Raw genomic sequence first — 144179 nt, 5'->3', positions numbered from 1 at the left:
TGTTTAAAATGTTATTTTATCAGAAGAATAAATGCAAATGTATAAACAGGAAAATGAACTAGATTCCAAAGAATAAATGTTTTCCATCCAATGACAAAGAATGTGTGACTTTACTAGATAGGTGGATTATTAGTGCAATCTCTTTCAGTGCACAACATTAAATTTGGGGAACAAAAACAGAGAAATGCTGGAAAATCTCAGCAGGTCTGACAACATCTGTGGAGAGACAGTAGAGCCAATGTTTCAAGTCTAGATGGCCCTTCGTCAGAGCCCATTTGGGAAACTATCTAGCACGATAGATTCTGCAATTGATTTTTTTTCTAAATCTAACCAACATTCTCAACAAATATAAATTAATTAAATGGCATCAAAATTACATCCCAACACAAGATAACACCATCAACAAACTAACTTCTCACATCACATTTTAAAGCTTCAGAATGACAGCCAATGGCATTCACATAGCTTCCAATATGCACAACATATACTGTTTACAAGTCTGACTGAAAATTTTCTATTAAGAAAAACTACATACATTGTCTGACAACATTTTAATAAATCAGAAAGCATACAAGAAGTTGTGGTTATTCTCTTTAGAGTAGAGAAGACAAAGAGTAGATTTGATAAATGGTTTTGAAGGATTTCAAGAGAAGCTTCCCAGTGTGTGATAAGTCAATAACCAGCAGATGCAAGTTTTAGGTGATTGGGTAAAAAGAAAGAGGCAACACAAGAAACTCTTTTTGAAGTAACGGATGGTTAGGGTTTCAAACGCGTTGCCTGATTGGGTGGACACAGATTAAAATACATTTTCAATCAGAAATTGGATAAATACTGTACTTAAAATAGAAAAGAAAAATGCAGGGACAAGTAGAATATAATTAACTTTTTGAAAGAAACAGTGGAATGAGCTGCCAGAGGTGGAGGTAGAGGTGGATACAATTACAACATTTAAAATATATTTGTACAGGTACATGCAGAGGAAAGGTTTAGAGGGATATGGGCCAAACACAAGCAAAGAGTAAAGTTAAGTTTACAAAACATGGTTGGCATGATGAATTGAGCTGAAGGATCTGCTTCCATGCTGTATATCTCTACCCACTATTGAAAGAGTAGAAATTTTCTCCAAATAAATATTGAAACAGAAGCCATTATTTTCTGTCCGAATTCCAAACTCTGCTCTGTAACCACTAACTCCATTCCATTTCTTGGCAAGTGTCTGGGGTTAAGCCAGTCTGTTCACAACTTTAGTGTCACATTAAAACAGAAAATGCTGGAAAATCTCAGCAAGTTTGACAGCATCTGTGGAAAGAGAATAGAGCCAATGTTTCCTGTCTGGATGACCCTTTATCAGAGCCATAGTGTCATATCGTTAAGGCCACCTATTTCCATGTCGGTAGCATCAACCACTTTGCCCATCTCAGCTCATCTGCTGCTAAAACCCTTCATACACGCATTTGTTACCTCTAGACTTGACTGCTCTCTCACATTCTACCCTCCATAAACCTAAGCTCATCAAAAACTGTTACTTGTGTCTTAACGTGCAGCAATCCCATTCCCTAACATTGTGCTCACTGATCAAATTTGGCTTCTGATGAAGTAAAATTTTGTTTTTAAAGTTCTCATTCTTGTTTTCAAATCCCTCCAAAGTCTTGTCACTCCCCTATTTTATAACCTCCTTCAGCCCCACAATCTTCAGAGTTATCTTCACTCATACGAACATACAAAATAGGAGTAGACCATTCAGCCCCTCAAGCCTGCTGAGTCATTCAATAAGATCATAGCTGATTGCATGGGGTTCCACATTCCCAGCTACCCCAATAACCTTTGATTCCCTTGCTCAACAAGATTTACCTACCGCTGCTTTAAAAATATTCAGTGACCCCTTCCACCACCTTCTGAGACAGAGTGTTCCAAAGTCGCACAACCCTCAGAAACAAATTCTCCTCATCTCTGTATGAAAAGGATGATTTTAAAACATTGCCCTCTAGCTCTCGACTTACCCACAAGAGGGAACATCATTTTCACATCTACCTTGCCAATATCATTGAGGATCATATACTTCAATCAAGACACTCAACTTTTCCAAACTCCAGTGGAAACAATCCATCCTCATAAGACAACCAACTCATTCCAGGTGTCAATCTAGAAAACCTCTTCTGAACCACCTTCAGTGCATTTACATCCTTCCTTAAATAAGGAGACTAAAACTGCACACAGTATTTGAAATGCAGTCTCACCAATGTCCTGTATAACTGAAACATAACATGCTTACTTTTAGGTTTAATTTCTCACAATAAAGGATAACATTCCTTTTGCCTTCTTAATTACATAGTCTACAGTATATGCACCTGCATACTGACTTTTTGTGACTCATGCGCTAGAACACCTAGATCCTTCTGGACCTCGGAATTCTGCAGCTGTTCTCCATTCAAGTGATACTCTGCTTTTTTTTAAACTCTTCCTGAAAAGTAGACAACTTCACATTTTCCCACATGACATTATGTGCCAGAATTGCCTCTCGGGGAGGCAGTGGTGTAGCAGTATTGTCACTGGACTAGTAATCCAAAGGCCCAGGGCAAGATCTGGGGACCTAGGTCCCATTCCCACCATGGCAGATGGTGAACTTTGAATTCAATATAAAGAATTAAAAGTCTACCGATGACCATAAAACTATTGTCAATAGTCATAAAAATCCATCTGGCTCACAAATGTCCTTTAGGGAAGGAAATCTGCCATCCTTACCTGGTCGTCTGACCTACATGTGACACCAAAGGTTAAGGATGGGCAATAAATGATAGCCCAGCCAGCAATGCCCACATCTCATAAATGAATTAAAAAAGAGTTTTGCCCACTCACTCAACCCATCTATATCCAACTGCAAATTCCACAACATACTTTCCTACATATCTTTGCATCATCTGCAAATTTAGTTACCATGCCTTTGCTCCCCTCAAAGTCATTGATGTAAATTGCAAAAACACACAGCCCCCACATAGGCCCCTACAGGACTTAACTTGTCATATCTTGCCATTCAGACAAAGATCCATTTATGCATACTCTGGCTGGATCTCAGGAAACATTGTATAATCCAGGCCAATATGTTACCCCCTACACGTGAGCTTTTATTTTTGGCAATAACTTTTGATGTGGCACCGTATCAGATGCTTTACAGAATTTCCAGAAATCCAAGTAGAGGCTCCCCTTTACTCACAGCGCATGTTATACCTTCAAATAACTCCAGTAAATGGGCTAAACATGATTGCCCTTCCATAAAACCAAGGCTGACTCTTCCCAATTACCTTGAGCTTGTCTAGTACCCAACGATCAATTCTAACACCTTCCTCATAACATTCAGTTGCTTGAGCCCCAAGCTCTGCAATTCCCTCCCAAAATCTCTCCACCTTGCTTTCTTCTTGTAGTTGCTGTAACACTGACTGCAACAAGGATGGTAATAACAGGAAATTTATTTAACCAATCCTGCAGCTGTAAGAAACACTTGTGCTCTGCCGAAGGACCCAGGAAAATCCAGCACACTCCTGCCACATGACACTAGATGTGATGGTGTCATCACAGTCATGTGACAACCCAGTCTACACTTTCCTTGTAAAATAATCCTTAATACCTACTTCATTCCCTAAGCTTTTGGTCAGTTGACCTAATATCTCCTTATAGCTCAGTGTCAACAGCAACAAAAACAGAAAATGCTGGAAAATCTCAGCAGGTCTGACAGCATTTGTGGAGAGAGAATACAGACTCAAACCGTTGGCTCTACTCTCTCTCCACAGATGCTGTCAGACCTGCTGAAATTTTCCAGTATTTTCTATTTTTGTTTCAGATTCCAGCATCCACAGCATTTTGCCTTTGTCTCAGTGTTAGGGGTGTTTCATTAAGCAGAAATTGCTGTATGAACAAGTTGTTGGGTTAGATCCTCATCTCCGATCAAACTCGACCCATTCGCTCCTCCATTCCCATTACCCCAATTGCCTTGGAGCTTGGCCAAACTTTTGATGGCATCCATTCAATAAGAATGTAAGGAGGTAGCCGTGGGCCCCAGAGGGGCAGCAGAATGGCACAGTGGTTAGCACTGCTGTCTCACAGCGCTAAGGACCCAGGTTCAATTTCAGCCTCGAGTCCCTGTCTGTGTGGAATTTGCACGTTCTCCCCGTGTCTGCGTGGGTTTCCTCCGGGTGCTCCAGTTTCCTCCCAGAGTCCAAAGATGTGCGGGTTAGGTGGATCGACTATGCTACATTGCCCCTTAATGTCCCAAGACAGGTAGGTTAGGGTTCACAGGACGGGGTTTGGAACTCGGTAAGATGCTCTGTCAGAGAGTCAGTCCTGACTCCCTTCTGCACTGTAGTGATTCTATAATCAACACAGCCCCTCGTGTTCAGGTGGCACCAGAGGCCGCTTCCGACACCAGTCTGACTGGACCATCTCATACCGAGTGGTGGCTGCCTTTGCGGGCCCATCAGAAGCAGGCCGCCACGTACACCGGACTGTTAGTCCAGTCACTGGGGCAGAACAGGGATCCGCCCGGCAGGAACCAAGTGGAGCCAGGCAGGGTAACAGGCCCTGTGCTGACACCGGGAGAGGAGGTTTAGACTGGGCGGGCTCACCATGATGTGGGTGTCCTTGCTGAACCGCAGCTGCGGTTTGTGTTTTTTCAGTACGGACTGGAGACTCCTCCGCGGCACCGCGCGCTTCACCATCACTAACGGCTCCGAACCTCCGCGCGCCTTCAAACCCCGGCGCCAACCGCCAACCAACCAACTCAGTGCAGGATCAGGCCCTGCCCCCCCAGGTCGACGCCACTGACTCACTCGGTCCCGCCCCCTTCGTCCGACTCCGCCCCGCCCGCTCAGTCCGGCCCCGCCCCCTTCGTCCGACTCCGCCCCGCTCCCTCAGCTCGACCCGACCCGGCCCGGCCGGTCCCTTAAGCGCGACCTGGCTCCTCTCGACTCCGCCAAGTGCGATCCCACCCCTTCTGCGCGACCAACTCCAGCCCCGTCCCCGCTGCTGTGCTCGGCTCAGCCCGGCTCCCAGTCTCTGTTCAGTCTGTAGTCAGCACTTTGCTGCTGATGTTGGAAATGGTTTTTATGTTGGTTCCAAGGCAAGATTCTAACTTTTCTTTTCCCCTCCCTCGTGACAAAGTTGTTTTAAAGCACCCTATACAAGTCACCTCGTTAAAAACACCATTTTAATTATACATATCGTTATTACAACATTTTTGATTTAGTTGTTCCAATTTCTCAGGGGACTAAGGAAATTTGGCATGCCCACTATGCCTCTCACCAGCTTTTACAGATGCATCATAGAAAGCATTCTCTCTGGTTGTATCACAGTTTGGGATGGCTTCTGCTCTGTCCAAGTCTGCAAGAAATTGCAGTGTTGTGAATGTCGCCCAGTCCGTCACACAAACCATCCCCTCCCATCCATTGACTCTATTTTTCCCATTGCCTCGGAAAAGCAGCCAGCATAATCAAGGGCCCCACGCATGCCGGACATTCTCTCTTCTACCTTCTTCCGTCGGGAAAAGTATACAAAAGTCTGAGGTCACGTACCAACCGACTCAAGAACAGATTCTTCCCTGCTGCCATCAGACTTTTGAATGGGCCTACCTTATACTAAGTTGGTCTTTCTCTACACCCAAGCTTTAACTATAACACTACATTCTGTACCCTCTCCTTTCCTTCTCCACTATGTACTCTATGAATGGTATGCTTTGTATAGCATGTAAGAAATAATACTTTTCACTGTATGCCAATACATGTGACAATAATAAATCAAATCAAATACTTCAGGTGTTTTGCTCTTGCCAAGGGTTAGATACAACAATGTTGTGACACTCAGCCAGTTGCAATTGCGTTTTATTGCTAGCTATGGTATGACGGGTCTGATCTTTTCTGAGGTGACTGGTTACATGTCCACTTGGTCATATAACTTTGCGTGCTGATCAACAATGTTCACATGGCTTTGTGAAAAGGAAATTGTTTTCATAGAATCATAGAATCCCCACAATGCAAAAGAGGCCAATCAGTCCATCAACTGACAGATTATTTTACCCAGGCCCTCTCCCTATCCCTGTGATACCACACATTTACCATGGCTAATCCATCTAACCTACACATCTTGGGACACTAAGGGACAATTTAGCATGGCCAATCCACCTAACTAATTTTAACTAATATTTAGGAATTTTTGAGGAAGCAATAAGCAAAGTGGATGAAGGGGAACCTGTACATGAGGTATACTGTATTCGGATTTCTGAAAGGTATTTGATAAGGTGCCACACCAAAAGTTACTACACAAAAAATGAGCACATGTTGCAAGGGGTGACATATTAGCATGGATAAAGGATTGATTAGCCAACAGAAAGCAGAGGGTAGGAATTAATGGGTATTTTCAAGTTAGCAAAATTAAATGATTGGAGTGCCACCAGGATTGTCGTGGGGGCCTCAACTATTTACAATCTACATCAATAATTTGGATAAAGGGATCAAATGTATATACAGCCATATTTAGATATATATGAACTTTGGCAATATAGGTAGGAAAGTAAATTATCAAGAGGAGGCATAGAGTACAGAGAATAGACAAGGTAAGTGCTCGGCAAAGAAATTGGTAGGTGGAGTGCATTTGAGAAAAAAGTGGATTTTCCACTTTGCAGGAAGAATGGAAAAGCAGTATACTATTTAAATGGAGCAAGGCTGCAGAACCCAGTGATACAGAAGGATCTGGGCGTCCTGGTACATGAGTCACAAAACGTTAGTATGCAGGTACAGCCAGTGATTAGGAAGGTAAATGCAATTTTAGTGTTTACTGCAAGGAGAATGGAATATAAAAGCAGGGACATTTTACTGCAGCTTTACAGGGCATTGGTGAGACCATTTTTGAGTATTGTGTCATTTTTTTGCATCCTTATTTGAAAAATAATATAATTGTATCAAAAATAGTACTAAGAAGGTTCACAAGACAAGTAATTATGATTTAAAACATATATGCTGATATTTTAAATGTATTTCAAATATTGTATGAATCATTGTTCACTTCAGCCAAAGGCAAGTTACCGCATGGTGTAATGGTAAAGGTGAATAGTTCAGAACCAAAACCCTGGGAACACTATAGTTAGCAAAATTCATAAGTGAACATTTCTTATGCGGGAACGCATATTGTAACTTTATGAATTGGCATATTCATTGTCTAGGCTCAGGATAGAAGCATGCCCAGACGTGGATCATGTGTCTATCCAGTTTGGCAATGATCCAGTGGGGACAGTCACTTTGACCCCGATAGTGAGTGTTTAGGGTATCCTGGCAATGGGGAAGTGACTTTAGCCAAGATGGGACTTAGCGTCCAGATTTAATGGACAAATGAAATATTATGCTGGATGGTGAGATGCAATTGGCTAAGGTGCATGACAGGGATTATTATTGATATGTGTATATTAAAGATGATTGATTTTAAGCTAATGTAAGGCAGGAATGATTGATAAGAAAACTTATAATCGATCTGTTTAGAATTGTAAAGGTCAGATTTTTTCGGAGTGGTCCGGCTGCTCCATCTGAGAGATGACTCGACCGTCTGATGATCTCCTAGCAGCTGCTGGTTAAATAAAGTTACATCTTTGGTTTAGAAACACTGGTTTCATGAGTCTTGCATTGTATGAGTTTTCCTGAGAGTACTGGTCATCTCGGGTACTCCACAGGGAGGGTTTAAACGAATATAGCAGGGGGATGGGAATCTTTGCAAGGATTCAGAGCAGGGGGAATTAAGAACAAGGGGAAAAGACAGTAAGGAGAATTAGGAAAGTGATAGGCAGAATCAGATAAGGACTGAGTAAAAAATAGTAGGAAAAGAAAAAGAAATGTTAAAAATCCTCACCTTAAGTTTTTGTACCTGAATGCTTGGACCATTTGAAACAAAATGGATGAATTAGTTACACAGACAGATGTAAAGGGGTATGATGTAGTTGTCATAATGGAGACATGGCTCCAAGGTGACCAAGGATGGGAATTAAACATTGAGGGTTATTCAGTGTTTAGGAAGGACAGGCAGAAAGCAAAAGGTGGTGGAGTTGCATTGTTAATCAAAGATGCTATTGATACAATTTGAGGAAATATATTAGCATCGATGATGTGGAATCTGTATAGGTCGAGTTAAGAAACAACAAGGGGCAAAAAACATTGGTGGGGGTGGTATGCAGACCACCCCCAAACTGTAGTGGTAATGTTGGGAAAAGCATTAGACAGGAAATCAGAGATGCATGTGATAAAGGAACATCTGTGATTATGGGCGACTTTAATCTGTATATAGATTGGAAGAGTCAAATTAGGCACAGTACAATAGAGGAGGAATTTCTAGAGTGCATACGGGATGGTTTTTTTGGAGAAATACTTTGAGAAACCAACAAGGGAATATGCCATATTGGACTGGGTGTTGTGCAATGAGAAAGGATTAGTTGGCAATCTAGTTCTGAGAGAACGCTTGGGGACAAGTGACCATAATATGGTAGAATTCTTTGTCAAAGTGGATAACGATGTAGTTGATTCTGAGACCAGGGTCCTGAATCTCAGTAAAGTAATTATGATAGTATGAGGCATGAATTGACCATGATGGACTTGGAAATAGGCCATGGTCTGGGAGACAGGCCATGGCAGGCACTTAAAGAATGAACAGGTAAACTCCAGAAGTTATTTATTCCTATTTGGTGCAAGAGTGGTCAGGGAATTGTGGCCAAACCATGGCTTACAAGGGAAATTAAGATAGTATCAGCTTCAAGGAAGAAGCATACAAATTGGCAAGAAAAAGCAACAGGCCTGAGGATTGGGAGCAGTTTAAAATTCAGCAAAGGAGGACCAAGGGATTGATTAAGAAGGGAAAAATAGAGTATGAAATTAAGCTAGCAGAGAACATAAAAACTGACTGTAAAAATTTCTATATGTATGTAATGAGAAAAAGATTGACAAAAACAAATGTAGGCCCCTTACCTCCAAACGGCAGAATTCATAACGAGGAGTAAAGAAATGGCCGAGGAATTAAATTCATACTTTGCTTCAGTCTTCACAAAGGAAGACATGAATAATGCACTGGAAGTTCTGAGAGAAACAAGTTTTAGTGAGTTGCTGAAGGAAATCAGCATTAGTAGAGGAATGGTTTTGGAAAAATTGATGAGATTGAAGGTGGATGAATCTCCAGGTCCTGATAATCTTCATCCCAGAGTAATTACGGAAGTGGCCCTGAAAATAGTAGATCCATTGGTGGTTATTTTCCAAAATTCTTTGGACTCTGGACTGATTCCTACAGATTGGAGGGTAGCTAATGTTAGCCCGCTATTCAAAAAGGGGGGTAGAGAGAAACCAGGGAACTATAGACCAGTGAGCCTAACGTCTGTACTGGGGAAGTTGCTAGAGTCCATTATCAAGGATTTCATAACTCAGCATTTGGAAGGCAGTGATATAATCAGACAAAGTCTGCATGGATTTACAAAAGGGAAATCATGCTTGACGAATCTATTAGAATTTTTTGAAGATGTAACCAGTAGAGTTGATTGAGGAGAACCAGTGGATGTGGTTTATTTAGACTTTAAGAAGGCTTTTGACAAGGTCTCACATAACCATAAGACCATAGACCATAAGACATAGGAGCAGAATTAGGCCACTCGGCCATTCGAGTCTGCTCCGCCATTCAATCATGGCTGATATTTTTCTCATCACCATTCTCCTGCATTTTCCCCATTACCCCTGACCCCCTTATTAATCGAGAAACTATCCATCTCTCTCTTAAAGACACTCAATGACCTGGCCTCCATAGCCTCCTGCAGCAAAGAGTTCCACAGATTCACCACTCCCTGGCTGAAGAAATTCCTCCTCATCCCTGTTTTAAAGGATCGTCCCTTTAGCCTGAGGTTGTGCCCTCTGGTTCTAGTTTTTCCTACTGGTGGAAACATCCTCTCCACATCCACTCTAGCCAGGCCTCGCAGTATCCTGTAAGTTTCAATAAGATCCTCCCTCATTCTTCTAAACTCCAACAAGTACAGACACAGAGTCCTCAACCGTTCCTCATACGACAAGCTCTTCATTCCAGGGATCATTCTTGTGAACCTCCTCTGGACCCTTTCCAAGGCCAACACATCCGTCCTTAGATACGGGGCCCAAAACTGCTCACAATACTCCAAATGGGGTCTGGCCAGAGCTTTATACAGCCTCAGAAGTACATCCCTGCTCTTGTATTCTAGCCCTCTCAACATGAATGCTAACATTGCATTTGTCTTTCTAACTGAACCTGTACGTTAACCTTAAGGGAATCTTGAACAATGACTCCTAAGTCCCTTTGTGTTTCTGATTTCCTAAGCATTTTCCCATTTAGAAAATAGTCTTTGCCTCCATTCCTCCTTCCAAAGTGCATAACCTCACACTTTTCCACATAGTATTCCATCTGGCACTTCTTTGCCCACTCTCCTAACCTGTCCAAGTCCCTCTGCAGCCCCCCCTGCTTCCTCAACACTATCTGTCCCTCTATATATCTTTGTATCATCTGCAAACTTAGCAACAGTGCCTTCAGTTCCTTCCTCTAAATTGCTAACAGACTACTCTGTAAAGTTAAAGCACATGTGATTGCAGGTAACATCTTGAGATGGATATAAATCTGGTTAGCAGACAGGAAGCAAAGAGTTGGCATAAATGGGTCTTTTTCTGATTGGCAGGCAGTGAATAGTGGGATTCCGCAGGGATCTGTGCTAGGACCCCAACTGTTCACATTATATATTAACGATTTGGAAGAGGGAATTGAATGTATTATCTCCAAATTTGCAGAGGACACAAAGTTGGATGGGAGGGTAAGCTGTGAGGAGGATGCAGAGATGCTTCAGCGTGATTAGGACAGGCTGAATGTGTGGGCATATCCATGGCAGATAGGGTATAATGTGGATGAATGTGAGGTTATCCACTTTGGTAACAATAATAGGAAGACTGATTATTACTTGAATGGGTGTAAATTGAGAGAGGTAGATACCGAGGTGTCCTCGTGTATCAGTTGCTGAAAGTAAGTGTGCAGGCACGGCAGGCGGTAAAGAAGGCAAGTGATATGTTGGCCTTCATAGCCAGAGGATCTGAATATAGGGATAGGGATGTTTTGCTACAATTGTATAGGGCATTGATGAGGCCACACTTGGAATATTGTGTGCAGTTTTGGTATGCTTATCTGAGGAAGGATGTCCTTGCTATAGAGGAGTGCAGCGAAGGTTTACCAGGCTGATTCCTGGGATGGCAGGTCTGTCATATGAGGAGAGACTAAGTCGGTTTGGATTATATTCACTGGAGTTTAGAAGAGTGAGTTGGGACCTCATAGAAACTTATAAAATTCTAACAGAGTTAGACAGGGTAGATTCAGAAAGAATGTTCCCAATGGTGGGGGAGTCCAGAACTAGGGGTCATAGTTTGAGGATAAGGGGTAAACCTTCTAGAACTGAGGTGAGGAGAAACTTCTTCACCCAGAGGGTGGTGAATGTGTGGAATTCACTACCACAGAATGTAGTTGAGGGCAAAATGTTGTCTAATTTCAAGAAGAAATTTGATATCGCTCCAGAAACTAAAGGGATCAAGGGATATGGGGAGAAGGGGGGAATCAGGATATTGAATTCGATGGTAAGCCATGATCAAAATGAATGGCAGAGCAGGCTCGAAGGGCCAAATGGCCTACTTCTGCTTCTAGTTTCTATGTTTCTATATTATCCCTTCTGGCAGTTACCATCTCCTGCTCTCCACCTAAATACTTTGCAGTTCTTTTTTTTTCTTGAGTATTTGGATCATTTTTCCCCTTATCTTGTACCCTATAAGCTATTTCTCTGTAATATTTTTAAGCCCTGACAAAAGGGCAGGCTTGAAACATTTGCCTTTCTTTATTAAATCGGTGTGACAGCGATTTTGCCTTTGCATATTTTCACTCCATTTCTTCGCTCTCTTTTTGGCATTAGTTTGTAAATAAACACATGACAATATAGTTCTTGACTCCTTTTGGATGATATAACAATATAATAGGTGGAATTCCAGGCTTGGTCACCTTGCAGCCATATCTCTGTGATGGCTATCAGGTTGTACTTTATTTATTTCAATTTGACCTGACAATTTATCAGTCTTGTTACAAATGCAAGGGCATTCAGATCCAGAGCCGTTTTAGTTCTATCTTTTCTCCTTCCCCAATTATTCACAGGTTGCTTTCTACAGTGACTGGGAGATTAATCTGTAGTTCTTAGAAAGTCCAGGACAATTAAGAGAGTTAATGTACCTACTATTGCCATGCTGCCAGACTCCTCTGATCTGAAAGGGCTCAGGCACGTGTGTTATGGTTAAGGTCAGAAACTCCAAAGTGTTTTATGGAGCCTGCCTGGATCATACGTTTTGCATCTTGAATTTGGATAGGATAAGCATGGTGTGTTTCACTACAGGTATGATTCAAATGTCCCACTAGGGAGCTTTAATCAAACAAAGTTTATTTAAGAATATAGTGAACATGTACAGAAAGAAAATTAGCAATTACTCTTATCAATTACAAACAAGAAACAAAACAACCACTATGATGTATAACCCTTAACAAATGTGTTCCAATCAAACCAATCCCATAGACATAAGACTCTTTTCACAGGTTTAACATAGCAAAGACTAATGCTCATGTGATACTGGACTTGAGATCTTTGGATGAAGTTTGTAGTTCTCTGGATAGATTCAGAATTAGTTGAAGTCAGAACAGCTTCCCAAAATATCAGGGACTCTAGGCAAGTCACCAACAGCTGACTCCCCACTTCAGAAAGGCAAGACCTTGCTTTCAGCTAACCAACAGAACTTTCAAAACCAGAGAGAGACTTCTTTTCAGCTTGATGTCCTTTCTAAAACTAAAACTCAAACCTGTAGCTCCAAACTGAAATTGAAAAAAGCTCCTATCACCTGACCTGCCAAGCAGTTTTTCTCCTAACAATGCAGAGTCATAAACATCCCAGTAAAAATAAACAAACTCCCATTTAAGCAGCAATAAGAAGACTTAAACCCCCGTTTAAGCAGACATAAGAAGATAGCCTGGCAACAATGAGAAAAACAAACTGAGGTTGTAAGCTGAGAAATACTGAAGCTGTGAGAACTGATTTAAAAAAAACCTTCTTAAAGGTACACTAACATCACACATGGAATGTGCCCAAATGTTCAGATAGCCTTTCCAATGGGTTCCTAACTGTCCAGAGCAAAATTAGGTGGATAGCATCATTTCGGCTCTTCCTCCCCATTCCTATGCCTTTACAATGGTTGTACCTATTGTATGATGTGGAGATGCCGGCGTTGGACTGGGGTAAACACAGTAAGAAGTTTAACAACACCAGGTTAAAGTCCAACAGGTTTATTTGGTAGCAAAAGCCACAAACACAAAAGTGTGGCTTTTGCTACCAAATAAACCTGTTGGACTTTAACCTGGTGTTGTTAAACTTCTTACTGTGTGTACCTATTGTAGACATCCATAATCTCTCCACCTTTTTTCTTCTGATCCCAAGGGGAGCGAATGTCCCCTAGATACAGGGGAGCTTTTGATCAGTGGAATTGCTCTATGTGAGTTTGCAGGATATAACCTTGACTTAACCTGTTGTGAAAGCTGTAACCCCTGTGTTTACTTCACGTAGACCAAGCAATCCTGACTTCAGCCAGCGAGTGAAAATTAATACCACAAAATACTTATGTTGTATGGTTATTATAATTGCTTGAAGTACTAATAGCTGTTTTTGCCATCTATTTGTTCACACTAACAAAATGGATTATCTAATATAAAGATTTTTTATAGTGATTTATAAATTAATGTATAAAATGATACATGACAGAACAATGAAAAAGAAAGCTCACACCAGTTAGTCTGCTGTTCTCCATTTGACAGAATATAAAAGCACTGATGGCATTTTATGAGGCTCTAATTATTGTTGAATCGGCAATGTCTTTCTCAGAGAATTAAGATTTTCCAGTGTATAAACCACAATGTTAGAACATATTAAAACATAAAAATGTCAAAGTTTTAAGTTAAGTGCTTTGTCTGGAAGCCTTTGTTATTATTCGAATGGAGCCATTTAGACAGTGTTTGGTAAAGTTTGTAATTTAATTTTATCACAATGGATGGAATTCTCCATTTTCTTTTCTAAGTGCAGCGGCAGGTGGTGCCAGCGACATCATTCCTGCTGGCTGGCATGGCATGAACTCCAATCCAATTCCACACTTGCAGCCTCATTAATTATGCATGAGTGAGCATCTCTTCAAATCTCCTGGTTGGTCAGGAGTTGGTTCGTCTGGCCGCAGTCAGTTAGCAAGATCAAAGGTCCGGGAAACTATCTGTAAACGCCAGTCCAGCACACACATCACTCTCACTTCTTCATCTATCTTCACCAGACTAGACCCCATGCAGGATATGCAAAATGCTCATGGCCTCGAGAAGTCTGTACCCCAGCTCAACAAGCATGCTTTTGAGGCTTTGATTCCAGGAGTCTTGACATGGAGGCGTGTCCCTTAAGCAGGGGAAGGCTCCAGGAACCAACCCCTCCGGCTTGAGGAGCTGTTGCCAAGGAGGTCAGCATGGCTGGCAACCTCACCAGAAGCAACACACGGTGCAGGAAGCAGATCAATGATCTCATCTGCTCCACCAGAGTAAGTCCTCTCTCAGCTCCCCCCACCACTAAACTCTTACCATGGCATCATGTACTCAAACAGCAACTCTCTTCACGGATCTCACGCATTCATTAGCAGGGTACACTTACACAACAGCACCATCCCATCAGTCATATTGCTCACATTTCATTCTCTGGTGCTTCTGGTGAGGGCTCACCTCTTTGTACAGCCAGATTGTGAAGGGCACAGCAAAATGTGATCATGTGGGGAACCCTCTCCTGTGTGTATTGCCACCTGAGTGATCCAGGCATTTGAATTGCATCTTCAGAAGTCCTTTGCTCTGCTCCAAGAGGGGCATGTGGAGCTGTGAGCAGTGTTCTACGTCTCCTCGGCATGAGTATGAGGGAGCTGAACTGAAGTCATCAGCCACTCTTTAAACAGATAGTCCTTATCCTTCAGCAATCAACCCTGCAGATGTTCTGGATCCAGATGTTATTGTGGTGAACATTCCCACCCTCCCCCAAACCCATCACCTGCCAGGCATCCTTGCCCCACTTGGACCTCTACCTGCCCCAGCAGAGTGGCACTCTGGCCAGCATGAGTGGTGCAGCACTATGGCAGGTAGGTTGTATATGTTGCACTGACCTTGATATCTTGAGCAAATTGAGGTTCGCCTTGTACACATCACTCTTTTTCAAACGGGTTTGATGGTGACCTGATTTCATGCTGGCATGATGCAAGATTGAAAGGTTTGACGTGAATTCGACAAGCAGCTGTTTTAATGAGCACTTTTCAGCTTCCACTGGACTCCTGTCCACCGCCAAACCCGCCGCAGACTGGATGGGAGAATTCCACCCAATGGTTTTTTTCTCTTAAATTCTTGAAAAGATATTTAATATTTCAATAAAAAGAAACAGTGCTGACAGCAATCTGAAACATATCCTAAGTTTGGCAAAGTCTTCAGGTGCTAAACAAGATAATAGATTGAAATTGGTTGCTGCAACAGCAACAAGAATTAGCAGACAACAACACCTGTGCTTTTTTTCACACATTTGGGATTTTTTTTGGATTAACATGCTGAGTCAGAATTAGTTCTGCATCTGGCAATATGTGTATGATTTAATGCTGACATGTTTAGAGAAAGCCTTCATGAAAACTTCTTGGTATAGTTATGCTGAATTAACCATGCGGATTAAATAAGGGATATTTAGAATCAAAGTTTACATAAGATAAAGGTTGGGCTAACCTCCTGAAATGCATCTCATGGAGTCCTTGTCAGATAATCAGTACAGAAGGGACCTTTCAGCCCACTGAGTCCATGTCAGCTCTCCATAGAACAATCCAGTCCATAAGACCATAAGACATGGGAGCCCATCGAGTCTGCTCTGCCATTCAATCATGGCTGATAAGTTTCTTGACTCAATTCTCCCGCCTTTTCCCCATAAGCTTTGATCCCCTTACCAATCACAAACCTATCTCTATCTAAAATACACTCAGTGACCTAGCCTCCACAGCCTTCTGTGGCAATGAATTCCATAGATTCATCACCCTCTGGCTGAAGAAATTCCTCTTCATCTTGGTCCTAAAGGGTCATTCCTTTATTCTGAGGCTGTGCTCTTGGATTCTAGTCTCACCTACTAATGGAAACAGTCAGTCCCATTCCCTTGCTTTATACCTGTAGCCTTCTGAGTTTATTTTCTTCAAGTGCCTATCCTATTTCCTTTCAAAATCATTGATTTCTTTGATTCCATCGCTCTGGTAAGCAGTAAGTTCCAGGTCATTGGCATTCGCTGCATAAAAAAGTTCTTCCACACATCCCCCTGATATCTCTTGCTCAAAATCCTAAATCTGTGTCCCCTAGTCCTGGTGCCACCAGTTGATGGGATCAGCTTTTCTCTCGGTCTTATGTAAACTTCTCATTATCTTGTACATGTCTGTAAAACCTGCCCTCAATCTCACCCCAACTTCTCCAACCTGATCTTGTAGCTAAATTCCCTCATCCCTGAGACCATTCTGGTAAATCTCCTCTGCATCCTCTCAAGGAGCTTATTAATTTATCCTTTAGAAAAATCAGGGTACATATCCTTAAGGATTAGGGCAATCGCTAAATTGTTAGGCCAATTGTTTCATTAACTTAATTATTTATTTTAATGTTTAATTTGAGGTGAAAGGCTATGTACTATTGATAACAATTTCCGATGCCAAGGAAGAATATGTTTCAGGACTTTGGTCTTAATGATTCCATCCCTTGAAAGCAAGTTCACATGTATGGGATATGCTAGCCCTTCAGTGCCTGCTGATGATTAAAGTGGAACTTGTTGGGAATAGATATTCAGCTGCACTCAATCATTTGTATACCTTTGAGGTTAAGATGCTCAACTCATTGTTGGTAGTAGGTAGTAGTAGAGGCAGGTACAATTTTGTCTTTTAAAAAGCATTTAGACAGTTACATGGGTAAGATGGGTATAAAGAGATATGGGCCAAACCTGGGCAACTGGGACTAAGTAGTTAGAAAAAAGGGGCGGCATGGACAAGTTGGGCCAAAGGGCCTGTTTCCATGCTGTAAACCTCTATGACTCTATGACTATGACTCATTTAAAAGGTACCTGGATCTGCACCTGAAGTGCTGTAACCTGCAAGGCTTCGGACCAGATGCTGGAAAATGGGATTAAAATCAACGGTTAGTTTATTTTCTTTTTATATATTTTGGCCAGTGCAAACATAATGGGCTGAATGGCCTCTTTCTGTGCTGTAACATTTCTATAGTTCTAAATGCAGTCTGCACAGTCAAAGCTATCAGGCTGCTTGCCTTGCCCCCTTCTTCCCCTACAGATGGAAAAATTGCAGCAGAGGCAGATTGGTAGTTAATTGACCATGTAAGGACCTCAGTAGTTCTAAGGTGGGCAGGTTGCCTAACACATTATCCATTACTGTAATATGGGGCACAGTACAGGGGTGGGTGGGGAGATGGCAGGCTGACTACCTGCTTAATTTTACAAGTCCCCTTCCTTTAGGTATGCTGGCGGCTCACCCATTTAGCTCTGTGTCTGCAACATTTATCATGGGAAACAATAGACAATGGCAAGGGACAGCAACAAGGGTAAAATTAACGCCATATGAGCCCTAAAGAAATTCTTGGCATAGCAAATTCAGCTGGTACATAGTCTTTCATGTCAAATTAAACATTGTCCTCAACAAAATAGTTATTCCTCAAATAAATTTCCTCCAACGTTAAGCTAAGCCTAACCCATCTAACCCTTTCTGTGTCACAAACTTATATAGTTGTCTACTAGGCTACACTTTGCCTCTATCATCAGATCATGTATTAAAAAAAATTATATTCCACTCAAAACATCAGCCCAATAACAATTTATACAGTGCCAAAGCTTTTCACAGAAGGGTTTCAAACAAAAGTTGACGCCAAACACCAGAAGGAAATATTAGGGCAGATGAGATAGGTTTTAAAGAATGTCATAAAGGAGGAACAAGAAGTTAAAATGGTAGAGATTTCGGTAGGGAATGCCAGAGATCCATGGTGTGTTCACTCTCATGTCTGCTACTTCTCTCTGTTTCCCAGTCTATTGACCGCACGCGTGCACAAACAGGGTCAAAGCTTGCCAGAATACTTCCTTGCATACATTAGTACAACAGGGCTCTACAGTGAGCCAAATACAAATACATAACATTCCAAAATTAGTTCTGCGAATTGAAGAGCTTTCTTTAAATGAGCAAAAGATGCAAGATAAGCATTGCAAGGTGCTTTTAATGAACTCAAGCTATTTGATATATAAATTGATTTAATGTAAGAGGAAGGCATGCTGAATATTTATGGCTGTATTTTATGAAGGAAATTTCTTTTAAGGTTACTTACATTACATGGCATATTACAGAATAAAAAAACCAAGGATTATTTTGAAATTCTTTTGTAAATCTAGAAGAAAACATCATAACTCAGTAGGAGTCTACTTTTAAAGAGAAATCTTCCTATTGGTTGGCCTTTTAAAAACCAAATAATAACAGAGAATGGTAGAGTTAATTTGGACCCATTGCAAAGCTGGCAGGTCCACATCATAGTGCTCACACTGAGTTCATTGTGCTAACATGCTGTATGATTTTGTACAGTCACGTCATATACATCCCGTGCACATATTGGGCCAGGAGTTACATGTTTGGATGAGATATTTGAGAAGCTAGCAGGTTAAAGGGTTACAGTTAGAATTTAAAAGGGAGTTGCACAAACAAACTGCAAGCAAGTTTTGTGTGTCCTGGCAGAATGAAAGCCAGATGGAGCAGCAACAAGAGTAAAAAGAATTATACCCTTGAGGTGTTGCTCTAGGAAGTGCAAAAAAGGAAGGTTGCTCTCTTCAGAGCAGAGGGTTATCCTCCAATCAAGAATGAAGTATAAAGTGCATGGGTAAAAACACACCACCAATTTCAAGTCTTCAGTATTTGGAATTTCCCTTCAGGCTTTCTTGTAGTTATGTTTAATTCACTCCAATACAAATGACGCTACTGCTTAAGTTACAAACCAACGTAACTTCTTGTTTTCACATGTTATAGCTTATAATCAGAGACATTTTTGAGTTGTTAACTTTTGGGATCTATGATCACTCACAACAATGTTAGGTATATCCTTTAAAATTTGAGGATTCTTAGCAGTTTGTTTAAGTCTGTCACTGTTAACCTAATTTTATGCATACTTTACAACATCTAGAGGAGAACATTTAGGCATTATGTCTGCGCTGGCTGAGAAACAGCAACCCTGCTTAATTCCACTTTCCAGTTTTTGGTTTGTAATTTTGTCGGTTACAATACTTCAAGTGCATAACTAAATACTTATATCATGTGATGAGGGTCTCTGCTTCTACTACCCTTTCAGGCAATGAGTTTTTAGATCCTCACCACCCTCTAGGTAAAAACTATTTCACCAAAACTTTCTTCGAATCATTCAGCCAATTGCTTTAAATCTATGTCCCCTGGTTATTGACCTCTCCACTAAGGGAAATAGGTCATTGCTATCCATTCTATCTAGGCCTCTCATAATTTTGTACACTCAATTAAATCTCCCATCAGTCTCCTCTGTTCCAAAGAAAACAACTCCAATCTTTTGCTAAAACTTCCCATTCAATTTTTATATTGCACTGTGCGGCTAATTTTGTGAAACCAGGCTTCTTATAGTGAAAATACAAGTGCATTTGGGTCCATTCGGAGAAGTGAATGTGAGGACAATGGATCAGATCCTGAAAATCAGGCCCAAAGAAATTTAAAGCTACTTGCAGTTAAATTCCATACCCCAGCCTAAGTTGCTCCAAATGCAATGGCGACTTATTTGTTGTTGGAAACATAACAGCGAGTTCACACTGCACACCATTATTAATGTGCAGATCTGTCAGTAAGTTCGGGGAAGAGCCTGAGTTGTGAATGCCTAAAATTTGCTGATCGATAAACATAGCTCCGCTGTTTGCCACACACAAGCAGCATCTCATCCTCAACCTTCTGGTTACTTTTAAAAACTTGCTGGGTTTACACATTTAATGCCTATTAACCTCACCTCGAAGTTAGGATTCATACTTACAGTATATGTACTTTTTTAACAGTACATTCATTGTTAATGCTAATCAACATCTCGAGCCAAAATGAGAGCAATTTAACTGGATTTTCGTTCCTACAGGTAGTAAATTGTTATACATTTTTAAAAATGTTTTAAAATGACTATAAGATTTGATATTTCCTTTTCCTTTCTGTCTTTCCCTTATCTGATTTTTCTTTCCTTCTGGTGAATACTCTTCCTGTACCATATTTGATTTTAATTAACTTTACTTCTCTGTTGTTTCTATTTTTCTTTCTAAATCCTTAAATTCCACTGGTTAAGGAGACATACCATTGGTCCCATTATTTGTTAAGATAACAGAGGCCCTGATCCCCTCATTACCAGTTTACACTTGCAGCAAATTATGGCACATATTATATTCAAGCTGAAGGATGCAGAGAAAGCTCTTATTAAAGGTACACACCATGAGATGCCCTGTTACAACAAGATTTAACTGAATGGGATGAATTTCCAGGTCTGGTCAGAGGCAGTAACAGAGGCTGGGAGAGGATGAAATTATCAGCGTTCCAGTTCTGCGACCTGATTCCTGACACTGGCAAGTTTCACTGGGGCAGTGGGAAGACCACCTCATAATTCTGCCAAATGTGAAACACAACTAATATTGTTGAAGAGCTCATTCAGAGCTCATTAAGGAACATGGTCTGATTTTTACAGAGGCTGCACGCACTGCCTGTAGTAGACCAGTTGAATGGGGGTGGTCACGTCCATCCAGTCATTGACACCCAGAGAACGAGCTGGGCTCTAGAAAAGGGTGAACGGTGCAACGGGAGACCTTGGGCTTTGGGAAACAACTACTGTCAGCTCAGCTCAACTCAGGTGGTGGGGGAGGTGAACAGTACAGGGGGGTCATCACCCTGCAGTACAGGGGGGTCAGCACCCTTCCGGCATTGTGAGGCATAAGAGAAGGGAGCAAATCTGCCATTCACAATTAGGGGGCCACCTGACCACAAGGAAGGCTGTACCTCCTGGACTCTTGGATTATGGTTCCAGTGATGATGAAGAGCAACTCCATCAGCAGGAAGACCAGAGGCCTCGTCATTAGAATGGCAGAAGAACTACCGGCAAAGAAGGAACTATCTTGAAATTACAGAGAATCAATGCCACGGAGACTACAACTCTTCAGGCAGATTGTCACAAATATCTATGTCCTCTTCAAAGACTTCACGCCTTGCAACATTGCTTGCCATGTCCTGCCTGTATCATTCAAAGTCACAGTGGCCTTGAAGTTCTTCATTTATGGCTCCTTCCAAGCACCAGCTTCTGATTTTGCAAATGGCTGCCCATCAGTGCACCTCACAGGTTACAAGTGCCCTTTTTGCCCAAACTGGACAATACACAGAGGCATAGAGGGCAGTCAGTTTCACTTCCATCACTGGATTCCCCTCGGTGCAGGGCTTTATCAATTGCACCTATGTGGCCATCAATGTGATAGAAGGGCCTGGCACCACACACAGAAGTGTAAGAAAGCAGATGACCTAGACCTCAGGTCAATGTGATGTTGGCCAGAGGTGTGGTAAGACCTAGGATGGAGATAACTTCATGCCTGTCCCCTTCACTGTATATCTGTGTATAGTTACAAGTAGTGAATAAAGAGTTGCTGTTAACATAAAGACTATGAAGACTTATTTACCAGACAAATTCTGCAACCAGCACCATCCCAACAATCAAGGCACTGACTGAACATCCAGTGAGCCTCTTCAACAGGAAGGCCTAACCTCTCCCTCAACTTTCAGCTGGTCTGCAATCATGGTCATGTGTACTCTCGCTGTCCTGGCAGCAACCATAACTCCTTCAACCTCTGCTAATCCAAACTACCAATGTTTTTCTCCTCACTGCCCAAACTACATGGATGAATTTCCTGGGTCAAAGAATAACCCTCCAAGGTATAGAGAAACGGAGGTAACACAACTGCACCCATCTGCTCACAGATGGACCCAGGTTCAAATCCCACCAGGGCTGATGGTGAAATTTGAATTCAGTAAAAATCTGGAATTAAAAAGTCTAATGTTGATTGTCATAAAAACCCATGTCCTTTACCTGGTCTGACCTCCATGTGACACCAGACCCAATGTGGCTGACTCTCAAATGGCAATTAGGACAGGACTTGCCAGTGATGCCCACATCGCTTGAATGAATAAATAGAAAACTCCCGTGCCTGGACCTTTTACTCATTGTTACATTAGGTTCTGACAAATGAAAACTAAATAAATATCAGCAATTATTTTCAACTGTAAATAGAATTGAAACCGCGTCTTCCAGAAATGTCCATAATACTCAATAAAGTACATAGCAATGGGTATAATTCATGATTTAAGTTTTGTTTTGGAGACATTAAAACAGATTTGTTGCACTTAACTTATTTCCACATTGTTTGCAGACGGTCTGTTAGTTGCTGTCATTGCATTGCACAAGAAGGATCTGAGCCAGCTATTCTTTCAAAAACATTTTGATTTATTTGAACGAATCACGCCAGTTACAATTATTTTTCTTTATGTGGCCAGTTCTAGGTGGCTAGATGAGAACTTCCATTTGGGAGAAAATAAAGTTTTGTCAGTGCAATTTTTTCAAATATTTTGTAGCTTCTTTAGTAATATTTAAGTGGTGAACTTAGATAATGATATTCCTGTTCTTAATTTTTAGGCTGCGGCCAAAACCAAAATGGTGAGATGCAGCAGTCTTGGAGTAACATCCATGGACAACAATCTTACAGTGATCTTTGCATACTTTTGCTTAGGGCGGCACGGTGGTTAGCACTGTTGCTTCACAGCGCGAGGGACCTGGATTCAATTCCCACCTGTGTCGAGTTTGCACATTCTCCCCATGTCTGCATGGGTTTCCTCCAGGTGCTCCAGTTTCCTCCTATAGTCCAAAGATGTGCAGGTTAGGTTGATTCGCCATGCCAAAATTGACCCTTAGGGCCCGATTTTGCGATCAAGTTGCAACCATTCTGGGCGCGGAAACTTGGTAAAGCTGGGCCTGAGGTGAATAACGCGATTCGCGCCTGCCTCCATGCCTGTAACCCCTTTACCAATGGCCGAAAATGGCCGCCATCGGGATTGCACCCAAAACAGGCATGACGTCAATTTAAATGCACGCAGACTTAATAGGCTGCACGCCGAAACTTACCGGCACTTCCCCCTTTACCACCGTATTTGCCCGTCCAGATTCAGTGTGAAACAGACATGGTCTGCAAAGCTCCGATCTGGGCACTCCAGCTTCTGAGAAGGTATGTTCAGTGCTTCCGGCAGCTCACGGATTGGTGGGGGTCGGGGTGGTGGGGCGGGGCGGCGGTGGAGGGGGGGTAGGGAGGCGGGTCAAATGGCTCTCCGGTTGGGGGGAGGGGGGCAGGAAGGCATCGGCAGGGGGATGTCTGCTGCCACTCTGGGCCTGATTTTACCATTTTCATTCAAAGTGCCGAATCTGGGCATAATGCAGATCCGACTTAGAAATCTGCTTTCAGGCGCCCCCATACGCTCTCAGCCATCTCCAGTCCCATTCGCGCTGTGGGTGGGGCGTAGTGCGTCCAAAACGATTGGTGCTCTGAACTGCACTTGCGCAGTTGGAAAAAAAGTTGAAAAAGCCGCCTGTCACATCACTCCCGGGCCGGATAATGCCTCCCCCTAACCCCCACAGACATTGCCCCACCCCCACAGCATTACAGCCCACCTATCCCCCCACCCTCCACCACCCAGAACAATTGCGAATCCCTCCCCCCTTCCCCCCACCAATCTCAGGCAGAGTGGCAGCGGACCCTCCCTCTTCCCTCACTGATCTGAGGCAGAGAGATCGCTCCTCCACCCTACAGATATCAGGTAGAGTGATCCCCCTCACTCCCAGCCCGGACCCTCCTGCACAAGCCCCATCCCACCTACACCCCGATGGCTGTGTGACACCTCCCTCTCTCTCCCCTGTCGCTAATCATTGAGGCACTCATCTACCACCACCGCCCCCGCCCCCCCCCCCCCCTCCCCAGCAGCACACCTGCAAGTGCTCACTTGCTTTCCCCTCAATGCTAACAAGCAAACTGCATGGAACTTGCTGGAATGTTCTGTCAAACTGCCTGCAGCTGATCTGCCCGAACGAAGGGCAGCTCCATAAAAAACTCCAGAATGGACAGGCAGGCAGTACAGGACAATGTGCACATGACCAGCCCCCCGATTTTCTGAGGATGACTTGGGGAGGCTGCTGGATGCAGCTGAGGCGAGGCGGACCACCCTCTTCCTCCCAGGAGGACGCAGACCCAGGGGGGCTGATGGCCATGCAGCCTGGGAGGCAGTCGCCACCTCGGTCAGTGCCAGGGCACTGGCCCCCCAAACCGCGAGGCAATGCCGGAAAAAAATCAGTGACCTCATCCGTGCAGCAAGGGTGAGTGCTGAACCCCATTCAGCATGCTCCCCCATATCTCCCCCAGATCCTCCACGTCCTCTTCCTCCCCCAAGAGGTCACCTCGCTGCAGAGCCAGATTGTTCAAGGCACAGCACACCACCACTATGCGGGAGGAGATCAGGGGGCTGTACTGGAGGGCCCCTCCGGATCGGTCCAGGCACCGGAACCGCATCTTGAGGAGCCCAATGCACCTCTCTACTGTCGCGCGGGTGGCTACATGGGCCTCATTATAGCGGGTCTCCGCCTCAGTCACAGGCCTCCGCACAGGCATCATCAGCCATGTCCGAAGCGGGTAACCCATATCACCCAGGAGCCACCCCCGCAGCCTGGGCTCCTCCTCAAATGCTTGCAGGATGTCCAAGCTCCTGACAATGAAGCTGTCATGCACACTGCCTGGATGTCTGGCGCAGACGTGCATGATGGTCATATTGTGGTCACACACGATTTGTACATTCAGAGAATGAAACCCCTTCCTATTAACAAATCATCGTGGATTCTGTAGGGGGGCCCTGAGGGCGACATGGGTGCAGTCGATGGCCCCCTGCACATTCGGCATCCCCGCAATTGCAACGAACCCCGCAGCCCGGGCTCCCTGATGGGCCTGGTCCAGGTTGAATTTGATGTACTGCCCAGCCCGGGCAGACAGGGCTTCAGTGACCTGCTTGACACAGGTGTGGACTGAAGACTGGGAGATGCCACAGACATCTCCGCTCGGGGTCTGGAAGGAGCCAGTCGCATAGAAGTTCAGAGCAGCCGTCAATCTGACAGCCACTGAGAGTGGGTGCCCCCCTCCCCCCCTGCCCCTCGTCGCCAGGTCCTGCAACAGGTTGCACAGGTGTCGCACGGTGTCCTTTCGGAGTCGGAGACGTCGGCGGCACACGGTGTCCGACATCTCCTCGGAGGACACTCGTGCACGGAACTGCCGGGGTCTCTGCTCCCTCCTTCTCCGAAGCCCCCGCTCTGGGTGAATGGCGGCCACCTCCTGCCTCTGATGGTTGTCTCCCTCCGGTCCTGCAGGTTGTATGGCCCGGGCCTCCTGGGCCCGTAATTCTTCCTCCATGTCCTCCTCCTCAGCTCCAGCAGCAACCAGAAGAACTGCAAGATCGATTGGTTGCAATGTGGAGGTGAACAAATGTGGAAGTCATGCAACGCTGCTTGCCTCTAGCACACCGACAATCACAGCCCCCCCATGCCCCCCAATCCCCCTAGCCACATGCTCCACACAATCACAGCCCCTGGTAAAGTTGGGAGGCTGCAGGAGTGCTTTCTGCAAGGGCTTTGTGCACATCCTTCAGCCTGAAGTGAGCTGCGGTGCTAGGACCCAGCAGCACTGCAGGACCCGAGGTCAGTGCTGAGACCCCAGTCCGTGCTGCAGAACAAACATCGGAGACCGTGCACAGCAACAGCCCCCCCTCCCCCCCACACACTCGCAGAGCCGCCACCGACCCGAGACAGCGAAATGGCCGCAACAAGAGGACACCCGTGAGTAGCGGAGAGCCGTCGGACGCCATGCACTTACCTCCTCACTGGCCCTCACTGATGGAGCGCCTGATTCAGACTTTTATTTAGCAGGTCCATTACGCCGCGGTTCCGGATTGGCAAATGCGGTGGTAAAGGGGGAAGTGCTGATAATGTTGGGCGGGCAGTTCATTAATTCAATTTAATTGCATGCAAATGCATTTAAATCGCCGTTGCGCCCATTTTGGGTGCCAAGCAGATTGCCGCCATTCCCGAGTTTCAGTAAAGTGGCGATCTGCGCGAACACGTGTGCAGATCACGTTAATGGCCTCTCACCCGACTTTACCATGTTTTCGCGCCTGAAAACGGGCGCGAGGCAATGGTAAAATAGGGCCCTCTGTGTGCGATCAGTGGGGGGAAGGGGGGGACAGTGGGCCGCAATCAGTAGCGGGGGGGATGGGGGGGTGGGGGGGGGATAAGGAGGTCAGTTAAGTTGTGGGGGTGGAGCAATGTCTGTGGGGGCCAGGGGGAAGCATTATCCGGCCCGGGAACGATGTGGCAGGAGAGCGTTTTTCTATATTTTTTACTGCATATGCACAGTTGGAGGCTCCGATTGGAGCTGCAGGGTTTCGGGTGCGATAAGCCCCACCCACAGGCTTCTGCAGCATGATTCAGAATCGCTGATATTTTTGCAGGCAGAGTGCGTATGGGGGCACCTCAGAACGGGTCTAAAAGTCGGATCTGAAACACTCCCAGTTTCAAGGCTGCCCAGGACTTGGAATTAAAATGGTAAAATAGGGCCCTTAGTGTTTAGGGGGATTAGCAGGGTAAAATGTGGGATTACACGGATAGGGCCTGGATGGGATTGTTGTCGGTGCAGGCCTGATGGGCCGAATGGCCTCCTTCTGCACTGTGGTGATTTCTAATCAGACCTCAGCAGGAGACAAGGAGATAGAGGGGGCGATTCTGCCAAAGGAGTTCTAAGTGCTGATTTCGTAGGACAACTTGTGTAAATAACATTTGTTTTTTCGGTGTGAGTTCACACTCGAATCTCCCACACTCTGTGCAATGCAGAGGTCACAATTGTGAATATCATCAAAAGCTCGGGGGCGGGGCCTATTCACGCCAGAGTCTGACAGTTCCAGAACTCTCCGCATGCGCAGTGGCCCCCAACTGTCAGTCTGCACTTTGCTGGCCAGCTCGATCGCTGGCCAGCCCGGGACCCTCGCATTGCTGCCCCTCCTGACACCCCCATGGCCTGATCATGGCCCCCACGAGCATTCCCGGGCCAACCCCAACCTCCCTGAGCACCCCAATCTTCAGCCCCCTCCCACCCCAGCAATGATGATACCCCCCCCCAACACAGAGGCAGACCCCCTCCCCAGCCCACCCCCATCGCTGGCCTCCCTCCTGCCCCCATCGATCACAATGGCAGAGTGGCAGCAGGACCCCCCCAGCCTCAATGATCGCCCCTAAGCCCCACCCCTTAGCACTGCCCCATGGCCGGTGGGCAATGCCAAAGTATCCCCTGGGCAAGGGCACTTTTCCCCTTGGGCAGTGTACCAGGGGGCGAAGACTGGCACTGCCAGGAAACCCATGCCCAAGGGACACCAACCCTCCACCACCCGACCCCCTGGGAGGCCCCAATTGCCTCCCCTTCACTCCAGCGGGGTCTCCTGCTCGTTTTCCAAAAGTGGGGAGCTACTCCAAACCCCGCCAGAGTCAAATTTTACTGGTGGGGTGGGAGATGCTATCGGGCCCGGAGAATTCAATCCCGGGTCCAATAATGACATTTAAATTACATTAGAATAATATTAAAATAACTTACCTGCTGTTCCTGCCGGTTTACAGCGCAGTCCCGACTGCGCCGGATATCCATCACTGGGAGATCTGGGCACGTCGGGAATGCATGCGCAAATTGGGGCACACACGATTCTCCTGGCCCAACACGCTAAGAGGGTGCAATTCTCCCAAAAGAATTCTGGGGGTGCAATCTTACCAGCCGTTCACTCCATCCTCCTGCTGCAGAATTTGGCGCCCAACCAAATCCCCGTTCACTGCAGCGGGATGGGAAAATCCTGCTGGCGTGAATGGCCATAACATTCCGGCCTAAGCGTGGTCACCGGTGGGAAATGCGGTGCGATTCCCGTCGGGAGGGTTAGTGGTTTAGTGGTTGGGGTGATTGGTGCCGTGAAAGAGATGGGCGGAACCAAATAACGCCGGCATGAATAACTTCTCAGAGATCGGGATGCCCTTCTTAAAGAGTGCCCTGATTTCAAAGTAAAGTTGAAGGCCCTGCTACCTCCTTCCCCCCACCACGGACAATGCAACCCCCCAACCCGGCCCTGCAGACATTGAGAACAACCCCTACCCTTGCCCATGGAGGACTAACCCCCCCATCATTAAATGTCCAGGTAACCCCCCCCCCCCCCAACACCAAGAAAGCATCGGGTGACCCCCTCCCCCATCCATCCTCGCCAGCATCGGAGCATCGCTCCGGCACACCCACCCACCCACCCCCAATTACCAGCTTTAGGTGCCCCCCAAGTGAGTGACACCCTGCCTAAGGTTACCTAAGGCCCTGCCCCTTCAGGCCCCACCCCTTTCTGGCACCCCCTTCAAGTTGGCAGTGCCATGGTGACAAGCAGCAGTGCCAGGGCACTTTTCAGCTATGTCCCTGACCGACTGAGGACTCCAATCGCTTCCAAGTCCCTCGGCATGGCCATCATGCCTTGTCTCCGTTTGTAGAGACCAGCAGTGATTCATGTCGGCTTGTGATTGCGCCAGTGTGTCGGTGAATACTGGGAGCCAGGTGAATCCGGCTTAAACCCGGAAATGCGTATCTAAATGAAGATTTAAATATGCTAATTTTGTACATGCCCTCACTTGGCATGAAGCAAATTACGTCACCGTGGGCAGTGGGCATAATCACAAAAGGGGATCTCACCAGCATAAATCACATAATGGCCCCTCTTGCAAGATTCTCTGACCATAATGCAATTCGCGCGAGGGCATGCGTGGCTGGAGAATGGCCCAAAGGATTTCAAAACAAAGCCAAGAAATTTTGCACTGGATGCAATAATGTTGCTCCTGGTGCAAAGCAAGCTGAAGTGCAATCAGCTCGTAGGTGTGACTGTCCTTGCGTCTGTACTGACCTGCATTCACTTTCATATTATTCTTCAAGCACTGGCTCACCCAGAATCCAGAATGTTGTTGGTGTGTCACAATTTCCAAAGGTGCAATATAAAGACAGTATTAAAGTTCAAGGAAGCTAGTGGTTACTGGACACCAAACCAAGAGAAAATATGTTTTCCAAGTAGTGTGCAGCATCTAGCTTCATTCCATGCTGTGCTATATGCAGTGAAAGGCATTGAGGCATGACAAAACAAATATACTGTATTAAATAACATTGCCCTTCTAATAAAAAAAATCATATATCATACTGTCAACTCAAACAGCTGTTTGAAAGCTAATCTCCTGTCAGTCAAATACTTGTATGTCAACTATCTTTGATAGCAGAAGCATCTGCTGACTGACATAGCTGGTAAATGAGGGTTCTACATGTTTGAAAATCTAACATGGAGGAGTAAGGTTCATCAAGTTATTCGATATAGAGCAAGCTTTTTCCTGCATAAAGCCACAAGATTATTTGATGTTTTTAGCATCTGCAAATCATGTTGTACGGTTTCATAGCTTATGCAGTTCTTGAACTTACAATATTTGGGGAGCTGGGGGTGTAATGTTATTGTCACTGGACTAGTAATCCAGAGACCCAGGGCAATGCCCTGGGGACACGGGTTCAAATCCCACCACTGCAGATGGTGGAATTTGAATTCAATGAAAATCTGAAATTAGAAGTCTAATGATGACCATGAAATCATTGTTTCACAGTAACCTCATTGCAGTGTTAATGTAAGCCTTACTTGTGACTAATAAATAAACTTTTAATTGTTGTAAAAAAAAATCCCATCTGGTTCACTGTCTTTACAAATAAAATGTTCTCAAATTCACTGATGTTCTTTTCCTAGAGAAGGAAATCTGCCATCCTTACCTGGTCTGGCCTATCTGTGATTCCAGTTCCATGGCAATATGATTGACTCTTAACTGTTCCTTCAAAGGCAATAAGCAATCCACATCACAGATGCAGTGGAGGTGAACAGGAGAAGGCCATGGTTTCACAGAAGGCAACCCTCAGAAGGGAGCATGAGCAAGTGGCCAGGGAGTTCAATTACTGCCATTGGACCCAAGAATCTGGAAGCAGTGCAGGGGGTCGTTAATAAGCAGAGATTGGTGTCAAGCCAGTAAATGCATCTTCATCTGACATCTACTCACCACTCCACCAGCTCTCATGCTGCCCAATGCACCACACTTGCATCACTCATCCATCGCAGCCCCAGCAATCAGGACTTGCGCATAACAGCTAAATACTCCAGCTCACCCTCACATATTTAGCAATATTTCCAGCCTCACACACATCTCTTGTTGCTTTCACACATCTCTAGCTCTTCAGCTATGGCAGTTAAATCAGTTAAACACAGTGCAAAGCAATCACTGATATTCTTCTGTCTCTCTTGCAGGACAAGGTTTTGATTTGATTTGATTTACTATTGTCACATGTTTTGGTATACAGTGAAAAGTATTGTTTCTTGCGCTATACAGACAAAGCATACTGTTCATAGAGTACATAGGGGAGAAGGAAAGGAGAGAGTGCAGAATGGAGTGTTACAGTCATAGCTAGGCTGTAGACAAAGACCAACTTAATATAAGTTGGTTCCATTCAAAAGTCTGATGGCCGCAGGGAAGAAGCTGTTCTTGAGTTGGTTGGTACGTGACCTCAGACTTTTGTCTGTTTTATAGAAAGGAGCGGAGCAGAGCTGGCTAAGAACAAGGAAGCCTGCATCTTTTCAATAATATGGAGGGGATGGTTCATGAGATTGTGGGCTTGGCTTTAACAGATCTTGTACCAATTAACATCATTGATAGATTTAGGATGACAGAATGTTCCTGACTTATGCCCTTTCTCAACACCACATCATTCTTATCCTGCTATCTTACCTGATGAGCAAGCTGCTGATGGTGTGGCCATGGATATCTTATGTATCCTCCCGCCCTGCTTCCCTAACATTTCTGATTTGCTACTTTGAACCATCCAAGAATTGCTTTCCAGCCGGTCACAATAGCTCCAGGAGAAGGAAGGGAAAGAGGGCAACATTTTTTTTGCTAAAGAAACTGTCACTTAATCGGACAGACGCCACCATCTCAAGTATTGGCACAGCATGTAGTAAAACGATCAACACATTGTGAGTCACTGAGTATGAGTGGGCTTCAACCAAACCAGGGATTGTGGTGTGCCAACTCACTGAAGGGTGAGGTTGCAGACAAGTTCTGCATAGTGGACTCAGATGAGGACCACAATAGGGGTGACACACTCAGATGTTTGGTGCATTGACAGGTCTGCCACGCAGTCTCCTGTCACTGTCAAAGAGCTTGGAAGAACCCGGCTCCAAGTTGACAGAGGGCAGATTTTCCCCAATCTGCAAACTGTTCCATTGATCCTTTGCATAGACTGTTCACTTACTTCTAGGCCATACTGTAAGGATGCAGTAATACTCCTTGTCAAATCCAAGAATATACCAAAACACCAATGTCAAAAACACTCCAGAGTACTGCCCTAACAGAAATTCTTCAAAATTGCCTCACCTTCAATTTTGGTGCCTGACTATTTAAGCAACGTTAGTGCAGGGTCCATCTTGCAGCTGAATGCTTGATCCTTTGTGAGTGATGTGCACGTTTGCAGAATGAGTGTCAAACCAGCAGGTAGGGCAATGTGATATTATGATAGTATGTATTCAGTCGCTTTCACTGTTCGCAGGAACACCCAGGCGAGCAATCTGCCCAAGTGGGTGCACCATGCAGGCGATAACATAGCTCGCCCACACTAGAAGTGAAATATGTTCCAGAGGCACTACTGATCCAAATCTTGCACCATTTCTGTCCTCTTCATAGTTTACTTTCCAATCTAGCTTTGTATTTTCTATGGAAAAACTATTGTATGTTTTCAACTGGAAGTGTTGTCAGCTTAATTCCTGGGGAAAAGCTGTCCTCTTTTTATCTAATATCTGTCAACAGTATCACATCTTTCAAAAGCATCACATGTGAAAGTGGCCATAAGACTTTGCACACAAAAGTGTCACATGCAGGATATTACAATCTAAGATATAACATATTCATAGAGCAAAAATTACTAATTGACTGAAAAAAGCCCAAATCAGTTAAGTTTTCAATTACATATCCAACTGACTAATTGTGAACTACCGTAGTTTGCAGAGTATAAACCGACCCAGAGTATAAGACAACCTGATGTTTTTGGCACTAAAAATCATGTTTACGCCTATACTCAGCGTATAATTCAAGTTCCCCTTTACTACTATGCTATACTCACGATAGAATTCAGCCTCAATTTTTCACCTCAAAAATGCATTTTTCTCACCTTATAAATCACCGCATGGGACTAAGCAGGTGATTCGGGTGTGTTGCCAAGAAGATGTGCAGGAGTTTAAGACACCCCCACACAGAGAAGAACATGCACAATGAACGAGAAACAAAAATGGGTCCTCTGATAAAATGAACTATGAAGCTGGTTTCAATCTAAGTGATCATATTTGCTAACTTGTCAAATAACTTGAGCTAGGGACTGAGGGAGGGACTTTGGTGTTAGTGAAAAATTGATGCAAACATGGAAGAAGAAGGAATCTGCCCTGAAGCAGTTGCCCGGTACCAAATGAGTCACAAGAATAGGGACCAGCCACTGGCCTGATCTCGAAGCATGTATTGGAAATGGACCTTGAAAATCATAAGATGGTTATATTGTAACTGAGAATACACATTTAAATGGGACCAAATCAAACCAAGAGTTCAGCAAAGATCTCAGAGCCACAGCTAGTTGGTGTAGCCTGTTTAAAGAATGGAAATGTCTCCTCCTGCAGAACTTATTGCCAAAATTTCCAGTTTCTAGTGATTCATCAACAATCGTGGCAATAATATGAGTACCTATTATGTTATATTGGTGACATGGATGAAACACCCACGAATCTCAAACTGTGCAGGGGAAAGGTTCGAAAACAGTTCAGGTGAAAACGAGAGGACATGAGAAGATCATATTTATGATATTACTAGTCTGCATGCCTAATGAAACAACATTAAAGTCTATGGTAATCTTCAAACATAAAACCATGCGAAAATCAACTTTCCTGCGAGGGTTTTTGTGCATGCCCATGACACTAGATGAAGGTGGAGTGAAGTTGTGGATCTATAATATGCAGGGTATGTCTCCCAGTGGCCGATGCAAAGAACTCAGCTAATTAGTGTGGGACAGATTTAAATCCCATATAACTGATCAAGAGGCACCTGTGAAGAAATAACACCCACATTATAATAATACCAGGGGGTCAAACATCTGTAGTTCAACATTTTGGACGTGTGCCTCAACAAGCCATTCAAGGATAAAGTTCACGCCGAATGGAATAGGTGGAATAGGTTGAAGGAGAAAACCTTCACCAAGTGCAGACACATGTCTGCTGCCCCACTTGATGTTTTGTGTAATTTCATCATCAAATCATGGGATGCTACTAATGCACAAATTGGAATCAGAATGTTCAAGAAGCGCAGAATACTTAATTCAATAGATGGAGAGAAAGATGATTTGTTGTAGAAGGATGATTTGGAAACTGAAAATGCCAGATCTGATCCACAGTGGGATCCTTATGATGATACCAAAGCCAAAATGAATCCGAATGAATCTGATGAACTCTTTGCATTTGCCAAAGACAATGGGTGGGATTTTACAGCCTCTCTCATTCTGAAACCATAAAACCCAGCCTGAGGTCAACGGACCTTTCCATGGTCCGCCCCTCGCCCACTCCAATTCCCATGGCAGGCAAGACGGTAAAATTCCGGCCAATGAATTTGACAGTTTTTAAAATGTGTTGATTGGTATCCTTGTAGAATTAATTCATGCAATAAAATGTTTACATTGATTTACTTTCAATTACCAAAATGGCGATCACCTACACCAACACCAGCAGTTCACATTATTCTCTCAGACAATAATTTTTGGAAATATTTTTCAAGAATTCAAAGGTCGAGATATGCTCCAATCTATGATGATTAAAATGAACCAATGTAGAACTGTTAACCAGTAGAAAGCCAAGTCCCTCTATTTTTCTCAAAGCTACATTTCATTAAAAATTTTGCAAAAATTGTCAACTAGATAGTTTCTTCACACCATACTTGCTGTCTTGTTTTCTTATTTAGCTGAGCATATACAGCCAAGAATAACAATTTGAAAATCCACATGGAAAGCATATTGGTCTCCAGTACTGCAGAGATTAGGCAATCAGAGGAGGTTTGTTTATTTCCATACCATTGTTCCAGTAAAGACTTATCTTGGCTTGTGTCAATCAGGGGAGACCAGGAATCTTGGTGGAAGGAACCAGCTATTGGTAGGATAGAGGTATCCATGATTTAGACACTCTAAACCGCCTCTTGACATTCAATGGTGTTGCCACCACTGAATCCTCCACTGTCAATATCCTTCGGGTTACCATTGACCAAAAACTCAACTGGACTCGCTGAATAAATACAGTGGTTACAAGAGCAGGTCAGAGGCTAGGTATACTGTGGCACGTAACTCACCTCCTGACTCCCCAAAGCCTATCCACTATCTACAAGGCATAGGTTAGGAGTGTGATGGAATACTCCCCACTTGTCTGGATGGGTGCAGCTCCAACAACACTCAAGAAGCTTGACACAATCCAGGACAGAGCAGCCCGCTTGATTGGCACCACATCTACAAACATCCATTCCCTCCACCACTGGCGCTCAGCAGCAGCAGTGTGTGCTATTTACAAGATGCACTGCATCAATTCACCAAAGATCCTTAGACAGCACCTTCCAAACTCATGACCACTTCCATCTTGAAGGACAAGGGGAGCAGATACATGGGAACACCATCACCTGCAAGTTCCCCTCCAAGCCACTCATCATCCTGACTTGGAAATATATCGCCATTCCTTCGCAGTCGCTGGGTCAAAATCCTGGAATTACCTCTCTAACGGCCTTGTGGGTCAACCCAAGCACGTGGACTGCAGTGATTCAAGAAGGCAGCTCACCACCACCTTTTCAAGGGCAACTAGGGATAGGCAATCGACGCCTATGTCCCACGAATGAATAAAAAATATATATGCTTTTTGATCCATGGCATTGGAATATATTTCTGTCAGTTTTTGGATACCGAATTAGGATGGGATTTGTTTCTGTTGAGTTCACAAGCCTTTCAGTTGAGTTTCAAGCCTCTCTTTGAAATTTTCAGGTGAGCTTGAGATCCTTGCAATCCACTTGCTTAGTTCCCTTCAGGAGCATGTGCTATGTGAGACAAAATCACATGATTTATATTCCCAATAGGGTAAATAAACAGATAAGGCTTAACTGCTGCCAAAATAAGTTAGTGCTAATTTGCAGCTGCAGAAGTTGCTATTCAAACAAACCATAGATCGCATAAATCTTATTAGAGTGACGAGGTCTGCTGAGAAGCTTCTACAGGAAGAGCAGCACCCAAGAGCATCAATCCTTACAGCACTGATTTTGGCTGTCAAAGTAAATAGCCACTCAATTTTGTTGCCATTGGTTCATTTCAAGTAGCCACAAGGGACCTTTGTAAAGTCACCCAGAGTGCCATCCAGGCATGCATATGCAAAGTTATTGACCCTGTACTTAGGAGAGCTGCTGCATTTTATAATCTGGATTGGCAACAAGATAAGCAGTATTATGGATTCTATAATCTTGGCATATTGCTGATTTTATGAAGCATTGGCTCTGGGCTGCTATAGATGGCATTGTGGGCGAGCTCCTTACAGTTAACCATTTGAACTTTCCAAACAGAAAGCCTACCAATCTCTTAATGTTTAGATAGTGTGTGACCAGCTCCAAATAATTCTAAATATGAATGCCAAATTTACAGGCAGTTGTAATGATACCTTCAAATTAAGAAATTCTAGTCTCCTCGATTTATTCAAAGAAGGGAATCAAATGGCTGGATCATGATTTAATGTTAAAACGTATTGCTGACTTCCATGGAGAATAATCGCTCTGCAAGTTGTAAGTTCGGAAGTTATCCTAAAGAACAGTACCATAATGAGACTCATTCCTCAACTCAAATGATCACGGATAACACAATAGTAATCTTAAAGTATAAGTTTTGCTGTTTGGACTTATCGGGGGCAGATTCTTAGTATGTCTCCCATGCTTTGTACAACATAGCTAAACAGAAAGGGCTGGATATGAATAGTGTTTCATGAGGATCACCACTTGGAAGATTTGTCAGTAGCAAGAGACATCCCAGTTCAGATAATTAATTATCTCTAATTTTCTCCTTTTATAAGAACTCCAGTGCAAACTGCTATTGATCCACAATGAATATTTAGTTCAGGGGTAGACTCCCCATTTAGTGTAAAGTTGACAGGTTTCCATGCCACTATTGCTCAAATGTCCATCAGAATAGATGAGGTGTATGTTCTGGTGAACCCCATTGATAACTACTACCTTAGAAAGTGGCAGAAGGCTATATCCATCCCCCTCCAAAGGGGGACAACCGCATACCTGCAGCTTACCTATTTCTTCAAGGATTCAGTGCAGAAGCCAAGCCAAGAACCTCCACCTTTTAAATAAGGATGCACAGCCTTATCACACTGGAAACAATAGCTCTAATAGAAGTCTGCATTTACTTTATATTGAAAAATACATTTGGTCACCAGTTTTGGTTTAACTGAAGTATAAATATCTGCATGCACCTATTGGGCTAAATAGGCTGAATAGTTTCTATTGTAAATACTATGTAATAGTCTTCATAGATGTCACTGGCAGTGAATGTACTTATAACCCAAAATCTAGTAGTATGCATACTATCCTCAGCTGATTCCAGACCCTCAACAATGTGGTTGACTTTTAACTGCTCTCTGAAATGGCCTAGTAAGCACAGTAAGAAGTCCAACGCCGGCATCTCCACATCATGGCCTAGTAAGCCATTCACTTCAATTATAGTTAAACATAGGCAGTAAAAGCTGGCCTTGCCAGTGACACCCACAGCCAATGAACTGAAAAAAAAAGACTGGACATTTTCAAGTCCGAAAGTAGTGGCTTTTGGTCCATACATGTATATATGTGATAAACAATGAGCAATGATCTGATATGGATAGCCATTGTCCCATAGGATAGGTTTGAGATGCATTTTTTTGGTGTCCAGCTTTCATGGTGAACAAATGACTCAGGCGCTTTTATGAGATTGCCAATAAGGCCAATTTAAAAGCCATAGGAATCCCAATGTACATATTGACCAGTGAAGGTAGGCTTGTGGTAGAAAGTAGTAGCGAACTGATTAGTGGGTTTCTTAACTAGCAAGTCGAGGAAAATAAGTTCATTAGATTGTCTAATTTCAAAAGTGAATTTGAACACGGAATGGAGTGCACTAAGGTGTGTAAGGAAATTGTTACAGGTAGTTGAGAGTTCAAATACAGCAAACTTATCGTCTACATGTCAGAAATCTGTAAGGTGTAGGAAGTTTGGGGTCATTCCATCAAAACTGTGTTTCTCATGAAAACCAGCAAAGATGTTAGCAAGAGATGGGCCAAATAAGCTATCTATCTGGGCACATAAGAGTGCCATTAAAGGTGAACTCAATTACACAAATTAATAAGTATGTAAGTTCAATTAATATAGATTTAGAAAATGGTGGTGTGTCTAGCATGCCATGATACAGTGATATGCTGCAAATAACTTTGGCTTCCACGAGTGACACATTACTGAATAGGATAATAATGTCAAACAAGCACATAAATATGATATTGCTTTCAATATATGGGTCACGTATAGGCTTCACGAAGGTGATGTGGATCATTCATTCGGAACTGGGTAGTAGCAACTCCCTCAACTATTGGCCATTTCATGGTATGCAGAACCAGTTATTGATAAAATAGATTGTAAAAGGACATAATTTGGTATATGAATTTCAGTGTCAGTGCAATGCCAGGTATGGAGCCTGCATGCCCCAATGACTGGCACATCACATCAAACAGCACAAACGTTTCAGCTGTCCACAATGAGTAGTGTACTGACCGTACTCAGCCAGCCCATTCTTGCAAAATTCAAAACATATGTCCAACATTGGATGTGATTTTGTAATTGGATATCACTTGCTGAACAGTCCCGAATATGCTAAGAAACAAACAATTTAAGATTATCAGTCAGGCTCACAATGTGGTTCACTTGGTAGAAACTACATATATTCATACACAGGATCTTGCCTTCTGCAGGCAAAAGAAACATGTCCAGGAATTGTGCCTTTTTAAAAATTAAACAAAAGCCTGGGGGACAATAGCTCCCATGAAATCTCCATGGCAATACCACGACGAATCAGAATCAACTTGCAAACCAATCAGCAACCTTTTGTTTTATTCAGTTATGGGATGTAAGCATCACTGGTTGGGCGAGTATTTATTGCCCATCCCCAACTACCCTCCATTTCAGAGGGCATTTGAGAGTCAAGCACATTGCTGTGGATCTGGAATCATATTTAGTCCAGACTGGGTAAGGGTGGCAGATTTCCTTCCCTAAGGGATATTTGTGAACCAGGTGCTTTTCATGACAACTGACAACGCTTTAATAGTCATCTTTAGACTTTTAATTCCAGATTTTTATTTAATTCAAATTTCACCATCTGCCATGGTGAGATTCAAACCCAGAGCATTACCCTGGGTCTCTAAATTATTAGTCCAGTGACCACCATGCCACCATAATTCATGCAGTATAAATAGTTGCTCCCTTTGAAATTTGGAGCTCTTGAATCTGTCCTGATGAATGCAAAATAAAAATCTTCTACAGCATCTCACTTTTTTCAGCAATTTTTTTTAAATTTATGGCCTTTAAAAGATATTAACAAATTGCTTTTATCGTGTCTTTTCATTAATTTTTTGAACACAATTCAGATGTGAACAATTCTTAGATCTTCTATTTTAATCATTATTAGAAATGATCACTATTTCTTTTAACAAAATTATTGAACAGCAGGAAATGGTTCCATAAAGATGCAAAATTACCATCAACTAATTCTGTAGACAGTGCTGCACCAAAATTATTCATGATCAAAACTGAAATTCACCAGGAATTTCAATGCTGTTACTATAAATAGTTATCAATATTAATATTGAAATGCATCAATTTTACATACTACAAATTTTCACCCGTGGCTTCAAATGCAAGGTGAACATTTTGGTATTTTGGCACAAATAACATCCTGCAAGGTATGCTAACCCACATGCTTCAATTTCCAATGTACAATCTCAACATGCGAAGCTCTGTGCCAGAGGTATAAACTCATTCTTCTGTATCTTTTAATTTGGATTGTGAAAGCACCATGGCACTTAAAATGGTCACATTCCCGTCAGATATGCATTAATTATGTCTGCAGAAGTCAATATAGAAATTTTGAATTCCCTGTGTATTCTACAAGCAGAATCATCTTGTGGGGTACAGTAATTTCTGAAACCTAGCACATATAAATCTACCAATTCAATTTTTTGTCTGAACATTTTTGGTATAAATTTAATACTTGTCCCTGGTTGTGTCAGATACATTCATGGAAGTATATTTATTTTCTAGCCTTCAGGAACACAGTGTGCTGTAACTCCAGATATCTTCTAGAGCTGTCATTTATATATTTCTGCTGATTTCACAAATAAATTTATGAGGTTGGAAAGCCCATAGATTTCTACTCCCGCTGCTGCTTTCTATCAGTACTGAAGTCCTAGGGAAGACATTAACCTGTCAGCATCTTTGATGTACCGTTTGTGCTGTCCAAAAACAGTGATTACATCTAGGTCTTGCTGACAGGCATGTTATGCTCTTTTTGAAAATAAAGGTATGGTGACATTCATCTTAAACCAATATTCCCTTGCATCATGTGAAGAAACTTTTGAATCACCTTGACTGTGATACATTATACCTGTGAAGTAGGTGTTTTAAGGTAAGAGCACATTTAGAAGATATAATGCAACCGTTGCAAAGTTTAGGCCTTTTCCCTGGTTGTTTTAATTATCCAGAGAAATAGAAATTATTCTGTGTTTCAGACTATGGTCATAAGATCAGAAAGGTCACAGTTTACAGGACCAAAAGCTCTGCCAACATTTTAACATCAGTCAAAGGTGCTTTGAAGTTTTAAGTTACTGATCTGGAAATACTTTGATATAAAGACCATTGTCAACATCATTGGAGGCCCCTTCGGGCGCATTCATCTACCTACATTAATGAAAAAAAAATTCTAACAGGACTGGTGATTTTTAAATTAAGATTGTACTGGATTTTTCTACATTTTTGGGTGCAACCATAGCAATAAAATTATGCAAATTGCAGTTAAACTGAAATTTGAAATCCAAACCGCTCTATAAAAGGCAAATTATACATATATTAGACAGAATTAAATGAAGATGAAAGCCAAATAAGCTAGATTTAACATTTCATATTTTGTCATTTATTTTGTCCTGCCTTCCACCCGATCACAGATGTTCGTTCAGGAGAACAGGAGGAGGCCACTACCAATGGCAGTGTACACTGAGTAAGTGGAAAATGGAGGATTCCATCTCCAGCATGAATACCATGATATCTCAGGCATTTGTCCTGATGATCATCTCCATTGCAAGAGTGACCACCCACACATGCAGGTGGTCAGTGAGCACATGCTGGCCCACACCAATTGCCTGCATTATCCTCTTGTGGTGATCATATACCAACAGCACCGTAAGAGAGTAGAAGTCCTTTCAATTTCAAAATACACCTGGCTGGTCTGATGGTGGCTCCATGGCCACATGAATGCATTTGATGACCCCCTGCATCTGTGGAAGCCATGCGAGGGAACTCACAAATTGTCCCAAATGCCCAAGAATCTTCTCAGACCATCCATTGTCTCAAGTGAAAGGCCTTGTCATTTATTGATTTGATTTGATTTGATTTATTATTGTCACATGTATTAGTATACAGTGAAAAGTATTGTTTCTTGCACACTATACAGACAGAGCATACCATTCATAGAGAAGGAAAGGAGAGAGTGCAGATGAGGAGAAATGCTTTCATTGCCAGTTTACAGGACCTCAGTCAACGCCTCCCCTTGGTAACTGAACAGCACACTGATGTGTGGGGGCTCTTCTCAAGGTCCATCACTTCCCAGCCCTTCACCCTCCCAACTCAGACAGAGCCCCACAAGCTGCTTTCTGCAAAGATGATCACATCTATCCCAGCACACACAATGTGAGTAATCTTTGATGTGGAACTCACAGAGTCCAAACCCCAAAGAACAACTTCCATTTGCTTGTCAGGGCAAAGGAATGAGCATCTTTCCTCCAGCTCTGCTGAAACACAAGCATTGTACCACAGAGAAGGAATAGAAAGTTTATGTGGAAAAGGCCTCCATTGCATTCTGTTCCATGAAAGCCCTTTATCTGGGCGGCACGGTAGCACAGTGGTTAGCACTGCTGCTTCACAGCTCCAGGGTCCTGGGTTCGATTCCCGGCTCGGGTCACTGTCTGTGTGGAGTTTGCACGTTCTCCTCGTGTCTGCGTGGGTTTCCTCCGGGTGCTCCGGTTTCCTCCCACAGTCCAAAGATGAGCAGGTTAGGTTGATTGGCCAGGTTAAAAATTGCCCCTTAGAGTACTGTGATGCGTAGGTTAGTGGGATTAGCGGGTAAATATGTGGGGGTAGGGCCTGGGTGGGATTGTGGTCGGTGCAGACTCGATGGGCCGAATGGCCTCCTTCTGCACTGTAGGATTTCTATGATTCTATGATCTCTATGAATGAAAGAATGAGTTTATTTGTACTACTCATTGTCATGGCCTCTGGTTTGTTGGATCCTCCTTGACAGTTTCATTCCAATGAATGGAATGAGCTGCTTTGACAAGGAGAGAAGGATATGTATGTGGTGGCTGAATGTAGTTATGGAAAAGAACAAGGAACAATTCAGAATTTTAAAAAAATAATTGGAGCAGGGCCAAATTCAGTGGCAAAACAGCAGATCAGACCCAGATAAATTGGAATGAAAGATTGGAACAATGGGTTGCCTTTAAAGAGAAGATGGTTCAGGTACAGTCGAGCTAAATTCCTACAATGGGGGAAAGGTAGGTCCAGCAAAGCCACAACTCCCTGAATGACAAAGAGATAGAAAGTACCACCCTGTTTCTAAGGAGAATTGGACGATTATGGCCACCCTTACTATTCTGAGATGCATTCCATTAGTCCTGGACACTTTTCAACTTTAAGTACAGCTAGCCTTTCTAATGTCTCTTCTTTTATCAATTTTAGCCCATCTGGTATCTCAACTCCTTCCTCTCTCACTATGACTTTGGCAGCATCTTCCTCCTTGATAAAGGCAGATATGAAGCACTCATCTGCTTCAATTTGTAAATCCCCTTTGTAGTTCCTAATCAGCCCCATCTTTCAGAGTGGAGGAATGTATGCAGTGGGTTTCCAAGGGGTCAGACCACTGCTTTTCTTCATAAAAATTAATGACCTAGACTTGGGTGTAAGTGGCACAAATTCAAAATCTGAAGATGACACAAAACTTGGAAGTATCGCGAAATGTGAGGAGGATAGTGACAGACTTCATCAAAAATGGTTAAGAAGAATTTTTAAAAAAAATACTCCACCCATTGTATCCAATTCTGGGCACTATATTTTAGGGTTAGGCAGGATGTGAAAGCATTAGAGAGGGTGCAGAAAAGAATTACAGGAATGTCTCTAAGGGTGAGAATCTTCAGATACACAAATATATTGGAGAAGCTGCAGCTCTACTCCTTGGAGAAGATCTGGTAACTGTGCTCAAAATCATGAGGGGTATGGACAGAGTAGGTAGAGAGAACCTTTTCCCATTGACAGACGGTGATTTAAGGTGAATAACAGAAGAACTTTTTAATGCAATATGAGGAATACCTTTTTTGGACAGTGGGTTGTTAAAATCTGGTATACACTACCTGATAGTGTTGTGGAGGTAGATTCAATTGTGGTTTTCATAGAGAATTAGTAAGTAATAAAGTCTCAGTTTGTGTTGCACCAGGACCACTCGGCTCCAGACCTCAGTCAATCAGGTGCTGCACTGTTCCATCAACCTCCCACATACTCTGTTTCATATTATCTCATTGGTTTTCCATTCACTTCAGCTGACAATAAAGCACTTGGTACAAAAGGATCAACGAGGTTTGGGAAGATTTAAACTGTAGCTATCTAGAGGATCAAATCCGTAACCTTTGGGTCACATTCAACTTTCAATCCTTGGCAATCCAATGCCTCATTGATGGGTAAATCATAAATCAGAAGACCAAAATCTGTTAGTCTCCGTACCTTGATATTTGGAAATTAGCAGGAACATGAACTTAAATATTTAATGTAAATCTGACCCTGTGAGCTTACATGACAAACAAAGGCAAGAGATTTGGGCACCTGACCATAAGTGACGCACAGTACTGTAAAAGCAGCTTTGGAAAATAAATATTATCGGAATTAAGATCTCCCCTTAAACTTCTCTGCTCCAGTGACCATCTGTTCACACAGGGCTGGGTTTACTGGCAGGTTCTATCAAGAAAAGCGGACAGCCTCCCAATAATGCAAGTCCTCAGCAATATCAGTCAGGCAGGTGGGAGGGGTGAGTGCTGCCAAGGCAGGCAAACAAGCATGAGGGTACCTTAGCATGAAGCCCAATTTTGCAGGTTAATTGATAAGGAAAAATGTTAATATTGCCTATAACTACTGTTTCTGTTAGAGTGAACAAATTATTTAAAAAATAACTGTTACTGAGAATATCAATTAAGTTGATCTTTCTCTACACCCTAGCTATGACTGTAACACCACATTCTGCACTCTTTCATTTCCTTCTCTATGAACGGTAAGTTTTGTCTGTGTAGCGCGCAAGAAACAATACTTTTCACTGTATGTTAGTACATGTGACGATAATAAATCAAATCAAATCAAAGTTTACAATTTACATATTTATTCCCTCACTGTGCTGTTTCGGACACAATTCCCAAATAAGCCTGTACAAACTTACTGTTAGTATCACACAATTCACAACTGAAGACACTTGTGCGAACAAGAAGAATGTTGCCCAAATAGCACAAAGCAACCACCAAGATCATCTCTGTCACAGAATTTCCAGCATAATAACCTAGAATGTATCAATGTGGTAAATCTGCAAGCACCCTGTCATGTAATGAAAGTTATATATATGACAATTCAAACTAAATTGACTTCAAATTCAGACAGATCCCATTTTAACACGCATATTGATTTCTTAGTTGTGGTTTTTTATCCAAAAATGCAAGCCTCAGCAAGACAGTAAGCAAGGTGCATAGAAATTTGCCAGAGGCCATATTGATCAGTATCACTGAGTGACACCAGACTCATTATTCCATTTTACAGTTTAGATCACACATTTAATAACTCTCCTTCCATTTAAAGCTTCCAACCACTCATTTTGGAGGGCAAGTGAATTCTGCAATAAGCATCCCATTTGAATTTCTGCTTCATTGTACAATGTCCAGATGGAGTTCTATCTAAATTGTTTTGCTGGCTTCTTTTCCATGTTCCATCAATGGAAAACAATGTCATTTTCTCATTCACGTACCCCTTTGTTCTTTGAATAGACTGCAGAAAATCCAACAAAGAACTCATGATGTTCTTTTATGTACCCTCCGATTCAAGATTTATTCAACCTTGTTAACTGGTCCAAATTATTTTGAACAATACTTTCAACTGTTACAGTCGCTACTTCAGCCACTTATAATCAGTGAGTCAGCAGTTGGAAAATTGTTTTCCCCTGGCTTATCTCCTTAGATTGTAATTGTAAGGCATAATTGATAAATGATTCATCAAGTAAAGCAGTTTAGTACTTCATAATTATGGTCTGTGATTAAGAATCATCAGGAGTTGGTACAGTATATGGTACATTCTTTTGTTATTTATTCTTTCACAGGATGTGGGTATCATTGGCTAGGCCAGCATCTGTTGTCCATCCCTAATTACTTTGAGAAAGTAGTGCTGATCCACTTTTTTGAACTGCTGCAGTCTATGTGGTTTAGGTACACACATACTGCTGTTAGGGAGTTCTAGGATTTTGACTCAGCAACACTGAAGGAATGGCAATATAGTTCCAAGTCAGAGGGGAATTTGCAGTTGATGCTGTTCCCTTGCATCTGCTGTTCTTATTCTTCCAAATGGTAGAAGTCACGAGTTTGGAAGTTGCCGTTGAAGGAGCCTTGATGATTTGCTGCAGTGCATCTTGTAGATGGTATACACTGTTGCCACAGTTTGTCAGTGGTGGCATTGTGTGTCAATGGGGAGTGAATGGTTAAGGTGGTGGATGGCGTGCCAATCAAGTGGGCTGTGTTGTCCTGAATTATGTCAAGCTTTTTAAGTGTTGTTGGACTTACACTCCTCCAGGCAAGTAGCGAGTGTTCCATCACATTCCTGGTTCATGCCTTGTAGATGGTGGACAGGCTTTGGGGAGTCAGGACATGAGTTACTTGCCACAGAATTCTCAGACTCTGAACAGATCTTATAGCCATATATGGCTAACACAGCTCAGTTTCTGAGAAATGGTAACTCCCAGGATATTGATAGTGGGGGATTCAATAGTGATAATGTCATTGGATATCAAGGGAAGATGATTAGATTCACTCTTGTTGGAGATGGTCATTTCCTGGCCAAGCCTTAATGTTGTCCAGATCTTGCTTCATATGGATGGGAACTGCCTTAATATCTGGGGAGTCATGTATGGTGCTGAACATGGTGCAATCATCAGTGAGCATCCCCAATATCACCTTATGATGGAGGGAAGGTCATTGATGATTGATATAACTGAACATGGTTTGGATGAGGGCACAACATTGAAAAGCTCCTGCAACAATGTCCTCGGACTGATATGATTGACTTTCAAACAGCCATATCTTTATGTTAGGTGTGACTCCAACCAGTGAAAAGTTTCTCCCCAATTCCCATTGACTGTTATTTTGACAGAGCTCTTTGTTGCTACACTTGTTTAAATGCTGCCTTGGTGTCACCACATCTTGAGTTCAGCTTTTTTGTCCATGTTTGGACCTAAGTTTGTAATGAGGTCAGAAGCCTTATGGCCCTGAACCCAAATTTAGTGTCAGTGAGCAGATTATTGCGAACTAAGTGCCACTTGTGAGCACTTTTGACAGCACCTTACATCACTTTTCTGATGATCAAGAGTAAACTGTTGTGGTGATAATTAGTTAAATTGATTGGATTGCTTTTTTGGACAGGACATATCTGGACAATCACATGGAGTGAATTGAATTGGCTGAAGACTGGCATCTGTGATGCTGAGAACCTCAGGAAGAGGCTGAGATAGATCATCCACTATACATATTCAGCTGAAGATGGTTTCAAATGCTTCAGCCTTGTCTTTTTCACTGATGTGCAGGGCTACCCATCATTGAGGTGAGGGATATTTGTAGAGTCTGTTCCTCCTGTTAGTTATTGCATTGTCCATTATCATTGACAACTGGATGTGACAGAACTGCAGAGCTTAGATCGGCTCGGCTGGTTTTTGGATCACTTAGCTTTGTCTATTGTATGCTGTTTCACCTTTGGGCATGCAAATAGTCTTGTCTTGTAGCTTCACCAGGTTGATATCTCATTTTTAGGGATGCCTGATGCTGCTCCTGGCACACTCTCCTGCACTCCTCATTCATTCCTTAGCATGGTGTTTACACTAGGAACACATTCCATTCTTACATAGTTTACATTTTAATCAGATTACAGTTTTTAGACAACAGTATTACATGGCTGAGAGAGGCTTTGTGGTGCAGTAGGTAGCAACCCTGTCTCAGAGCCAGGAGCTCTGGGTTCGAGTCCCACCCAAAGGACCCCAGGATGGCCAAGGAAGGTACATTCATAATGCAACCAAACAGGCTGAGCATCAACCAACAAAATCCTTCCAACACACCCATGGCAGGTGCTAAGAATGCAAGAGATTCCTGGTCAGCCATGCTTGATGCAGAGTGGTGCCGCTCAAGCTATAAGCCTCTGGCAACAGGTTAGTGACCTGTTCTAGGAAGAAGCTCGCAATGGAAAAAGGTGAAAGTCTGCCTTGTGCACCACTAAGTGCAGGAAGAGAAACAACAACTACATGGTTGCTAGTGGGCATTGGGTATATAATTATGATGTGTAACACATGACTGTATGGGCTTCAATAAACCAAATAATTTTTTTTCTGTACATCATTCTCATATGGTAATGTAGAGTTGTGTTTCTAAACTAATATTTCAGAAGCCTGGACTCCAGAAAATGACAGTTTAAAACCCTCTATGGCAGTCTGAGAACTTTGAATTCAGTGTAGAAAAACGTTTAAAAGCTGTATCAGCTAAACGAAGCATGTTGGGTTGTCGTAAAAATCCAACTGGTTTTCTAATGGCCATTACTTAGTCAGAGCTTTGTGTATCCAATGCTGTTGACTCTTAATTATCTTTTTCAGTGGCCTAGCAATCCATGCAGTTATAATAATCCCTGCAACCACTTTCTCAGAGCAACTAGCGTTGGGCAGTGCCAGTGATATTTGCATCTCAAACATTAATAATAAATAGACAAGTGATTCTTACAATCTTATTTAAAGCAGGTTGATGGTCACCATTTTATTGTAAGATAATAAACCAATATCCATAATACTAATATTTTAATGAAAGATTTCTGGTAAACATTATAAGTTATAAAAACTAACTTTGCCACTCTTAATTAGTATATTTAAATTACATTGGTGCATATGGAATTTTCCTGTTCCTTGCAATGTGAGGCATTAAAACAGAACCACTGATGAAAGGTATATTAAATGTAATGCTGCCCTACATGTAAGGGTTCAAAGCAGGGCGCATTTCATCTTCTGAAAGTAATAACGCCTTCGAGTTGTAGCTGTGTAAAAGAAAACATAATTGTTATTGTGCAGGACACAGCATATGAAAACACTTGATGAATATATCAGCTGCAGGGATATTTTGATGATTTGGAACCATGGACTGAATTTTGCATTTTGGACCAGGATGCCAATATCAGGGTCAAATGCAGATCGTAAACCCACACCATGTCAAAAGCAGTCACCTGACACGGATTTTTCTTGGATTGGCCAATTATTGACCAGAGGGCATGCTCACCATCAAATGAAGGAGGATGTTGGAGGGTCAAAAGGAGGCACTCTGGCATGAAAGGAGCTGCAGCCTGCTGTTACAAGCGAGGGAGATACCTTCCATCTGGAGGTATCTATCTTCTAAGCAACTTCAACAATTTGAAAATTAAAAACGGCCATGGTTGTTGGAATACCATTGTGGAGGGGGAATCTCTCCACAGGGCAATCTGTGGCCAAATCAGCTTACACTTTACTGCTTTGAATTTCACCTGGCATGTGTCTGCCCATTCCACTAGCCTGTGTATGCCCTCTTGATGTCTATCACTACTTACTCCCTATTTACTACATTCCCAAGTCATCTGCAAACTTAAAAATTGTGCCTGTTTCCCCAAGTCCAAGCCATTGATATGTAATCAAAAACAGCCATCCTTCCAGCACTAATTCCTGGGGAAGCAACACAATGGCCGGAATTTTACCGCCCCGCCCGCAGTAGGAATCGGAGCAGGCAAGGGGCGGACAATGAGAAGGTCCATTGACCTTGGGTGGGATTTTACAGTTTCCAGACAAGCAAGGCCATAAAATCCCACCCAGTGGCCACGATTCTCTCATCCCGTTGCGCTGCATTCGCGCCCTGCTTGCATCTCCCAGTGCCGGATTTCCAGTGGCGTCTGCACCGTGCTGGAAATCAGTGGGGAGGCGCAAAGACCATTTACATGGTCATTGTAATAGAATTTTAAATACAATTAGCGGGCCCAGCTGAAGTCTCTGGGCCTGCTAGCATCTCCCATCCTGCCAGAGTATTTCACTCCAGCGGGGATTACCCGCTTTTGGAGAACTAGCGGCCCAACCCCACTGAAGTGAAGGGGGGGGGCAGTCAGAGCCCCCCCAGGGGGTCGGGCAGTGGGGCTGGTGGCGCCCCCTGGGCATTGGCACCCTGGTACTGTCCAAGGGGCAAAGTGCCAATGCCCAGGAGCATCTTGGCACTGCTCATCAGGCATGGGGCAGTGCCAAGGGGGCAGGGCCTGAGGCAATCAGTGGGGGTGGCGGGGTCCCGCTGGTTACTCACCAGTAACCACTGCTGGAACTACAAGCATTTCCAAATGCCAGGAAATCCAGACTTGACACATAGATCCGGCTGGGGTCAGGGCTTGCAGTGGGGGAAAGGGTGAGTGGGGGTGGGGGGGGTTGGGTTGGTATTCAAGAAAGAGGCCAGGAAGGAGGTTTGGGAGGATGATAATGAGTTTGGGGAGGAAATTGTAAAACAATGTTGCACACCTTAAGTGGCTTTCACAACATTAAAGTGTTTAAGCTGTGAAGAAAGCTCAAAATTTGACTCAATTGACCCTTGCAGACAAAAACAAAGAAAATTACAGCGCAGGAACAGGCCCTTCGGCGCTCCAAGCCTGCACAGACCATGCTGTCCGACTTAATTAAAACCCCCTACCCTTCTGGGGACCATATCCCTCCATTCCCATCCTATTTATGTACTTGTCAAGACGCCCCTTAAAAGTCACTATTGTATCTGCTTCCACTACCTCCCCCAGCAGCGAGTTCCACAGACCTTACTGGAAACAAAGGGAAGCAGTGAACATGAAGTGTTCATGGTCATAAAATGTAAGAACTGCTTTCATGTCAGTACAGAATAGTTCAGGGAATCTTAAGCAACATTGCATTTGGAATTCATTACTTTACCTTCAGTTGTTGATTGGTCTTTCTAAAGACAAGAGCTTCCTCTGAATGTCTCTTGTCATCCAACATTTTCCTCTCAGCAGCTCGTTTTTCAGCTGCTTCATATTTAGCTTTAATTTCACTAAGTTCACTTTGAAGATCGTTGATTTCATGTTCAAGAGCACGAATCTATTGGAAGAGAGAATTAAAAATTGTTGTATAGTAAAAGATTTTCCAATTTTTTTTGCAGGTGACTTGTAAAGAAAGACCACAGTTATACTGCTTCAACAATAAAGTACAAGTTAGATTGCAGCCATCTCAATGATACTAGCATCAAGACTCCCAATATCTTTCTCTGCCACTCTGACACAGATCTTCCATTCTCAGGAGGGGTGTACCCCAGAAGATAGCTGCACCGAAGATGCCTGGGAATTTTCAACTTCTGTTGGGCAAATATCCTGTGGCTGGAATCCTCCGAAGCTCTGATTTAAAGATGAAGACATTTGACTCTCTTAGCAGAAATTAGTTCTAACTCCTGTGTAACTATACTACTGACCCACCAACCCCACCCCCCCACCCCCCGCCCCCCCGACTGAACACCCTAACTACACCCTCCTCCCCGACTACTCTATGGCCAACTCCCAAAGCCTCAGACTACACACTCTCCGACCACCCAACTACCCACCCACTACTGCCACCTGCCAACTACACACCTGCATCCCAGAACACCCAAAGCCCGCAGCCCACTCTAATCCCTCATCACCTTACACACTTACTGTAATGATGCGTGCTACAGACTTCATCAGAAACACATAGGGTACTTATTCACAAGGAAAAAATCAACAGAGTTCGGCAGCCCACTGGCTGCCCCATTCTCCACATCCTCAGACTGTCTTCTAAACAGGTGGAGGATTTTCTTTGAGAATTTGCTGCCTGCAGTCTCTCAGTGCAGGGACAGCTACCTCAGCCTCTTCACTTTCCTACTCTATAGAGACCAAGTATTTCAGGCATTATTTTTTATTTTTCCACTCAAAACACTGCTCTGTGTTCTCTTTGCTCTCGTTTTAAGAAAAAAACTTGCAACAACTTATTGCCCTTTTTTTAAAAAACTGGGGCGGAATTCTCCCAAAAAAATTCTAAGTGTCGAATTCACGTGAAAACTGCAGTAATTCACACTGTTGTTTTTTCAGTGGGAGTTCGGAGAATAATCTCCTACACTCTGTGCACTGCAGAGGCCACCAGTGTGAATATCATCAAATTTCAGAAGGCGAGGCCTATTCCCGCTGGAGAGGCTGAAATCAGCAGGTTGAGCGGGCCACTGCGCATGCACCAATCTGTCAGTGCCGAGATTGGCACATGTGCAGTGGCCCCACACTGCCGTCCTCCCGATTGCTAGCCAGCTCGATCGCTGGCCCCCCGACCATTTCCGGGCCCAGCACCGAACCCCCCCCTCCCTGCCAGCCCCAATCTCCAACCCCCCCACCTACCGATTCCCCCCCCCCCCAACAGCTATTCCCTCCAGCAGGCTAACTATCGACCCCCCCCCCCCCCAGCAGGCTAACTATCCCCCCAGCTTACCCTGCCCCCTTCAGATTGTTGGCTTCACTCCTTCCCTCACCAATCCCGACTACAGGATGGCAGTGGGACCCCCCCATCCCCACTGATCGCCCCTAGGCCCCACCACTCTGGCACGACTCTATCCCCGATGAGCCAAGGTGCCCCCTGAGCATTGGCACTTTGCTCCTTAGAAAACTTGTGTCTGACTTGTGGATACCAATTAATTGTGGCTGGTAGTAAATTAGACTACATAACATGTAAGGGCCTTTACACCAATTGGATATTATAATCAAGTAGATGTATATATGTTATGATTGGTAGTTGTACTCGTACCCTATGCATGATGTAACCCTAATCGATAGTTGAGATTGAACATAAATAATCAATAACAAATGTACATCTTTGATTTGTATATGCGAATTTCATATAACCCAATCCAAAAGTATAACAGTCTGTGTAATCCTGGATCAGAACTCTACTTTTTGCCACTAGCTGGAATACCGTGGCCCTTGCTATTAGTACAAAATAAAGGTCAATTTTAAACTGCAAAGCTTCAGCTGGTCACTGGAGGGGTGCAGACAATGAATAGCTTGCTATCCACTTGCTCCCCCCAAAACAAAAGGGTACATGGCTTTGCTTCCCCTGAGGCTGCTATGTTGCACTGAAGGGACTCCAGGAGCAGCTGCGCAGGTCCACATTAGAGGCCTGTGTGAGAAATGTGCATCTGCAGACTAATGTATGGGAAAAGGAGAGGAGTGGCAATCCGACTGGGATTTCCACTCCATGGAGGATTCAGCACATTATAACCTAGGCAGTACAGAATCGGTAGGCTTTACAGGAGTTCACCACAAATACTGACAACTGAGTAGAGAATTTCCAATGTCCAGTCACAAATACAGAGGATTCCCATTATACTGGCACTTGACCAAAACTATTATTTTTCAAAATTATAATACATCTCACAATACAAGCTGCATAGTAGCTCAAAGGAGGGCAGGAGAATGGTGTGGGGCAGTGTTATTTAAAGGCAGGCCACCTGGTAGGCCCTGACAAATTTAATACATTTTCACTCCATTTCCCAGCTGCAGCAGATTGAGGGTTGTCTCATTCACAGGTGGGTCAGCCTTTGACACTAGGCCACAGCCAGGGAGCAGAGAGGGTGGGAGAGGTCAGTGTTTCTGGAGTAGATCAGAAGGGTTGGTTATTCAGGAGACTGGAAGGGCTTTTCTGGGGAGAAGGAGATCAGAGGCCTCTGTGAAGAGATTGGAAAAGTCAGTATAGGGGTGAGATCAGAAGAGTCGGTGGTAGAGGAGGAGATTGGCAGCTTTGGAGGCAGGAGAGAGTTGGAAGTAGATAAACTGGATCTAGTAAATTTGTGGAAAAACCATTCACTCCAGGATTCAGCCGTCCTCAACTCTCTTTAACTGCTGGGTTTCCCAATTGGCTTAGTAAACGTGACTAGCAAGGGTTACATTTATAACTATTTATAATTCATTCTGAGGCATGCAGCCTCTTGACAATATTTAAGATAGTGTTAGATTATACAGAACATTTTAATGGCATCTCCCCAATCCTGAATAGCCATTGCTTCAAGTTGTAACATTGTTAATCTGCGTAATGTAAACATAAACATGTCAGTTCAGCCTCCAATTGCCTGTAAGTAGTCCTATTTGATTAAGTACGTATAAAACAGAGAGTGCCTCAGTGGCTGCACTGGTAAGAATTTCCATTGGTCATCCAGCAGCCATTCAAAAATAGCTGAGGACTGTGCCATAGTAAAAGCAACTTTTAGGCTGAAAGTGATAGTTGGGGGCTGGGTTCGAGGCTGGGGATTTCAGAATCAGGGCTCTGGCGCCAGCGGGACTCCACACTTGGCTGAAGTGTGGAGTTCTGCTGGCTTTGTGAAAATTCAGGTCTGGGCCTCTGGTGGGTGACTTTCTCACAGCTGCTACTGCTCCAGTTGGCACAGCTACAATGGGCATCTGCCAGCTTTTGACTGACTAGTAGCCCTCGGAAAGTGAGATTTCCGCCCCCAGGGTCCTTAATCCCAGGGAAGTTCTGCCACTGGGCACTTCACACGGTAGGCCTTCCCCAAAGGAGGGTTCTCGCCAGCTGACCAGCCAGTGGGTGAGAATCCGTTGCTCTGATTAAATGCCATCCATAGTCCTTGTCATAACAATTTACATGATTTCGCAGGTGAATCTTTTCTAGATCTCCTTGCAGAGCCTTCCTCAAGCCAAATGCAACACTGCTTTCATACAAGCTCTCATGAGTTTCAAGGGTCATGAGAAGTTCGTTACGAATTCTAAGAAGCAACAATCCACGTTCTGGACAATTGATGGTGACCTGTCTAATGAGTTCATCTGTAAAATAATTCAAGTCAAAAACAATGTTAAAACACTGAAGTAGTCATAAGTTACAGCATCAACTACTATCAATTTTAAAATAATGACCACGATTCTCCCATTGCGGCCCGCCACCTTTCTGGTGGGTCCGGCCAGGAGACGCGCACCTGCGGCCTTGAACAGGGATTTGTGCATGCGCCAGGAACACATGTGCATCTCCCAGAAGCCGGCGAACAGTCCCCGGCCAGACCATGCTGAAAACTGTTACATCTGTTTGTAATCTATTTTAAATATGTAGATTTGTTAATTGTCAGGACCTTTCAGGTCCCGATTGAATCTCCCACCCGCTAGGAGTACTTCATTCCAGCAGGGTTCAGACTAGCTCCCCACGTTCGGGGAACTAGCGGGAGACTCCCGTCAGAATGGAGGGCAATCGAGGCCCCCCAGGGGGTCAAGCAGCGGGGGGGGGGAAGGTGGTGCCCCCTGGACATGGGCACTCTGGCAGTGCCAGCCTCTGCCCCTGGCACTGCCCAAGGGGCAAAGTGCCCATGCCCAGGGGGCATCTTGGCAGTGCCAAGGGGGGGGTGGGGCCTAGGTGCAATTGGTGGGGTGGGGGTCCTGCTGCCACTCTGAATTGGGATCAGACTGGGATGGAGGGAGGGCAGCAATTGGGGCGGGCTGGAGGGGGTGGGAGGGGCTGCCTCTGGGGGGGGGGAGGGTCAGCAGTGGGGGGGGGAGGGGGATCTGCCCATCGGGGCACTCCGGGAGAGGAGGGGGTCAGGTCTGGTCCGAGAATTGTTGTGGGGGCCGCAATCTGGCTGTGGGGGGGGGGGGGCTGGCTGGAGGGGTAGCACTGTGGGGGTCCCGGGCTGGCCAGCAATCGGGCTGGCCGGCAAACGGGAGTTTGACAGTTTGGGGCCACTACACATGAGCAGAGCTCCAGAACTGTCAAACTCCGGCACGAATAGGCCCCTGGGTTTTTAATGAGATCCTCAACTGGGACCTCTTCAATGCACAGAGTGCGGAGATTCAGGTGAGAAGCTGAACTGTCAGAACAGTCAGGATTTAGAACAATTTTCCCGCCAATTCAGCACTTTTGGGAGAATTGCCCGCAATATGTGGAAAAGTCATATATCTTCACGAAACATGAAAGTTTTTGATTTATTTAACCTTTTCTATACAGTAGCAAATTAACATGATGCATGGAAACCCTTCTTTATGTATCATGCAAAATATCAGTCTTATTGGGCTAATCTTTGGAACGCTGACATCTGTTTAATTGAGAAACAAGTCTTTTAGAGTTGACAACCAGGCAATCAGTGGTCATTACTTTCATTGTTAGTTCTCTTACCAAGGCATTGTGCATATAATTCCCGGCGAACAGGGCAAATGCCAGTCATCCGAGCTTGCCTTTGTTGCAGTTTCCGATCTAATTGGTCCTGCAAATTTATCACATCTGTTCGTGTGGCTGGAACGGTAGATATATATTGAATCCACAGATTCCCATCCTTTGACCATTGTCTGGAGAAAGGAAGATATATTAAATGACAACATTCTCATCCCGCAGTCACCGTAGTGTTTTCCCAGCCAGGTTGGCTGAAATTATCCCTGTATATACCCTAAAGATTTAGTCAAGTTCTGTAAGATTGAAAACGTTCCAGCCTATGCACCAATATTAATGTTGCTTCAGCAATTTTCATAATGGGACACAATAAACATCAGTCAACTCTGGAAGATGATGCAATAAACCAACTGTTTTCCTTTTGCAACACAGAAGAGTTCATTTTTGGCAGCACGAACGCTAAAAGAAAGCAACTTTACAGCAATAGTATAGAATGCCTTTAATATAGAAAACATGTTGAAGTCTTTACAGGCAAGGGAAGAGGTGACATATTGAGTTAAACAGTAAAGGATGTTATACTATTAAATCACATGGTTGTGCATTGGTATTTTTCCTCCATTATCCATTCTTTTTGCCATATAGCCAATGGTTATTAAAAGCTTTGGGGTTGACTTTCTGCAGGGTATTATCAATTGTCCACTACATCTTTGTCAGAAGATCCACTGAAACTCTGGACACCACTTACACAGATTATTTGGGATTTCCATGGATCCTGTGCTGATGCTATGGTGAATGATGGGAATTTTGTGTCTAATAGCTGTCTAATATATCCGTAAGTAATGAAGCATGACTGACTGGCTCAAATTTCACATTCATGAGAAAACATCCAACTAAAACATACTTACTTTACTCGCTCAAAAGATTCCCATTTACAGAAAGGAATAAATCACAGCCTTGATTTTATTTTCAAGCTCCTTTTAGGGGGTATTTTGCTTCCCAATCCATCACATCATATATCCATATTTATAACAAAGTAGTTAAAATTTAATGTTTCCTCTGAGACTCTGTTCAGATGGACTATTGAAAGATTCAGCACTCTTATTGCTTTTCAAACAGTAAAGTGTTATTTTGCTGATTTCTTAATGTGCATTTTGTCACCATTTTCAGCGTGTAATTTGGATTCTTTTTCATGACAATATTTAATCATTCCTCTGATGTGTTAAGGTACTGGCCAGGAGTTTTTGTGAAATCGGCAAAGTCCAAAAGCAGGGGGGCATAATCGGCATTTGACTCGCCGAAGGCAATGGCGGCCATTTCCGTGGGATCATGTGTCACTTTGTTAAGAAAAGTGAGAGGCACAGTTTTCACGTCAGATTGTTGGCGGGTGGCCTTTGCTTCACCCACCCCGCCGTGACCTCAGGCCTTCTGTAATCCGGCTATCACATTTAAAGGGTCCCTCTGCACAAACCGAGCATATTAACAGATGTATAAATCTGCACCCCACTCCAATATAATCTTAATAAAAGGTTACTTTAGAAGAAGTGAATTAATTCAGACATTTATCTTGGTAACAACAATAGAAAACATTTGACAGAGAAAGAAAGAGACACAATGGGTGAAATTTAATGACCCAACCACCCTCAAAAGTGGGTTCCAAGGCAGTTTAACCAAGTGAGACAGGTGCCAGGGTAGGAAACCATCCATTTTGTGGTTCCACACCCAACCGCCCCCCCCCCCTTCCCCCCAGATTAAATCTGAGATGGGAAGGTTTGCAGTGAGGGAGGGTAGTTCCTCATTCAAAGGTGCACAGTACCTGATTGGAAATTGGGGCAGTCACCGAGAGCGAAAACCTGCCCTTTCCTCCAATCCCCCTCCTGGCAACTCCCATCCTGCTACCACTCCATGTTGAACACCATGAAGACTGAAATGTATTACTGGCAGTATTACTGGCAGTAGCCACTGCTCCCAGGGAGCTGCCATCTGAATGGTCTCAGGGGCAAGGGTCCTACCCTACTCGGAGAAGTCCTGCAATTGAAAGTCCCCCATGATGCTGGGAACCCTGGCAGCAAGGTTCCCACTGCCAACTGGGGACTTAATTTTCTCAGGGCTCCCAGACATCATCCATAGGGGAGGTGATTGTCAGGCTTTGCACCCCCTCATTAAATTCTGGCCATTCAGTGCAAGATGATCACAGAAAGTGTGCATAGAAACCCAGAAGGAAATAATGAAAGAGAGAAGACAATAACAAAAACAGAAGGGACACTGGCCCAAATTCATGACTGTTGCAGCCAACTGTCATTGAGATTTCTGCAGGAATTTTCCCAGACTGTCAGTAACTAGACAGGATCTAAGGTATAAAATTAAAATACCGCTGAAATCTGAAATAAAAACAGAAAATTCTGGATAAACTCAGCAGGTCTGGCAGCATCTGTGGAGAGAAATAGAGTGAATGCTTCGGGTCCAAATGACCCTTGTCCTCGAATGGAGATCTCTGCTGGCTGTGCAATTTTCAGAAAGCTGCAATGGCACAGTTGATTCTGTGCTGGATCTTCACTTTGATGGTGACCTTTTCAGAAAAATAGCTGCCAAGATATGAGAAATGTCCAAAGACTTCTTATGTCTCCCCCTCAATAACAATACAAGCAAGGAGTAGGAATGGGCCATTCAGCTCCTCAGGCCTCCACCGTCAGTTAATAAGATCAAGGCTGATCTGACAGTAATCTCTAATCTGCAGCGCGCCTACCCCAGATAACCTATCAACCCCTTGCTCACCAAGAATCTATCCACCACTGTCTTAAAAATATTCAAAGATCAAAGATATTTTAAGAAGGGTAGCAAGGATAACCCGGGTAATTATAGGCCGGTGAGCTTGACGTCCGTGGTAGGGAAATTGTTGGAGAAGATTCTTAGAGATAGGATATATGCGCATTTAGAACGGAATAATCTCATTAGCGATAGACAGCATGGTTTTGTACGAGGGAGGTCATGCCTCACAAATTTGGTTGTTTTTTGAGGAGGTGACAAAAACGATTGACGAGGGAAGGGCCGTGGATGTCGGCTATATGGACTTTAGTAAAGCGTTTGACAAGGTCCCTCATGGCAGGCTGGTGCAAAAGGTTAAATCTCATGGGATAAAAGGTGAGCTAGCTAGATGGGTGGAGAACTGGCTTAGCCATAGAAGTCATGATGTGGAGATGCCTGCGTTGGACTGGGGTAAGCACAGTAAGAAGTCTCACAACACCAGGTTAAAGTCCAACAGGTTTATTTGGTAGCAAATAACATAAGCTTTCGGAGCTTGCTGCTCCTTCGTCAGATGGAGTGGTCTCTGTTCTCCAACAGTGCACAGACATAGAAATCAAGTTACAGAATACTAATTAGAATGCAAATCTCTACAGCCAGCCAGGTCTTAAAAGGTACAGATAATGTGGTTGGAGGGAACATTAAACACAGGTTAAAGAGATGTGTATTGTCTCCAGACAGAACAGCTGGTGAGATTATGCAAGACCAGGGGCAAGCTGTGGGGGTTACTGATAATGTGACATAAATCCAACATCCCGGTTTAGGCCGTCCTCATGTGTGCGGAACTTGGCTATCAGTTTCTGCTCAGCAACTCTGCGCTGTCGTGTGTCGTGAAGGCCACCTTGGAGAACGCTTACCTGAAGATCCAAGGCTGAATGCCCGTGACTGCTGAAGTGCTCCCCCACTTCAGCAGTCACGGGCATTCAGCCTTGGATCTTCAGGTAAGCGTTCTCCAAGGCGGCCTTCGCGACACACGACAGCGCAGAGTCGCTGAGCAGAAACTGATAGCCAAGTTCCGCACACATGAGGACGGCCTAAACCGGGATGTTGGATTTATGTCACATTATCAGTAACCCCCACAGCTTGCCCCTGGTTTTGCATAATCTCACCAGCTGTTCTGTCTGGAGACAATACACATCTCTTTAACCTGTGTTTAATGTTCCCTCCAACCACATTATCTGTACCTTTTAAGACCTGGCTGGCTGTAGAGATTTGCATTCTAATTAGTATTCTGTAACTTGATTTCTGTGTCTGTGCACTGTTGGAGAACAGAGACCACTCCATCTGACGAAGGAGCAGCAAGCTCCGAAAGCTTATGGTATTTGCTACCAAATAAAACTGTTGGACTTTAACCTGGTGTTGTGAGACTTCTTACTGTGCTTAGCCATAGAAGACAGAGGGTAACAGTGGAGAGGTCTTTTTCCGGTTGGAGGTCTGTGACTCGTGGTGTTCCGCAGGGCTCTGTACTTGGACCTCTGCTGTTTGTGATATATATAAATGATTTGGAGGAAGATGTAGTTGGCGTGATCAGTAAGTTTGCGGACGACACAAAGATTGCTGGAGTTGCGGATAGTGATGAACATTGTCAGAGAATACAGCAGGATATAGATAGGCTGGAACATTGGGCGGAGAAATGGCAGATGGAATTTAATCCAGATAAATGCGAAGTCATGCATTTCGGTAGATCTAATGTAAGGGGGAGCTATACAATAAATGGCAGAATCATCAGGAGTATAGACACACAGAGGGACCTGGGTGTACAAGTCCACAGATCCTTAAAGATGGCAGCACAGGTGGAGAGGGTGGTCAAGAAGGCATATGGCATGCTTGCCTTTATTGGACGGGGCATAGAATATAAAAGTTGGCATATGATGTTGCAGCTGTACAGGACGATGGTTAGGCCACACTTGGAACACTGCATCCAGTTCTGGTCGTCACACTACCAGAAGGATGTGGAGGCTTTGGAGAGAGTACAGAAAAGGTTTACCAGGATGTTGCCTGGTATGGAGGGTCTTAGCTATGAGGAGAGATTGGGTAAACTGGAGTTGTTCTCCCTGGAAAGACGGAGGATGAGGGGCAACCTAATAGAGGTGTATAAAATTATGAAGGGCATAGATAGGGTGAACAGTGGGAAGCTTTTTCCCAGGTCGGAGGTGACGAACACAAGGGGTCACGGGTTCAAGGTGAGGGGGGCAAGGTTCAACACACATGTCAGGGGGACGTATTTTACACAGAGGGTGGTGGGGGCCTGGAATGCACTGCCAAGCAAGGTGATTGAGGCGGACACGCTGGGATCGTTTAAGACTTATCTAGATAGCCACATGAACAGACTGGGAATAGAGGGATACAAACGAATGGTCTAGTTGGGCACGTGAGCGGCGCAGGCTTGGAGGGCCAAAGGGCCTGTTCCTGTGTTGTATTGTTCTTTGTTTTTTGTTTGTTATCCCACTTCCACCACGTTTTGAGGAAGAGAGTTCCAATGACTCATAACTTCTGAGAGAAAAACTTTTACCTCTACTCTGTTTTAAATGGGCAACCCCTTAATTTTAAACAGTATGCCTGAGTTCTAGATGTTCCCACAAGAGAAACCATCCACATTTACCCTGTCAAGTTTCAATCAAGTCACTTTTTAACTCTTCCAGCGAACGGAAGCCTAGTCTGTCCAACCTTTCCTCATAAGACAACTAACACATTCTCAGTATTAGTCTAGTCAAACTTCTCTGAAATGCTTCCAACGCATTTATATTCTTCCTTAAATAAGGTGACCAATACTGTGCACAGTACTCCAAATGTGGCCTCACTCGTGCCCTGTACAACTGAAGCATAACCTTGCTACTTTTGTAAATCCCCTTACAATAAATGATAACATTTTATTAGCTTTCCTAATTATTTGCCGTACCTGTATTCTAACCTTCGGTGATTCATGCACTAGGATACCCAGATCCCCCAGTAGCTCAGAGCTCTGCTATCTCTCACCATTTACATAATCTGCTTCTTTCTTATTTTTCCTGACAAAAAGGACAATTTCACATTATACTCCATTTGGCAGATATTTTCCACTCACTTAATCCATCTATATCTTTTTATAGCCTTCTTAGGTCGACTTCACAATTTACTTTCCTACCTATCGTCGTGTCATCAGCAAATTTGAAAACAATCCTTTCTTCCAAGCCATTGATATAAATTGTAAGCAGTGGCCGAAGATACAGGTGCTTGTTTGGGGGAGGGCTCGTGGAGGATTTTGGTCTTGCTGATATTGAGTGAGAGTCAAAGAGGTTTCAAGCAGGATGTGTGCCAAAGTCAATAGGGATCATTTGACCTTTGAATAAAAGAACATCAGTACAATAGGAGAAGGAATATGTCAGAAGGCTCCTCGAGCCTGCTTTTGCAATCAATAAGATTATGACTGGACTTGTACTCTGCTTCCCTGCCCTGCCGCTACATGCCTTGATAGTCTTAATAACTAAAATCTATGAACCTCTGTTTTGAATATGCTTCGGAGGGCAACACAGTGGTTATCACTGCTGCCTCACAGCACCAGGGAGCCAGGTTCAATTCCGGCCTTGGGTGATTGTCTATGTGGAGTTTGCACGTTCTCCCTGTGTCTGTGTGGGTTTCCTCCGGGTGCACCAGTTTCCTCCCACAGTCCAAAAATGTAAAGGTTAGGTGGACTGACCATGCTAAAATTGTCCCTTGATATCAGGAGATTTAGCAGGGTAAATACGTGGGGTTGAGGGGGCGGGGCCTGGTGGGTTGTTGTCGGTGTAGGCTCGATGGGTTGAATGGCCTCCTTCTGCACTGTAGGGATTCTATGGCTTTATGAGTAGGCATTCACAATCCATTTGGGTAGAGAATTCACAACCTTCTGAGTGAAGACATTTCTCCTCATCATAATTCTCAAAGGCATGCTCAATGACTAAGCATTCACAATCGCCTTAGGTAGAGAATTCCAGAGATTCACAACCTTCTAATTGAAGACATTTCTCTGCATCTCAATTCTCAAAGGCATACTCCTAACACAGCGGGAATGACTACTAGGTTCTCACCTCTCCAGCCAGGGTAAACATCCATCCTCCCAGAATTTGCCTCATCAAGCCCTTTCAGGATTTAAAATGTTCCAATGAGATCATATCCCCTTCTTTTAAATTCATTGTAAAATCAAACAAGTAGAATCTATTTGGAAGCACAAGTGTTAGTTTTACTAAAAGCTGATATTGGGTCTGTTTTGTTTAAAAAAGGATGCAGGGCAGGCAATTGGACAGCAGGAAGTAGGTTTAGTAAAAAGCAGGAAACTAGGGAGAAGGATGCATCTTTGGACTGTAGGGCAGAATACATAAATTATTCTGTTTATGTTAAGTAAACCAATCAAAAAGTAAAGCATATTCATTATTTCTTAATTATTACATAGCGATAAGGTTTACCAATCTGATATAACTTGCTCTGCATATTTACCTGATCGTGAAATAATTTGCATGAAATATTTAATGATTCATACCAAATCCTGCCTTAGCCAATACCAATCTAGAAACCACAGCGTATTTGTAGGGCCATCTTTTTATTTATATATTTTCCATTTGCAATGTTATGAGAGAACAACTACAAAAGTAGAAGAAATTGTCTAAATTATCTTTTTTAAAATTTGAATACAACCAAGAATACCATTTGAAGTAAACTAAAATCTGTTTACCTTGGAGGTAATATTGCATTTAAAATACATTCTATTGACTGTTTGTTGTGTTCATCTGATTCTTTAGTCGCTGCAATAGCACATTTTGTCGGGCTCACTTTTCCTTCGGCCTATGTAAATCAAACAGGGTGAATAAATTATTAACAAGCAGAAAAGTCATTTTTAAAATTCATTCTTTACATGTATATTTGATCTAATGTGATTCTACCAGTGGCATTTCTCACCTTGAGCATTAAAGGTCAAGCAAAACACAGCCAGGGCCAAATAATCACACTCTATTCTGCTCACAAACATACCCAATTCTGAACCAGGAACTCAGAAAAACTGCTGGAGATTTAATCGCCAGAGGCAAAATTGGAAAGCCCTTGAAAATGGGTGCAGGAATCAAGAGTCTGATAGTAATCTATGTCTATTGATTACAATTGGAATGATCTTTGTTGTACGGGTTCGTTCAGTAGGTCTCACAAAGGTTCAGAGGCTTATAAGGTTGCAGAGCAGTGTTTGTCAGTAATCCATAACAAAAGCATATGTACAAAGTATAACCCAGACTAGGAGTGAACTCCATGTTGACTCCTGCTCAAATGTCTCCATACAATTCTGCCTCTTGTCTACTGCCATGAGACACAATATCATGCTGGGAGTGATACTCTTCTCCAGTCCCACATTAACCTTTGCTGTGTCAAACACCCTATATGATTTCAGAACATCTTCAAACTTAAGATTAATTTGTTCCTTGCTTCGCAATGTCACCATCAGCTATCGGCCCTACTGATTACGTAGTGTATTAATTTGGTCAGTCTCTGTCTTCTTATCTAATCCTGAAGCTATCTCTTGAAAATAATTTTGACCAAATTTTTATGCATAATTCCATTTATAATTTGAATTTGGAATGTTTATTGGGTGGTGGCCTTTATTTTTGCATTGTGTCCAGGCAGGCACTGTTATGGTCATTGACAAAGATAATATAATGTGTGGGGAATTGGGGTTGTGGCTACTAGTATTACAATTGGATACATTCATGAATAGTCCAACCATAAAAACATAGAGAAATAGTGGCAGGAGTAGAACACTTAGCCTCTCAAGCCTGCTTCGCCATTCAATAAAATCATAGCTGATCTGATTGTGGCTTTAACTCCATTTCTGACCCACCTCACCACAAACACATGACTCCCTTTTGACTAAAACTCTTTCTAGCTCAGCCTTAAAAACATTCAGTAATCCAGTCTCTATTGCTCTCTGGAATAAATAATTCCAAAAATTAATAAGCTGAAAGAAGAAATTCCTCTACGTCTCTGTTTTATTTGGGAAATCTCTTATTTTGAAACTAAGCCCCTTATTTCTAGATTCTCTCATGAGGTCACTCAGCAACTACTCTGTCAAGTCCCCTCAGATTCAATGGTATCACTTCCCATTAACTCCAGGGGTATAGGCCCAATCTGCTCAGCCTTTCTTCATTAGACAATCCCTCCATCTCAGACAATCCCTCCATCTCAAGAATCAGCCCAGTGAACCTTCTCTGCACTGCCTCCAATGCAAATATATCCCTCCTTACATAAGGAGACCAAAACTGTACAAAGTACTCCAGGTGCTGTCTCACCGATGTCCTGTACAGTTGTTGCAAGACTTCCCTGCCTTCGTACTCCATTCCCCCAGCCTGTATAGGTTGGCCTCCTCACTTCTTCTTCCTCCTCCCACTGTCCACAGCTGTTTGATATACAGTTGATAGGAAAACTGGCCCCTCATGAAACTGAAGCTGTGCAGTATGCAGCATACCATGAAAAGACTTTACAATCTGTTGAGTAACACAGGACTGCCCAGAGAGATCTAAGCAGTGGAGGTGTTGTAAAAGCACCCCCAAGTGATCTGTTCAATCACATTTTGAGTAGCAGCCTGACTTGACTTGTATGTTTGTTTTCCAGATGTGTATGGGTTGCGCTTGAGAGTCATTAGCCATGTTGTCAGCGGACAGCCCTTGACTTCCAGTATCCACCCTTTGCTTTGCTATGATATTTTAAATGTAGCTGCAGCCTATTGCTGTAGAATAAAGTCATCATGACAGCTTCTAGGATACTGAGCATTAATCTGAATGATTTGTTGCCTATGATCACAAACCAGCAGGATGTTAAGGGAGTGGATTCCCGATCATTTCTGCCATAAAACAGAGTTGACATGTGACACCTGCAAAGCAATATGTGTTTGTAGTCAAGGGAGTGTTGATAGATGAGGGATTCAAGTGTTGTGAGGGGACAGACAGAAAATTGGAATTGAAACTACATGATCTTATCGAATGCTGAGGAGGTTCAAAGAGCCAAATACAAAGAACAAAGAACAGTACAGCACGGGAAACAGGCCCTTCGGCCCTCCAAGCCTGTGCCGCTCATTGGTCCAACTAGAACATTCGTTCGTATCCCTCCATTCCCAGACTGCTCATGTGACTATCCAGGTAAGTCTTAAACGATACCAGCATGTCTGCCTCCACCACCCTACTTGGCAGCACATTCCAGGCCCCCACCACTCTCTGTGTAAAAAACGTCCCTCTGATATCTGAGTTATACTTCGCCCCTCTCACCTTGAGCCCGTGACCCCTCGTGATCGTCACCTCCGACCTGGGAAAAAGCTTCCCACTGTTCACCCTATCTATACCCTTCATAATTTTGAACACCTCTATTAGGTCTCCTCTCATTCTCCGTCTTTCCAGGGAGAACAAGCCCAGTTTACCCAATCTCTCCTCATAGCTAAGACCCTCCATACCAGGCAACATCCTGGTAAACCTTTTCTGCACTCTCTCTAAAGCCTCCACATCCTTCTGGTAGTGCGGCGACCAGAACTGGATGCAGTACTCCAAATGTGGCCTAACCAGCATTCCATACAGCTGCAACATCAGACTCCAGCTTTTATACTCTATACCCCGTCCTATAAAGGCAAGCATACCATATGCCTTCTTCACCACCTTCTCCACCTGTGCTGCCACCTTCAAGGATTAATGGACTTGCACACCTAGGTCCTTCTGTGTTTCTATACTCTTGATGGCTCTGCCATTTATTGTATAACTCCCCCCTACATTAGTTCTTCCAAAATGCATCACTTCGCATTTATCTGGATTAAATTCCATCTGCCATTTCTCTGCCCAATTTTCCAGCCTATCTATATCCTGCTGTATGGCCTGACAATGTTCATCGCTATCCGCAAGTCCAGCTATCTTCATGTCATCCGCAAACTTGCTGATAACACCAGTTACACCTTCTTCCAAATCATTTATATATATCACAAATAGCAGAGGTCCCAGTACAGAGCCCTGCGGAACACCACTGGCCACAGACCTCCAGCCGGAAAAAGATCCTTCGACTGTTAGCCTCTGTCTCCTGTGGCCAAGCCAGTTTTCTACCCATCTAGTCACCTCTCCTTGTATCCCATGAGCCTTAACCTTCTTAACCAACCTGCCATGTGGGACTTTGTCAAATGCCTTACTGAAATCCATATAGACGACATCCACGGCACTTCCTTCGTCAACCGTTTTTGTCACTTCCTCAAAAAACTCCACCAAATTTGTAAGGCACGACCTCCCTCTTGCCAATATATCCAGTTCCAGCCTGTAAAAAGCCAGATGCAAATAAATTCACCACCATAATCATCTTCACAGCCGTTAGCAATGTGCTCCTTGCCCAGATCTGAGGTTGCAGTCAGCAGCGGATTTCAGGATGTGTCTTTACTGAAGTGCAGAGCCTGACATATTGTTCTTCACTGAGGTTCAAGTAGGAGAATTGCTCCCATAACACCCTGGGCCGATAAGGTATTTTGCTGATGTCCCTTTTCCTTTCTCCTTCTGTTTCTCTTTCAGCTGCTCATCCTGTTCTGCATGCCCTCTGGTCAGTCTTCAAGTCATGCTGTATTCCAATTGGAATACTGATGAGTGAACTCACGTCTAGTTGTATCAATTTATGAAAAAGCCTTGAAAACAGGAAAAGCCCACACCACTGGCTGCAACAAGAAGCAACTATAGAAAGTAACAAACACTTGCAGATTGATAGCAACCGCCAGAAGAAATCAATCATCAACTATCCTGTGAGTAGTTGATATTCTCTTTAAGCAGTGCTTGTAGGGTTTTTCCGTGCTACTGACACATTGTAAGCTGTGTGAGGTTAAGAGATCATGCAGGACAGAGTGTTGAAATCCAAAATGACAATCACTTTTATCAAATCAGTTTTGTACACTGATTGATGTCATGATTTGTCTGCTCTGCATACTTTCAACAGACAGCAACTACACTCTTGCTAATTCCTGCAAAACATGATGTTTCCACAGGTACTCATGGTGTTCTGCAGCTCGAAGGGCACTCACATCACCCAATAAACAGGTGCTAACAAACCACCTTTCTCACTCATGAACTGAACTTACAGTTCCTGAATAAGGTTATCAATTCATTGCCAAATGAAATGCAGTTTGAACTATCCCATCTTTACTAGGAATTATGTTGAGGATTCTAAACTCACATCATATTGGCAGGGCAGAGACCATACATTCATCCCAAAGTGATTGAAACTCAGTGACAGCTCAGTGTTTTAACCACCTATTCCCTCAAATGGAGTATTTAATAGGTTCATTGAGTGATTTGTCACTTTTTTGTTGTAACTAGTCATTGATGGTGCCATGATGAAACTCAGGAAGTCTGAGTTTCTGTGGTAATATGCACTTTTACGTCTATGTTACAGTTATGGTGGAGGTTCCAACTTTCTTTTCACCACATGGCTGACCAGGAATCTCTTACCATGTGCCATAGGCGTGCATTGGAAAGATTTACAGGTTGATAATCAATTTGTTTGGCTACGTAATGAACTACCATGTTCTTCACTATCATTTCTGGGATGTTCAGACTGCTGAGTTTTTCCTGCATCTTCTGTTCTCCTTCTTAAATTGGATTGTGTCTGGAGCAGGCTGGGAGTCATAACACAAGTGAATCTCACCTTGAAAGTGCGGAGAATGGTTGCCCATAGGAGGATACAGGCTGCAGATTTCCAGACACTGCATTTGGAGGTGGAGGTGAAAAGGAGGAGAAATATCCTATATCCCCTGTGTTCCACAGTTGTTTTGATGGAGCAGGCCACCCATTCCACATTGGATGAAGTGGGATCCAAGCTTTACACAATGCCCTGCCCAGTTTGGTGCTGGACTTCTCCAAGCTCCTTGAAATTGCATGCCGGCTTTCCAACAGTTTCCAATAGACCAGACATTTCATTGTGCTCATTTGAACCACAATGCAGTATCTAGGGAGCTCTCCATGGCCTTGCCCTCTCCAGCTCTAATCTGAAACCCACAAAGGCTCCTTAGACAGCATCTTTCAAACTGATGAGCTCTATACCTGGAAGGACAAGGGCAGCAAGTACATGGGAACACCACCACCTACAATCTTCTCCAAGTCACACATCATGGACGAGCATGAAATTGAAGAGGTGGGATTCCCTCCAGGTTCCCACTTACCCTGACAACACAGTGATTTGACATTAGAGTGGGTAAGGCCATGGTTGCAAAGCTCGCTTTTACCCCATTTGAGGCCCTGAATTAGACTCAATTATTGGCCACTTAAGGACCATTTCCCACCCTCAATGTTTAGGCTGGCGGGAGCATTAATGTCTAGTGGCCGCTGGACCTCCCTTCCCACCCCAGCCTCTCATCCAAAACCCTGATCTCCCTCTTCACACACCCTGGGATCTTTGGAACCTACCTGGCCCTCCAGTGCCTGGATTTAATCTCAGGAATCCTCCTGCATTACTTCTTCCGTCCACTGCCACTGCAGGGTCTGGAGAGCAGCCGGCCAGGCAAGGACTGGATATCCCGCCTGCAGCCACTTAACACTCATATGAGCGCGAAATGGCTGCAGGGCACGCGGAGCCAAGAGGGACGTGTTCCCAGTTTCAGATAGTAGGTCTCAGATATGAGACCCCGCCATCCAAACAATTGCGGCCTACATGTTTGACCAAGAGTTTGATCGACTGACTTAATATCTCATGCGGTCCGCTTCATATTTTGTTGTGCAATGTTCCTCTGAAGCATCTTGGAATATTTTATCATGTTAAAGGTGTGATATAAAATGTGAGTTGCTGTTGTCTGATAGCTGATGTCTCAGTTTCCATTACAGCACAACCATTGTTTGAGTCTTACTTTGGAAGCTCAAACGGGTGTCATGCAATCTCATCTTGCTGCCATATGATCTCAAAATGCTGCATTCATAGCTCTAAATACAAGCTTCCAAGGTATCGTAACGCATGCATCCACCTCACTAACAACTAAAGAAAGTCTGTAGACATGGCGTTCTGTTGAGAGCCCTCATTTCCTCCACCCTCTTCGAGTGACTACAGCCTCTGATAACCTTCTCCCAGTCATGCTGGAAGCAATTAGTTTATGCACACATTTAAGTCAACAAGAAAATACTTTAACATCAACTCTGTAGACTACTGAAACTTTTAACGAGTTTGGAAAAGCACCAAAAGCATGTAGCATTGCAGTTACAGCAGAAGAAACAATCCACAACTTACCTGTAAGCAGCTGACAATCTCTTTAAGTAATGCTGGTGGATGGTCCTTTGCACTGTTAAACACATGTCAGCCGTGGGAGGTTAGGAGTAAACTGGAGCATGGAACTCCAAAATAGCAGCTCTGGTATCAATTAAGCATTTTACACTGATTGACATCTTGAGCTGCCTGCACCGCATGTAGCTGGTGGATGTTAGATGAACACCCACTAATCCCTTTACCAATCTGATATCTAGCAAACTTTGTATCAGAGATTTGTTCCAGTGTCATGGATAACATTTTGGAACCAAAGTGGTCATAATACTCAAGCCCAATTTTTCCTCAAAGACTTGGAGCCATGGATGGATTGTAATTATTCAAGAATTAAGTCCAAAGTGTTGCTTTGAAATGTGTTATTTATTTGATTGTTCTGAGTAAAAGTATTATTTTGATTCCAACATGAAAATAGTCATATTACTCAGCCTCTGTATTTCCTATTATTAAGAAATTGCTAAAGTTAACCAGATATTATCGGGTTTCAAATGACTGAACTGTTCAAGCATATCCTTGTGAATTAAACATATTGCTATCACTGCAATGGTGTTAACTATATGTATAGATTTCTAAATATTAATTAATCTTGAGGTTCAGATATTGCAACAGTTAATAGTAAGCGCCAGGCTAATCAATATATTAAGTGACATGGCAATGCCTCAACTAAGCTCATGTTGTCAGAGGGCTGGAGTTTATGGCTGCAAATCAGGAATACCTAATTCCCCCAACCCTCGCGTGAATATGCAGCATGACATGTGGAAGGCGAGTGAGTAGGAGTGTAAATCAAAGCCCATCTGCCATTTTGAAATAACCAATTAATGAACTTTTCAAAAAGAACAATTTTTATGCAAATTTCCATTGCCTGCTGCATTTTCTAGGCATCAGATGAGAAAATGATTGGGAGTGCTTCACAACAGGTATGAATGACAAGGGTAGAAGAAGAGGCCTGCCACCTGAACCGTGGCAGATTCTGCTGGTGAAAGGGGCAGTGTCTGTAAAAACTTTGACTTAATTTATTAACTTCTGAACCATAAGAAATAAAGAGAGTTTGAGAGAGCGGGGGACCTGTGATTGACTACCTGGTCACAGTATAACCCCTATGTCACATGACATCCCATCCCAGGCTCCCAATTGGGCATGGAGCCCCCAGGCTAATTGGCCTCCATCTTGCTCAGTGGTCAATATTTGGCCATTTGGTGTTTGCATTGTTGAGATGGCAGACACCTCAATTTCCATTCCACCTCCCTTACCCTGCCAAAAAACATAAAATCCAGTCCATACTAGAATAATTTATGGCACAGGAGGTCATTCAATCCATCAGGTCTGTGCTGTTTCTCAGTGGAGCAATCCAGTCATTCACATTCCCCCACTCTATTCCACATAGCCCTGCAGTTTATTTCCTTTTGATCACCTTTGCTTCCACCACCCTCTTGGGCAGTGAGTCTTAGTCATTGCCAGTTGCTGTATAAAAAGGTCCTTCCTCACATTCGTCCTGTATCTCTTGCCCAAAATCTTAAATCTGTGTCCCCCTAGTAATTGTACCATCAGCTAATGGGAATAGCATTTCCTTGTCCGAAAGAACATCTCACCCAGGCCCACCCCTCTTATCCAAAGCAGTCATTATCATAGAATAGAATCCCTGCAGTGCAGAAAGAGGCTATTCAGCCCATCGAGTCTGCACCAACCAATCCCACCCAAGCCCTATCCCCATAATCCTACTTATTTACCCTGACACTAAGGGGCAATTTAGCATGGCCAAACTCATACACTTCTATCAACACATGTCCTTTGCTCCAATGAGAGCAGCCCCAGCTCCTCCAACCTAACCTAATGTTCTGGTGGAATGCAATATTTGATTTTTATGTATAACATGTGTTCTTTGGATTTATTTGGTTCTTGAACTTTAAGAACATAAGAACATAAGAAATAGGAGCAGGAGTAGGCCATCTAGCCCCTCGAGCCTGCCCCGCCATTCAATAAGATCATGGCTGATCTGACGTGGATCAGTACCACTTACCCGCCTGATCCCCATAACCCTTAATTCCCTTACCGATCAGGAATCCATCCATCCGCGCTTTAAACATATTCAGCGAGGTAGCCTCCACCACCTCAGTGGGCAGAGAATTCCAGAGATTCACCACCCTCTGGGAGAAGAAGTTCCTCCTCAACTCTGTCTTAAACCGACCCCCCTTTATTTTGAGGCTGTGTCCTCTAGTCTTAACTTTTAACTTTACCCGTACCACTGCTAAAATCTATAAAACGACTTTTCCATAATTTTAGAAGATATGTACAGAACAGAGTTTGAATGTTGTAAGAGTGTTTATATGTTGAAGAATTGGTAAATATTCATTTAAATTCTACTAATAAATGAAAAATGCCCTATTTCTAGATAATCGCCAGCCCAGCCAATGCAAGCGGCAGAATCACTAACAATCGTGTGCATACAGATGTATGCTGATGGTAATAAATGGGAGCGAATGTGGCAATGATACTGCTGCACGAGCAAAGCTAAGGACGATGCAGCTTCGGAACAGGGAGACCTGCTCATCTCTGTAAACTTGCAAATTAGACTCGCTATTCTCATCTGAAATGGTGTTGAACCTGTTAAAAGGCCTGATTCAACGCTGTACTTGCCTTGGACGATGATGCTCCGACGTGCGCAGTAATTAGATGTGGATTATTAAACTTCAGAAGTGTTTCAGAGGCGGGGATCATTATTTGTAGTTTTATTGATAACACAACCAGGCAACAATAATTAGATCCAATTTCAACACAGGAGCAAGGTGACGTGCGATTTGGTGTTAGACGGTGTAACAATTCGTCTCCAAGGGAACTGCCTGCACAACACCCCAAACTCCGCTCACTCCACATCTGGCTCACTGGCGCCTGGGCGGGGTGGGGGTGCAGCCATTGGGAGAGTGAAAATAAAACTCCCCATGCTTGTGACAACTCCGCCAACACCTCTCCAATTGCCAGTTCGGTGTCAATGTCCAAAAGCAGAATACACTGCAGGTCCTGTCCGGGAATCTGAGATTAAAAGCAGGAATACTTCGCAGATTTGGCAGCATTTCTGTTTTTTTTATTCTCACTGTCCACTGCGAGAAAAGATCTGTCACGCTTCATCAAATTGCATTACTACATTAGTTGGCTGTGCACATTTCAGGAAGGATGCCAAAGGGAAATTGCTTTTGTTACTGGGAAATATAAATTAGAACCATAGAATCTTTACAATGCAGAAGGAGGTCATTTGGCCCATCCGAAAGAACATCTCACCCAGACCCTCTTCCCTATCCCCATAACTCCACGTATTTATTATGGCTAATCCACCTAACCTGCACATCTTTGGAGTGTGGGAGGAATCCGGAGCACCCAAAGGAAACCCACGCAGGCACAGGGAGAATGTGCAAACTCCACATGGACAGTCACCAAAGGCCGGAGCCGAACCTGGGTCCTTGGCACTGTAAGGCAGCAGTGCTATCCACTATGCCACTGTGCTGTCCCAAATTCAAATCGAAAAATTCATATCTAAAATCTAATGAATAATAAATAGAAGATGAGTTAAAGTTTGGGATTAAGCTCAAGAGTGCAAGCATACTTAAAATGGAAAGACAGAAAGAAACATGCAGGGGTACAGCAACTTTAAACTCTTTCCTCGACCATTTTCAGCTTCATCACTGGCGTCTCTTTGTTTATTCTGGATCCATCCTCTCAGTTCAGCATTTAACCTTCTGACATCTTTCAACTAACCAGGTCTCTTTGTTTCAACAACAAGCTTTTCTTCCCATCCATAAGGAAGGGGATCACCTTGAATGGCCTTCACATCTTCCAGCATCACAGCCAGGTCAGTGTGACTACAACACGGTGCAACCTTTGAACATCAGGGAGCATGTTGTCGATTCCTTTTGTTGTGCTTCCAAAATCCTTAGAATGACATATTTGGAGTGTCCCTTTAAATACTGGAATTGAAATCCACTCAAGTGAATTTCCATCACACCCACTCAATTGGTCAAGAAACCCATAAATGACATGGTCATGCAATGGTTGGGCTAGACTGACGCGTTGCACTCTAGGTTTTGCACCGGTTGTGGATCGCCCCATCCTCTGTACCTCACTCCTAGTGCATCATGAATTTAAAATCCAATCTCTCCTTTTTAAAGAAAACATTAAATATAAATTCTACCTGATTCAGGAACGTACTTTGAAAATTTTAACATGTACAAGAATAACATGTACAGCACTTACTAAAACTGCTGTTATATTCAAGTCTCCTAACTATTGTCTGGTTCCTCAGCATGTGGGTAAATGGTGGGCATGTTACAAACGATTTACTATCCTTGCAAGATACTTATCTGCCGGTGTAGACTTGGACAAATGAGCCCCAAAAGGGTATAAAAGACATAGGCTGGAATTTTACCGTCTTGCCCACCTTGGGAATCATAGCGGGCGAGGGACGGACCATGGAAAGGTTTGTTGACCTTGGGCAGGATTTTACAGTTTTGGGCCGAGCAAGGCCGTAAAATCCTGCCCACAGCAACTTCCTCGTTAGTGTAGAGGTTAGTATCCCGCCTGTCACACGGGAGACCGGGGTTCAATTCCCCAATGGGGAACTGCCAAGTTCCATGAAAATGTGGCGGCAGCGTCTGTTTAGGGGCAGCACAGTGGTTAGCACTGCTGCCTGACAGCACTAGGGACCCGGGTTCAATTCCGACCTCGAGTCACTGTCTGTGTGGAGTTTGCACATTCTTCCCGTGTCTGCGTGGGTTTCCTCCCACAGTCCAAAGATGTGTGGATTAGGTTGATTGGCCATGCTAAGTTGTCCTTTCGTGTCAAAGGGGATTAGCAGGGTAAATATGTTGTTACGGGAATAGGACCTGGGTGGGATTGTGGTCGGTGCAGACTCGATGGGCCAAATGGCCTCCTTCTGCACTGCAGCGATTCTATGATTCTATTATAATTATCACTGAGTACAGACCCATATCATGCCACACTTGTTAGTAGAAATGGACAGTGCTTGTAGATTTGAAAATTAAGCAGAGTAGCCAGGGTAGAAAAAAGGGGCAAATTTTGCAGGACCCTGTGACATCATGTGGGGCCACGCACATAGATAGCCTGGATTGGAAAACCCAAGGCGTATATCTCACCTGACTTTCTGCCTATTCACTTCAATGAACTGGAAACTAGGGGCAGCTTAACACAATGTTCTAATTTGTGCTGGTTGCATGAAGCACCTCAAGCTGCGCAGGGCATCAGACACTTGCTGTAAGGAAGAAAATATTGTAATAAAGGCAACAAACAAACTTGTCAATATTACAACGAGGCATGTCATTATTACTTTACTTTTAATTAACTGTGATTAGCAACACATTTGCTTCCTAACCATTGATTTTTGTTAAATAAACAACATTTTTGTTTTTCACTCTGAGTTAAAAGGATTTCTGCCAGTTTGCATAAAGCTGATTATTCTCATCCAGTACTACTGGTGAATGATGCTTAACGGTGGGAATTAACTAATTTTAATTTCAAGCAGATACACCAAAGAACACAAGGATTGATCATTTTAAGATGTCAGAAAGCCGAAAGAAAAAAAATGTTTTTTCTACGATCTTTTTTGTCAGGAGATGGGTTTATGTGGTTTGATAAGGATGTGCACTTTATGGGCAGTTTAAGTAGGTCTAAGTGCATTTTTATTTTTACTCTAGCAGGTCCCACTAACAGCCGTTCAATAAACTTTACTTTATTGCTATCCCCATTCCGAACAAACACAGATGTATAAAAATGAAATATAAGCCAGAACCTTTATTTAGAATTTGCTAGTAGGAATGTTTTTGAAGATCTGGCGTTTGATACTTTTTCATTAATGTAATTTATTTTCATTTTAAATAAAAGGGCAAGCTGTTAACTTATTTTCCCAGTTGATTGCTGAATTGCATTCTCAATCTGGAACTATTACTTTCTGAAAAGTGCCAGCACTTTGTCGTATGGTGTGATACATTTTAAGAAAAACAGATGGCAATGTTGAAAATATTTTCCTCCGCACTATTTTCGTGGCAAAAAATGTGCGTGCACAAACAGACATACAATTCTATAGAATTATTTTGACTAGTGACACCAAAAGACAGAAAAGCTTTGAGCTTGTTGAAGGTTAATCATAAGAGATGCTTGCTGTATTACAAGGGCTGGGAAGTGAGGACAAAGTGATTATCAAGCCGCACATTCTCTAGTTAAACAGTGGGCAAGTAGTCAGTATTGCTTAGTGCAGCAGGAACAAGAAAACAAAACATAGCAGGAATAGCACTCCTGAAACAAAGAAATTGCTTCAGCAACCTAAACATGGCAGAGGAGCAAATGAGCATCTGGCTCAAAAAGGAGTAACTGAGGTGTGATCCCGCAGGAACCCTCTCTCCATCACCCTGGACTCTGTTACCCTCGACTCTCAGGACCTCGTCATTTATCTATCCTGTATAAACCTGGAGTTCCCCACAATCCTGCTTCCTTATCAATGACAAGGAAAATTGCCAGCCCTCTTAACATTTATGGTACAGACTACAAGGCTTACAAGCAAAAACTGAAGCGGGAGAATCCATCAAAGAAAGTCGTGCAATGTTGGTCTGAGGAATCAGATGATCTCCTATGGGGCTGCTTGGAGTCAGTAGACTGGTCAGCATTTAAAAATTCTGCAACCAGCCTGAACGAGTACGCCACTACAGTAACTGACTTCATTAGTAAGTGTGTAGAAGACTGTGCCAAAGAAGCAAATCCGTGTGTCCCCCAACTGGAAACCATGGATGAACAGGGATATCCACTGCTTGCTGAAGTCCAGTTCTGAGGCGTTCAAGTCAGGCAACACTCACCTATACAAGAAAGCCAGATACGATCTAAGGAGATCCATCAAAGATGCCAAAAGACAGTACCGGACCAAGCTAGAGTCCCTGGCTAGCCACACTGACCCTCGCTGACTATGGCAAGATCTGCAAGACTTAACAGGCTACAAGATGAAAGCATGTAAAATCGCTGGCTCCAATGCACCCCTGATGAACTCAATGCATTCTACGTCCATTTAGAGCAAGAACTCAGCGAGAGCATGCCTTCCACCCTGGAAGCTCTGGGTGAACCTGTCTCTGGGGTTACCATTGCAGATGTCAGAGCAGCTTTCTTGAAGGTCAACCCATGGAAAGCGACTGGCCCGGATGGGGTACCCGGACACGCACTCAGATCCTGCGCGGGTCAGCTGGCGGAGGTATTCACAGACATCTTCAACCTCTCTTTACAACAATCTGAGGTCCCTTTCTGCTTCAAGAAGACGACCATCATCCTGGTGCCTAAGAAAAACCAAGCAGCGTGCCTTAATGACTATCGGCCAGTGGCTCTGACATCCATCATTATGAAGTGCTTCGAAAGGCTAGTTATGGCACGAATCAATTCCAGCCTCCCAGACTACCTGGATCTACTACAGTTTGCCTACTGCCACAACAGGTCCACAGCAGACGCCATTTCCCTGGCCCTGCACTCAACCCTGGAACACCTAGATAATAAGGACACCTATGTCAGACTCCTATTTATTGACAACAGCTCAGCCTTTAACACTATTATTCCCACGAAACTCATCCCCAAACTCCGTGGCCTGGGCCTCGGCACCTCCCTCTACGACTGGATTCTGAACTTCCTAACCCACAGACCACAATCAGTAAGGATAGGCAACAACACCTCCTCCACAATCATCCTCAACACAAGGCTGTGTTCTCAGCCCTCTACTATACTCCTTACACACCTATGACTGTGTGGCCAAATTCCCCTCCAATTTGATTTTCAAGTTTGCTGACGACACCACCGTAGTGGGTCGGATCTCAAACAATGACACGACAGAGTACAGGAATGAGATAGAGAATCTGGTGAACTGGTGCGGCAACAATAATCTCTCCCTCAAATGTCAACAAATTGAAGGAGATTATCATCGACTTCAGGAAGCATAGAGGAGAACATGCCCCTGTCCACATCAATGGAGATGAAGTAGAAAGGGTCAAGAGCTTCAGGTTTTTAGGTGTACAGATCACCAACAACCTGACCTGGTCCCCTCATGCCAACACTATAGTTAAGAAAGCCCACCAATGCCTCTACTTTCTCAGAAAACAAAGGAAATTTGGCATGTCAGCTATAACTCTCACAAACTTTTACAGATGCGCCATAGAAAACATTCTTTCTTGTTGTATCATAGCTTGGTATGGCTCCCGTTCTGCCCAAGACCGCAAGGAAGTACAAAAGGTTGTGAGTGTAGCCCAATCCATCACACAAACCAGCCTCCCATCCATTGACTCTGTCTACACTTCCCGCTGCCTCGGCAAAGCAGCCAGCATAATTAAGGACCCCACGCATCCCGGACATCCTCTTCCACCTTCATCCTTCTGGAAAAAGATACAAAAGTCTGAGGTCACGTACTAACCGACTTAAGAACAGCTTCTTCCCTGCTGCTTTCAGACTTTTGAATGGACTTACCTTACATTAAGTTGATCTTTCTCTACACCCTAGCTATGACTGTAACACTACATTCTGCACTCTCTCGTTTCTTTCTCCATGAACGGTATGTTTTGTCTGTATAATGCGCAAGAAACAATACTTTTCACTGTATGTTAGTTCATGTGATAATAATAAGTCAAATCAAACCAAATCAGCTGTAAGGAATATCATAGCAATCTGGGAGCCCTATATGTTGTATTGCCAACTGCTAGTTAATTGATATCTAGACTGAGATCTGAGCTTAGTCACTGAGCATCTGGAAGTACTCTAAATTTATTCTTTATGACACTCTGCTACTTTAACAATTATTATTATTTAGTTGTTCTCTTGCTGTGTATTAATTTTTTGACAGTGTATGCCTAAGTCAAAATCTAGTATAGTGTTATTCTGCTGCCTTTCGAAGTCAGGGGAAATCATGTAGGGATGTATAGTAAAAACAAGTTGCTGAAATAAACTGAAGAGGGTTATTTCTTGTCAGGTAGACAAACTATGAATATTATATAGATGTTGGGGGAAATTAAGACATAAGGTTTCATCTACGAGTGTAACGTGAACTACAAATATAGAGTAATAAAGAGAAAAAAATTCCAAAAATGGTTTTACAAACATTATCTTTGAACATCAGAGCACTGTGGACTAAGATGGAATGATTAGGCACACATGCATTCTCTTTGCCATCATAATATGTAACATGATTTACAATAGCCTGCTACTTTTACTCACACAACCTTCCTTCCCAAATACTCAACACCTCCCTTTGTGTCAGTATATGAGTTTTGCATATACCTATAAATTATGATACTCCTTCATCTCCATATCTCTCATGTTATTTTGTGGTAAATTTGCAGCAATTCATGAAAGGGACTGCTGCAAAATTATGTAAACTATTTTGTTTGATGCTGGTGAAAGCCCATGAAAAAGAAGAAGGAAAATATTTCACTAATTTATTTGGAAGGTAGTGAATGAGTAATTTGTATTTACATTGCCCATTTCTGTGTGGCCATTGGAAAGTGGGATTGCTGACTGCAGCATAGAAAAAACATAGAAACATAAGTTGGAGGTCTTGTGGTGCAATGGGTATGGCCCCTACTTCTGAGCCAAAAGCCCTGGGTTCATGTCCTATTCCAAGATTTGATGGCCAAGGAAGGAACACTCATAATGTGGCCAGAAAGGTTGAGTATCGACATGTAAATCCTTCCAACACAAATATATAGCAGGAGGTAAGAATGGGAGAGATTCCTGGTCAGCCATGTGATGGAAAAAAATTGGAGTTTCTCCCATCACTACCCATAGCTTCATTGAACATAGAACATTACAGCACAGTACAGGCCCTTCGGCCCTCGATGTTGCGCCGACCAGTGGTACCAATCTAAAGCCCCTCTAATCTACACTATTCCAATATCATCCATATGTTTATCCAATAACCACTTGAACGCTCTTAATGTTCAGAATGGAATGGAAAAGTATATTTTGTCACAGCAGCTCAGTTTATTTGAAGGGGCTGGTCGGTTTAGTTGGCTGGAAGTTCAGCGTGAGTTAGGTTGATGCCAACAGCATGGGGTTTGATTTCCCCATTCTGATTGGGATAGATTTGTGAGCTGCCTCTTGTATTGGAGGTTGTGGTGCTGTGCATTGGACCTGCCTTTGGGCAGTGAGAACACAAGAAGAAGAGGCATAAGAACAGGAGTGGACCATTTAGTCCCTGAAAGCTGTCCTACCATTCAGTGACAGCATGTCTGATTTGTAAGTTAACTCCATATACCTGTCCATGCCCAATCCTCCTTAATACTTTGTGTCAACACTTAACACTTCCTTAATACCTGGGTGGTATTCGACTCCTGGCTTGGGTCACCGTCTGTGTGTTTGCACATTCTGCATGGGTTTCCTCCAGGTGCTCCGGTTTCCTCCCACAGCCCAAAGATGTGGGGGTTAGGTGGATTGGCCATGTTAAATTTCCCCTTAGTGTTAGGGGGACAAGCTAGGGTAAGTGCATGGGGTTATGGGGATAGGTCCTGGGTGGGATTGTGGTTGGTGTAGACACGATGGGCCAAATGGCCTCCTTTTGCACTGTAGGATTCTATGATTCAACAAAAATCTATTAATCTCAGATTTAATATTTTAATAATTGACGTAGCCATTTAGTGAGAGAATTTCAAACTATTATCACACTTAACATGTAGAAGTGTTGCGTGATTTCACTGCTAATAGATTTAGTTCTAATTGTGAAAATATGTTCCCTAGTTTCAGAAGAAGAATAATTATACTCATTATTGTACTCTGCAGGTGGAGGAGAAGAATTTGTTCTTCAACACCTGAGCAAGAGCTGGACAAGCCAGAAGGATTTATCTATTTGGGCAAGAGTTCTTCACATGTGCTGAAATGGAAATTCTACCCTGGGATCTCAGAATATCGAATTATAAGATAGTGCAGCACAGGAGGCCCTTTGGTACATTGAGTCTGTCCTGCTAGTTATATAATGTATATTGTAAAAATCTGATCAGAATTACTAGTTTAAATTACCACCAAGGGGCTTCCAGAACAATAAACTTTCTGGGGTCTTTTTTAAGTATGTGTGTATTATGTTTAAAATCTTCTTGTTAGCACTATTCACTGAAACATATAACAATTATTTATTACAATTAGTAATTGAGCAAATCAGTTCACTTCTGGGCCTGACTTCCTCGTGTAGAATAAGGTCTTGGAGTGCCTGGCTTTCCTGCCCACTGTGCTCCATGAACTGTTCTAGATTCAAATGCACACGGTTGCATTATTTATCCTGTAGGTACATCTGAATCATTCAAAGCTCAATGGAGATGGGATAAATTATCTTGTTGGGTTCCAGAGAGTCAGGGCAGGGGCACAATTCACATCACTTAATTGGACCTGTCAAGAACGTTTCAGTTATCAGTACATCATGTCTACACCATGCTGAAATAATAAAGACGTGTTATAAACGAAGAATGTAAATAATGTTTCTGTGGGCCTCTGCCAGGAAGACATCTGTATAGTAATACCGACAAGTGCAAAATAAATTCAGGGTCAAGAATAAATGCATTTCACAGATTAAGAGCATAAGGAAGATGGAACACCATACAAATCGTTTCCTAATACGCGTTCCAGAAGAGCAATACCTTGTCCAACACCTGGTCATCCATTTCTCAAGAACCATTGCAAGGACTTGTTTGCCTCGCATATGAATAAGCTGAAGCAAAAACAAAATCACAAATTAAAAACTGCTGTCAAGAACTGGATTTATTATTGGAGAGGCTGTGGGCTATTGGCAATGTCAAAACACTAAAAACAGCTTTATTTGGTGGCATGAAAGGGAATTTTTCACTGCTGTACTAATATTTAGATTAAAATCTATATGACATGTGATTTTATACCAGCACCATCAGATTTGATCTCTCAAGCTTTAGCCAACCATTTCTTCTTCTCCCTTTCCCTTGCCAATCTTGCACTTGACACTTGTGTTCTGCCAATGCTGATAATAAGATAGGAGACAAAAGTCTAATGCTGATTCTATGAAGCCAGTTTGATGTCTGTACTTTGCTGATATTATGAATCAGGTCTATTCTGTCTTTGCAGTAACTCCAGCTCTCCAGCTTTGCAACAGAGCACAAATCTCCATGACTGTTTATCACTCCTCTGGGGAAAAGTGGCGGAAATGTTTAATGTTAGGTCAAAAACAAGATATAACAAGGGCTTAACAAATAAGTGTTTACTTTCTGTTATCAGCATATGTGGCACGGTGATTAGTATTGCTGTCTCACAGCACCAGGGACCCGGGTTCAATTCCAGCCTCGGGTCACTGTCTGTGTGGAGTTTGCACATTCTCCCCAAGTCTGCGTGAGTTTCCTCCGGGTGCTCTGGTTTCTTCCCGCAGTCCAAAGATGTGCGGGTTAGGTTAATTGGCCATGCTAAATTGCCACTTAGTGACAGGGAGATTAGCAGGGAAGTATGTGGGGTTATGGGGATAGGCTCTGGGTAGGATTGTTGTCGTTGCAGGCTCGATGAGCCAAATGGCCTCTTTGAGGGATTCTATGATTTATAACAAGTGAAAACATGATTGCCACTTTTTGCTCAGTTTCCTGCTGTTTAAAACACAATTATTGCATTTGTTTTTGAGGAAAAATATAGACATGATGATTTATTTTATCCAATACCCAAGTGCATGAACGTAGACAAATATCAGTGAAAGTTATTCAGTCTTACCTAGCCGTCTGGTAATATTGCGGTAAGTGTTATCTATGTCCACCTACTTGCTTTGTTTCTTTAACCTGATTCACTAGGAGTTCATCTTTTCTCTTTCCAAAATTTATGGGTATTTGCAATCCTTATACTTTTATTTCTATGTTTAGCTTTATTAAAATCAATTTTGTGTAGACCTTGTGCAAGTTCTGGTGACATTTTCATTAAAAATAAATACTGTTGCTTATTTTATACCTCTCCTTCTCCTGGTAGATCATTTCACAGTAGACCATTTCTTGTAGGGTGTTGGGTATCATTCAGTAGGTTTTACTGAGGTCTTCATAGTCTGTATTGGTTAACTGTATGTATTCATAAACGACAAGAAACTATGTGCCTATATGCAAAAAAGGATTCAAGATAACTGTCTCCAGGCTTGCATGTGCACATGGCTCTGTCCTGCACTGGACTGACCCCAAGGTGCAAGTCATGTGTTTTCTTACATCACTGTGTGGGCAGTACTGTACTCAGTCCCACGTTAACTCTATATGTGCCATACCCTTATACCACAACTTCCTATATATCATTCCTGCTTTCCCACCTGCTTCGAAAGGTTAGTCATGGCACGAATCAATTCCAGCCTCCCGGACTACCTGGATCCACTACAGTTTGCCTACCGCCGCAACAGGCCTACAGCAGACGCCAATTCCCTGGCCCTGCACTCAACCCTGGAACACCTAGATAACAAGGACACCTATGTCAGACTCTTATTTATTGACTACAGTTCAGCCTTCAACACTATTATTCCCACGAAACTCATCTCCAAACTCCGTGGCCTGGGCCTCGGCACCTCCCTCTGTGACTTCCTAACTCACAGACCACAATCAGTAAGGATAGGCAACAACACCTCCTCCATGATCATCCTCAACACCAGTGCCCCACAAGGCTGTGTTCTCAATCCCCTACTATACTCCTTATACACCTATGACTGAGTGGCCAAATTCCCCTCCAATTTGATTTTCAAGTTTGCTGACGACACCACCATAGTGGATTGGATCTCAAACAATGATGAGACAAAGTACAGGAATGAGATAGAGAATCTGGTGAACTGGTGCGGCAACAATAATCTCTCCCTCGATGTCAACAAAACGAAGAAGGTTGTCATTGACTTCAGGAAGCGTAAAGGAGAACATGCCCCTGTCTACATCAATGGGGACGAAGTAGAAGGGATCGAGAGCTTCAGGTTTTTAGGTGTCCAGAGAGTCACATAGAAGTCCAACTGTGTAAGGACACCAGGTAAGATGAGTAAAAATGATCCGGTAGAGAAAAGAAAGACTGACAACAAAGTAAACATTTAAAACACTTGAAATAAAATAAGCCCATAAAAATACTGGCGCATGAAAGATGCATGAAGTATTTGATTGTGTTGTTTTAAACACTGATCTTCTAAATTTTATGAATGATCAAGAATCACACTCAAATGCTCTTCGTATTCAATTCTTTTCTCATGCACTGATGTTTCCTGTTCCCATTTATATGCCATTATATTTCCCCACATAAAAATCAATTTACCATTGTTTTGTGAATTAAGAATCTGAAAAATCTTGCTGCCAAATGTAATTGTGATATTTGACCCATTTGGCTCAAAATGTTTCAATTGCAAATATTTACATTATTCAACAATTCCTTCTGCAATTTCTTGCAAAAGTCCACTTGTCAATTGCTGATCAATTTCTAAATCTAGAATTTACCACCTGATTTCTAAGTTAGAAGTTGAGACTATGGAGAGATATAATAGAGAGAATCAGAATTTGCACAGGTCCCAGGTCTCGCTGCACACTCCCCTCTCCCAATTTACAGCCATTTGGGTAGTAATCTGCTTTCTTGTTTTTGCTTCCAAAGTGAATAACCCCACACTTATCCAAATTATACTGCATCTGCCATTAATTAGTCCACTCACCCAACCTGTCCAGATCATTCTGAAGGACTTCTGCATCTGCGTCACAGTTCACCCTCCCACCCAACTTGGTATCATCTGCAAACTTTGAGATGTTACATTTTGTTCCCTCATCCAAATCATTAATATATATTGTGAATAGTGGAGGTCCCAGCACCGATCCCTGGGGCACCCCACTAGTTACTGCCTGCCAATTTGAAAAACACCCATTAATTCCTACTCTTTGTTTCCTCTCTGCCAACCAATTTTCTATCCATCTCAATACACTTCCTCCAATCCCATGCATCTCTTTCAAGAACCCATGAATCAGATCCTTCTAACTCAAAAATCAGCATGCCACCAGTGAGCTAAACTGTCAGCAACAGTTGCTTCGCCGTACAGAATTTGAATATTACTGAAAAAGTGCTGAAGCTTTTCATTTCGTGTTCATCAGGACAAATTCAAGAATGCCAAATTTCAAATAATCACAATTTTTGCGACAGGAGAAATGGGTGATAAATTGTTGTCAAGTAAACCCTGATTGGCCTAAGCATTGCCATGAAGAATGCAACAGGGAACCCAGGCTCCCCAAAATCCCTGGTAATTCAAGAAAGACTTGAACAAATTCCTTTTGTTTGCAGAGAACAGGTTCCTGTTTATGAGTGTATGTTGTTTCTAGCAAACATAAAACAAGCCAAGTTTGAGCTCGTCCGATTGGTTGTTCTTGTAACTCTTGGCACATTCACTGAATGACATCTAACAGTAGACAATTTGATTTGGGTTTTGCAAGTGATGGCTGGTGGAATGTGGTTTGTACTCTGCGTATTTTGAACAACTGAAGAAATATGGGGCGAGATTCTCTGGCCTCCCAGCCACATATTTCCTGCCAGTGGAAGGTGGCTCATTGGTGGTGTTTCCATTGTTTCCATGCTGTAAACCTTTATGACTCTATGACTCTATGGTGGAGGGAGTGAATGTTTAAGGTGGTGAATGAGGTGCCGATCAAGTAGTGCCATCTAATGTCATGGGGAGATGGTTAGATTCTCTCTTGTTGGAGATGGCTGTTGCCACGCCAGGTGTGGTGAGGTCAAGTCACTCTTGGACATTGATGTCCTCCACCCAAAGTATATTCTGTCTGTGTATCATTATGCTGCTACATCTGGTGGGTCTCACCTGTCATTGGATCAGGACATACCCAGGGGTGGTATTGGTCATGCGTGGGATATTGGCAGTAAGTTATGATTCAATAAGTTCAACTATGTTGAGCTATTGCTTACAAATCTGTGAGACAGCTCTCCCAGCTTTGGCACAGGCCCTTAGATGTTAATAAAGAGGACTTTTCAGGACTTACTGAACTAGGTATGCTGTTGTAATTTCCAGTGCCTTGGCTGATGCCAGTTAACAAGTTTATTCCTTTTAACTTTTCGATAGTGGTTTGCAGTACAACTGAGTGGATTGCTCAGCTATTTCAGAAGGCCTGGAATCACATGTAGGCCAGACCAAGTAAGGACGGCAGATTTCGGTTCCTAGAAGACATCAGTGAACTGGGCTTTTACAAAAATGGATGATAATTTCATGGTCACCATTATTGAAACTCAGAGCTGGTTTTCAGACAGGAGACATGTAAAATATGCTGAACCCACCACCTGATCTGTTTTCCTCTCAGCCGATGGCCTTAGGCCTATTTGAAACCTTCAACTGCCCAATTAATTGACAGTTAAGAACTTCAACCAGCCTCCACATAAAATGTTGGGCAGTGGCAGGCATGCTGGAGTGAAAGGCCACTTTTGAAATGGCTTCTTTGAAAAGACAGGAACGATAGGGGAGCACATCAATTGAAGACTGCCATGTGCACATCAGGGAACACCCCCTCCCAAGATTCACCCCCCTCATTCCTCCCTGTCTGCCCTCCAAATCCCACGCCCCAATCTCATCTCCCTCCTTCCTAAGCTCTGCCATCCCATGCTGCCCTAAAACCCTGGGACTTACCTTTCTCAAGTTATATTAATTGATCTCAGAGTGTGTTAACTTAAGCTTGACAAAACCTGTGTACCTGGGTATTAGCCATAGCAGGCCAGGTCTAGTTCAACCCATCTACATACTAATTAGGACAGTCAACAAGACTGTCAGAGTCTGAAAAGATATTGCCTATTCATATGAAAAGTAAAAATCAAAACATATAACAAAAAGAATAAAAAGCTGTACAGTTCATAGATTGCTTAGTGGTTTAATGTATCATTCCAGAGAATGGGGATTATAGGTTTGACTCATTGAATGGAAAATTAAAGTAATTGTTGTTCTATCATTGGGAGACGTTTAAAGCAAACTAGAGACTCTCCTAAAGAAAGAGAGGAAAATCACACTAAGTCACAGATTTGGAAAGCCAAGAAAGTTCTCAAAAATACAATGCTCCAAACGTCCATCCATATTTGTGAGCTTGAAAACGACCAAGTGTTACAATTGATTACAATGGATGATACTTCCGACAGTGTAGGGAAAGGTAGATTTGTCATGATCACTCCAGTTGAAAGTTGTTGCAAATTTCGTGGTCATTTTTGCAAAATAATGTTTTTTCTTTGCTCAAGGCAGGTGGTTGGAGTTAAGAATGAGTTGGAGAACTCCTTGAAAATTTGGCATTTTTAAAGTATTAAAAAATGAATTGTAAACTCAGAACCACAAATAACTCAATGTTGTCACAAATCTCCCCTGACAACATGTTGATATCTTGTTTGTTTTTGACAAGAATGTCAAATGTGGAATTATTTCAGGGATTAAGGCCATGAAAATTCCATAGTATGTGTGAAAGACTGATGGCAATCGAATCAATGGCTGCAGAGATACACCCCTGACAGATGGATGGACTGACATTAACCTGTAAAATCCTATTCTTTACAGTCTATAGATACCAATGAAATTAACTGAAACTTTAAATTCCCACTTCATTGGTATATTGGCTGGGCAATTTGGACAAGTTCTATCAGCAGAAATAGACCAAATATGATATCTTACATTATCCAAGACAAAGTCTAGAAGTGGAATTAGTTGTGTCTAAAATCAAATCGTAACCATTAACCATTTGATGTCTGTTGGTTATTGTTACATATTCACAGCTGTTTAATACTTGTTACTAAATAATATTTCCTTGGTTCTACATTTCCTTTAAGGAGTGATGTACCGCTACAGTACTCTGCTGATGGTGATAAAGCTTGTCACATTCTTCAAAGACACTCAGCAGATGTTTACGGGTGAAGTATTGAGATTCCTTACAGCGGCTGGAGAGATTTTTGTTTTAATTATAGAATTAAAACAATGGATCAAAAGTACAGTCGACAAGATGCAATATGAAACAACCACCTTTGGCACAAATGTGTTTTTGCGAAGGAATGATGCACTGAATTGATTAGATTTAAATTCATTTTCATATCTCACTGTTTCATCAATGGAGAACTGAGGTGACAAATACAGAACATGTAAATTAACCATTTGATCATTGTGGCTGTATTATTTTGCATGGTAAATTCATTCAAGAAAAACGAGCAGCCTCTCCCAAACCCAGAAACTCCAACATCCTGAATTTCACTTCCCCACATCTGCCACATTTTGGATGTTACCTTCCACCCAAAATGGTGAGGATGTGGAGCGGCAGGATAGTAATTAAACCTGGCTGTTGAAATCACTGTGGCCTCACACATCTACCAGGTGCATGGAAAATTAACTTGCTATTAATTGAATGTAAAAATTATTTTGACAGCATCTCCCAGCCTTATGATTTGTAACAGTAAGAAGGATGAGGGCTTCAGTGTGGTGGGACCTCGATCACCTGCTAGTTACGTGTGAATTTACAGCTATCTATTCATCATGCCTGGGTTATATTCATATTAAGATGGAGATATTTTTGATTTCTTATATCAAATGTGTTTTGAAGTGTTGTTGAAAGAAGCTGGATGATAGTAAAGTAAGCATTACTTCTGTTGCCACATGATAATTGATATGGGAAAAGCAAGATAAGGAAGGTATGCACGCAGCCAGTGAGATAGGTCTCCAGGGAGTTCTGAAAACCCTTGCAGAGGTGGGAGTATCCTGTACAGGATGTCTAGGCTTGAACTGAACAGGACTAGCACCACTGTTCTTGCTGGGATAGCCACTCAAATTATGGGGAGGGTTTAAAATAATATGAATAGCGGATGAGAAAGAAAACAAGATGAAGAAACAGAAAGAAAGCAAAGAGGGAAAGTGTTGTAGGAAATTTAATAACAGAAAAGTAATTGAAGACAGATCAAAGAGGGGGCATTAAAAAGAGGAAGATTGGCAAAAAGAATTGCAGCTACATAGGTATGAAACGCTCAGAATAAAATTTGAGATTTTGATAATTTCATGGCAGGGAATGATAGAATAGTAATATTTAAACAAATTGAGCATTTGTTATTCCTGATTTATTTTATTATTCATTTATGGGACGTAGTCTTCGATGGCCCCAGTCATTATTTATTGCCCATCCCTAACTGCCCTTGAGAGGTCTAAACGTCAACCACATTGGGGCGGCATGGTGGCACAGTGGTTAGTACTGCTGCCCGACAGCACCAGGGTCCCAGATTCAATTCTGGTCTGGGTCACTGTCTTTGTGGAGTTTGCACATTCTTCCTGTCTCTGCATGGGTTTCCTCCGGGTGCTTTGTTTCCTCCTACACTCCAAACATGTGCAGGTTAGGTGGATTGGCCATGCTAAAGTTGCCCCTTAGTGTCCCAAAACATATTGGTTAGGGCAGAATAATAGGGTAAATATGTGGGGTTATGGGGATAGAGTCTGGGTGAGATGCTCCGTCGGACAGTCAGTGAGAACTCAATTGGCCAAATGGCCTGCGTCTGCACTGTAGGGTTTCTATGATTCTATGATTGCTGAGGGTCTGGAATCACATGTAGGTCAGACCAGGTAAAGCTGGCAGTTTTCCTTCCCTAAAAGACATCAGTGAACTAAATGGGTTTTTGTGACAATTGTTTCATGGTCATCATTAGAATTTTAATACCAGATTTCCTTTTTTTAATTGAATTCAAATTCTGCCACCAGCCATGGTGGAATTGAAACCCAGAGCATTACCCTGAGTCTCTGGATTACTAGTCAAGTGACAATACCACTATGCCACTGCCTCTCCAAAATTACATTTTCAGAAAAAACAGAGAGGATAAAGAGCGGGTAGCACTAATAGAAAAAAGGATTCTATCATTATCCCAGATTGTAAGGTTGTTCTGGGAGTTGCATTAAACTAAAATTCTTTTAGTTAAGAGTTCAGAACCACGGCAGGAGCTGGTACAATTTTCAGTGTGTATTCCTGTATTTTATTTGAAAAGGAAACATACATAAAATCCCTACAGTGCAGAAGGAGGCCATTCGGCCCATCAAGTCTGCACCAACCACAATCCCACCCAGGCCCTACCCCCATAACCCGAGCTAGTCCCCCCGACACTAAGGGGCAATTTATCATGGCCAATCCACCTAACCCGCACATCTTTGGACTGTGGGAGGAAACGGGAGCACCAGATGAAACCCACGCAGACACGGGGAGAATGTGCAAGCTCCACACACACAGTGACCCAAGCTGGGAATTGATCCCAGGTCCCTGGCACTGAGGCAGCAGTGCTAACCACTGTGCCATCGTGCCACCCAAAAACATTAGCTAAGATTCTAGATTAACCGTCTAGCGATAATACCACTAGGCCATTGCCTCCCCAAAGAAAAGAAAGAATGTACAGGGTTATGGAGAGAAGGCGGAATATTTGAACTAGGTGAGTTGCCCATTCAGAGAGCCATTTAGACATGATGGGCCAAAGGCCTCTTTCTTTGCTGTAACATTTCTGTGATACTGTGAAGGTAACAACAAAGGAGGAAATTTGTAGACAGAGAGATTTGTAAGAAGAACAGGGAAGTACAGTGGCTGTTTCTGATTATCCTTAAATAGAGCAGTGAATTATGTTTTATGAGTGCACCCAGGTCTGCTTCCCAGATCAGCGTGATCTACTTCAACACTGCTTCACTTAGATTTGAAAAATATGCAAGATAAATATCTAAGAGGAGAGTAGACCAGCATAGTTACTTTCAATGTGGTAATGGAAAATGATAATAAAGAGTCAAAGATAAGGCAGCTGGACTGGGAAAAGGCAAAGTTCAGAGAGATAAGAAGAGGTCTGGTCCAAATTAACTGGGCAGGAAAGTTGGCAAACAGGATAATGGATCAAGTGTAGGTTGGATTGGATAGGGTCCAAAATAAATATATTCCTTTAAGACAAAAGGACCTGCTTCGAAGGATAGAGTTTTGTGGATAAATATATGACAGCATTAGGGAAGGCAACCTACTACCTCTACCTGGTCCAGCCGGGTGGCATGGTGGCACAGTGGTTAGCACTGCTGCCTCATAGTGCCAGGGACCTGGGTTCAATTCCCAGCTTGGGTCATTGTCTGTGTGGAGTTTACATGTTCTCCTCGTGGCTGCGTGGGTTTCCTCCGGGTGCTCTGGTTTTCTCCCACAGCCTGAAAGACGTGCTGATTAGGTGGCCTGAACAGGCACCGGATTGTGGCAACTAGGGGAATTTCACAGTAACTTCATTGCAGTGTGAATGTAAGCCTTACTTGTGACTAATAAATAAACTCATAAACTAAACTTAACTTAGCCTTCACATGACTTCACTTCAAAGCCAAGTTGTTGACTCTGAGGAGAAGAAATTTATTTATATAGCGCTGCTCAGACTTGTGCCGATTTACTGGAGCCATGGTGGCCTCCACAACATTATTCATTGAAATCTACGGTAGTCAATGATAAAAGCCTGGAAACATTGGCACAATGTCTATCACATCTCCATGTCTCAAGTGGAAGGCAGGAGACATTTTCCCTGTATCTAAGCTGTTCAAGCAGCTCATCGAATTATGGTTTGTCGATTTGAAGTTTCGGAACCGGACAAGCAAATTGTCAAGATGAAAATCACTATAGGTAACGAAGGGTCTCACAGATTAAACACGTCTGGGTTTAGCAGAGAAATGAAAGGCTCCCAACAAGATATGATCCGCTTGGAAGGCCAACCGTGGATCAAGCTCAACTTTCGCATTCTTCACCTGGAATGTTTGAGATAACAACCGGAGTCTTCAGATCACTTTGTTCGATGCTGTAAAGGAAATCCAGAGACTGTGATTCTTCTGATACGGAATTGGCTGTGAGAATTACCAAGTTGGTGATAGCCTCAATACCTATTGACACTTATCAGAAAGATCTTCTCAACAAGCCAAAGGAGTTGAAGTACGACTGAAGAATGGGTGCAAATGTGAGGCAATCCTCACAGGGTGGCAAAGCTGTGTGCACAAATGTAACTATTGGCATGGTAACTAGGTCAACCAAATCCTGTATACTGTTTCATCGAGATTTTGGGGTCCAGATGGGGTTTCTTTAGGAATTGCTGGTTACCCTAAGAAAACTACTTCAGTTTGTAATTTTTAAAAATCTTAAATAGAGTCCCTCTTGGATCAGGACAGATACCACTATGTGAGCCATAAACGTTGATTCATTGAAGGTTGACTTCACACATGGAACTGTTGAAGATAAATCCCTCTCTACGTGCTGACTCCATCAATAGTTGCAGGTTGTGGTTGTGTTCCTTCTTTATTTTACTGACAGCAGAGATGTCATCTGCTACACGGGTACAACCTGGTACTTCACAAGTCTGTATGTTTTTGAAAGAGTTCTTGGTGATAGACAGACCTTGGTATTCAGCAAACAGGTGAAAACAACTCTACAGAGTCACTATCCATCTACACTTGCAGAAATACAGGATGAATTTCTGGAAAGACAGAGGTAGATGAAATATATGCCTGATTAGCAAGCAAAGAACTACCAAGCTTATTGGCTGGACAGAGAATTTGGCTTTTACATCTCACTCAGAAAATGGAAACAAGCTGAGGGAGCTAGAAACTGTCCTGAACCAAGATTTATCATTAAATGTAACATCAAATCAAATAAGTTCCTAATCATGAAACAACAAGTAATTCTGTTGCAAGGTTGAAGACAAAGCACAACATTCCTACAGATACAGATCATTGTGAGAATTGGGGTCTAGTGGTAAGCTACTGCAAAGCTTCATAGAATCATAACCTCACAACCTTGTAAAGTTATACCTTTGTACTGTAGAGGAGATTGCTGTATCATAAACAGTTATTGTTTTTTATTAATAGGGGATACTTTTAAATAAGAAAAGATGAGATGTTGTGTTACACTTTTAAGTGGTTTTGATCTATGCTCATAGACAGGAAATTATATGATACCACATGATAAATAGTCTGCAGTGAGCAGTCATCCAACATAGTGGTGTTAAGAGCCCTCCATGATTGTACATTAATCAACTTAATCATCTTGAATAAGGAACCCACATTTGAGTTTATCAATCCCATTTAAGTGGCGGGTGTCATTCTGTTCAGTAGTAAGGAAAGGAAGCACAACAGTTGGCACCAATTTTCAGGCTCTTGTGCTTTTTGACCCATTAACTGCAGTCAAAGGAACAGATGATTATGTAAATGTGTCAACTTCATGTTATCCAGTGAGAACAGTTTATATATGCGCAGAGACATTCAGTGGCTGGACACAATTGGTACTGTCTATGAATGAATCATTTGCTCCTAAATTTCTTGAAAGGGCAGGAGATTTACAGTATTCAACACAATCAAGAAAAGAATCCCAGAGCATTAGTTTTTGCTGTATTCTACACATATTTTCCCATGCAAAGCTGCCTAAACATGGAGCAGATGGAATTTCAAGTCACTGTTATCAATTGATGTAACTCGGTATAAAAGCAAAATACTGCAGATGCTGGAAATCTGAAATAAAAACAGAAAATGCTCAGCAGGTCTGGCAGCATCTGTGGAGAGAGAAACAGACTTAAGTTTGTATGACTGTGGACTCAAAACGTTTACTCTGTTTCTCTCTCCATAGATACTGCCAGACATGCTGAGTTTTTGCAGCAATTTCTATTTTTATTTATGTACCTTGGTGGTTGTTTCAGTCGAGCTGAACCAAACTCAGCACGAAATAGGGAGATTTGGGATCTTTCTGTGTGTCCCATAATCACATTACATGGTGCACCTACCACACAGCCATCAAAAAGCAATTGTCAAATCAGTGACATATTTAATAGAACTGCACTTTCACATCAATTACGCTTCATGCATTCAATTAAGGCTATTGCGTAAATTTATAGTTCCTCACTGATTTCTTTCAAAGACCTGATGCAGCCATGGGATTCATGGCCATTACAAAATTGACAGTCATTGAAATATTTGGTTAATAATTATTAGAGGTGATTGCATACTTTATGCTGTGGTTCAATGATCATTTTTAATTACACCTCCCTTTTTGATGCTTCATTAATTTTGATACAGCAGACATTGTCATTTTGTAGTTATCTGTCTGGCTTCAGATGCTAAAAAGTGCTCTTCTGTTATCATATAAGGGTGAGATATCAGGATAAAGATCGTAATAATCCAAATTGGGAGCCTGCCTCCCAAAATTTAGCACAATATATCATAAAAATCAAAAGAGTAGGGTTTTCTGACCTGCACTAAGTCCTGCCAACATATAATTTCCATCCTTGTTAACTTATTTAGTTTCTCCACCATTAGTGGCCGTGCCTTCAGTTTAGGCCCCAAGCTCCGGAGTTTCATTCCTCTCTGCCTCTCCACCTCATGTTCCTCCTCCATGACAATCCCTAAAAAACTACCTTTCTGACCAAACTTCTAGACATTTGACTTGTATTTCCTTATGAGGAACGATGTCATATTTTGTTTTAAAATGTTGCTGTGAGCCACCTTGGGATGGTTTATTACATTAAAGGTGTTATATGAATATAAGTTATCATTGCATTTGTTTTCATACAGACTTTCTGTTCCTCCACACTTTGAATTTAATCTCATCCTGATCTACATATCCCTCCATGTTATTGCCCACTCTATCTTTGCAAATTCCATTCCCTTTATATTCCTCTAGTTCCCTGTGGTCCACAGAATCTGGCCTTTTATAGATGCATCCTCCCCCTACAGCATCTTAGACTGACTCTTTGTAGCTCTTCCTCTAAAACCTTCTGCTTCTCTACATTTCTATCTGTCTTTAAAAGTCACATTCCATCAAGCCTTCAATCTCAAGATGCTCACAGATGAAGAAGGACATTCAACCCATTGCAGTTCATCCAACTAGAACAATCCTAGCCTGCCTTCATTGCTGTGTACATTTCTTCAATTGTTCCAGGACATCAGCCTCCACCATTCTGCTTGGAAGCTGATGTTGTTTACATTCTTCATGAGGAAAAAGATCAGGTTTTCTGTAAGGGATGTGAGCTGATGGTGGAGGAGGGGTAGGCTGAAAGAAGGAGTGAAGGACCGAGGACCCAGTAGCACTCAGCACTCTAATGATCTCATGTGGGTAGACGAGTCAGTAAATTCATCATCAAATAACATCTCCTCCACCCCACACCGCCAAGCTCTTACACCGCCCAATGCACCACAGCCTACTCACTCATGCATCAGCATTCCTGGCACTCAGAACTCATATTTAACACGCAGATACCCCACCTCATGCTCAAACATACTCCAATGATGCCAGCCTCACAGCTCGCTCCCACTGCACTGATGTTCCTCAAGCTAGTCACACACATTGTTCAAACACAGTGTCATATAATCACTGAAATTCTTTGTCAGGAACGTATGATGGGTGAGTTCTCAATCTTCAGTCTTCAAGGAATAGCAATGGCTGAGGGCTCATCAGATATGTAACTCCCTGCACATTTGGGTTTCCTAACTGATAGTGTCCCAAACTATGACATACACTTTAGGATGAGAGTCCTACACTAGTCCACACCCCCTTTGCACAGTTTTCATCCTTACCTGTGATGTGGAGATGCCGGCATTGGACTGGGGTAAACCTGTTGGACTTTAACCTGGTGTTGTGAGACTTCTTACTGTGTTCATCCTTACCTGGTATAGGAAGAATCTAGCATCGATTCACACCACTGTTCTTTCTTGCTGAGTCTTAAGTTGACAGAGTGAGAGCATTAGCAAATCACCAAAGACCACAACTAAGATCTGACCCTAGTGAGTCGCAAGCTCTTAAGGCCCAAGTGTGAATGCAGGACCCATCTATTCAGGTTTGATTATTCCTTCAAAAGTCATGAAATGGTTTGGAGAGTTAGAGGAGATGTTTCCTGATGACTGGACTTAGTTTTACTCCTCCTGGAACCTATTAACTATGAGGGTAAACAAGCAGGGGAGGGATGGCTCAGTGGAATTATCACTGGACTATTAAACCAGAAATTCAGCTAATGTTCTGGGGACCTGGGTTAAAATCCCACCACAGCAGATGGTGGAATTTGAATTCAATAAAAAAACCTGGAATTAAAAATCTACTGATGACCATGAAACCATTATTGATGGTTGCAAAAACCCATCTGGTTCACTAATGTCCTTTAGGGAAGGAAATCTGCCGTCCTTACCTGGTCTGGCCTACATGTGACTCCAGAGCTACAGCAATGTGGTTGACTCTCAACTGCCCTCTGAACAAGGGCAACTAGGGATGGGCAATAAATGCTGGCCAGCCAGCGACGCCCATGTCCCAGGAATGAATAAAAAAAAACACTTCCCACTTCTCCCTTCCTCCATGATATCCTCCAGTTTACCCTCTGGCAGGACCTCACCTCTCTGCATAGACAGATGGTGAAGAGCACAGCAAACTGCGTTCATACAGCAAACCCTGTCTGATGCCTACTGCAGAGAGCTCCCTGACATCTGAATCACATCTTCCACAATCCTATGGTCTGCTCTATGAGGGAACATGTGATGGCATGAGCAGTGTTGTACCTTTCCTCAGCTAGAAAGGTGACGCACTAGAGTCATTAACCAGTGTTTAAGTGGCTAACTTAACCCCCAACAACCATCTCTGCAGCCAGCGAGGCAGAGGGGGAGTTGCCTGTGCATAGTTTATGAGGTCACAAATGCAGAATCAGGTGCAGAATCCTGCCATTCTGGTTGGTGGAAAAGCGCCGCTGGAGACACCCCACCGCCACAATCTCAAGAACAGAGAATTCCATCTTAAGTCCACTGGTGGGCAGGAACGTCAGCATGGTTCCTGCTGGGTGGCAGGGCAAGTGAACACACGTGATGTTCCACTTTTCAGCTCATTACTTATGCACATATGAAGCGCTCGGCAAACCCCATGACAGGGAGGACAGGAATTCTTGATTCTCTTGATTAGGTGGTAGGCCTGACAATCTACTTGGAAATCAGTTCATATTAAGAAGCTTGTATTTACTTTTAAAAACATTTTCAATGGAGGATTATTGCTCTTTTAAAGAGCAAAACAGTCTTGAAGATAAATTCATTACAATAAAATCTCTGACATGCAAAAGTTTTACCATAATGGTATAAAGCAGAATGTGCTGGAAAAACTCAGCATGTCTGGCAGCATCTGTGGAGATAGAAATGGAAGTTAACATTCAAATTCTATATGACTCATCTTCAGAACTGAGAAGAAGAGCCATATTGGATGTTTCTGTCTCAACTACAAGCCTTGCTGAGTTTTTCCAGCATTTTCTGTTTTTATTTCAGATTTTCAGCATACATATTGTTTTTGTTTTTATGTTACCATGTTGGCAATTGCACTTTTATACCAAGAATGCTGCAATTGCATGTTTTTCACTTTCATAACCTACAAGAATGATTATGGCCTTATAATGACCCCTCGAGGCCAACTGAGCCTCCCCCACTCCCACCTCACCGCCGCTGGCATCTTACCAGAAGTGAGTAGCCCCTCCACTACATAAGGAGACTGGCAGTGAACCATGGCAGCCTTGCAGATGGCTGAGAGGTAAAAGGCTGAGCCCAGTGTCAGAAACCCCACTACACCAACTCAATTCCAGCCAATGATTCTACGAACTTAAAAATAAACAATCTAGTCAAATATTTTTTCAATTATCATAATTAACTGCCTTAGAAAATAAACCATTTCAATTGTCTTTCCATGTGACATTCATTAGAATGATAGAAGCTTGCTGAAAATCTTAGTTTTTAACAAGCCTTCATCCGCTCTCACTACACAATTTACAGGCTATACTTGTAGGTACAAAAAAACAAGCAATTCCAAGCGAAAGCTGTTGAAGAGGCAAATGGCGTAAGGCAAAAAAGTTTACAACAGCATCTGAAAACTGCATGCAATAAATCAAGCTTTACACCATATAGTCGAATAAAGGAAAATCAACTCAACAGTAAAATGAAGCACCTTCTGTTCTTTCAGTCCTGAGGGTGAACGCTGAGTAAAGTCCAGATGTACCTGAGGAGAAAAAAAAAATAGATGAAACTGACGGAAAGCCAAATGTTTCACCTCATGGAAGACAGAACTAACCCGTCATCTGAATTCACTTACTTTGAAAGCTTATATCATTTTATAAATCCACTCCAACTCATATTACAATCTTTGCAATTACCATTGCATTTTGCATATTGTGGAATGGTTGTAAATCCTTTAAAACATATGTAAAGGGCTTGGCACATAATCAGTTGCATTCTTGTAATAGTGCAGCAAGTCTAATTGATGTTCATTCAAATGTCATGAGGGCGGATATTACACTGAACCCATGATGAGTTGGTGCCCAGAGCGACAGGCTTAGAGTTTGACAGGATTGACAGAAATATATCCTTGGGCTTCACCAGCTGTTGGCCCTGAGCAACTCTCCACAGGTGGCTCAACTGAGGGAAGACCTCAGGAGGAAGGTGGCTAGAATGGTTAGGGGAGGAATTGGGGATTGGGACTTAAGTGACAAATGTGAAGTTGGGAAAGGACTCCACATGAGCACTTCAGCTCCAGATGAACGCTGCAACCTTTCTTTGGTGGCTGTCAGGGCTGCTGAATTATAGAAAATTTAGACAGACACCACTTGGCCCACCATGTCTTTGCCAACCAAATAATGAGCCACCCAGCCTAACCCCACTTTCCAACATTTGGTCCATAGCCCTGCAGGTCACGGCACCTGAGGTACTCATACAGACACATTGAAATAAGTTGAAGGTTTCTGCTTCTATAACCCTTTCAGGCAGTGAGTACCAGACCCCCACAAAATTATGGGGTGAAAAAACATGTCAGCATCTCCCCTCTGATCTTTCTAGCAATCACTTTATATCTATGACCCTCTGTAAAGTAAACAGGTCTTCTATCCTGGCCCCTCACAATTTTGTATATCTCAATCAAATCTCCTCTCAGCCTCCTCTGTTCCAAGAACAACCCTGCTTATCCAACATTTCCTTATAGCAGCAATTTTCCAGTCCAGGCAATATTCTCAATCGTCTCTAGTACAATTCTATATTTTCTGTAATGAGATGACCAGAACTGCACATATCACTCAAATTGTGGCCTAACTAATGATCTATACAGTTCCAGCATAAATCCCTGCTGTGACATTCGATACCTCAGCTAATAAAGGAAAATATTCCATATGTCTTCTTAACCACCTTATCGACCTGTCCTGCTACCATCAGGGATCTGTGGTCAGCTCCCTCACTCCCTCTACACCTCTTTGCATTCTTCCATTCATTGTGTATTCTTTTGCCTTTTTTGACCTCCCCATATGCATCACCTCACACTTCTCCAAGTTGATTTCCATTTGCCACATTGTGCCCACCTGACCAGTCATTTCCTGCAGTCTGCAGCTATCCTCCTCACTATCAGCCACACGGCCATTTTTTATGTTGCCTTCAAACTTCTTGATCATGCTTCCTACATTTACATGCAAATTGTTCCTATATATAAACTACAAGAAGCAGGGCATCTAGTACTGAAACCAGCAGAACACCATGGCAACAGCCTTCCAGCCACACAACCCCATAACATAGGAGCAGAAATAGGCTATTCGGGTCATCAAGTCTGCTCCGCCATTCAATGAGACCATGACTGATCTGATGGAATAATCCTCAACTGCACCTGTCAACAACTAGCCTCTGAATGGGCACACACATGACAGGGTCAAATTTCTAAAAGTGGTCTTCAGCAGATGCTGGGCCTCATTTACATAGTCAAGGGGCCTAATATCCATGCAGGACATCTACAAGAAACAGGGTGAATGAGTTTATTTATCAGAGGAACAAACAAATGTGGAGATTGATCCACTGATAAATTAATATGTTTTTTACCTATTTAAAACCAGAAAAATGGGTGTCATGCGTACAAATTTCTATCACATGCTTAGTTCTTCAATTAATGTGTAGGACAACACCAATTAAGCTGCCTTGTTCTTCTTTCATCGCCATTGGTGATTCATTGAGTCATAGAGGTATACAGCATGGAAACAGGCCCTTCGGCCCAACTTGTCCACGCCGCCCTTTTTCTTTTAAAACCCCTAAGCTAATCCCAATTGCCCGCATTTGGCCCATATCCCTCTATACCCATCGTACCCATGTAACTATCTAAATGCTTTTTAAAAGATAAAATTGTACCCGCCTCTACTACTACCTCTGGCAGCTTGTTCCAGACACTCACCACCCTCTGTGTGAAAAAATTGCCCCTCTGGACACTTTTGTATCTCTCCCCTCTCACCTTAAACCTATGCCCTCTAGTTTTAGAGTCCCCTACCTTTGGGAAAAGATATTGACTATCTACCTTGTCTATGCCCCTCATTATTTTATAGACCTCTGTAAGGTCACCACTCAGCCTCCTACGCTCCAGAGAAAAAAGTTCCAGTCTATTCAGCCTCTCCTTATAACTCAATCCATCAAGTCCCGGTAGCATCTAGTAAATCTTTTCTGCACTCTTTCTAGTTTAATAATATCCTTTCTATAATAGGATGCCCAGAATTGCACACAGTATTCCAAGTGTGGCCTTACCAATGTCTTGTACAACTTTAACAAGACATCCCAACTCCTGTATTCAATGTTCTGCCCGATGCAACCAAGCATGCCGAATGCCTTCTTTACCACTCTGTCCACCTGTGACTCCACTTTCAAGGAACTATGAACATGTACCCCTAGATCTCTTTGTTCCGTAACTCTCCCCAACGCCCCACCATTAACTGAGTAAGTCCTGCCCTGGTTCAATCTACCAAAATGCATCATCTCACATTTGTCTAAATTAAACTCCATCTGCCATTCGTCAGCCCACTGGCCCAATTGATCAAGATCCCGTTGCAATTGGAGATAACGTTCTTCACTGTCCACTATGTCACCAATCTTGGTGTCACCTGCAAACTTACTAACCATACCCCCTATATTCTCATCCAAATAATTAATATAAATGACAAATAACAGTGGGCCCAGCACTGATCCCTGAGGCACACTGCTGGTCAGAGACCTCCAGTTTGAAAAACAACTCTCTACAACCACCCTCTGGCTTCTGGCAAGAAGCCAATTTTGTATCCATTTAGATACCTCACCCTGGATCCCGTGAGATTTAACTTTATGCAACAGCCTACCATGCGGTACCTTGTCAAAGGCCTTGCTAAAGTCCATCTAGACAACATCAACTGCACTGCCCTCATCTACCTTCTTGGTTACCCCTTCAAAAAACTCAATTAAATTTGTGAGACATGATTTTCCACGCACAAAGCCATGCTGACTGTCCCTAATCAGTCCTTGCATCTCTAAATGCCTGTAGATCCTGTCTCTCAAAATACCTTCCAACAATTTACCCACCACAGATGTGAGGCTCACTGGCCTGTAGTTCCCAGGCTTTTCCCTGCAGCCCTTTTTAAACAAAGGCACAACATTTGCCACTCTCCAATCTTCAGGCACCTCACCCGTGATTATTGATGATTCAAATATCTCGGCTAGGGGACCCGCAGTTTCCTCCCTAGCCTCCCACAACATCTGACCTCATCAGGTCCCGCAGATTTATCTACCTTGATGCGCTTTAAGACTTCCAGCACCTCCTTCTCTATAATATGTACACTCCTCAAGACATCACTATTCATTGATATCTTTGATAGGATTCTAACAGTAGCAAAAAGCTGAAGTGTGACTAGGATTTGGAAGAAGAAGACATAGCAAAGTCCTAATATAGCCAGATAGGTACATTTTCCACAGAGTCAGCACAGAGAGAATCAGCATGAGTACAAAGACTAGCACCACTACAATGTTTCCCCAGTCTGACGATTTAACCAGTGGTCCTGTCTTTGATTTGGTTTGATTTTATTTATTATTGTCATATGTATTGGTATACACTGAAATGTATTATTTCTTGCGCGCTATACAAAGCATACCATACATAGAAAATGAAAGGAGAGGGTGAAGAATGGAATGTCACAGTCATAGCTAGGGTGCAGAGAAAGATCAACTTAATATGAAGAAGGTCCATTCAAAAGTCTGATGACAGCAGGAGGAAGCTGATCTTGAGTCAGTTGGTACATGACCTCAGACTTCTGTATCTTTTTCCCGACGGAAGGTGGTGAAAGAGGTAATGTCTGGGGTGGTGGAGTCCTTGATTATGCTGGCTGCCTTACCGAGGCAGCGGGAAGTGAAGACAGAGTCAATCTTCATTATTATGTTAATGGAATGTATGGCTTGAACTGTACCACTTTACAATGTATATAAAATTCATCATACTGAATACAAGGAACATTGAAATGAAGGGTTGCATTTTGCATTCAGAGGCAAAGCAACGATGCTTACCATTGAGATTAAAGAAAGCAATGCAGAAAGATCTCACAATCCCTGTGATGTATATTTATTCTTTCCAGGTGGTAGTTTAAAATCTGCTGCCAAATCATAGGGATATTCAAATGTCCAACAGCAATGATATCAGCAATCAGGCTAAGCAACCAATCATTTTGAAGTATTCTCATTGACAGGCAGTAAAAAGCACAGGTTATCTTTCAGTTTTAATTTAGATTTTCAGACAGTGAAATAATTATTTATGACAGGCTTAAAATATGATAAACATTTAAAAATGTTTTTAAAATATGCAATTTTTTATCACAATGGAGAAATTTGATAGTCTACAAATATAAAATTTGCTTTTCAGGGCAGGTGAGGGTGTTTAGCAGTAATGTAAAGGCCCCGCCTTCTCAACCTTGCCCCTTGCCTGAGCAGTGGTGATCCTCAGTTTAAATAACCACCAGTCAGCTCTTCCCCATCAAAGGGGAGTGCAGCCTATGGTCATCTGGGGTTAATGTGACTTTGCGCTTACACTTCACACTACAAATCTTCAAATATGAAGGTTAATATGAAAAATCATGGCCCCATGAGTCAGGCACATTCCTGAATTTTCAATATGTGCTCTCAGCCAGAAGCTTTTGACCTGTAAACCTAAATATTAAAAAACAGCTTTACACATCTCCTGCTATTAGATTTATACTTTTCAATTTCTGAGGCCTGACTGTCTGCTACATCATTGATGGAAAAAGGCAGGGACACAAAATTTAAAAAGACATTGAGAAGACTTAGCACAAATGACAGAATCTTCTGGTGTCAGTGGAAAATTGATACCCTCGGCTGAATTTGCCAGGCACATTCCTGAATTTTCAATATGTGCTCTCAGCCAGAAGCTTTTGACCTGTAAACCTTCAGGGACATGCTGGGAGGTGGGACGATTAGCAAAATGGCATGGGAGGTGGCAGGTTGTGTTCCTGTTATCTTCTTGCCGTCATGACATATTGCCAGTGACAAGAAAGGTGGCAAAAGCCCCTCGACGCCCGCCACTAAATCCAACTGAGGTTTTTAAGTAGCCAATTGAGGTGCCTTTTTCCACCTGCAATTGCATTTTGACAGCACTTGGGTGTCCCTTTGCCATGGTGCCAACATCTTCATGCACAGGTTCGAACAAGACTTCTTCACCGCACAGGACCTTCAACCAATGCTATACACGAGATACATCGATGACATTTTCTTCCTTTGGACTCATGGTGAACAATCACTGAAACAACTATATGATGACATCAACAAGTTCCATCCCACCATCAGACTCACCATGGACTACTCTCCGGAATCGGTTGCATTCTTGGACACACACATCTCCATTAAGGATGGTCACCTCAGCACCTCACTCTACAGCAAGCCCATGGACAACCTCACGATGCTCTACTTCTCCAGCTTACACCCTAAACACGGGCAAGCCCTCCGTATACACAGGATCTGCTCAGATGAGGAGGATCGCAACAGACACTTCCAGACGCTGAAAGATGCCCTCATAAGAACAGGATATGGCGCTCGACTCATCGATTGACAGTTCCGACGCACCACAGCGAAAAACCGCACCAACCTCCTCAGAAGACAAATACGAGACACGGTGGACAGAGTACCCTTCATCGTCCAGTACTTCCCTGGAGCGGAGAAGCTACGGCATCTCCTCCGGAGCCTTCAACATGTCATTGATGAAGACGAACATCTCGCCAAGGCCATCCCCACACCCCCACTTCTTGCCTTCAAACAACCGCATAACCTCAGACCATTGTCCGCAGCAAACTACCCAGCCTTCAGGAGAACAGCGACCATGACACCACACAACCCTGCCACAGCAACCTCTGCAAGACGTGCCGGATCATCGACACAGATGCCATCATCTCACGTGAGATCACCATCCACCAGGTACACGGTACATATACTTTTGCAACTCGGCCAACGTTGTCTACCTGATACGCTGCAGGAAAGGATGTCCCGAGGCATGGTACTTTGGGGAAACCATGCAGACACAGCGACAACGGATGACTGAACACCGCTCGACAATCACCAGGCAAGACTGTTCTCTTCCTGTTGGGGAGCACTTCAGCGGTCACGGGCATTCGGCCTCTGATATTCGGGTAAGCGTTCTCCAAGGCGGCCTTCACGACACACGACAGCGCAGAGTCGTGAGCAGAAACTGATAGCCAAGTTCCGCACACATGAGGACGGCCTCAACCGGGATATTGGGTTCATGTCACACTATCTGTAACCCCCACAACTTGCCTGGACTTGCAAAGTCTCACTGGCTGTCCTGTCTAGAGACAATACACATCTCTTTAATCTGTGCTAATGCTCTCTCTCCACTCACATTGTCTGTACCTTTAAGACTTGATTCGCTGTAAAGACTCGCATTCCAATCATTATTCATTATTCTGTATATTGAGTTTGTGTCTTTATATGCCCTGTTTGCTGTTTGTGAACAGATTTCCCACTCACCTGACAAAGGAGTAGTGCTCCGAAAGCTAGTGGCGTTTGCTACCAAATAAACCTGTTGGACTTTAACCTGGTGTTGTGAGACTTCTTACTGTGTTTACCCCAGTCCGACGCCGGCATCTCCACATCATGACTTACATCCAGCCCAATGGGTTAAGCAATGGTTGCATTTCCAAGGGCAAGGTAATATTATTAGTGCGCATGGAACTGCTTGGAAGCCAGTGGAGTCCCACAAAAATCAGTGTTAGCAGCATTGTTTTTTTATTAGCTTCATAAATTAGGTGTTGCTGGAATAGCCCGCAAGTTTGTGCAAGTGACTGGAAGGACATTTGTGAAAACAGATTTTGATATGCTGGTTATGTATTCGGTAGGGCCAACACCCAATATATTCACATTTCACATGTAACAGAACTGAAATTGGTAATGAGAAAAGAATCTAACTGCCAAAACGTACAATTCTCTGAAGTTTAATGGCAAATACTAAGAAAACTAAAGCATTTGAAAAAGAAAATTAGGTCAACATTCCCATTGGGAACCTTCATCAGAATTATATGAGTGTCATTTCCATATATTTTATATATATGTAAATTCATCAGAATGTAATACATTACTTCTATCTTTTAATTTTGAGCTACATGAATAAATCCCCCCATCATCAACATCAAAAGCAGCCTCAGAATTTACCATAAAACATGTTGTATAACAATGTCATTTCCAAATATAAAGCACCAATTCTTAACGACCAAAGTAAGTTCATTTTTTCTCTGTGATTGAACATATTTATTTATAAAAGTATTATTACTTTGATCAAATGCTACAAAAATACCACTTTGGGCTGTAGAGTTGGTATTTGGTGCTTATTCCTATGATAAACATGTCCCAAGATTTTAGATTTGTCTGAAGCTAGGATAACCTGCCAAAAGAAACTTTACCTCAGATGGATAACTTGGATGTAAAACAAACAATACAATAATGGTTACATCAAAGGCAGCAGAAACGTTTCAAATATTTTGAAGCTTTTTTTTATATAAGCATGGAATTGTCATACCACATCTGGGCTGTGGGTTTTGTAAGTTTATTTGATGCATGTACATCTGATATTAATAAGGCTACAGACATTTTTGTCAACATTTCACATCACTCAAGGCTGCCTCCAATTAGCAATACAGTGTGGGAGATTTGCAGGTCCAGCTCACAACTTTTTTGAAGGAGGTTCCACATGAGTAGGTCCTTTACCAACACATTGGGTTTATAAACACGAGCTAATCATTCCCACATGCCCACCTGAAGAATATCAGAACTGACAGCTGTTTAAATCTGGAGGAATACTAATGACTTTTTAAGAGGCTGGCTTATCATCGTTTGGCAAAGCCTGATAATGTGAAACCACGAAGGAGTAAAATGTTTATAAATGTCCTTAAGTGCTCCAGCTTGTAGGTCCTTTTTAGAAGCTTATATCTCTTTCTGTGTTTGCACTGGCAAAGGATAGTATCCATGCTGTTTACAACATGAAATCTGTAAGCCTATAATGAATCGAACATGCCTGGAGTGTGGTACTAGATTGTAGTCAGCAAATTGGGTGCAAAAATGTTCTAGAAAATGTATTGTTTTTGCCATTCTTCAACCATTGAACTCTTCTGCAGAGTTTACAGGGATCATACAGAGTTGCTGAGTTGGCACTCAGTCGTGGTGAGCAGAGAAAATGCAATATTTTGACTGTCCTGTAATATCATCTGTGCAGTGCTTATAGTAAGAATATGACCTCAACATCGCAGCATTGCGCTGAACGTATTTCTATTTGTCAAAAAACAAGAATTTCTTCACCTACTGTGTAGTTTACATTTGTAAACAAATCCTTGCATATTTTATTATTTTTAAGGCAGCAAAAGTAGAAGCAGTTGAAGCAGCCAACAGACGCACACACTAACCAGCTGCTTTTGATGCAGTCAGCATTTTGAGGTCAGTGTCTACTTGTCCGCCTGTGTAGATAAAAATCAGTGCCAATATTGGCTTTAATCCGACACTTCTACTCCAGGAATGGAATACTGCTGTGAATGGGAATTATCATTGTTCTGCACTTCATTCCTTGGAGAAGCAGCAAAACACCAAGTAAGCTGTGAAGATGGCAACTCCACTGAAAATGAATCCTTGGCTGCAGGCCGTAGGAATCAATAAGAACAGGCAAAACATTTCCCAAGGGGGAGATGGATGTATCAAAGGAAGAGGACAAGACACAGTGAGCAAGTTAATCCACGGGCAAGATTTTTCCAGAAATTGGCAAAGGTCGATGAGCAGGTGGGAAAAAGCGGCATTGAGCCCACTCTCGGTAATAAGACTCCATCATTCACGTTTGTTTCTCCTGGAGAATGCGGATGTCTCCCACAATGTCCGAGGCTAGAGTCACTCTTTCCAGTCACTGTCAATGTGTGCTTTCTGCACCTTTGAGCTTTGGATGGCTCACCTATCCCATCAGCCTCTGCCTCTGGGGACATTGCACCTCAAAGGTGGAGCTCAGAAAGGATGCCATAAGACCAGGAGAGGTGAAACTTTCCCCACTGTGTTACCATGACATGACTCTAGTCATTGAGAACAAGTGAGCTGCCATCAGCCAGACAAGAGTCAAACATTCACAGAAGCTCTGTGAGGATCTATGCACTTTTCCCACTGCAAGTCATCATTATCCTTCTACAGTGTAGGAACTAAGGGCAACCTCTGTGCCCCCATGACAAGAACTTTATCACAGAGGGCGCATGCTGCCAGGTGGTAAAGCAATGCTCACAGAAACCATGTGAAGATAATGGGATGTTCTCACTGGATGTCCTCATCACCCTCCCATGAATCTAGTGGCAATGAGAGTATCCCAAGCTTGTCTGTCTCAGCTAGACATTGCCATTGCTTCACGATCAACATCCTCTCCCCCGAGGACCTCCTCAACCTTGTTGCCTTCAACATCCTCCTCATCAGAGGAAACATGCCACTCCTCCATCTCTGCAGATTGTATTCCACCTGACTAGTCCCGGCATCAGAACCACATCTTCAGCATCCCAATGGTCTGCTCCAGCAAAGTGCAAGTTGCAGCATGAACCTCATTGTATCTTGTCTCAGTTGCACTCTGTGGCCTCCACACAGGGGTCATCAGCCACCTGCTCAGTGAGTAGTCCTTGACCCCAATGAGCCAACCTGCAGCCTCTGTGGACCCTGAAACATGTTACGGATCTGAGAGTGGCTCAGAATGTAGGAGTCGTGCACATTTCCTTGGAATCGAGCACACACCTGGAGGATGATCATCCCCAGTCAGAGCTGGTGCCCCCGAGTCAAAGACTGGTCAGACTCAGACAGAGGTGACACCCCCAGGTCAGCCCCATAATACGCAGAGCCACTCTGTGATTGCTGCACTCACCTCCAAGTTCTCCTCGGAGGTCTGCTTTGCCATCAAGCGGGCTTGAAGGGCCGAATGGCCTACTCCTGCTTCTATTTTCCATGTTAATTTAGCAAAAGTAAGAAGTCTCACAACACCAGGTTAAAGTCCAACAGGTTTATTTGGAATCACGAGCTTTCGGAGCTGGCATCTCCAATTTAGCAATACACATTCAGACTTGTCTGCAACTTCTCACGAAACAAAGGAAAAGTCTACAAGTTTTGAAACAAATGTCCACAAAACAAGCGATGGAATGTTGGATGTATCTAAAGTTTGAGTTGTAACAAAACTGGCTACACCTTGGGGCAACACGGTGGCACAGTGGTTAGCACTGCTGCCTCACAGCGCCAGAGACCCGGGTTCAATTCTCAGCTTGGGTCATTGTCTGTGTGGAGTTTGCATGTTCTCCCTGTGTCTGCGTGGGTTTCCTCCGGGCGCTCCGGTTTGTTCTCACAAACTGAAAGATGTGCTGGTTAGGTACATTGACCCAAACAGGTGCCAGAGTGTGGCGACTCGGGGAATTTCACAGTAACTTCATTGCAGTGTTAACGTAAGCCTTACTTGTGACTAATAAATAAACTTTACTTTTGTACACAGATCACTTATAGGTCCCAATAAATATGGCACAAGCTTAAATTGAGGACCCCCTGGAAGGTACCATTTCAAGTATTGCGCACAACCATTTTGCACGTATACTTTAATTGGAACAGATGAAGATGCAGGAACAAGGCTTCCAGCCCAATGTTGCAGTAAAGGAATTCGTAAGTGAGGTCAGCAGTCATGGATATCCAGCTTTGACTGATTCCCCAGCCCCACAACACTTCCTCTCCTTTAAATAAGGCATCATTGCCTTCTCCTGGATATTAATTCCGCACTAGCATGTCTTGTGAAATGGAGGCTGTGATGACAGGTCTTCCCTGACATGTTCAGATATGTGATATGGAAGGTATAAATGTGGGCCCTGAGAGTATAGTGCCTCAAGAATTAATGATATTGGCATGCACAATGATGTTCCTGTGGTCAGATTGAAGATTATTTTGTGCAAACCATTTCTATTTACATTGGCTATGAAGTAACTATGACGAACCCAACTGCCAGCTAAGCACATAAGCCCTCTCGGCCACGGTACTCAAGAAAACATGCCACCTGGTGAATACTCTGTATTCTGCCTGGCCAATCCCTTCTCTGCACAGAGAAACTGATGATGGCTTTGCTCCTTTGCAAACAGTTTGTAACTTTCTTGACATACATGTGCACTGTGAATTGCTTGAAGTAGCAGATGCCCCCCAATGGGCCTTGAAGCATCTGGTAGCGTGAAAACAGCATGCTCTAGTAAACTTCACTTCTAAGGGAAGAGCCATTCCTGTCCCAGATGTTTCTGCAGCAGATGGAGCAACTCTACAACAGTCTGTCTTATGAAACGGAGATGATGAAGACAGATTTCCTCTGACATACAGGTTGGTTGTGCAGATGGATATATAACCCTAAGCTCAGAGGGGAGCGGCAGGTGCAGACAAAATGCCTCAAGTGTCAGTGCACCTGCATTCCTTGTCCTCTCATGAACTCATCATCCTCGTCCAAATAATATAACATTGTGTAAACTTCCAAAATATGTCCCATCTTTACCACATTGCACATCACTATTCATAATGAAGTGTTGGAGAAGAAAATGGCAAAAATGACAAACTATTAAAATATATTTCCAAACAAAATATATTTTCAAACACAGTTTTGGCAGCAACACAAACAATTTTTTTTTGCACAAAGCTCCTTAAATGGCCATGTACCAGGATTCCAAATGTGTCCTTTTGATGAATTTCAGCATGAATCAAAATTTAAATAAACTCTCCATGCTAAAGTGGTGCAAGCATGCCTGTAATTTGGCCTTGTTCTGTTCAAAGGCACATAGTGCAAAATGTGATGGAATTAGAAATGTGAGGCCTATAAACACATTGATCTAAACCATAAGGTTCCAAGCAGCCTCAGACAATTGGATAAATCATAAAAATGGTGCTCAGTCTAAAATATATTTCCGTCATCCATTAACATACGAACACAAGAAACAGGAGCAGGAGTAGACCATGTGGCTCCTCCAACCTGCTTCATCATTCTGTTTGATCACGGCTGATGTTCCGCTTCAACTCCACTTGCCTATTCCCTGTCTGTCTATCTGGGTGCTAAATATATTCCGTGATCCATAAGTCTCTGGGTCAAGAATTCCAAAGATTCACAACCTTTTTGAGTGAAGAAATTTCTCAGTCATAAAGGATTGTCCCCTTATCCTGAGACTCTGTCCCAGTGTCCTAGGTTCCCCAACTATTGGAAACCACCTCTCAGTATCTACCACATCAAGCATTTTCAGAATCTTGTATGTTTCAATGAGATCACCTCTTATTCTTCTCAACTCCAGTGTTTACTTGGTTATTCATTTAGTCAGTCTCACCATAAGACAACCCTTTCATCCTAAGAAGCAATCTAGTAAACATTAGCTGTACTGCCCCCAGTGCAAGTATATCTTTCCTTGAATATGGAGACCATAACCGCACACAATACTCCAGCTGTGGTCTCAACAACTCGCTGCAAAACTGTGGTTACGCTTCTTTATTCTTGTATTCCAATTCATTTGTAATAAAAACCAACATGCATGTCATTCGCCTTTCTAATTGCTTGCTGCACCTGCACGCTAACTTTCTATCTTCCTTGTATGAGTACACCCAAGTCCCTCTGAACATCAACATTTACAAGTTTCACTCCTTTTAAAACAGTGCCCTCTCCTTGTAAGGAATCAAATTAGATGAGTTTCTTTCCTCCTGCTTATAAGTAATTCCACCCATTATACGTGGCCCTCTATCAACAGATGGGGAGGCAATATATGTTACATGAGAATGGTAAATGAAACTATATCTGTATGTTAGCAAAAGGGCGCAGTGTCAAAGGTTACTCGGATAATGAATTGATAGTAACTAAATTGTCATTGCGGGAGTCTTTCCCATTTATTCCCCACCCTAAAAATTATTATCGCTGAGAATTTGTTGTATAATTTGTTGAAAGAGAGTTCTTATACCATCTGCCTTTTGACGGTAGCTAATTGTTACAAAACTTAACTTTACTTGTGACTTATTTAAAAAGTGGGGAAATTTGATGAGTGTGGCCATCTGGGCACAAAACATTCCTTAAAATATTATATCCAAACTGTTGACTTCATCACTGCCAAGCTATTATTCTTTTTTATATTTATTTTAGATTTTCAGATTTTTATTTCATTTGAAGTGCAAGAAATAATTACAATTTATAGGAGAGCAACAAAGAGATAATGTAAAGATCAGGACATCAGTAACAAAAAAGACATATTCAGCTAATTTTAGAAAAACAATTGGCTGGAGCGGTGTTATTCTGAAATGTGAGTTATGACTGGGAACATTTAGAACAAAGAACAAAGAACAAAGAACAGTACAGCACAGGAAACAGGCCCTTCGGCCCTCCAAGCCTGTGCCGCTCCTTGGTCCAACTAGACCAATCGTTTGTATCCCTCCATTCCCAAGATTTTCATTGATCTGGCTTCAACTGATAAACACTCGCTGCCAGTACTAAATTCAATAACAAGCAACTATCAGGTCTTAATGTAAAATCCTTGAAGCAAATGATGACTCTTATTCTAGATTTCAAAGGCCCTAATCAACTAAAGGTTACATGAAAATACTTTGGTGCCAAGCTGATGACAAGTATCAGAAAATGGGAAAAGTCCAACTCTATGTCCTAATGTATGTTCCAATCAGTGGAATCAGTAGAAATCATCACATCACAGCAGGCACTTTATTTAAATATCAAATGGAGCATAGCTCAGTCTTGCATTCTTGTTCCTGATATTCTGACATTCAGGACAGCTGATGCAAAGCCAGCACATTTGAAGTTGGAATTTTTTTTTAAAAACCCTGCATTTATAAAGTATCTTCCTTACAAGGATTCCCACTTCAAATGTGCTGGCTTTGCATCAGCTGTCCTGAATGGGCAACCATACACCTGCTCCTCCACCACAATATTCCCGACCTGTGACAGAGACTGTAGATCGCTCATTGGACTCCTCCGCCACCTGAGAACTCCTTTTTAGTGTGGAAGCACGTCATCCTCAACGCCAAGGGGTTGTCTAAGAAGAAGAAGATTAAGAGTCTTAACTTTTGGTGAGCTTTCCTTGGCTGCACTCCGATGACTTATAAATATTTGCCTTGTCTGAGTTTTACTACCTAGGGACATTAATGAACATGGCCACAAGTCTTGGAGTGTATACGGGTTAGTTTTCCTGACCAATATGTAGAGGAACCAACTAGAGAGCAGGCCATCTTAGGCAAGGTACTGTGTAATGAGAAAGGAATCATTGCCAATCTAGCTATACAAGACCCCTTGGGGATGAGCGACCATAACATGATAGAATTTTTTATCAAGATGGCGAGTGAAGTAGTTGATTCAGAGACTAGGGTGCTGAATCTTAATAAAGGAAACTATGAGGATATGAGGCATGAGTTGGCCTTGATAGATGGGTGAGAGTTACTTAAAGGGATGACAGTGGATAGACAATGGCAAACATTCAAGGAACGCATGCGGGAACTGCAGCAACTGTTTATTCCTGTCTGACACAAAAGCCAAATGGGTAAGAGGCCAATCCATGGCTTATAAAGGAAAATAGAGGGAGTATCCAATCTAAGGAAGAAGCATACAGATTGGCCAAGAAAAGTAATAGGTCTGAGGATTGCGAGCAGTTTAGAATTCAGCAAGGGAATTGATTAAGAAGGGACCAAGGGATTGATTAAGAAGGGAAAAATACAGTACAAAAGCAAGCTTGCGCTAAGAGTTTCTATAAATACGGGAAGAGAAAGAGGTTGGTGAAGACAAATGTAGGTCCCCTACAGACAGGGGAATGTATAATAGGGGACAAAGTAATGGCCGAGCAACTGGATACTTACTTTGGTTCTGTCTTCACAAAAGAGGACACAAATCAGATGCCAGAAATGTTGGAAAATGCAAGATTTAGTGGGAAGGAAGAACTGAGGGAGATCAATATTAGTAGAGAAATGGTACTGGGAAAGTTGATGGGACTGAAGGCAGATAAATCCCCATGGCCTGATAATCTACATCCCAGAGTACTTAAGGAAGTGGCTCTCGAAATAGTGGATGCATTGGTGGTTATCTTCCAGGATTCTATAGACTCTGGAACAGTCCCTGCAAATTGGAGGGTAGTGAATGTCATTCCAATATTCAAAAAGGGAGGTAGAGAGAAAACAGGGAATTTTAGACCAGTAAGCTTAACATCGGTAGTGGGAAAATTCTCAAATCCATTATCAAGGACTTTATAGCAGAGCATTTAGAAAGCAGTGGCAGGATCAGACAGAGTCAGCATGGATTTATGAAGGGGAAATCATGCTTGACAAATCTGTTGGAATTCTTTGAAGATGTAACTAGTAGAGTTGACAAGGAGGAACCAGTAGATGTGGCATATTTGGACTTTCAGAAAGCGTTTGACAAAGTCCTGCACATGATGTGAAGTTGCCGGCGTTGGACTGGGGTAAGCACAGTAAGTAGTTTCACAATACCAGGTTAAAGTCCAACAGGTTTATTTGGTAGCATGAGCTTTCGGAGCTTCAGGTGATGAAGGAGCAGTGCTCCAAAAGCTCGTGCTACCAAATAAACCTGTTGGACTTTAACCTAAAGTCCTGCACAAGAGAAAATTGTGCAAGATTAAAGTGCATGGGATTGGAGGAAGTGTATTGAGATGGATAGAAAACTGGTTGGCAAAGAGGAAACAAAGAGTAGGAATTAATGGGTGTTTTTCAAATTGGCAGGCAGTAACTATTGGGGTGCCCCAGGGATCGGTGCTGGGACCCCAGCTATTCACAATATATATTAATGATTTGGATGAGGGAACAAAATGTAACATCTCAAAGTTTGCAGATGATACCAAGTTGGGTGGGAGGGTGAACTGTGATGAGGATGCAGAGATCCTTCAGAATGATCTGGATGGGTTGGGTGAGTGGGCTAATCAATGGCAAATGCAGTATAATTTGGATAAGTGTGGGGTTATTCACTTTGGAAGCAAAAACAAGAAGGCAGATTACTACCTGAATGGCTGTAAATTGGGAGAGGGGAGTATGCAGCGGGACCTGGGTGTCCTTGTGCGCCAGTCACTGAAAGTAAGCATGCAGGTACAGCAGGCGGTAAAGAAGGCAAATGGCATATTGATCTTCATTGCAAGAGGTTTCGAGTACAGGATCAGGGATGTGATGATGCATTTATACAGGGCCTTGGTGAGGCCTCACCTAGAATATTGTGTGCAGTTTTGGTCTCCTTTTCTGAGAAAGGATGTTCTTGCACTCGAGGGAGTGCAGCGAAGGTTTACCAGGCTGATTCCAGGGATGGTGGGACTGATGTATGAGGAAAAATTGACTAGATTAGGAGTGTTTTCGCTGGAGTTCAGATGAATAAGGGGGGATCTCATGCAGACTTATAAAATTCCAACAGGTCTAGACAGGATAGATGCAGGGAGGATGTTCCCGATGATGGCGGAGTCCAGAACCAGGGGTCACAGTCTGAGGATTAAGGGTGGACCATTTAGGACGGGGATGAGGAGAAATTTCTTCACCCAAAGAGTGGTGAGCCTGTGGCATTCATTATCACAGGAAGTAGTTGATGCCAAAACATTGAACGCATTCAAGAGGCAGCTGGATATAGCACTTGGTGCAAATGGGCTCAAAGGTTATGGGGAAAAAGCAGGATTAGACTATTGAATTGGATGATCAGCCATGATCTTAATGAATGGTGGAGCAGGCTCAGAGGGCCAAATGGCCTCCTCCTGCTCCTATATTCTATGTTTCTATGTTAAGTATAATTTCCCAATAAATTGTCCATTGTGGACAAGATCCCATCAATGGAGGAGGGGTTGACCCTAAATGGTTGTATTTATGGGAGATTGAGATTCCAAATACTTGTTATTCATGAGACCGGTAACCAGCAAATTAAGCAATGGTGATATGCGGGAAAGTTTTATCATGCAGCAAGTGATTAGGATCTGGAATGCATTGCCCGAGATTGTGGTGGATGTAGGGTCATTTGAGAGTTTCAAAAGGAAATTGGATTCAGAAGTGCTGCAGAAACCTTGTTTTCTTTGGCAGTCTTCCTTCCAAAGAGATGATGGTTTACAACGTCTGGTCAACTCTCTGATAACCATCACCTTGTGTGTCTCAGGAGCCCACTCTGGCATGGTAGTCTCTGCCACATTTGCTGCTGGGAAGATGAAGGATGAACTGGCCTCTATTTTCTCTGTACTCTCTTCTCGGGCATCTTTTCGTTTCTGCTCACCTCTTCCAATGTCCTTCAAAACAGTCGGTCTCCAGAGGTCAGAGCCTTCAGTAATTATCTCTCAGTTGTCAGGATCAATGTCCACCATCACATCTCACTTGACAATGTTCTTGTAGCAGAGGTATGGACATCTAACAGGTCCTGACCCAATGATCAGTTCATCAAACAAAGAACTTTGAGGATATAGCCATCATTCATCCAATGAACATGTGCAAACAACCGCAGACATCATTAGCTTGGTAATGAGTGTATACTGATGGAATTAGCATTCTTCAGTATCTTCGAGTTGGTGATCCTATCCTGCCAAGAGATGCAGAGGATATATCCAAGATAGCAAAGGTTCAGGTTTTTCAGGCTTTTCTCCTGCCTAGCATATGTTGTTCAGGTCTGATTACTGTAAAGCAGTGCACTGAGGTTGCAGATTTGGTAGATTCGCAGTTTGGTGTTCTCAGTCAAGTTGCTGTTGTTCTACATTCTCTTACTCAGCTTGGACGTAACAGCTGCAGCTTTTGTACTGTGTAGTGACTTCAACAACAAGTGACAGATTGCTGGTGATGGTGGAGCCTTGATATGTGAAACTGTCAACAACTTGCACAGTCACCTTGTCAATGCTGATAGATGTTAGATGATGTTACGGCAGCATTCTAAACCATGACATTTGTCTTCCTGATGCTGATGGTCAAACCAAACACTTTACAGGTGAGAGAGTCTGTCCATTTGCCACTGAAGCTGTCCCAACTCATATAGGATGTTGGTGCTGCATCGTCGGCATAGAACAATTCTCTGATGAGGACTTGGTGCACTTTTGCCTTGGGTCTCAGCTGAGCAAAATGGAACAGTTTTCTGTCAGTTCTGGTATGTAAGTAAACACCTTCTGTAGATAACCTGAAAGCAGCAAAGAAAATTGTGTGCAAAAGAGTGTTGGTGCCAGATGCAACCCGTTGACCTCACTGCTGATCTCAAAAGGTTCCAACGTTGCCCCATCATAGTTAACCTTACCTGTCATGTTGTCATAGAAAGAGGAGATCACGTTCAGCAAATTCAGCGGGCAGCCTATTTTCTTCAGCAGCTTAAATAGGCAACCTCTGTCTGCATTGCTGAATGCCTTGGCAAGATCGATGAAAGAAATGTACAGTTGTCTCCTTTGCTCACAGCATCTCTCTTGTAGCTGCCAAGCTGAAAAGGTCATGCAATTATGGATCTTCCAGTTCTGAAACCAGGGTAGATGTGTGCAGCCAGGATCTACAGTCTAAGAAGGGCTAAATGGGTAAATAAATAACTTTCCCACGATTCTCAGCAAGGAGATATTTTGATAGTTGTTGCAATTGCTGTGGTTGGCCTTGCCCTCGTACAGGGTTTAATTTGATTTGATTTAATATTATCACATGTATTAGTATACAGTGAAAAGTATTATTTCTCACGTGCTATACAGACAAAGTATACCATACATAGGGAAGGAAAGGAGAGGGTGCAGAATGTAGTGTTACAATCATAGCTAAGGTATAGAGAAAGATCAACTTAATGCGAGGTAGGTCCATTCAGAAGTCTAATGGCAGCAGGGAAGAAGCTGTTTTTGAGTTGGTTGGTACGTGATCTCAGACTTTTGTATCTTTTTCCCAACGGAAGAAATTGGAAGAGAGAATGTCCGGGGTGCGTGGGGCCCTTGATTATGCTGGCTGCTTTTCCAAGGCAGCGGGAAGTGTTGATGGAGTCAATGGATGGGAGGCTGGTTTGAGTAATGGACTGGGTTTCATTCATGACCCTTTGGAGTATCTTGCGGTCTTGGACAGAGCAGGAGCCATACCAAACTGTGATACTAACAGAAATAATGCTTTCTATGATGCATCTGTAGAAGTTGGTAAGAGTTGTAGCAGACATGCCAAATTTCCTTCACCACCTGAGAAAGTAGAGGCATTGTTGGACTTTCTTAACTGCATGGAAGGACCAGGACAGGTTGTTGATGATCTGGGCACCTAAAATCTTGAAGCTCTCGACCATTTCTACTTCGACCCCATTGATGTAGACAGGGGCATGCCCTCCACTACGCTTCCTGAAGTCGATGACTATCTCCTTCATTTTGTTGACATTGATAGAGAGATTGTTGTCTTCACACCAGTTCATCAGATTCTCTATCTCCTTCCTGTACTCCATCTCATCATTGTTTGAGATCCACAATGGCGGTGTCATCAGCAAACTTGAAAATCAAGTTGGAGGGGAATTTGGCCAACAGTCAAAAGTGTATAACGTGTATAGTAAGGGGCTGAGGACACAGCCTTTCGGAGCTCCGGTACTGAGGATGATCGTGGAGGAGGTGCTGTTGCCTATCCTTACTAATGCTGGTCTGTGGGTTAGGAAGTCTAGAATCCAGTTGCAGATGGAGGAGCCAAGCCCCAGGCCATGAAGTTTGGATATGAGTCTCGCGGATTAATGGTTTTAAAGGCTGAGCTGTAGTCTATCAATAGGAGTCTGACACAGGTGTCTTTGTTTCGTAGGTGTTTCAGGGTTGAGTGCAGGGCCAGGGAGATGGCGTCTGCTGTGGACCTTTTGCGGCGATAGGTAAACTGTAGTGGATCCTGGCAGTCCGGGAGGCTGGAATTGATTTGTGCCATGACTAACTTTTCAAAGACCTTCATAATGATGGATGTCAGAGCCACCGGACGATAGTCATTAAGGCACACTGCCTGGCTTTTCTTTGGTACCGAGATGATGGTCATCTCCTTGAAGCAGATAGGGACCTCAGCTTGGTGTAAAAGAAAGGAAAGTAAACTTTTAGCTTGAATTTTTGCTGTGTGGGCACATAATCATCCTGAAGTGTTGCATGAATGTCTGGTTTCACTTTGGGAGCAAATTGAGGGTCACACAACAAGCATAGATTCTCCCTTCACACTTGAAATTATTTACATCACTCCCAATGGCAGAGAACTCCCCTGGGCCTATTGCTGCTCTGCTGTTGTGTTTGCCAGGAATACATCAACTCTGCATGACTACATTTTTTTTGTGATGCATTGATTGTGACCCTGTACAAGGACAAGGTTAACCACAACAATTGCAACAACTATCAAGGTATCTGGCTGAGCAGATGTTTGCGCAATATTCAGCACCATTCACAACTCCTCAGATACTGAAGCAGTCCATGTTCAAATGCAACAAGATCTGAACAATGTCCAGGCTTGGGCTGACAAGTGACAAGTAACACTCACACCAAACAAATGCCAGGCAATGACCATCACCAATAAGAGTCACTCTAACCATTGCCCCTTGACATTCAAAGATGTTACCATGACTGAATCCCTCACTGTCACCATCCTTGGGGTTACCATTAGCCAGAAATTCAACTGCACTTGCCACATAAATACAGTGGCTACAAGAGCAGGTCAGAGGCTAGGAATACTGCAGCGAGTAACTCACCTCCTGACTCCCCAAAGCCTATCCACCATCTACAAGGCACAAGTCAGGAATGTGATGGAATACTCCCCACTTGCCTGGATGGGAACAGCTCCTAACACTCAAGAAGCTTGACACCATCCAAGACCAAACAGCCCACTTGATTGGCACCACATCCACAAACATCCAATTCCTCCACCACATCGCTCAGTAGCAGCAGTGTGAACTATCTACAAGATGCACTGCAGCAATTCACCAAAGTTCCTTAGACAGCACCTTCCAAACCCACGACCACTTCCATCTAGAAGGAAAAGGGCAGCAAATACATGGGAACGCCATCACCTACAAGTTTCCCTCTAAGCCAGTCACCATCCTGTCTTGAAATTATATCGCCGTTCCTTCGCAGTTGCTGGGTCAAAATCCTGGAATTCCCTCCCTGACAGCAGTGTGGGTCGACCCACAGCATGTGGACTACAGCGTTTCAAGAAAGCAGCACACCACCCCTTTCTCAAGGGGCAATAAATCCAGCCAGCCAGCGATGCCCATGTCCCACAAATGAATAATAAAAAACAATGAGGTATCAGTCCCTCCGAGGCAGCAGACAGGCCCGAAGCAGACTTTTTGCCAACCCACCCTTGGAGAGTGATGCCCAGGATTCATTTAAATAAAACTCATTCCTAAAGCTGGCAGAAATTACACCAATTTATAGACAGGAGCATGAATTGGTGTAGGCGTCAAACATAACCAAGGACTCAGTGAAACAGATCCCAATAAAAGCTTAGTTCTCGGGGAGGTGGTTACCATCAGATTCTTGTGCTATACAAGAAAAAGGAAGGGTGGCACTGGAGAAAAAATTCCTTGAGGTAACAGGAGGATTACCCCTGCTCTTCCTCATCCATAATGATTTCTCACATAAATTTAAAAAATATATCTGCCTTGGCCTTTCATCCTTGTCCTTTCTGACCTCAATTGGCTCCTGGTCACCCAAGGATTCAAATTTAATATTTGCATTTTCAAGTTTAAATGTATTTGTGGTGCACACCTCCTTGCCTCTGCAGCTTTTTGCAACTCTATAACACCGCCCACTTCCCCTCCTCTATCACCAATGAGCTTTTCAGCATTCTCCTAATAGCATCTTCTTTGCGTTGGCTTCCATTGTAGTGCAGTATAAAGGTCTGGCACATAAAAAATGACATGGGGCTGAGTACCACAATGCTGTAAGGGAACACATGACCCAAACCTAGGGGTCAGTATAGTATGGAACAGAGCCATGTATAGAAGAGGAATTTTAGCTTGGATCTTTACTGTACCTAAGTATAGAGTTCCTAGCAGCTAATAAATACTTATTGAACTGCCGAAGACTACAAATACTCCAATAAAACTTACCAAACAATGCCCAACACTGTACAACATGGTGGCAGTGATTGAAGCTACTCAAACCCCATGCAGAGATTGCAGAAGAAAATTAAAATCCTGGAAAAATCAAAGAAGCGTTCTGATCTGAAGGAAAGCTCAAGAAACAAAGGTGTAGAAAGAAATCACCAGAGCCAAGCTCCAAAGAAAGGCTTGGAAGCACAAGGCAGAAATTAAATTATTCATTGCAGCAGAAGACTCCAATTAATTCTTTGAAAACCCAGTGTTCAGGATCAGCAGACCTAGCAGGGGTGAGTTAAGAAATTAAAATTCCTGGACTATACAAGTCCTGAAAAAAGTTAAATAATAGTCGTCAGGAATTGCTGTTTGAATCATAGTTTAATAAAACCAATACCTGAGTTGGCAGCTGAACACATGGTACCGAGCGCTCTCTGAACAAAGAAAATTTATTAAAAACTAATCATGACTGAGTAGGCAGCATACAAAACACAGCAAAAGCCAGGATTTAATAATTCCAAAAGCCAGGAACAATGCATTAATGTGGGGAAGACTCTAATCAGTCAATCCAGGCACTTTTCCATTGTTGGAAAAATGAGATCATAAATGCTATTATTGTGTGGAACCAACCAAAACTGGCAAAGCTCAGGAAAACCTGTTTGGCAGAAGTGTACAGCAGCACCAACTTGGATTTTTGAAAACCTCTTAAAGCTGAAGTAAGTGTCCTAACAGATTTGATCAACGTCAAGCAATTTCAGCCCTATGTTTTCAATGTCTCCAAATAGGACACTTCAGGAATCTGTGCAAAGCTAAAACATCAAAACACACAAAGATCCCAAGAGGACCCAGAATGTTGACATAGCACACCAAGAGGACACAGAATCATGCTTCTTGGCTGAAATTTAAAATCCTGGATTTTCATTCTGGAATGCAAACATTTCAGTTAAAGGCCACCTCACAAACTTTAGTTGAACAAAGAAACTAGTATTATGGTCCTATTAGATAAAGAACCATGGCTGAGAGATCTCTGGCTATGGACAACGGACACATCACTTTGTGGGCCTGGAGAGATCTGACTTTGATTTGATTTGATTTGATTTATTATTGTCACATGTATTAGCATACAGTGAAAAGTATTGTTTCCTGCGCGTTATACAGACAAAACATACCATTCATAGAGAAGGAAATGAGAGAGTGCAGAATGTAGTGTTACAGTCATAGCTAGGGTGTAGAGAAAGATCAACTTAAGGCAAGGTAAGTCCATTCAAAAGTCTGACAGCAGCAGGGAAGAAGCTGTTCTTAAGTCGGTTAGTACGTGACCTCAGACTTTTGTATCTTTTTCCCGAAGGAAGAAGGTGGAAGAGAGAATGTCCGGAGTGCGTGGGGTCCTTAATTATGCTGGCTGCTTTGCCGAGGCAGTGGAAAGCGTAGACAAAGTCAATGGATGGGAGGCTGGTTTGCGTGATGGATTGGGCTATATTCACAATCTTTCGTAGTTCCTTGCGGTCTTGGGCAGAGCAGGAGTCATACCAAGCTGTGATACAACCAGAAAGAATGCTTCCTATGGTGCATCTGTAAAAGTTGGTGAGAGTCATCGCTGACATGCCAAATTTCTTTTAGTCTTCTGAGAAAGTAGAGGCGTTGGTGGGCTTTCTTAACTATAGTGTCGGCATGGGGGGGACCAGGACAGGTTGTTGGTGATCTGGACACCTAAAAACCTGAAGCTCTCGACCTTTTCTACTTCGTCCCCATTGATGTAGACAGGGGCTGTTCTCCTTTGTGCTTCCTGAAGTCGATGACAACCTGCTTTATTTTATTGACATTGAGGGAGAGATTATTGTTGCCGCACCAGTTCACCAGATTCTCTATCCCATTCCTGTACTCTGTCTCATCATTGTTTGAGATCCGACCCACTACGGTGGTGTCGTCAGCAAACTTGAAAATCGAATTGGAGGGGAATTTGACCGCACAATCATAGGTGTATAAGGAGTATAGTAGGGGGCTGAGAACACAGCCTTGTGGGGCACCGGTGTTGAGGATGATCGTGGAGGAGAAGTTGTTGCCTATCCTTACTGATTGTGGAATGTGAGTTAGGAAGTTCAGGATCCAGTCACAGAGAGAGGTGCCGAGACCCAGGCCACGGAGTTTGGAGATGAGTTTCATGGGAGTAATAGTGTTGAAGGCTGAACTGTGGTCAATAAATAGGAGTCTGACATAGGTGCCCTTGTTATCTAGGTGTTCCAGGGTTGAGTGCAGGGCCAGGGAAATGGTGTCTGCTGTGGACCTGTTGCGGTGGTAGGCAAACTGTAATGGATCCAGGTAGTCCGGGAGGCTGGAATTGATTTGTGCCATGACTAACCTTTCGAAGCACTTCATAATGATGGATGTCAGAGCCACCGGCCGATAGTCATTAAGGCACGCTGCTTGGTTTTTCTTAGGTAGCGGGATGATGATTGTCATCTTGAAGCAGATAGAGACCTCAGATTGTTGTAAAGAGAGGTTGAAGATGTCTGTGAATACCTCCGCCAGCAATTTTCTGCACAGGATCTGAGTGCACGTCCGGGTACCCCATCCGGGCCAGTCGCTTTCCATGGGTTGATCTTCAAGAAAGCTGCTCTGACATCTGCAATGGTGACCCCAGATACAGGTTCATCCAGGGCTTCCAGGGTGGAGGGCATGCTCTCGCTGACCTCTTGCTCAAAACGGGTGTAGAATGCATTGTGCTCATCAGGGAGGGGTGCGTTGGTGCCGGCAATTTTACATGCCTTCATCTTGTAGCCTGTTATGTCTTGCAGACCTTGCCATAGTCGGTGGGGGAGTGGCGGGGTGGGGGTGTGGGGCGGGGGAGGTGGCGGGGTGTGGTTCAGAGTGGCTAGCTTGGGACTCTAGCTTGGTCCGGTATTGTCTTTTGGCATCTTTGAGACTTCCTGTGAGACTTCCTCTCACAGGCATGATTCTGGAACTGTTAAGATGATGAAAAGACACCCAGATGTCAGAACAGCCTCCAACTCAACGAAGTTTACGTGCAGCCACAAAGACTACCACTCTTCCAACAGTAGTGAGAGGAAGATATGGAAGGGTTATAAGTATACCAGATTGCCTGAACCTACAAACTCAGAGTCTTGAGATGAGGGGAGATTGGGATTGTAATAATGATATAATAACACGTTGGGTAAACTGGGGAAAATTGGAAATATATTGGATAAGACTTGGGGGTGATGTGGTGTAAGGGTCTGACAGATGAAGGGTTAATATGGAACTGAGTACAATAATGGCCACACAATGATGTAAAAGAGCACCTGACCAAGACCTAGGGGTCAGTGTAGTGTTGAACAGAGCTGTGTGTAGAAACAAGATGTGGAGATGCCGGCGTTGGACTGGGGTAAGCACAGTAAGAAGTCTCACAATACCAGGTTAAAGTCCAACAGGTTTATTTGGTAGCAAATACCAGAAGCTTTTGGAGCGCTGCCCCTTCGTCAGATGGAGTGAAAATCTGTTCTCCAACAGTGCACAGAGACACAGAAATCAAGTTACAGAATACTAATTAGAATGCAACCTCTACAGCCAGCCAGGTCTTAAAGGTACAGATAATGTGGGTGGAGGGAACATTAAACACAGGTTTCCCCATGGTACATTGGGGAAACCATGCAGACGCTACGACAACGGATGAATGAACACCGCTCGACAATCACCAGGCAAGACTGTTCTCTTCCTGTGGGGGAGCACTTCAGCAGTCACGGGCATTCAGCCTTGGATCTTCAGGTAAGCGTTCTCCAAGGCGGCCTTCACGACACACGACAGCGCAGAGTCGCTGAGCAGAAACTGATAGCCAAGTTCCGCACACATGAGGACGGCCTAAACCGGGATGTTGGATTTATGTCACATTATCAGTAACCCCCACAGCTTTCCCCCTGATCTTGCAGAATCTTACTAGCTGTTCTGTCTGGAGACAATACACATCTCTTTAACCTGTGTTTAATGTTCCCTCCACCCACATTATCTGTACCTTTAAGACCTGGCTGGCTGTAGAGATTTGCATTCTAATTAGTATTCTGTAACTTGATTTCTGTGTCTCTGTGCACTGTTGGAGAACAGATTTTCACTCCATCTGACGAAGGGGCAGCGCTCCGAAAGCTTATGGTATTTGCTACCAAATAAACCTGTTGGACTTTAACCTGGTGTTGTGAGACTTCTTACTGTAGAAACAAGCATAGAGATAGCTCCTAGCTTTGACCTTTACTGTAGCAATGTATATAATTTCCAGTAATGAATAAATACTTACTATCCAACTATCTAAGACTTAATAAGACTTACCAGATTAAGCCGACACCTTACAACATCAGTAATGGTTGTTGCAGTGAGCAGTTTGATCGTCATCACACTCAGATGATGAAATAATCACCCTCAGTGGGGCCACCATGTAACCAATTTTAGAAGCTGATTCCCATATGCGTGAGCAGTATTTATAACTTCGTCAAATGGATCAAACGTCACTGGGGAAATGTGAATTTTGGTTTATTTACCACTTAGGTGACTTCCATATGAACTATGTTTGTTCATTTTTGAAGTTTTTTGTTGTGTCCCCATATTTCTGTTTCCTGTCAATACAACAGTTATGTAATGGAAAACGACATGAATTCCCCAGTGAAATTTCAATTACACATTATAAAGACTAGATGATATGTGATACATCTTTAATCACTTTTACTCTACATCCATGACAGAAATGAACACAGCAGGAACAACTTGTAGCGATAAAGTGCCTTCAAATATTGGAGGCACTTCACAGAGGACTAGAAAAATGGACACTAAACCCAAGAAGGAGACATTAAGAAGGGTGACCAGAACTATAATCAAAGAGATGGAACAATTTAAGAAGGCTACTAAAAGAGGGGTGGGTAAACTGTAGGGATTGAATTTCTGAGAGAAGGGTTTAGGTGGCTGAAAATCCAGGCAACAATGACGGGATTAAGATACAAAGCATGGACTAGAGGTCAGATTCAAAGGAGTGAGGAGAAGCAGGAAGAATGGGGGCTGCTGTTTGCAGGGGAGTTGCAGTGTTGCAGAAGAGTGATGCCATGAAGGAATTTAAACAAAGATGAAAATACTTAAATTTGAGGCATTCAGCGCTGCAGAAGGTCTTGTGGTGCAGTGAATAGCGTCCCTGTCTTTGAGCCAGAAGTTCTGGGTTTGGGTCCCACCCAGGACTTGATGACCAAGGAAGGTGTATTCATAACGCAGTCAAACAGGTTGAGTATGTCAACCTGCAAATCCTTCCAAACACATCAATGGCTGGCAGTAAGAGCAGGAGAGACTCTTGGTCAGCCACACTTGACGTGGAGTGGCGCCCCTCAACCTATAAATTCCTGAGGACAGACTAGTGACCTATTCCGGGAAATACTGGCTATGGAAACAGATGAAAGTCTGCCTTAGAGGACCACTAGGTGCGGGAAGAGAATTGGAATGAAAATTCAGGGCTCCAGCTGTCAGTCCAGAAAGAATGGGTATCGTGGGTGACTTTGGCATGGTACAGAATACGATATGGGTACAGGGTTGACAAAGCTAACTGAATATATTCTAGGAGGATAACAGCGAACATGACAACATAGAGACTCTACAGTATGGGAAACATGGCCTGAATCCCATTTTTAAAAAAACAAATCCACAATCCATTTCTTTAAAATCTTTCTAATATTTGCATTAAAGATGTTGCGAACCAAACGTAGAAGAAAACTTTCCATTTCTTTGCCTGCTCGTGTCACTGTGCTTCTGGCTTCCCCTCTCCCCTTCACTGTGCTCACCCTTGCCCTTCCCTTCTCTGTGCTTTCCCCTTTCCCCCTCCCCTTCACTGTTCTGCCCCTTCACCACCCCACCCTTCACTGTGCTTCCTCTCTCCCCCTCCATTCCTGTTCTCTCCATTGCTCTCTCCTCGCATTATCCTTTGGTAGAATGGTACCTCACCACATTTTTGCACCCTTTCCCGAGAATTATGTGCCCATTTCTTTTGCAAGGCCAAATGAGAGTGAGATAAGACACTGCTATTCTCTATGCAGCTGCCCCTGTTAATTAGAAGGTCTTATGTTTGTCTTATGTTTTAAGGTCCTCAGGAGTGCTATCGCTCTGAGGCATTCTGAGGGTAAGTAAATACTCTCTGCACACACTCCTCCCATGCTCAGGAGCTGAAGCTCCCCAGGTGATGTGTTTGCTGATGGGTGCAAGCCCAGAAACCTGTCCTGAGCATTGTGGGGGATGGGGGGCTGCACTCAACTTTCTGGAGTGTATCAGACAATTGAACCTTCTATGACACTGCATCCAATTTGTGGAATTCAAAACACAGTGATGACCTTATTGAATAGTGACCCAGGTTCAAGGGGCTGAATGGCCTACATATGCTCCTGTTCCATAATCCGATTACAAATCTGCTGCTGACAGTGGCAGCTCTCTCAATCCAGGCCAGTTAAGTTTGAGTTGTGGCTTCCTCCTGCTCCCCTCTGAGAAGATGTCCTCCCTCTTCTCCCTCACAGCCTCGAGCATCATCGCCGGATCATTAGTGCAAGAATCAGGCAGCTTCCCAGTCTCAGGTGCCTGGCCTTTGGCTTTCCATTGATATCACTGCAAACCAGCCCACTCCAAACTTCACAAGAACTCTTCTCTTTACTTCCTCAAGAATCAAACAGCAGTCATGTTAATTGCTGCTGTGGGGTTTAAATCAAGCCTATACTTCATCCTGTTGCCTCCAGGCATATCCCCATAGCCTCTAATTGGCCATTGAACCTGACTCCAATCCAACTGAAGTAGTTGCCAATAAAGTGTGTGTCTTTAATCTACTGTGCCTGGGAGTAGGTTTGGAACCCGGAATTGGTCCCAACTCTTGTTCCCGCCCCCCTTGAAATGAAAATTCAGCCCTTGAAGCTGAAATGCTCATATTCCCGGTGGTCTATTTATGAATGTGTGTCTGATCTCTGGTGGTCTAGCTGATGGAATGCTGTACCTGTCTGAATTTAGCCAAATGACCTCGATTCTGACTTTCACAAACACATATTTTGGGATGGAGCCAAATGTTGAATAAACCTGAATGCTCATCCCTAATTTGTATATACTATACGAAATGGCAGATGGTTGGAGATGAATTACAGATGTGTATTTGGGTCCCTCAAAGATATCTGAGGGCGAAGGAATGGTACCCATTCCCTGCCAACTGCTGAACTAGATGTTAAGAAACACAAATTGAATAAACATTTTACTGCAAATTGCAAACATATTGCACATCAATGATTGAGAACTTCATTCACATTAAAGAACACAATGTAACTTAGTAAAAGGATAGGTAACAGACTTAAGACTTTTCTTAAAGTGAAAGATCTCCCAGGCTGGCAGAATCCATCAATTTTTCCCTGTAATAAAGTACAGGTACTTTGTTTTATGAGCCACTTAAGTCCTTGATTGATTCCACTCCTCCTACTCCCAAAGATGGATCATCGCATATGGAGCTGAAACCTGCTCGCAGTATCAACAGAGGTCATCTTGTCAGCCGTGGCACAGTGGTAGCACCTCCCACCTCTGATCCTGAAGCTTGTCACACTCCAGAGAGTTGAGCACAAAAATCTAAGCTGATCCTCCAGTGCTATGTTGATGGAATAGTGCGCTGTCAGAGGTGCCTTCTTTCAAATGAGAAGTTAAACCAATAATCTGCACTCTCAGATGAATGTAAAAGATTCGATAGCACTATTTTAAAGAAGGGCAGGGGAGTTATCCCTGGTTTTCAGTAAACATCTCTAAAACGGATTATCTGATCATTTTCACACTGTTATTTCTGGGAATTTGCTATGTGCTAGTTGGCTGCTAAGTTTCTCACATTCCAACAATTCTATATTCCAAAATACTACATTGGCTGGAAAAAGCTTTGGAACATTATGATGCAATATAAATGCAAATCTTTCTCTTTCTTTCATTGATCAAGTATTGTAATCTTCACTATCTGATAGATTCTAATTACTTTTCTATCTTCTACTTGTTTTGATGGCAAGCTTTCTCTGGATTTGGTTGGGGGAAAAAAATTGAAATTTTACATCAATTAAGATGTTGGGCAACTCACACTGCTCTTGCTTCAGTTTCTTTCATTTGAAACTTGCCATATATATTTAAAGCATTTATTTTCAATTTAAAAAAATAAACTGAAACGCACAAAGAACACTTTGTCTCTTGGGGCATATCTACAGTCACTTCTTATTGCCTGCCTTTCCTTCACTGCCACTGGGTTAAAATCCTGGAACTCCTTCCCGACTGCATTGAGGGTGTACCAGCATCACTTGGACTGTGTCGGTTCAAGAAAGCAGTTCATCACCACCTTCTTAAGGGCAATTAGGGGTGGGCAACAAATGCTGGCCTAACCACTGATGCCCGCATCCCATGAATGATTTTTTTTTTTAATTGGACGATCAAGTTAGTCTCACCTCTGATCTTCGGCCAAGTTGCGATATTCCCCCAGCAAGGCCATATATTGATTATTCTTGTTCAGCACCATATTATTTACCCAGTACAACTGGAAATCCTTGCTTTAAAAAACACATGAAGGTATAGCAATTAATTATGCTTTTCCACCGTAGTCCCTTCCAAATGTTATAAGCCTGCTGCAGATATTGCCAGCTTCATAGTCCATTGTTTACAGTGGAAAGGAACTCATATGTTTATTCAGCAAAAATAAGTTATTTTACTTAGTGTATAATTTCAAAGTTTCTCTATTCCTTTTCTGGGTGAAAGTGGTGGCAACTCCATTCTCACACTTGTGATGTCAAAAATTATGGGCAGAATTTTATCTTTTTGTCGCAGAGTGTGGCAGCAGACTAGAAAAGTAAGAAGTCTCACAACACCAGGTTAAAGTCCAACAGGTTTATTTGGTAGCATGAGCTTTCAGAGCATTGCCCCTTCATCAGGTGAGTGAAGGAGCCTGATGAAGAGGCAGCGCTCCGAAAGCTTGTGCTACCAAATAAACCTGTTGGACTTTAACCTGGTATTGTGAGACTACTTACTGTGCCCACCCCAATCCAGCGCCAGCAACTCCACATCATGACTAGAAAAGTTTTATTGAAGCCACCAGCACCAATGGTTGAAAACTGGCATATGATCTGCTCGGGTCCTCAAAGGGGATGAAGGTGGATCATCCATTCATCACATCTGACTATAAATTGTTTCATAAACCCTCGCCTTGTTTTTTGCACTCATATGTTAGCTCTGCCATCACTACGGATGAAGATATTTATGGAGCCTTCTCCTTCTGTTCGTTATTTAATTATTCATTACCATTCATGACTGGATGTAGCAGGACTGCAGAACTTTAGTCTGATCCATTGGTTTTGGGGTCATTTAGCTCTGTCTGCAATATGTTGCTTCTGCTGTTTAACAATCATGTAGTCCTGTGTTGTACCTTCATGAGGTTGGGATTTCATTATTAGATATGCTTGGTGTTGCTCTTGACATGCTCTCCTGCTGTTCTCTTCAAACCAGGGTTGGTCCCCTGGCTTGATGGATTGAAGATATCTTGATGAAGATCAATACCTGTTCGATATTGGAAAGGGTGGGCTCCAAACTCTGTGCAAGCTTTATGCTGGACTTCTCTGTGCTCTTTGACATTGGGGCAGGCTTTTTGGCAGAATGTTCAAGGATTTGAGTGTGTAGGCACATCAGTTGTCTTCTGTAGCCTAGCTCATCAGTATCATCATCTACAGCAGAGCTCACGGTTAACATCACCTTCTGGTGACCTGGCACCAAAGCTATCCTTTCCCCCAGGCAGTCTCCTGGCAATTTGTGCCCAGTATCTCACCACATGCAAATTCACCCTCTAACCTGGCATCTAAAATACATGCATGCTGTGCTGATGATTGTGACTATAGGAAAAAGTAATGGTCTTTGCATCCTCCTGCGACAGGGAAGATTTCAATTTTTGGGTGTCTTGGAACGCAAAATGAACTCGAGATGGATTGGGGAGAGGAGGAAGTAAGAAGTGTATGCTTACATGATCAGCAGCTTGGAAGTCAAAAAAGATTTTGGGATGAGGAAAATTGGGAAGAAAGAAAAGGTGATCATCATTCATTGTTACAATAGTCATCAATGATGCCCCTTCCCACGATAGTCAGGGAGATTCAAACTTTTGCTTGTCCTCCTCCAATTCTTTCCAGCTGCCTTATGCACCACTTTTACCTGCAAGTGTTCTGCAATATGTTGGGTGTTGTAGCTATCATGGTTGAATAGCTTTCTATCTACACAGTGTGTTGTGGGTGTGAGGCTTGCATCAGTACTATGTTTGTGAGGGTGAAGTAAAGCAAATGAATTGTCGGGTTGATCACTGATTAATGGATGTGTTGATAGAGAGGTGGTGGGGGTGTAGTAAATTGAGCAGTGGATGAGGCAGCTGGCAGACTGTGCTAGTCCGAGATTGAACTCAGTCAACTTGACAACTCATTAAATGTTTTCCTGCGCTACATGCAGTTTCTTGAACAATACTCCTGGAATTTCTTCATTTATTCCTAACAGGCTGGTTGTTGGCACTCTGCCTGCTGGATCAAAAATGCTTTTGGACAGGTACAAAAACAAACCTTAAAGTTAGAGTTAGACCATTCAGGTGTCATTTCAGGAAGCACTTACTCACACAAAAGAAAATGGAAATATGGAACACGTGGACTTCCGAAAGCTGCTTAATCTAGGTCAATTGTAAATTTCAAAACTGAGGTTGAAGGATTTTTTTAGGTAAGAATATTAAGAATAAGTGTCTGTTCAGTAGATTGACATCTTGGAGGGGATCCATATGGCAGAGATGCTTTTTCTTCTATTGGGAATCTCAGTAGGAATTCATGTAAAAATCCAAGTTGGGCCTTTCCCCCACTCCCAGCAGATGCAAATCAGGAAGAGAAGGTGGAAAATACAAGTTAAAGGGAATCAAACCTCTTAAATAAAAATGAGCAGAAATAGAAGAATTAACTAGAGTGATCTTAGAAGGCTAAGAAACAGTGAAAGTTTAAGTTGGCAGAGTAAACTTGTACGGTCATGTCAATTCACCAAATCAGTGTAAAGAAATGAGGGAATTCAAGCACAAGTTACATCCAGTATGAATCAAGTTTCTCCAAACTTTTGCTTTATTCAAAAAACATCACGTTGGAATTTGACCCTGTCTACAAACTGCCCTTCTCCAGTTTGAATTCAGCAACGTGGCAAGTTTCAGCGAATTGCAGCCATTGGCAGCCCTGTGAGAAGGCTCTTAAAACAAAACCTTTTTCTTAGGTTCAAGGAAACCATTAGAAACCCTTTAAAATATTTTAAATGTTAAAAAATATTTAATCTACTAAGAAACAGACCAATGTACATCAATGAAGTTAGTGAACGATGCTGTTTAGGTTTTAGAGTCATTTAAAATCGGATTACTCGCAGGTGGTGGAATAGACACTTATTAAAATGTTTATTTTTATGATAAACCCATTTTCAGTTGCATTAATAAAAGTGCACCAAGTAACCACACTTAACGGCATCAAGGATATCTTTTAATGCAAGGAAAAAGGTATAAACAATTATGTTCCAAAACACCATCGGATTGCACTGGCTCATGGAAGATTTTGCGCTTGAGCTTATGCAGATGAACCTGAGCAGAAACTTGAACCATGACTTCACTTCAAAAATGAGCATGATTTTGAGTGCAATTTTCACTTTGAATACTGATTAAGCCCAACATAGAAACTAGAGGTTAGAGGGACCCAACACATTGATTGCAGTCGACAGGTCGATTGGGAACTAGTTTGAAGTAGACCATGCGCTTTCTGCGCACTGCGTATGTGCAGAGTCAGTGCACTTTAGAGTCATAATCATTGTATTCCACAACACAGAAAAAGACCCTTCAGCCAACTATTCTAATCCCATTTTCCAGCACTTCGCCCATAGATTTGTATGTCTTGGCATTGCAAGCACACATCTAAATACTTCTTAAATGCGATGAGGTTCTCTGCCTCTGCCATCCTTTCAGGCAGTGAGTTCCAGAGTCTCACCACATTTTGGGTGAAAAGGTTTTTCCTCACATCCCTCTAAACCTCCTGCCCGTTACCGTAAATCTATGCCCCTGGTCATTGATCCCTCCATCAAAAGGAAAAGTTTCTTCCTGTCTACATTATCCATGCCCCTCATAATTTTATACATCTCAGTCATGTCCCCCCTCAGTCTCCTCTGCTCCAAGGAAATCAACTCCAGTCTATCCAATCTCCCTTCATAACTAGCACAGGCAACATCCTGATAAATCTCCTCTACACCGTTTCCAATTCTATCACATCCCTCCTATAATGTGGATTCCAGAACTGCACACAATGCTCTCGTTGTAGCCTAACCAGCGTTTTATATAGTTCCAGCATAACCTCCCTGCTCTTAAATTCTGTGCCTCAGTAATAAAGACAAGTATACCATATGCCTACTTAACCACTTCATCCACCAGTCGTATTACCTTAAGGGACTGGTATACATGCACGTTAAGATATCTCTGATCCTCGTTGCTTCCCAGGGTCCTGCCATTCATGATGTATTCCCTTGCCTTGTTTGTCCTATCCAAGTGCATCACCTCACACATATCCGAATTGAATTCCATTTGCCACTGATCAGCCCATCTGACCAGCCCATCTCTATCCTTCTGTAATCTAAGGCTATTTACCACCTACAAATTTTCATAACATCTGCTAATTTATTGATCAACCCTCCTACATTCATACTAAATAATATATATATAAACCACAAACAGCAAGGGCCCAACAATGATCTCTGCAGGACCCAACTGGACACATGCTTCCAGTCAGAAAAACACCCCTCGACCATCACCCTCTGCTTCCTGCCACTCAGCCAATTCTGGATCCAATTTGCCAAATTTCCTCGGATCCCCATCATTATCAGTCTCCCATATGGGGCCTCGTCAAAAGCCTTGCTGAAGTCCAAGAAGACAACATCAAATGCATTGCCTCATGATTGTACAATAGAAATTAAATTATATTCTTACTGTAGTGCATTTTTATTGAAGCCAGCTGTAAAAATCTTGCATAAGATGCTTCCCTTGTGTTGAAAGCGGAATGCAGTTAGCACATATGTAGAATACTCTCAGCTGTTAACTGGGTTGGCAGCGGGTTAGTCATTAGCATGGCAGCTTTGAACACAAATTTTGTTCAGGCTGACAAAATGTAACTTCCACCTATCCCCGTTGACTGCAAAAGCCTTCTTAAAAGTAAAAAAAAGTTTATTTATTAGTCACAAGTAAAGCTTACATTAACACTGTAATAAAGTTACTGTGAAATTCCCCTAGTTGCCACAGTTCGGCACCTGTTCGGGTAAATGCACCTAACCAGCATGTCTTTCAGAATGCGGAAGGAAACCGGAGCACCCGGAGGAAACCTACACAGACACAGGAGAACATGCAAACTCCACACAGACAGTGACCCAAGCTGGGAATTGAACCTGGGTCCCTGGCACTGTGAGACAGCAGTGCTAACCACTGTGCCACTGTGCCAGCTTTACTGTATGATTGTACGATTTTATCCTTAGGTCTCAGCCAAATTTCTAGTGGGCAAGAATCTACAGCACAAAGCTGTTCTCACTGATTTGCATTCATGTTAAAAATAAAAGACATCTTGGACTCATAGAATAACTGCTAACTGAGTATTATGCAATGTTAAACTGTTGCTCCTTAGGATACAGGAACATATATTATGTCACCAGAGTTGTAACCTGGAGGCCAAGATTGATGATCTGGAGGGCAAGAGTCCTCATGCTGTTAGAGAATTTAAATTCAATTAATTACAACAAGGTTAAAATTCTGGAACCAGTGACCACAAAAGTACCAGATTGTTGTAAAAACCTCCTTTACTAATGCCCTGGAGGGGAGGAAATCTTTGCATAACAGTTTGCAAGAGCGTTCTTGATGCATTTTTCTTCTTCTTATCCATAGACAGGCAGTATAAGGCCTATATTGTGCAACATTTTTGAATGTTTCCATGGGGGAGGGTGGGAAGACCGCACTGGTAGATCACATTAGAACAACTGTTGAAAAAATAGATCTCAAGACCCTAAAGTCTGGGCACCCTTGCTATAGGTAAACCACATTACAGTTCTTTTAATAGTTCATGTTCTGAGAACAATTGATAGTATATGGACACTATAACCACACAGATAAACGTATATGCCAGCCCAGATTGAGAAAACGGCAAAGAAAGTGTGGGAGGGAGGGGGGGGGGGGGGGGGCGTGGAAACAGAATGAGTGACCTGCTGCAGGTATTACTGCAGGAAAGCAAAGCATCCCAGATGAAGTCAACAGACAGTATCATGAAATTCAATCCGCCCTGAGGGTTAGGGTGCCTAAAATTCCAACGGCAGCAAAGATCCAGTATATCCTATATCATGCAAATACCACACACATTACCAGCCTAATTCCTGACCCTGCTGTTAATTCTTACATTCTCTGCTGCTCTGAAATTTAATAATTAGAACAAGTTCTCACTTACATGGCCAGTTTGGGAGACTCGGGCACACTTTGTCTCACCGCCAAACTCTTGTTTAAGCCAAACTACTTCCTTACCCTCTCAACAAAAACTCAGCTGATTTCTTCCAACTCCAGAAGCCAGCAGAACTTTATATCCCGGCACAATTCTACCTGTTGAGTCACTCAGAAGTTCACTCAGCTCTGTCAGGCACTTTTTCAGTTCAAACTCCACAAATAGCACAAGCAGGTTACTTGAGGAAACTTTGCAGTTCAACTAGTTTCAAGAGCACCACAATCAGATGTCCTCATTCAGCCTTGTTCACACAGTGGCGCTGGGGCAAAGGCTTTTAAAAAATCACATTTGCCGGTTATGATATTTTTTCCAAAATTACATTGGACAATCAAGAGAATTCTTATTGAAATCCTACCTCTATAAGTATACAATTCATTGATTGTATTGATATTAAGTACTTAGATTGGCCAGGCTATTCTTTAAATGACTATGGTTCACTGCATATTTTATGCGATAGATTGCAATTTTTCAGCATTACATTTCAGCATCGTAAAAGACAATCAGAATTCTCCCATCCCACTGCGGCCATGGGAATTGTAGGAGGTGTTGGGGTGGGGTGGGGTTGGGGGGAGGTGGCATGCAAACGTCCATTGACCTCAGGCAGGATTCTCCAGTTTTGAGGCAGGCAGGGCAAGAGAATCCCGCCAATATAAAACAGTTTATATAGCAGTTGGCACCCTCTTTTTGTAGGAAGATTACCTGCTGCACACCTTGATTTCAACCTTAAGCTGGAAGCGAAAATGCTGGATTTAACCTTAGTGTTGCAGTGAATATTATTGTTGCAATTAATACTATAATTCAAATCTTCATATGTGGATTTTAAGGCCCCGTTCTTCCCGAAACCGTAAAATCCTGCCCGAGGTCAATGGACCTTTTCATTGTCCGCCCTTTCCCCGCTCCGATTCCCATGGTGAGCGGGGCAGTAAAATTCCAGCCTGTCGTTTCATTAAATTTCATTTTTTTAAAAATAACTAACATTGAAAAAAATCATGTGTCTGAAATCTTTAGTATCACACGATAGTTCCGAATTGTTTATACGTAAAGGTATAATTCAACTGTTTTTAAAACATCATCCATTGAGCTTATAAGTCCAATAAAAGTTCGATACACTCCCGCCGACCAGGTGGCAGGTTTGTTCTAACGTCCACAATTACTGTTACATTTACACGTCTTCAAAACATGATTCTATAGAGTGTAGCTGATTAAAAGTGGCTTTTCCTAATGCTTTAAGCTGTGGAAAGTAAGGTAAGATGTTGGAAAAAGTAGAAAACACTGATCTTTTGCACATGTAGGGAGGATTCCTTACACAACAAAATCATAAACATTTATATCTGGGGGGCTTGGCACTGGCTTCTGATGGCTTTTATAAATGTGCTGCTCCTTTAACATCTGGGACAAGAACTTAAATGCTCTCCAAAATAATGCAATAAAAGATGTAATAGCCTATTAATTTGATGATGCCGTGCCCATTTTAGCCTCCAGCATGTTGAGCAGGAAGCACATGCTCATTTGGAGCTGATGGTGTATAGGAATTAGACGAGGCCCATATCTGAAACAGGTGTAGGGCTGTTTACGTATGCAAGTATTGGGCTGAGTGCCTTCTAGGGATCCTGTGTAAAATTAGGTCGCCCTAGTTGTTCAAGACAACAAGGTCTATATGTGACCTAATCAACAGTCCTGAAAGAGATGCAGGCAACAACTAAAAAAAAGGTTTAAAATTACTCCTGAACGTGAAGCCTGGAGTTGAAGGCATGTTTATCTCCGCTCCACATTAAAATTATAGGTTGTAGATGGAAGCTGTTCAATTTCTCTCCTAATTGCATACCCACACCACCGACCACCCCGACCCCCCTCCCCCACCCCACCACCCTATAAGTCAGTTTACCAGTGAACGACTGCTACTTCTGCAGCTCAAAAGTCAGCAAAACTGAAATTACTAATTTCGGTTCTCATCAGAGTTCTTGTCCCTCTGGCTTCAACTGCATCAGCCTCCACATCTGCCCTTTCAGGCTGACTCCAGTGGTAAGCAAACTCTGTGTCCACTTCAATCCTAAACTGAACTTTATATACTACATGCGATTAGGCATGGGGAACACTTTCTTACAGTCCTGAAATATTGCCAACGTGCACATTCCGAAAAGCCTTATCTTGAGAATTGAGTTCTCAAATGACTGTCCTTTACAACCCTCAGTAATTCCAGAACTCCATGGCTTGTGTTCTGTCCTGCACACTCATAATCCCTTTCCTAGTCAGACTTTATTGGTTCCCCTGTGCACCAGTAAATCAGCATTGAGATTTTTGACCTCCTCTCCAAACCCCTCCTTCGCTGCTCTTCAAAAACCTTACATTCCTGCCTTTCTAGCTCAATTACTGTTCATTCCTTATACCCTCCCCACCACCATCAGGGACTCATCTTTCCGCATACATACTCCCGCCTTCTTAAATTCTTTCTTAAAGCCAATTTGCCTTGCTATCATCCTCCCAATCCTTCATCTTTTTAAAATGCTTTCAATTTGCCCCAATACATTCCACCTTTTATTCAGTGTGCATGAAATTTTGTGAGACATTGGGCAGACTTTCCCCTGGAATTATGCTGGTAATCCAATATAAAACTAACAGGCAGTTGAGGAAAATCAGTCAAGGAGCACTCCAGTGCCTCTCCACCATCACTTCCCGATAGAAGTAACACGGGGGGCTGGATTTTGGGAGTCACTTCAGGAGAAAATGATGGGATTTTCATTTCAGGAGGAAGGGAGTCCCAGGGTCCACAGAGTTCGGAACCAGTCACAGGAGCCAAGGCAGACTATTTGAAAGGACTTTGTCCCAGTTATAATAAAAACAGGAAGGGCCTCTAGCCCTCACCCCTGACACCCGCTTACCCTCACACACTCCCCATGCCCCATCAATGACGCCTTATGCCGTCCACCAACCCCATCTAATGGATGGCTGGGCTCTCAGCCAACGATGCATAATGAAGTTTGGCTGAGAGCCCAGACATCTATTAGAATTTAGAAACAGCTGAGCACCAAGGAAAACATTCCTTGATTTACATCTGACTCTCTGATCCATACTGTCAATTTCACAATGTTATTTTACAGAAGATAAAGAAGTTCCAAATGTTTGCTGGACTATAGTAAAAGCAATTTTTAAGAACGAATTATGTTTTAAAGTCTATTTGTACACATTATATTGTCACTATGGGGTCCGTTGGTTCTATATAGAGTGATAGTGGATGAATTGACATGGAAGTGTGATAGTTTGGCATAGAGGGTATAAGTGTGGGGTGGGTGGTGGGGTATAGTTTAGAATGGAGTGTGTGAAGGAACATGGGGATTGTGGAGGGGCATAGCTTCACACAGAGAGTATGAGGAATCATGAGGGTGAGTAGGGAGCTTGGCATGTGGTATCGATAAGACCTTTTGAAGTTACCTTTCAAAGTATTCCTCATCCAGACTATGGTTCACAATACTTTTGAGTCCTTTAGAAGCTGGCCCGACACCATTAAAATTGCAGATCACTGGGACATACCTATTCCCCCAATGGAGCCAGCCAGATCCAGTGTGCAGCATGGAGGCTCCAAACCTGAGCCAGCCTACATCCTTAACCCAGAGATTTGGCTCAGTTGGTGGTATTCTCACCTCTGAATTACAAGCTTCCACTTACGAGTTCCACTGCAGAGCTTGAGCTAAAAATTCAAGGCTGACACCCCCTGTAGAGTCCTGAGAGAGTGTTACCTGTTGGAGGTGTTGACTTTCAGATGAGATGCTGAACTAAGGTCTCATTTGCCTGTTTGGGTGAATGTAAAATGTCCCATGGCACTATTCAGAAGAAGACTGACAGAATTAGCACTGGTATCCTGGCCAATGATTAGCCCTCAAACAACATCACTGAATAGCTTATCTGGTCATTATTACATTACTGTTTGTGAGATCTTGCAGTGGGCAACTTGGCTGGTGCATTTCCTACACTACAATAATGAGTAGACTGGCGAGGTTCCACTCCATCTGACGAAGGAGCAGCGCTCCGAAAGCTTATGGTATTTGCTACCAAATAAACCTGTTGGACTTTAACCTGGTGTTGTTAAAACTCTTACTGAGAAACCTCTTTGACATGTCTGGTGTATGCGGAAAGCACTAAATGGAAGTCTTTTTTTTAACCACTGCAACAATTGACGGTCAGCACTGTGAATTCTTGGCTAGCATTGCACGACATCTGAAGGGAGACTTAAAAATTTAACAGCTTCAAGGAAATCTGATTAATCAGAGATTTTTTTCATCTGCACTCCCACATCTTCTAATTTTTTTTTTACATGGCCACATTATATTGTCAGCAACTCCTAATGGCTCCAGCAGCCACCTCCCCTTCTTGCTGGGGCACCACCCAACATCTTAAAATGCCTCTGGGAATTTGGAAATGGTCAGGAGTGCAGGAAATCCCACACTATTAAAGTTGCCTCTGCTGCAGAGATATAACTAACTGCAACTTGTTACCTTTGTTTTTTTTTGAGCTTGTAATTTATTGTAAATCTAAACTAACAAAAAATAGACCGAAGATGTTAGTGCTATAAGTCACATATGTCTTCCGTGGAAATGAGTATCTTAAACGGTTAGTAGTTTCAGTTGAAGAGATGAGTGCTCCTATTGAATCTCCTTTGCCACCTGCCTTTAAATGCCCCAGTAGCACTCACCCATGACACTTTTGTTTGTTCTGCAGCGATTTTTCTCCTGTGAAATACATGAACTTTCTAACTGCTTTTATTATCCTACTGCAAAGTTGCCATACCTCCCCCAAGAAAATGAAATTAATTATCCCAAAGTCCTGGTCTAGTTTCCCTATGTGACCTAAGCCGCCTGCCAAGATTAAATGTGCAAATAATTGTCCAAATATGCAGAGTTGTGTACAGTCCTCTGTGTATGTATCTGCAAGGAGCATGTAATCTGTAATATAGAATGGCACACAAAATACATACAAAAATGGAGTTTTTATGGAAATGCACAGTTTATGCTTAAATACAATAAATAGAAACAGAAGATGAAACATTACTGTTCGTGATGTTACCCGACAAATGATTTAATGTAGTTGGATGACATTTTCCTGTTCATTATCTTAACACAGATTTCAATTAATTTATTTCATATGTGTTAAAGCCTGCTTTAAAATAGTTGATGGATTCAAGTCTTGCGCTGAACCGCAGTTGGAGCTCTTCAGTTTGGAAGGAGGAAAGTCAACTAAGATTGTTGTTGCCAATTATTATGGGGTGATTACTCCTGGAATGTGGAGTGTGATACCAGGCAACAACAAAATGGGCTCAGTGATGATTTCCTCAGGAGTTGAATAATCTGACAGCATTTATTTTCTTGACTTTTACATAAAGAATAGTCATTCTCTTGGCTGCTGACACTGATGGGTTCATATCCTAGTAAGTCAATGCTTTCAGGACAAAGGAGAAGAAATGAAAGTAAATTGCCCCAATCCACTTTTCGTGATAAGTCCTCGAACATGTAACGGATTGGTGACGTGCAACTTGCAGTGAAGATCCATAATTATGGTCATAATAAGATGATAAGAAATAGAAACAGGAATAGGTCATTTGGCCCCTCGAGCCTGCTCCGCCATTCAATATTGATCATGGCTGAAGCAGCATTCCTCACGTCCACTTACCTGCCCCTTACCAGCTCAGTCTCTAGCGGATGACCCATGGACGTTGCCAATGCCAACGCCAGTATGACTTCTAGTCTGATTCACTCCACTGAGAACATTATTTTAAGACTCTAATGGCACCGGTACTGACCAAAATACAGGTGCTAATGAGCTCAATTTCTCGTCCCCAAAATGCATATAACAAAGGCAGAGATTCCAAATTTATATTTACCCGAATGGCCTCAATTCATAGCCATTGGATTCAGGGACAATGGAGGGGGAGAAAACTCAATTTCCACTGTTTCTTAACACGGGTGTAGTGATCTAAAACAGAACTGAAGCTGCCTGACAAATAATAGGAGAGGGGGCCTAACTGCAGACCTTGCGTCTGAAGTTTCCAAACCTAAATGTATATCTCAAGTTTAGACTTCTCCCTGTCAAGGTAAACCCTAAATATGAGTTGCCTCATTCTATTTGTTTTGTCATTTTACGTCAATGAAAACAAATGTAATTAACCAATTTAATTTTGTACAATACAGTGATATTTGGGTTTAAATGCCAGGCGATGCTTAGAGCTCAGTTAGATTTCAAAACGAGCTACTGATAGGTGATCGGACACAGCTAGTGTCCATTGAGTCCCCAGGGATCTGAATTTCAACTTTCCAGCTGACTCATAGTAATGGGATTGGGGAAAAGGAAGAAACCAGGCTTTATGTCCGGAGGATTAGGATCAGGTGTATCACCTGAAACTTTTGCAGACCTTATCTTAACACTTTTCAAAATGTCTGTACTATGAAAGGGATTAAGGTATTTTCTCCCTCATCTATCAAAGATTAGAAACTGAGTGGAAAAAGGTTGCTGTGCATCTATTACAGGAAAGACACATTTACAAGGTACTTGTATGGCCACAGAATGTCATAGCACCTGGACAATAATGGTACCAGCTTTTTGGCTTCAACTTCAAGGGGTTATCTTGTCTTTGATGGTGAGAAGGAGGATTAGAAAGGATGCAAGTAAAAAGCAGAAAGTCAGCAATAAAATAAGAGAAGGGCAGAAAAAGTAATGCTAAAAGGTTAAGAGTAGAATGTAAACTATGCTCAAAATGTTCTCATCAAGTCTCTCTTCCCTTACTGAGTGGTCTTAAAGATTGCTATTTTGTTCTGGCAAGATTAACGGGATCGATAAGGAAATTTTTTTTATTATCCTTCTCACCTGATGAGAAAGGGGACCTACTAACTGTGAGAGGGCTTTTGTTAGTACCAGCCACGGTTCTCCAATATTTATAGTCCCAAACCTTTAGAGAATGGAAAGACTGTAGTGTTGCTCAGTCAAGGGTCACTGATTGTGTGGTGTGGGGGTAAACAAGAGAATAACTGTGTTGAAACCCTGGCTGTGCTTCTTTGCTGTAAACCTATCCCGGCATTGACAGATCTGCTCTGAGGGACTGCTAGTGTTGCATGTTTTACAGAGACAGGTGAAAGTAGAAACTGGAAAGTATTTCATGAGTAATCCAATTTAGATTTAAATTTCAATTTAGGCTTTGTCGTTTAATATTCACTACATTAATTTTGAAGCACTGACAATGTAAGCATATACCATGTTCAGGCAAAGCATACCTATGAATTCTGCATCTGCGTTAATACTGCTTTTTTTGAAACCTTGTGGTGACTACTGCATACAAAGAAAACACATTTGACTACAATTATTTTGTTATCAAATGTTTTTATGTCTCTGCCCAAGAACTACAGTAAAGTCCAAACCATAGATTCTGTAAGATTGGTGCATCCTCTTATCAACTGAACAACTATTGCTATCAAACTCAACCATGGCCAGTCTTCAATTCAACAATATTATTGCTTCCCCACTAAAACTATATGTCCATGTACAATAAGTTAAAATTATATGCTGTGAGTCACCCAAACCCCTTGATGCATTTTACTAAAATTGATGCAATTCATCTCTCTGTGTTTTTCTTCTCCTTCATCATCCCAAACTTTTGTTGTAACCATTATTGTTTTTTGTTTTTATTTTCAGCTGTTTCCCTTCCTCTCTTGAAGGTGCAGTCTTATGTTGGAATATGATTCCACAGATATCTCACTGTACATCCCTCAAGTGGTCATTGTGCGAGATTGCGCTGTTTGTTGGAAAGCTTTTCAATTTTGGGAGGTATCACTGACAAGCTTGGCCACGGTCTCACTCAATCCCCACACAGTGCGCACTTTCCAAGAGGATTTACTGAAAAATGACCAAAAACAGCAAGAGTGCACGTATATATTTGCTGAAATGTTGATATACTAAATATCTATTCATTGGGCTAACTTGGGAAGAACGCTGGTTCAGGTAACCATCGAGTTCAAAACAGCAATCTGGAAACCAGGCATTAACCTAATCTCCTCATTGCTCAGTGTATACAAGACTGCTTCATCCATAAGCAAATGGGCTTTTGATTGATACGATCTAACAAAATTGTGCTTTCATTCTCTGAGCAACCATGTTGTCAAAAATCACAGAGAAGTCTGTTCTCACTCACCTGCCAGCGTTCAGATGTTGGCAGGTATGAAATGAAACAAATGGGAAAATGGAAAATGACAACGAACAGAAAGTGGAAACAACTAACTTAGCAAATTGCCAGTGGGGCAGCAGCCCCAAGCAACAAGACCACGGGCTAACGTTAGCAGGGCTGTTTGCCATCATACTCTAACTGAACACTGGGACCAACTTAATTGACCCTTTGACATATCTTACACCCAGCGTATAAATAGCTATCCCAATTTCTCATTAGCCTCCCACAAATGTTCTGAAATGCAATGAAAGTGTCCTCCAACTGTTGGGGGGAAAAACTGTGTTTAAAATAATACATAGTTGATATTCATCTTATTTTCATTTTAATGCCTCATTTTGAAAATTTTGCCAGAGACTAAAGAAAAGAAACAACACAGTGCTGGACTAAACAATCTGACACAACTGCAAAAAAAAAATACAAGCACATTTCATTCTTTGGGTGTCTCCCAGAGAACCTGAAAATCAGAGTAATTTTTAGCTGGACAGGGCTCACATGAAAGAAGCCAATTCTAACCTTGAGCAGGTGATTTGATAGAGTAGGGCTGTCAACCCTCCCAGAATCACCAGGAGACTGCCAGAATTAGTATTCAAATCTCCCAGTGGCCAAAGAAAACATTCTGGGAGATTGGATTGCACTTTCTTCTTTGTTTGCCAGTATCTAGCCTCTGCACATGTGCAATAACAACATCATGTGCTACAACACAGTGGCAAAAGGAGCAGGAGAATCAGGGGGAAGCTCTCTTCTGTGCTTGTTTGGTCTGCACCTTCTTTAATGCAGGTTGCTGACACTGCATGTGCCAGGCCTATTAGCCAGTAAACATCAAGCTCAAAGTGCAGATTCCTTTGAGTTGCAAGCCATACAAAAACAACATAAACTGGAAGTTTTGTATTGAAAAGCATGCAGGAGTAAGATGATTGTATGGAAGGCTAAGTGCATTACATCAGTAATTTGCCAAAAGGCACGCAGTTCTCCATATAACGCAACCAGAACAAAAATCAGATGCAGGTCAAGATGTCAAACAAAACATACTTCCAAATATGTGCAGTTAAACGAACGGGTGTCAAGCATTTTGCATTTCAAATATACAATTTTTCAAAACCAAAGCATGTGATCTGTTTGCTATATATGTTGGCTGTAATATTTGACTTTTTAGAATCCAGTTTTTCCGTGGTATTAGTACCATTTAGATACAAAACCACATCTACAGCGCATGTATACCCTTTTGCTGCTAGTCATTTCAGACAACATCTTAGTGAGGGCATTGGCACGGGAGATATTTGCCGGAAGTATGCAGAATAGGCAGATTATATTCTGTGGAATATGGACTCCAAATGTTAACTCTGGTTCTGTCTGCACAGATGCTGCCAGACTTGCTGAGTTTATCCAGCATTGTCTGTTTTTATTTACGGTAGATCACGACCTCAATCACTGCATGTCACTGATTTGATGCCGGTGCTGCCATCTTAAAGCTCAGTGTCCCAGCTAATGCTGTCGGTTAATTGTGTGCGACCGAATAGGAATTCAGTAGGAGGAAAGACCAGCCCACCAGCACTATTTAAAGGGATCATTTCAGGTTAGTTTCTGGTTGATTTCTATTTATATTTGCTGTGATTGCAGAAGTGTATGACCTTTTTTCCAAGTTATTTAAAATTGTTGAAGTGTGAGGAATAAAGTGATATGTGTTGTTGGACTTTGTCCAGACTTCAAGGATTTTGCATAGACTAGATTCTCCCAGAAATCACAGGCAAAATCTCACCATAAAATGGCAGAGTGTTGGTTCCGGTGCGAAAAACAGAATGATTCCCGCCAACGTGATTTCGGGCCAAATCTTATGCATCATTCTG

General features: G+C 42.8%; 2 protein-coding genes across 2 annotated transcripts in view; both read right to left on the bottom strand.

Annotated features, from left to right (window-relative positions):
• Nucleotides 1-4817, bottom strand: part of cenpw (centromere protein W) — a 17478-nt gene extending 12661 nt beyond the window's left edge. Inside the window, exon 1 of the mRNA XM_078213713.1 lies at nt 4617-4817. Coding sequence (XP_078069839.1) covers nt 4617-4709 — 93 coding nt within the window. The 5' untranslated portion in view covers nt 4710-4817. The remainder of the gene's footprint in view (nt 1-4616) is intronic.
• A 43243-nt stretch (nt 4818-48060) lies between these two features.
• LOC144493980 (axonemal dynein light intermediate polypeptide 1-like) lies at nt 48061-98680 on the bottom strand. Its single transcript, XM_078213554.1, has 9 exons — nt 98591-98680; nt 97195-97245; nt 80908-80978; nt 69236-69287; nt 62706-62815; nt 55229-55398; nt 53717-53895; nt 50000-50164; nt 48061-48096 (listed from the first exon to the last, which is right to left on the bottom strand). Exons 1-9 carry the CDS (start codon nt 98678-98680, stop codon nt 48061-48063), a joined length of 924 nt encoding a protein of 307 aa, XP_078069680.1.
• Nucleotides 98681-144179: the final 45499 nt, after the last annotated feature.

The sequence above is a fragment of the Mustelus asterias genome, chromosome 5 (assembly GCF_964213995.1).
Source record: "Mustelus asterias chromosome 5, sMusAst1.hap1.1, whole genome shotgun sequence".
In the NCBI taxonomy this organism is placed as follows: domain Eukaryota; kingdom Metazoa; phylum Chordata; class Chondrichthyes; order Carcharhiniformes; family Triakidae; genus Mustelus; species Mustelus asterias.
The sequence above is the reverse complement of the archived record's forward strand: the minus strand, read 5'-3'. Positions and strand labels throughout refer to the sequence as shown.

Coding starts and splice junctions, on each gene's coding strand:
- LOC144493980 (XM_078213554.1), bottom strand. CDS start 98,680: ATGATCAAGAAGTTTGAAGGCAACATAAAAAATGGCCGTGTGGCTGAT. Junction 55,399..62,705: donor AATGCAATATTACCTCCAAG/GTAAACAGATTT, acceptor TCCTTTCTCCAG/ACAATGGTCAAAGGATGGGA. Junction 48,097..49,999: donor AGACCAATCAACAACTGAAG/GTAAAGTAATGA, acceptor TCTTTTACACAG/CTACAACTCGAAGGCGTTAT.